The sequence below is a fragment of the Saccopteryx leptura genome, chromosome 9, assembly GCF_036850995.1.
Source record: "Saccopteryx leptura isolate mSacLep1 chromosome 9, mSacLep1_pri_phased_curated, whole genome shotgun sequence".
Taxonomy (NCBI): Eukaryota; Metazoa; Chordata; class Mammalia; order Chiroptera; family Emballonuridae; genus Saccopteryx; species Saccopteryx leptura.
Genome location: NC_089511.1, coordinates 71,654,201 through 71,778,570, shown reverse-complemented (window position 1 = coordinate 71,778,570; position 124,370 = coordinate 71,654,201). Strand labels below are relative to the sequence as shown.

Sequence of the window (124,370 nt, the reverse complement as noted above, 5' to 3'; positions counted from 1 at the left end):
TCTCTGCCCCTTAAAGCTTCACAGCCTCGTATCAATGGCCTCAAGACTCTGAGACAGTCTGACTGGCCCTTGGCTGAAACAACTGCCCAATGAGCATTTAGTTCAATCACCTATTTTTCAGTAGCAGCTGAGCCCTAGAGAGGAAAAGGTTTTGCCTGGTCACAGATAAAGGAAATTTCTTTGTTGTGAAGTATACAATATTTTATTGCATTCTAAGTTACAGAATGTTAGCAGTAGGGAATCTAATTCCATTCACTACAAGAGATGTTGATTGACAGCTTAGTTTTACCTACTGGCCTGACCACACTCTAGTTCTGCAGTTACTTGGCAGAGTGGAAGGACTTGGTGGCTTTACAGCCAGGCTCAGCCACTCCCTGTGTCACCTGCAGCAGTTCCAAGCCTTGGCTTCTGCTTTTGTATGAGACTTCTTCCCAGCCAGAGCATTAGCTTCATCAGTAAGTGGATTAGCGGGACTCTGATTTCAATACTAAGAACCTCAAGCCCTGTTCTTTTTTTCCTTTTTTTTTTACAGAGACAGAGAGAGGGATAGACAGGGACAGACAGACAGGAATGGAGAGAGATGAGAAGCATCAATCATTAGTTTTTTGTTGCGACACCTTAGTTGTTCATTGATTGCTTTCTCATGTGTGCCTTGACCGTGGGGCTACAGCAGACCAAGTAAACCCTTGCTTGAGCCAGCAACCTTGGGTCCAAGCTGGTGAGCTTTTGCTCAAACCAGATGAGCCTGCACTCAAGCTGATGACCTCAGGATCTCGAACCTGGGTCCTCTGCATCCCAGTCCGACGCTCTATCCACTGCGCCACCACCTTTTCTTTTTGTAAACACTGTCATTGCCAGGTAACAGTGGCTGTCCTATATACAGGATTCATGGTGTGTGTTTTGTGAACTGTGTGATCTCCCTTCAGCTGCTTGTTGAGAGATTGTCTACCTTTGGCTAGAGGTGTGACTTTAGGCAAGTGACTCAATCTCTCTGAGCCTCAATTTCTTCAACTGTGAAATGGTGATAATAATAGCATCGACTTGATGGCGTTGTTTTAAGGGTTTAAAGAGATATTAGGTGAAGGGCATAGCACAGAGCCTGGCACATAGTATGTGTTCAATAAATGCTAGCAACATATTCCCCTAAACTCAAGCACCCATTTCCAGAAATTAGTCTAGAATGAAAGCCACATTACTATTACCTTGCCTACTCTTTATTCGAGGGCCAGGCTAACACTTGCAAATGGATTTCATGACTACTCTCCCACACTATCTTCACAACTGCCCCATAAAAGGATGAGGCCAGAGACAGGTTTCCCTGTCTTACAGGTGGTAGGTCAAGAGAAACGCTGATGGTCAGACACGAAGGATACAGAGTTGGGCTAGAACCTGGATCTTCTGCCCCCAGACCAATGTTCTTCCCCCTCCACCCTGATGACTACTTAGCTGACTGTAGCTGAGATTATTCAGAAGTCCCCTCAAATATCCTAGGCTCTGGGGGACATCATTATGAATGCCAATTCTTGCCATACAGACAGCAAATTCAAAACATGCCATCTGTTTGGATGCCCAAGACTTCTGTGTTTTGAGAGATGATGAAAACCAAAATTTTTAAGATTTGGGCTACAGTACTATTATCATTGGAAAGACTAAAGCCTGAGCAACTTTTCTGGAAAGTAACTGGGAAATATATCTCAAAAGTGCCTTCAAAATGTGGTTGGGGTACATTTTCCGCTCCAATCCACTCTGAAAAGCTGTCCAGAAAAATCAGGTAAAAATGAAAAGATTTACCTCACATCATTGTTTATGATACCAAAATTTAGAAACCACTTAAATTTACAGTACTAGTAGATTTGGTTAAATAAATGGTTGTTTAGTCATACAATGGGTACTATGTGCCTGTGCCCATCTGGCACATGCAGTGTGCCAAAGCTGTTGTTAGAGCCGGGTGCTAAGGCTCTCAGAGGGCCCACTCTGCCCATACTGCCAACCATGGCAAGGACTACATGCACCAAGGGCTTGTGTCCACCTGGGCCCATGGTTCTCCACTTTATGGGCTACCTTCTGGGTACCTGGGCCCACAGAATTCCCTATCTGAATAATCCTGAGTACAGTTCTGGGGCCTGTGCTAGGTCAGTCCCCCTAAGGTGTGACTGGGTTACCATGGGTACATTTCTAGGCCCACGTGGTAGCTGTCTGAAGAGTAGTTTCCAAGGAATGGCTGTTTGCAGGGAGATGTAAAAGGAGCTTGAATTTGAGGGCTAGAATGCTGTCACAGGCAGGTGAGGTCCCTGGAGGGGTTCTCTGTGCCATCCTGGGCCCCACAATGGCAGGGAGGGGCCTACAACACACTAATCCATACACTTAGTGATGGATTAGTAATATCTGACTCAGCAGGGAGTTAGGTGCGGATTAATTAAATTAAATTAAATTTATTTTATTTTACTTCATTAGAGAGAGAGAGAGAGACATCGATCTGTTTCTGTATGTGCCCTGACTGGGGATCGAACCATCAACCTCTGTGCTTTGGGATGATGCTCTAACCAACCAAGCTATCTAACCAGGGTAGGATTGGTAATTTTAAATTGTACAGCACAGGATTCATCTCAGTCCTCCCTGCCCAATAAAATGCATCCCATTCCTTCCATCACCTGTCCACGTTCCACATTCCATTCAGACTTTTGCAGGGAAAGAGTGCTCACCATTTTCCAAAGAAAACACCCTTGCATGTTTGAACAGATTTGCTAATTAGAATGTTCTTTGTTATGTGGACCCCAAAACTACTTCTCAGGCACTTCTCCCCTTGGGACCGAATTCTGGATGATGACTTGCCCAAGGTCTCACAGCTACTTGGTAAAGAAGCCTGAGTGGGGTGCCCAGCCCTGTCCTTACCTCTCAGGCCTGGGTTTATGCTCAGAGGAGCCCCAGAGCCAGTGAGGCCAAGGCAGGGAGGCTGAGGGCCAGGTCTTCCTGTGTCTTCAGCATCTCTCTGTCACCCCCACCCCCAATCATCTGGCTGTAGCCCAGCCCAACATGTTAGAGTACTGCCTTCGGCATCCCTGTCATCTAAAAGAGAGAAAAGAAAAACACAACACAACATTTTGGGGTCCAAAACAAAACGCCAAGGACAATATTAATAAATATATAAAAATTTAAAGATCTGGATCTCAAAGGCAGAGTTTACAGCCCTCAACACAGGCAGGCTAGGTCTCAGGAATGATTCAGTGTGTCCCCAGCACCCAGGGAGGGGCAGGCAGCAGGTGGAGGGCACCAGGGAGCCCCTGGGGCTCTCTTCTCCAGACACAGGCCCGGCCCTGCTCCTATTTCTCTAGCATGGCTCAGAACAGCCCCTCGCCCTGTGGAAAGAAGCAGCAGCAAGCCTTTCTATCACCTCCTGGAGTCTGGGAGATCCTCTGTACAACTTGAAGTGAGGACCCCTGGGAGGGGTGTTAGGGACTCAGGTGGCTTCCAGAGGGCCGAGGGTCTAGGGAAGTTACTTGACCTTGGAGGTAAGGGGGGTAGGGGTGGCTGAAGCACCATAGCCCTGGAGGTCAGTGTCTACTCCCACCTAGAGTGGGGCAGAGGCTCTTATCCTGCCCGGGGCAGCCCCTGTCATTTCCGATCCTCAGCCCTGGGCCTAACCACCCCCTCTCTCATCAGCACCACAAACCTCTGGCCCAGCTGGAGCCTGGTGGAAAAAGTAGACCCCTAACAGTAGGAGTGGTCTTTGGCAAAGGGCAATGATTGATGGGGCACAGCCTAAGAACTCACGTCTCCCTGTGTCCCACAAAGTCCCCTTCTAGGCCAACTCCCTTCACGCCCTGGAGTGATGACAAAGTTGCCATTTCTGGTCTAGTCAGGGCTCTAGCACCAGTTAGGAAACCCCTGGGTGAACTCGCTCTTAGGTGAGCTAGAATGAGGCTGGGAGGCTCACCTGCAGACTGGAGGCCCCAGAGGTAACAGAAGGTTTCAGCTGGACCCTTCCTCTTGGCCTTGGCCAGAAGAGCTGCATGGAGCTCTTGCTACGAAAAGCTGGGCCTGAGGTGAACCTGCCTCCCACCTGCCCAACCCTGCAGCCAGCTTCTCACCCCCACTCACCCCCAGCTCCCTTCCCCTCTGACTAACTGCCCTGTGGGCACCCCTCACCTTCTCTGGCCCTGCTTTGCCTCTCCAGGCTGAGAAGCCAAGTAGACAGGGCCTACACAGGGGTCCCACAAGTTCTGGCGAAGGCAGGCAGCCAGATGGATCCAGTGTGGGACCCAGTGGCTGTGAGGACTGAGGCATTGGCTGGCCCTCGGTCGTGGCAGGGGAGAGAGACAGGAGCCCCTGAGAGGTTTACCTTGGTCACCTGGGCTGCTTGCTGAGGTATCTCAGGTTAGGGCTTTCCCTGATTCTTTTCTTCCTCACACACCCACTTCATGGGTGAAAAGTATCACAGCCTAAAACTAGAACAAGAAGGCAAATAATTTAAAAGGAAGTCTGTGCTTGACCCTGGCCTGTGGTATATCCTGTGAGCCAGGGGTCTTGGGCTCACAGAGTGTAAACTTGACTGGAGGGACAGGCAAGACAGGGCTCATATCTCCGGGGAGGGGGTGGGAAGGCTGGTGCCCGGGTGCTTCTGGTCCTCCCTGAGCTGCCCTTTATCCCTAGAGGCTGGCAGAGACGGGCTAGTGGTCCAGCCCCAGGGCAGCCACTGGGCGGCGCTAGGAGAAGTACCCCAGAGTGTTCCAGTGCTCAGTTTCTGGGGGGTGAAGCGCCGCTGGGTCACTGAGGGGCTTGTTCCCAGAGGTCCTGATAGCTGCGTGGGTTGGTCATGTGGACGATCGTCTGAGCCCGTTGGCCCCACAGTGAGCTCCATGGCAACTGGAGGGGTCTTGGCTCCAGATGAGGGGCTTCCAGAAGTGGAGAAGGGTGGTGGTGAGACCAGGCCTGGGTCCGGGCTGGCGTCAGGGCCTGAGGCTTTCCTGGTACAGGCCTTACAGCACAGCCGGCGGTAGCCCGGGATGGCGCAGTAGCGGTCGTGCACTTCCATTTGACAGATAACGGACCTGTCCCCCACGCAGGGCTCTGCTGCACACACAGCACAAGGACCGAGGCGGGAGGACATCCATCAGCTGGGTGACACAGGACACAACCCCCTCCCACTCAGCCTACCCGCTGCAGGCCCTTCCTCTCCTGCTCTGGCAGGACTCACTATAAAGCTTTTATTCAGATGGGGACACAGGGCTGCCTGACAGGAGAGACAGGGCTGAGTAACAGCCCTTATTATGTGACAAGGGACTAAAACCCCGGGCAGTGGTTCTTAAAGCAGGGTCCCTCACTGGCAGCATCAGCACCACTTCAGAGCTTGTTGGAAATGCTAAGTTTCAGGCCTCATCCAGGCCTCCCAAATCAGAGGCCTGGGGGTGGGGCCCAGCTCTGTGGATTCTCGTTTGTTTGTATTTTCCCAAGAGAGTGTGAGAGAGAGAGAGAAAGAGAAAGAAAGAGAGAGAGAGAGAGAGAGAGACAGGAAGGGAGAGAGATGAGAAGTATCAACTTGCTGTTGTGGCACTTTAGTTGTATGCTTCTCATACATTCTTTGACCAGGGGGCTCTAGCTAAGCCAGTGACCCCTTGCTCAAGACAGCGAGCTTGAGCTCAAGCTAGTGACCATGGGATCATGTCCACGATCTGACACTCAAGCCAGTGACCCGACGCTCAAGCTGGATGAGCCCATTCTCAAGCCAGTGACCTCGGGGTTTCGAACCTGGTACCTCAGCATCCCAAGTCGATGCTCTATCCACTGTGCCACCACTGGTCAGGCCAGCTCCGTGTTTTAATGAGACCTTCAAGGTGATGCCAGGGCATGGGAGCCTCTGAGAACCACGGCCCCACACCATTAGTTGTCAGTCTTGGCTGCCAACTGGAATCACGTGGAGAGCTTTACAAATGGACACTGCCTAGCTCCTACACCCAGGGAGACTGGACAGTCTCGGTGTATCCTGGGCACTGGGGGGTTCTAACCTGTAGCAGAGCTTGTGAACCATGCTCTGGATGAAAGTGGGATCCCTATCCTCCTCCCAATCAACCCAAAGGAGTCTGATCCACTCCAGCCAGACCAGGCAAATGCCCAGGTAAGTCACACTTGTAACAAGCTGATCAAACATCCTGCCACAGGCAGATAATTTGGAACACTTAAGCCTTTCACCAATAAGTTTGGACTCAACCAAATCTAGGTTCTAATAAAGGCTCTACCATTTAAAAGCTATGAGGCCTTGGGCAATCAATCAATTTCCAACCCTCAGTTTCTTCACCTGTAAAATAGGAATAATTCTGACATTTACCAATGAGTAATAACATTAGAAGTGACATTTCTAAAGGTCCTGACATAGAAGGGTACTCACTATGCCAGGTTTGTTTGCTTTGGTTAAAATATCATCTAAGAATGTTTTCGTTTCTGCGCCAACAGCACATGAAGGAAGGAGTTTTATGGCCTCTAGATGGCGCCAGAATTCCAATACCAGAATCAAAGCCCCACTCTGTTCAGGAGAGGAAAAGGGAAGGAAATCCAGGGACTTGCACAGCCTAAGATTCAGCCCAGGAGCAGAGAAGCACCAAAGCTAGAGCTAGGAAATCCTCTGAGGACACCTAGTCACACCCCTTTATTTTACAGATGAGGTCACTGAGTTCAGGAAGGTTCAGGAATTTGCACAAGGTCACACAGCCAACTGGTCCTTCAACTAGGAGTTAGGGTCTGTGATCTTTCTGCTACTCTACTCATCTTCTCAGACCCTGATCCTTGGGAAGGTGAGGAAAGGAAAGAGAAGGAATCTAGGAAAGGCACTTTGATCCTGGTACATAGCAGGTGTTTAGTCAATATTTATTGATGGATGGAAGGATGGATAGATGGGTGGGTGGATGGATAAGGATGTGTGGGAGGAAGAACTGATCATGAGGCAGAGAGAAACTATACTGCTCACAAAAATTAGGGGATATTTCAAAATGAATATGAAGCGATAAAATATCCCCTAATTTTTGTAAACAGTATATTTTGGTTGTTGTTAGCTGACAGCTGCTTAGGTGTGCATGCATTATCTCATTTAATTCTTTCAACAGCCCTGGGAAGGCAGCTAAGACCTACAATGGCTTATCCAAAAATCTTGGAACCAGATATGACTCATAATTCAGAACTTTGGAGGTTAGAAAAGTACTATTCACTGTATTCATTATATAACAGCCCCAGTGGAGATTGGGACATCATCTTGGAACTAAATATGACATGTTTTTATAGCAGAATAATTCATCTCTTTTTTGTTAGTTCAGGTCAGATTTGCTGCCAAATGAGTCTGCACCAAATTTAGGGAAACATTTGCAGCTTTCAACATTTTAGACTGGCAGATAAGGCATCCCAGACCAGCACACGCAGTAAGGAACCCGAGGCTTCTGGAGGCTATGGTCACATGGATTGGAGGCTGGATCTGCTCCACGGCATGGCCCATGCTTGTGACACTGACACTGGGAATTTGGGGGAGGGTTTAGGGCCCAGAAATACACTCACTTGATGATATCTTGTTAATAGGATGTAGGGGCCCAGATTGTGGCATCCACTGACCTTTTGGGGTCACAAGTTCCCGGACATCAGCGCTCACTGTGGAGTTCTGGAGACTTCCTGTGAACAGGGAGAAGCAGCTCTGACATTGGGATCTCTAGGGAGCTAGGATACAGGATGGGCCGGTCTCAGGTCTAAGCCAGGAGAGCGGGGCCTGTCTGCCCCCCACCCCTCACCCCCCTTCTGTCTGGCTCACCTCTGCAGGCAGGCATGCTGCAAACCTGGACGGTATCTGGCTTGTCCCCCTCGCACTGCCCGAGACTGTTGGCATTGGTCCGGCACACCACCTGCCGCTGCTGGATGCCCTCTCCGCAGGTGGCAGAGCACTGCCACAGGACAGCCAGGGCCAGGAGACAGTGGCCGAGGAAGGGCAGGTGGAGAGACAGAAGAAGGCGGCAATGAGCTCCAATCCAGCCAATACCCAGGACAGAACAGGTACAGAGAAAGGTTGGAAGTCCCCACTTGATCAGAGAGACTCGCAAGGACTGCTTCTAAACAGCCTCACCAGGACCCAAGCAGTCCTGTCCTGGGTGGTAGAAGCCACTAAGCTGAGCTGAAACACCAGGAAACCTGCCAGCTAAATAGTTAACCTGGCTCAGGACCCCATTCCTGCACTACTGCCTGTGCCCACTCTGTCTGGGTAACTTAAATAATGTGTGTATCACCCTGGCAAACTCCCCAGTTTGATCCATTAGCCCATTTACTTGGTGATAGGATGCAGGGACCTGGATTGTGGCATCTGTTAAACAGAGAGCTGGGTACCAGGGCGGCCTGAGACCCTTCTAGCAGTTAATGATTTTGTGGCTCAATTTACCAAAACTCAGCTCACAGAGGCATGTTCAAGTGTCTTCTTTCCCAAGAGGGAAAGACGAGGGTGCAAGGAGCAGAAGATGGTGACTACTGCAAGTGCTACTGTGCACAGCACCCTGCGCCTCACACTTTCCTGTGATAAACGGAGGTGTGGGAGCAGCCTCCTGCCCTGTCTGACCAGGTCACTGGGTCTTAGGCACTGACCACAGCCTCTCCTAGTGGGATGAGGAAGAACTTGAAGGGATCCACCCCTCATAGGGCACATGGGGATGACCCAAGGGAGACATGAGGGTCACCGGCCACACAAACCATGGGACAAAGATGGCTCATCCTCTTGGGATGAATAATTACAAACAATTGTTCTCAAATGCTTGTCAGTCTTTTAAGGGAAACTGTCTCCCACTACCTGTCACTTTTCTGTTAAATTTATCTGTAGGGTTTCTTGTGGAACCAGCAATCATTCTGTTTTATATTAAAACAAATAAATCTATGTATTGTGGAGAATATAAAACCTTTAAGTTGTGTGATACTTGTTTTTCTCAAACTACTCTTTATTGTGTAATATTTCAAGCATACAGAAAAGTACACGGAAGTTGTACAATGAAAACCTGTTCAAATACCACCACCAGCTTTAATAAATCAGCATTCTGGCATATTTTCAAATATTGTGTTTGCACCTTTTTAAACTTTAAGTAAATTGGAAGTGCTTTTTGTTTCATATTTCAGTGCTTTTCCTCATCTTTATTTATTTTTCTGAGGTTTACACTGATATGCACAGTTCAAGCTTAATTAGTTTTTGTTTTTAGCGAGAGAGGGACAGATAGGGACAGACAGACAAGGAAGGGAGAGAGATGAGAAGCATCAACTCATACTTGCGGCACCTTAGCTGTTCATTGCTTGCTTTCTCATACGTGCCTTGACCAGGATGGCTCTAGCCGAGCCACGATTCCTTGCTCAAGTCAGTGACCTTGGACTCAAGCTGGTGAGCCTGTGCTCAAGCTAGCAACCTCGGGGTTTCAAACCTGGGTCCTCAGTGTCCCAGGCCAACGCTCTATCCACTGGGCCACCACCTGGTCAGGCTTATTTGTCTTTCTTGTTATCTAGCATTTTATTTGTATGAACAGACCTTGATTTTTCCCCAATCTCCAACAGATAAACCTTTAGGATATTTCTTTTTTTTTTTTTTTTTTTTTGCTATTATGATAAGCATCCTTGTACTTATCTCCTTGATCAAATGAGTTTTGAAAACTGTGGTAAAATATATATCTATTCACATTGCTGTGCAACCCGCACCACCATCCATCTCCAGGACTCTTCTCATCTTTCCAAACTGACACTCTGTCTCCATTAAATACTAACTCCCAGCACCCCCCACAAACCCTGAACCACCATTCTACCTTCTGTCTTTATGGATTTGACTATGCTAGCTACCTCATATAAGTAGAATCATATTGTATGTGTCATTTCTGACTGGTTTATTTGACTTAGCATGATGTCTTCAAGGTTCATAGCAAATGAATTAAGAGAAGAAAAGAAAATCCTATGTCCACTTCGAGGGCTTACCCATGAGCACCTGGACTATTTCACAAAGTTTTTACTATTTCCCTTTTTCTACTCTGCCTTCCCACAAGGCACTTGCTACTGAGTTGCCAGAGCGAGCCCTTAAATCTGAAATCAGAGCTTGTAACACCCAACATACAAACTCTTCAATGGTTTCCCGCTGCTTTTTTTTTTTTTTTTTGTATTTTTCTGAAGTTGGAAACGGGGAGGCAGTCAGACAGACTCCTGCATGCGCCCGACCGGGATCCACCCGGCATGCCCACCAGGGGGCGATGCTCTCCCCATCTGGGGCATTGCTCTGTTGCAACCAGGAGGGGTGGAGAAGCAGATGAGCGCTTCTCCTGTGTGCCCTGGCCGGAAATCGAACCCGGGACTCCTGCACGCCAGGCCAACGCTCTACCACTGAGCCAACCGGCCAGGGCAGTTTCCCACTGCTCTGAGAACACGTTCTAACTCTTCATAAAGCCCTGGCCTCCTTTCCAATGTCCCCCCTGCAGCCTTGTCCTACTCATTAAGCTCCAGTCCCACTTATTCTTAGTTTCTGGAATGTGGCAAGGTTGCTCCTGCAGTGGGAGCTTCCTGTGGCTCATCCCTAAGGTCTTAGCTCAAAGGTCACCTCCTCAGAGAGGCTGTCCCCGATACGTTAAGCCATTCACTTCTCACACAGCTCCAGTTGCAACCTGTTATTTTATTTGTCCCATATGTCCCCTCTCTTCCCCCCGGACTGTAAGCTTCATAGGCACAAGAGTCAGGTTTGTCTGGCTAGTGCTGGATTCCTGCATTTCTAGTTCAGTGTGCCTGGCACATAGTTGGCACCTAGTAAATATTTCTTGAATGAAGGAAAGTGTCTTAGTTTGCTCATCTGTAACATGGAGCTATTAGCCCCTGTCTCCTAGCACTGCATGAATGTGAATGGGCAAACAGTGAATGGGTATAAAGGCCTAGCCCAGAGCCATGGGCCAGCATACGTGAAAACTGTTCCACTTAGTTTTGAGAAAAACCAAATCAGATAAGGGGGAAAAGTCAGCTAGAAAGTCTGGTCTGCCTGCGGGGAGCACCAGATAGTTGCCCTATCCAGACCCACTTCCTCCATGACTGCCCCGAGAAGGTGCCCCACTGGCCCAGCTCCTCCCGCCCTTTGAGGACACTCACCTGGGACCAGGCTCCTGTCCGCCACTGGGCCGGGCATGGCACTCGGAGGCAGGGCCGCCGGGCCTCGGGCCGGTCCCCAGGGCAGGCTTTGGCTGGCATGGCCTTGTGGGTGCCGTTGGAGAGGGGCAGCAGGCACTGCACTCCCCGAGTCTGCACCCCCAGCTTCCCACAGCTCCGGCTGCAGGTGCCCCAGTCCTCTATCACCCACCTGAAGACAGGGCAGAAATGGAGGGGAGGTGTGACCGTGGGGTCGTTTCCTCCCAGAGTCTTTTCCACCTGTCAGCAGGCAGGAGCCAGAGTGGGTCTGGGCATGGGGCCAACACAGCTGTCCCTCTGGCTCTGCAGCTGCCAGGCTGTGTGGCCTCAAGGAGGCCACTTAATCTCTCCTCTGTCTCCTCACCTGAAAAATGGGTATAATGCATATTTAAAGCCCGGTACCCTGCATATCCTTGGGCAAGCTATTCATTCCTCTAAGCCTCAGTTATCCCATCTTTACGTCAGTCAGGAGCCTTATACACCTCATAAGTATTTGAATGTCTACTATGTGAAAGTACTGTTCTAGGTGCTGAGCTATGACAGTGCAGAAAACAGATGTGAGTCACAGCTTGTATTAACAGAAGCCCTCCCATGGGGTTCATGGGACAATTAAAGGACTTGATACACATAAGTCATCTGGCAGGGTGGATGGTATACAATAGGCATATAATAAATGCAGGCACTACTACTATCACTGTCAGCTAGCTAGTGGTAAACCAGGTCTCTTTTAGCCAATCCCTTCCTTTAAAAACTAAAAAGCCCCTATACTTTATTGGGCAATTTTACAGACAAGCTAGGGTGGGTGATGTATTAGCCTTGCATGCTCTCTGATCAGAGACATTTGTGGGGGAACTGGCTGGAATACGGGCTGAGGGGCTGGGGGTGACAGCCTGGGCCAGGCACAGGGAGCCATGGCGGGCTCTAGTGCTAGTCCCCAGCTCCAGCTCTAGCCCCGGAGCTCTCCTGACCCGAGGAGGCAGGAGCTGCTGTGGATCAGCAAGGCCCGTCAGCACTGCCTCCACCCTCGGAGGGCTCCTGGGAAGGCGGGCTCTAGTGCTAGTCCCCAGCTCCAGCTCTAGCCCCGGAGCTCTCCTGACCCGAGGAGGCAGGAGCTGCTGTGGATCAGCAAGGCCCGTCAGCACCTGCCTCCACCCTCGGAGGACTCCTGAGAAGGCGGGCTCTAGTGCTAGTCCCCAGCTCCAGCTCTAGCCCCGGAGCTCCCCTGACTGAGGAGGCAGGAGCTGCTGTGGATCAGCAAGGCCCGTCAGCACTGCCTCCACCCTCGGAGGGCTCCTGGGAAGGCAGGAGATGGAACTGGCTCTCTGGTTTCCTACTGGGCAGCTGCCCTCAGCCCTGCCTGGGGCTGAGGAAGTCGTGGTCTGGCTCTGACCTGGACTCCTCCAGAAGACACAGCTCTTTCCTTTCCTCAAAGTTCCCTGCAAATAACCCCAGGAATGTGGCCTTATGCTCAAAAGAGGGGATCCTCAGGCCAGGGGACTCCAGTCAGGGGTTAGACCACAGCTGGAGCTAGCAGGCCAGGCCAAGTCCATGGCCCAGATGACCAGGCAGAGAAGAGCTGGTGGACAGCGCCCTGGCCTGGGGCCTGGGGAAGCACTGAGACCTACACCCATGGATCTCCCAGATCGTTGAGGGTAAGCTGTGTCCCCAAACTGGGCCTAGTTTCTCCCTCTGTAAAGGAATGCGGGGAGTGACAGAAAAAGGAAGCATCTTCCTCCAGGAGTGGAAGTTAACCCAGAAACCCAGACGGGACAGGAGGGCAGCCTGGCCATGGCCGAGCCCAGAGTGGGCTCCTTCCCACTCAGGGAGCCCTGCCTGCCAGGGCCGTGTCCCAGGCTGAGGGCTGGAGGAAGCAGGCTCGCAGCCCTTCCTCCAAGGCCCAGGCTGAGGGCTGGAGGAAGCAGGCTCGCAGCCCTTCCTCCAAGGCCCAGGCTGAGGGCTGGAGGAAGCAGGCTCGCAGCCCTTCCTCCAAGGCCCAGGCTGAGGGCTGGAGGAAGCAGGCTCGCAGCCCTTCCTCCAAGGCCCAGGCTGAGAGGAGGTCTGCAGTGTCCTGGGCAGGCGGGAGCTCAGCCCTCCCAGAGCACTCACTCAGGCTGGGGACACTGCTGCTGGTTGCAGCGCCGGCGGATGGGCTTGGGCCTCTTCCTGTAGTCACACAGGTGCCGCTGTACCATGTGGTGGTCTCGTCGGCGCCGGCAGCCATATTTGGTGAACTGGATACCTGTGGGGAGGGCAGGCTGCCACGGGACTGGTCCTGCCAGGCCGCCACTGCCCTGCCTGGGCTCTGGGGACAGTAAGCTCTGGAGAGCCTAGAGGGCCAATCCCACCTCCCTCTGCACCTTCATACTCCCTCCTGCTCACGTCACTTTCTAAGGAAGCCTTCCTTGGTCAGCCTACCTCTTGTATCCCAGGTGTAGCATGGGCGGGGACATAGCTCTGGATGGCCACGTCTCTGCACAGAGACCCTGCCCTAGATACTGCTCTAGCACCCCAGCCCATCCCCAAGACGCCACCCAGGCAGGCCTGCACACCCTGCAGATCTTCAGAGAGCAACTGAGGCATGAGCGGGGCACACCTCAGGTGGAGACAGTGTCAGCCCTCTGCCACGCCTGCTCCCCTCCTTCTGAGAGGTGCTGGGCTGCCTCCACACGGGAGTGGACAGCCAGGGCAGCCGGGACAAGCGGGCAGTACCTCCTCCGCAGGCCTTGGTGCAGGGGGCCCAGCTCTTGAGCGCCCATTCGTAGGTGTCCGTCTCTTCCAGGAGAACGTTGTTGCTCCCAATAAGGGGCAGCAGGTCCTCATGGATGACATACTTGTAGGCCAGGCTGCTGCGGGGGCCACCCTCAGCTGGGGGGAGAACCTGAGGGGAAGTGGAGGAGATAGCACAGGACTGGAGGACAAGGTCACATGGGGGAGGGGTCAGGAACAGAACTGGTGCAAGTCAGGAGGACAGCACCCAGCGTGGCCTGGGGAGGCCAACCAGCCCAGCAGCGAGGCAGCAAACCCAGGCTAAGCACCTACTGCACGCAGGTCCAGGCACAGCCTGTGTGCTCCCTTCTCCCGCCAACCTGAGCTCTAACAAGGGCCGGAGCCATGTCTGTTGGTCTTCCCTGCTCACCAGATCACCCACACTCTGAGTCTAGTGGAAAATAAATATAGACTGGGTACTGGACTTTTACCAGCTGTGTCATTACAAATATTTTCTCCTTTCCTATAGGTTGTCTTTTCACTTTCTTTTTTCTTTTCTTTTCTTTTCTTTTTATTATTATTATTATTATTATTATTATTATTATTGCAAGAGAGAGAAGGAGAGACAGAGGGACAGGAAGGGAGAAAGATGAGCATCAACTCAGAGTTGTGGCCTTTCAGTTGTTCATTGATTGCTTCTCACATGTGCCTTGACCAGGGCCTCCAGCCGAGCCAGTGACCCTTTGCTCAAACCAGTGATCCTTTGCTCAAGCCAGTGACCCTGAGCTTCAAGCTAGCGTCCTTTAGGCTCAAGTCAGCAGCCATTTTGGGCTCATGCCAGCAATCAAGGGATCATGTCAATGATCTCATGCTCAAGTTGGTGACCCTGAGCTCAAACTGGTGAGCCCACGCTAAAGCTGACGATCTCAAGATTTCAAACCTGGGACCTCACTGTCCCAGTTCAACACTCTATCCACTGAGGCACCACTGGTCTGGCTTCTCTTTCTTCTTCTTATTTTTTTATTCAATGAGAGGAGAGAAGGCAAAGGCAGACTCCCAAATGTGCCCTGCCCAGAACAGGATCCACCCAGCAAGCCCACTAGGAGGTAATGTGCTGCCCATCTTGGGTATTGCTCCATTGCTCAACAACTGAGCTCTTCTTAGGGTCTGAGGTGAAGGCCATGGAGCCTTCCTCAGTGCCTGGGACCAACTTGCTCCAATTTAGCTATGGCTATAGGAGGAAAAGAGAGAGAGAAAAAAAACCAAGAGGGGGAGGGGTAGAGAAGCAGATGGTTGCTTCTCCTGTGTGCACTGACTGGGAATCAAACCTGGGATATCAACATGCCAGGATGACACTCTACCACAGTCAGCCAGCCAGGGCAAGCTTCATTTTCTTGATAATGTTCTTTGATGAATAAAAGTTTTCAATTTTCATAAAAACCAATTTATCTATTTTTTCTTTTGTTGCTCCTGCTTTCAGTGTCATACTGAGAATTCAATCTCATGAGATTTAGCTCTGTTTATAAGAGTTCTATGGTTTGCGCTCTTGTATTTAGATCTTTAATCTATTTTGAACTAATTTTTATGCTTGATGTCAGGTAAGGGTCTAACTTTCATTCTTTTACCTGTGGATATCCAGTTGACCCCGCACCACTAGTTTAAGAGATTATTCTTTCCCCATTGAGTGGTCTGGGTACCTTTGTTGAAAATTAATTGCCTATAGGTATATGGGTGGTCAGTAAATACAGGGTGAATAGAAAATACATGTTGGATTGAATTAATATGCTGACATCAGTAGACCATAGATCCTTCCCTCCAGGACTTCTCTGACCAGTGAGGGCAGCACCAGGAGCAAAGCCTGGCCAAGGTCCCCTGCAACCAGCCAGAGCCAACGGCACTACGAACAGAACCCCTCTGGTGTCCTGGGTTAACAATCCCTGCTCCTTGCGCTCTAGCCTGTGGTCTAGGAAGAAGGCCTGGGCAGAGAGATCACAGCCAGGACAGTGGCCCTGTTCCTTTCTCAGGAAGCCAGCAGTGCCAGACGACACCCCCAGGTCAACTGCCAACTCATTTGGCAATGCCACACTCACGCTGTTGCTGGACGATGCGAGGACAAGAGAAACAAACCGAGCAAGCTCCCGCCCGCTCCTTCCCCATTTCTGACTCTACATTAAGAAGAACGAACTCCCTATGCATGCTGTCTCTGGTCTGACATGTGACAGCTGTTTGTTTTTTCCCTCATTGCCGTCCTGCCAGCCAGTGAGGAGCTGGCCTCGGACCGAGGGCACCTTGACCTTGTTCAGGCTCCTGACGACAGTGGAAAAGGGAGATTTCCACCAGGCTGTGCTGGTTTTGCAGTGGAGACAGTGCGCTCGGAGGCCCAGGCTGGGCAGCACGGGGTTGAGAAGGAGCCCCAGCGTAGGGCGGGACTCACCAGGACAGCGATGGCTTCAGGCAGTGGCCCACTGGTCCTGAGGCTTTCCTTGGTATCCTCCACGGTGTACTCCCACTCCAGGCCCATTGCAGTGAAGGTCCTGCTAGTGTCTTCCTTGCCCTTGGGGTTGAGGACGAAGCTGCCTGTGACTTGGTTCTTCACCGCTGGCCAGGGAGAGAGAGACACACAGATTTCTGTTCCCCTCCACAGGAGCACAAGCCAGACCTCTTCAAGGGCAGACCTTGCCAGTGGACCTCTTAGGGCTCCTTGTCTACTGAGTACTCCTTCCAACCTGAGTCTTTCCCAGTCAAACAGGTCACCACAGTGCCCCACAGTGTGCCTGCCTCTGGACCCTGGTGCTCACCATTCATTCCTACCATCCTCACTCTCTTCCCTTCTTCCTGCCTGACTCATTTCCACCCATATTTAAGGCGAGCACAATTTCCTCCTCCAGAAAGCCTTCTTTGATTGCCCAGTCTTCAGGGAGTTACCCTACCTAGGACTTCTATAGCAGAGCACAGAGGCTAAGAGTACAGGTTCTGAAATCAGATTGATCGTGGGGAAGTTCCTTAGCCTCCCCGTGTTGTTTCACCATTTGTAAAATGGGAATGATAACTGTACCTAGCTCACAGAGCTGCTGCCCAATGAGGATATTCACAGTATCTGCCCCCCCCCCCCCCGCATGGGGTTCTTGGGACAGTTAAAAGAGTTTATATGTAAAGAACTAGGAAGAGAGAGCATGGCATGCAGGAGGCAGTTAATAAATGGTAAGCAGTGTTACTATTATCAGAAAAGCACCTGACCTTTAGCACTGTGGTGATTATAGAGCTGTCTCGTGTCGCCTGTAGCCTGCCTGCTCATCTTTTTTCTCGGTGTCCTTGGCTCTGCACATAGCCCAGCACAGAGCGGGAGTTTATAAAACATCTGTAAATTTCTACCCCTTAAAGCCCCAGTCTGTGCAGTCTGTGAGCAACTCACAACTTGTTAATTAAAGGTGCCAGGTGGGGGTGTGCAGATGCAGTCACCCTGGCAAAGTCCTGAGCTGCAGCCTCAGCTGCCCTGAAATGGGCAGGGGATGGAAGGGCTGCACCCTGGGACCTGAACCCCTCACCAGGTGGGGCGGCAAAGGCTCTGGAGCCCTGGGGCGGCCCCTCCATGCAGATTAAAGCCATACAGCACAACTGCAATAGAAGAGCTAGCAACCCTGAGCACTAACCACGTGCTGGGCACTCTGCTTACTGCCTCAGTGGAATCCTCACACACACTCTGAGGTTCGTGTCATTATTAATCCAGATGGGGAACCAGAGGCTCCGAGAGGGGCAGTGGGCTGGTGGCCCAGTTCTTAGGGGACCAGCCTCCCTGCTGAGCAGGAGGAAGAGAGATGCTCCCTTGTCTCTGATATCTCTCAGCCTTCAGAATCGCCAGTGTCCAGGCTAGAGCTGGGCAGCTCCCAGGCAGGGCCCAGTCTCAGATCTTCTGCCATCCTAGTCTGCTGCCTCACCTCACAGCAGCCGCTGGCCCCACCCCTACTGTACAAGGCTTGTTCTCAGAGGCAATGGGCTGGACTCAGCATGGACTCTACCATCAGGCCTAGTTCTGAGTCCTGTCCCCACCACTGGCCCGCTCCATACCTAAGGCAACTCTCTTAACCCCTCAGAGCCTCTTTCCTTACCACAAATGGGATATAAGAGCTTTCATGGCTTGTCATGAGGCTGAAACGAGATACGTATGAAGAGTGCCAGCCCAAGGCCCAGTGCATGTCAGTATGACAGCATGATTTCTCTTCCTTTTGAAGAGTTCACATCCCCAATCCCAGGAGAGTCTGATGAATTTGGACAGGGCCTTGGCCTTCACCGCCAAGGCTGCCACCTCTCCGGGCTTCCCCAGAGAGCATATACGCTGTCAGGCACCCACAGGCACGTACGTACAGGGGCCTGTGTGCATGTGCACATATACACACACACACACGCACACATACACATACATGGTCTACACGTTTTTACTGAAGGCCCACCATGTACCTCACACACGTGGAATTGCAAAACTTGTGCCAGTGCCAAATTCCAATCTCCGCCTTGTCCTTTCTCTGGCAGAGCTCAAGCTACCTGGACCCCTCCCTACATACGGAGTATCAAGGTGCTGGACTTCTGGAGACAGAGGCAGAGCAGCTGGCCGAGGAGGCCCGCTGCTATTACGGAATCATCCGCAGGGTGCAACAGTAGCTGGGAGCGCCATCCTCTTTCCGGAGGAAACGACCCTTCTCCCCTTGCCCTGTTCCAGCAGGATTCCCCAGGCGTGTGAGCAGGGACGTGGCCAAGCCGAAGCCTTCCACACTTGCACTCCCCATGTAGAGTGACAGGGCCCGAGCAGGAGATGGGAGACCCAGGCCCGGACGGGCTCACCCTGCTGGTGGACCATGGCACACAGGGGGACGGTGGACCACGGCACACAGGGGGACGGTGGACCACGGCACACAGGGGGACGGTGGACCACGGCACACAGGGGGACGGGGGACCACGGCACACAGGGGGACGGGGGACCACGGCACACAGGGGGATGGTGGACCACGGCACACAGGGGGACGGGGGACCACGGCACACAGGGGGACCCCTGCCCACGCTGGGCTTCAGTCTCCCCTGTGCCTATTGCCTGTTTGGACTGCACCCTCGAGGTGCCTTCCAGGTCAGTGACAGCTGTGCTCACGGGGATGCATTTTCCAGGAGAGATGAGCTCTTCAGGAGATTTTTTTTTTTAATGTTTGTATTTCTTTGAGGACTATCTAAAAATATAAAAGCCAGCATTTTTGTGAGATACAAGCCTGCCAAGAGATGCTATGTTTTGTGTTTGTGTTTATGGGAGTTGGGCCCAAGCAGTGTGACTTTGTGGGCAGATGTACGAGGGGCCTAAGTGACACTGTAGCCCGTGTGGCCTCTGTTAGGGGTCAGGACACAGAGAAGTATGAGAGAGCCAGCCATTGCCCAGAGTGCAGGCAGCTGCCCGCTGCCCACCTCCCTGTCAGGACCCTGGTCTAAACCATGTTTATGCTTTTTAAATTCAAACATAACTCACATACAACCCAATTCAGTGTGTGATTTAGTGGTTTTTCGTATATTTGCAAGGTTGCGCAATCATCTAATTCCAGAACATCTTCATCATCCCAGAAGAAATCTGAGACCCATCAGCAGTCACTCCCCACCCCTCCCTCAGCCCCTGACCGTCACTAATCTATCTTCTATCTCTATGGACTCGCCTCTTCTGGACACGTTCATTTCTTGACTGCCAACTTAGTTTCAGCAAAAACAGAATAGAGCAAACAAACCAACAAAAATTCTCTCCCATTACTGTCTTTTCACTTGAATTTTATTGATTTACTTGGGAGGCTCCAATCTTTAATGTTCCTTGGCTACAGTTGTATAACTGTTATAAAGGAGAGGCATGTAGTTTAGTGACTGTGTTTGTCGCTATAATGAGAACAATTTAAGGGTCCATGTGGTAGACTGAAAAAATGGCTACAAATTCCTCTGATTGCTATACATATGCCCCTTTGCACTATGACTCTGTCATGTTTCCCATCAAGAGATGGTCTGTTTCTACACCTTGAGTATGGGCTTGGCCACAGACTCGCTTGGCCAACGGGCCATTAGAAAGCGTGACTCAAGCAAAGACTTAAAAAGCGCCTGCACACCAGGCTTGTTCACTGTCACCACTCCTGAAGACTATGTGACAGAGAGACACAATCATATGACCCTGGGCTAGCACCCTGGGGATATGGCCCTGCTACCCCCAGGACCCCAACTGATGGCCAGTACCAACCAGGTCCCTACAGACCCACCAGCTGACTGTATTTGCCTGAGTGGGACTAGGCAATGTGGTACAAACAGCACCCAGGTGAGCTCAGCCTAAACTCCTGGGCCGCAGAAAAATAAAACAGAAAGGGGTTCTCTGCTGTGATTCAAATCTGTGAAATCGTCCTGCATGAGAACCCCTTCTGCTCTCCCAGCTCACCCACACCTGCAGCAGCCCCTCTCCCAGCGCCCCGCACTCACCAATGCGGTGGGGGGCCTTCTCCAGCTCCTCGATCTGGATGTGCCTGGCACCCGCTGGGATCTGCACCAGTTTGAGAGCTCCTGCCAGAGGAGGATCAGGAGAGACGTGAGCGTCGTGAGCTGTGGCCCCACGGCCCAGCCCAGCTCCCCAACTTGCCCCCACTCCAGCAGGCACCCAGGAACCTCAGTTTCCTGATCTGTAAAACAGGCACGGGCCCTTCCCTACAAGGTGTGACAGGATCAAATGAGCTGCGGCAGCTCAAAATGCTGGGTGAACTCCAAGGAGCTCTGTGTGCTACTTGCTCTTATTTCCCTCGTTCTTGACCCTCCTCTCCTGATTTTCCCTCCCCACCTTCTTCTCACACCGGAAGCCACTGTGGGGATTTAGATGAAGCAGGCTGTGAAGATCTGGCTGCCCTGGGCCCTCGGGCCCTCCCAGCCCGCGGCCTAGGAACAAACCTTACTCAGAGCCACCAATTTTCGCCCAACAAGGAGAGTCGAGGTAAAGCCGTAACACCCCCTCACCCCCAGGGGAAATGAATCTAGTTCATACTAAAATGTAAAGAACGAATATCTGGCCTTTGCAACAGAAAGTTAGGTGAGATTGAAGGTGGAGAGAGAAGCCAAGAAACTCAAAAGTACCAGGAGTTCAAAGAGGAGGCATCACAGGTGTTTTTAAAGTGAGATGGGAGAGAGGAAAAGAACAAGACCAGTTCAGTCGGGGCCACACTTTCATACCTATCTCCTTACTCCTCACTCCCGCAACAGTCCCAGAGCCAAGAGCTGGCTGCCCCCCATCACTACACACTGCCTAGCAGGAGAATGCTTCTGAGCTCCAGACCCCAAATTCAGGCAGCAGGTCACCTGGGAAATGAGGTGAGCAGCTACACTTTCTGCCTCACCGGCCCTGGGCAGCCTGGGAAGGTCTGGACACAGGCTCTAAGGCCCTTTCTCCACCCCCCCCATAAACTGTGGCCCAAACTCAAGGAGGACGGGCCCACCCGAGGGACAGCTCAGGCTCTCGGACCCTGGCGGGGCTAAACCCCCAGCCATTCCTGGTCACCCCTCCAGCCCCAGCCTGCTTACCTGACTGCTTGGAGGCCTTGCCCAGTGTCCCCTTCACAGTCCGGCAGTGGGAGTTGTCGCCGCCACAGACCCCACACTTGTCGTCTGCCCGCATGGACCCCACCTCTTTGTCACAGCCGACGGGCTGAGGCCAGAGGTGGGGTCAGTGAGAGGAGGTCCCCACACCCGTCACCACCCTGGAACCAGTGGCCGATGGCCCCTTCCCTGGTCTCCAGGACCCTGACACAAGGACCCTGAACCAATAGGCATTCCCAGACAGGGCTCTGTCATAGACTTACATGTGACATGGGCAAGGTCTTAAAACTAGCCCACTCCTCTCCTCTTGAATGGGGCTAGGCAGTAACCCCTTTCCAGCATTCCAGGGCTGTTTTGAGCACCAAAGGGTGTCATGGCTGGGGACAGTGAAGCAATGCTTCTCTTTGCAGGGAGTGGAGGGCAGGCAGGGGAACCCTCCAATTCCCTGGGGCTGGCAGAGTGGGTGGCCCGGAAGGGGTAACCTACCACACACTCGCCACGGGCACAGACGTTGTAGGGGTCCCGGTAGCTGCAGCGTGTGCCATCGTGGACCACCTGGTTCATGAAGACCACATCCCCGGTGTCCTCTGACTTGCAGATAAGCTCACACTTCTGGGTGTCTGTGGGAAGAGGGGCCATGCTGAGCCCCAGCTGGGCTCAGACAAAGTGGGCTAAGCCAGGACATTAGCACAAGGCCTGAGCAGGAAGCTCCAGGGCCAGTAGAAGGGGCTGTCAGTCATTTATTAGCCATGTGACCTTGGGCAAATTATCTGACCCCATTTGAGCCTCCGTTTTTTATTTATTATTCTTGATCAGTAAAATGTCACATCAGGTTCTTGAGAAAAATCAAGTGATAAGAGTAACAATGATAATAATAAACCAACTCAGTAGTGAATACTTACAATGTACCAGGTACCTCCAAAACTTTACACACTCCTGATATACAGCTTTAAATGCTTTTTGTGAATTAACTCATTTAAAACTCTCGATACCCTAAGGAAGTAGGTTCTAACATTATAGAGGAGGAAATTAAGCACCAGAGAGGTTAAGGCATTTGCTCAAGGCCGCACAATATGTGGGAGAGCCAGGATTCTAACCCAGGCAATCTGCCCTGACTTTTACATACATCTCACCAATCACACTGGTGTATCTTAACACACTTGCAAACGTTACAGGGCTGCGTGAAAGGCAGGCAGAACTACGGCCTGCGTTTGGGTTTGTAAGTGGAGCAACAGTGAGGAAGGGAAAGGGGTCCTTTCTAGCTCTAACAATAAAATGCTCTATTATCTGGGCCATTAATGTCTGAAAAAAGAGGTCCCAGAGACCATATAAACACTCACTGTGATTCTTAGAAAATGGGAGGTTGGGGCTTAGCTAAATTCCTAGAATTTGTCTGAAAATCCTGGGAAAACCCAAAGTCCAGCTGCCCCATGAGCCTCACCAAACTCTAAGCCCCTCCCTCCATGCAACAGGGCTTGTTTGGTTCTGACTGGACTTGCAAGGCTTGCAAAGCAAGCTGCTCACTCATCCAAATTTCTAAGGAAACATCAGGTCCTGCCCTGGTCCCTGGGCTCCCAGGGTGCCTAGTGACATCACAACCCAGCACTCAGGACTTGAGTCCAGAGCCAGAACATCCGAAACCACTTGGATTTCACATACAGGGGCCAGATTCCAGGTGGGGCCCGGGGGAGCCGAAGAGTGGGGGCTCCAACCACCTCAAAGATGTATAGCCCTGAGCACCAGGCCCCAGGCAGGTGGGCCCCAGGGCAGCCAGCCTACCGTGGCAAGGGGGTAGTGAGCTCCCCAGAGCAGGAGAACTCCAAGCAGGGAGAAGACACTCCCTGTAAACATGTTCCAGAGGGGTAAGTGTACTGACTGGCAGGCAACAGGCCTCAGAGGTCCCTTCCAACTTGAAGACTCCTTCTAAATGTGAGCTGAAGAGCTGAGGGTCCTACAGCTGATACTCCGGAACCAAGCCTACAAAGCAGTAGCCGGGGCTTAGAGAGGAAAGGCTGTTCAAATCGGCACTGTCTGAGGCCAAGAGCTGCGCGGCAGGGGCGAGCATCAGTCCGTGGAAGGACCACGGAGAGAAGCGCAAGGGGAGGTGCCTCAGAGGACTGCTGGCTCTGAAGCCCTGTGAATACTGGCCCTTCGCTGGCTTCCCTTGGCCTCGCCAATGCTCCACAGCAGGCAGGCACTTGCACTGCCTTGGTCCTCTCTCCATGAGTCCCAAGGCCTGTGCCTGTCCCAGGGCTGCCTGGAGGGTGTCTGCATGAGGATCCCATAGCTTCCCTTCTGCCTGCCTTTCAAATCATTTTCATTAACTGCCAAAATTGTAGCACAATCAGTAAAACCTAAAACCATGGCATGTGATGGGACTGAGTTTCTCAGGACGCTGGTTTTGCAAAGCACGGGTGCCTGTACCTATACTGTGCACCAACCCCACAACCAGCACAGCTGCCAGCCTCACACACCTCTGCGTGAACTGCCCTTGCTCAACACGTTTTCCTTGCATCTCCAGGAGGCAGTCATCGGAAGTATATAGATCAGGGATAACTGCCTGACCTGTGGTGATGCCGTGGATAAGTCGTCGACCTGGAGTGCTAAGGTCGCCAGTTCGAAACACCAGGCTTGCCCGGTCTGGGCACATACAAGAAGCAACTATGAGTTGATGCTTCTTGCTCCTCCCCCACACCTTTATCTCTCTCTCTCCTCTTTCTAAAATCAATAAATAAAGTCTTTTTAAAAAATCAGGGATAACCACATGAGGACGGTGCCCCCTCCCCGAAGGGACCCAACACCAAAGGCCTACGCAGATGTATGTGGCAAGCCTGCCGACTGCGATGTCCCTCTGGTGCCCCCACTGCTCCACTACCTTCACTGGTGGGCCCAGGCCTGGCAGGCCCTGCCTGGCAGGACATGGACGCAGCAGGTGCTCAAGGGTATGGGGAGGGGGAGCAGGGCCCACTCACCGTCCTCCGGCTCATGGGGGACCCAGCTGTGCTTGGCATTCTGATGGATGTAGTAGGAGTTGCGCTTGGCACACTGCTGGGCCCGGAAGTCCTCGTAGGGCCCCGGACACTCCTCGCTGTTGCAGATCTGGTACTGGAACGTGGGCCCTGAGCACATGCGGCCTCCGTAGGCTGGGCTAGGGCAGGCACAGGGAGGGGGTGACCTTGCTGGCAGGGAAGGCTGGGGAGGGCTGGGATTCTTACCTGGTGCTCAGCATTTTAGACTAGCTTAAAAGGGGGATCTACAACTGAGAACCACAGAGAGTCCCCCACCGTGAGGCCACTGAGCTAAGAGCCCGTGGGCTCACTGGCAGGCTCCATCCTTCAAGCACATGACACCTATTCCGCTGACTGGGGCGGGGGGTAGAAAAGGGGAAAGAGACGGACAAAAGCCGGGGAAGGGGGAATAACTAACGCTTCCGACTGGGCTGGAAGAGGAATCAGTCCTCTTCCTCTTGTACCACATCCCTTCAGCTATTACATAGGGCCTGACAGACAGTATGGACTCAATAAATGAGTCAAGTACTCCTACAACCCCAAGTCCTGACTGTACAGTCTGGGTAAGTCACTTAGTTTGATATGCCTTAATTTTCCCTTTAAGGGAAGGACCATAACACCTCCTATTTTACCCACCTCCTGGCGTGTCCATGAAGAATAAATAAGAAAAGGTATTTTAAAGCCATCTGTATTCTCTTCTCCATTAAATTCAGGTTTAGTAAAGGTCATGAATACAAAGTATCGAGTGCACTAGGTTACTGGAGCTCTGCTCAGAGGTGCTGGGAGAATGACGGGGGTGTATGCAGGAGAGCGCTTAGCATCCCACCTGGCACAGAGAAAGTGTTCCAGAGACTGTAATAATTATAATAGCAGCTGTCGTTTATTAATGCTTCATCTGTGCTGGGTATGGTGCTGAGAATACACATATTATTTCATTTAAGCCTTGTAAAATAAAGTTATTATTACAGAGGAGTCAATAACTGGTGGCTTTGATCAAGGGGATAGCTATCCATCATGACTGGAAGGTGGTTACTCAGAGTGGGCCCGGTGGGCCTTGCTCTCACCCCAGCTTCCATACCCCCAGCAGGTGGAAGTTACAGGGCAGTTTGTTTTGGCCCATATGTGTGAAAGGTCAGTACAGCCATCTACACGGGAACAGGCTGCCCCAGGAGGTACTGAGCTTCCCATCCCTGGAGATAAACAGCAGCGTATATAGGACCTATCCTGAGGCCGCTGGGGGCGGGGGATGACTGCTGCTGAGCCACTGCAATGCTAGACCTGCCATCCTACAGTCTCACACCGTCACTCAGTGTGTGGGGGGTGGGACAGGTCCTGCCATGAAAAGCTTCAGAATCCCTGGCTCCTGGGCCAGCGGGCCCACATCAGCCCCCATCCCGAATAAGGCTGTTGTGCACAGGCTGCTCCCACGGGGAGAAGGAGTCCCTGCAGAGCTGGCACTCAGCAGTTCCAAAACCACGGGAGGGGTCCCCACCAAGGGGGTAGTAAGGGAGAAACAGGATGCTCCTCCAGAATGCTGAAAGTTAGGTTGGGGATGAGAAGGGAGATTTGGTATCAGGAAGAGGTAAGTTAAGAAAAATTAAAGAAAGTTTTATTTCATGTGGTCATGTGGTAGAAAACAAACTTGGGGAATTTATTCTTCCAAGACATGGCTTCCAAGCAATTTAGATTTTCTCAAAGTTTAGCCAGAGGATTGGGGTCACAGGAAGGGTTGTTAAACAGAATCTTGGGGCCCCCAGACCTCTCCAGGAAAACTTCTGCACACAAGTTTGAAAATCACTGGTTCAAACCCATTCTCAGATGCCAGACCTAACGGAAGATGTCAGACCCAGGTGGGAGTGATCCACCTCCCCCACCCCAGGCCCCACCCCCACTGACAATTTTGGGTCCTCATCCACTAGAATGCACAACCACTGCAGGGGTCCTTCTTCCTTGTGCCCTACCCCCCAGTGCCTTCCCTTACAAGCCCCTCAGGCCTAAGGTGAGGGGTCCCACCCCAGCCAAGCATACTCACAATGGATTGTCGCAGTTCCGGCTGCGGGATCGCACTCCGCCCCCGCACGACCGTGAACATGACCCAAAGTTGGTCCAGGAGCTCCAGCCACCATCCTGGCCATAAGTCTGCTCTGGTGACTTCCAGATGCAGTGACCTTTGAAGCACCACTGGGATGGAGCAGAGGACATGAGGTCACGCTGGGGCCACTGCCACCTACCCTGCCATGGAGGGTGCCCAACTAGGCACATGGCACAGCTGCTGGGCACCACCAAAGAGAGGGTCATTAAGAGCACAAGCCTCAGGTTACACAGAATCCCAGCTCTTCCATGAGCTGAGTGATGTTCAGCAAAAGGGTTCCCCTTTCTGAGCCTGTTCCTCAGCTGTGCCACGTGGGTAATAGCACCCAACCACAGGGCTGCCATGAGCATTCAGTGAGATAACGCCTGGCACACACAGCCCTCTGGAAACGGCGGTAGCACAATTAATGGTGATAATAACTGTGCAGTTATTTGTTCAGCCATCAGGGAGAAAAAAAGGGCTGATAAAGGAGAGAGGACACGTCTTCCTACACTAGATTATCTAGAGTCCATCTCGTCCCTACCTGAAAATCACCAGCCAGGGCCATGAGCAGGTGCGTTCATGGGAGGCAGGCCCACCCCGCAGAGAGAGCCATCCATGTCGATGAAGGAGCGTGTGCACCAGGTCTGAGAGGCCCAGGCTGGAATCCCAGCTTGGCCGTGGCTGGCTGTGTGCAGGCCCACCCCGCGGATACAGCCCTCCACGTCGATGAAGGAGTGTGTGCACCAGGTCTGAGAGGCCCAGGCTGGAATCCCAGCTTGGCCGTGGCTGGCTGTGTGCAGGCCCACCCCGCGGATACAGCCCTCCATGTCGATGAAGGAGCGTGTGCACCAGGTCTGAGAGGCCCAGGCTGGAATCCCAGCTTGGCCGTGGCTGGCTGTGTGCAGGCCCACCCCGCGGATACAGCCCTCCACGTCGATGAAGGAGTGTGTGCACCAGGTCTGAGAGGCCCAGGCTGGAATCCCAGCTTGGCCGTGGCTGGCTGTGTGCAGGCCCACCCCGCGGAGAGAGCCATCCATGCCGATGAAGGAGCGTGTGCACCAGGTCTGAGAGGCCCAGGCTGGAATCCCAGCTTGGCCGTGGCTGGCTGTGTGTGGCTTTGGCCTAACTTCACCTTGACACCCCAGTTTGGTCACCTGTTACATGAAGCTGTTTTAAGAACTGAAGGCAGTAACACCTACAAAGGCCTGAGTACAGGGCCAGGCACAAAGGAAGGCTCAACCAAAAATAACTCCCTGCCCTTCTCCTCTAAGACAACTACAGAGAAATACAACAAAGCTCTCTGAGTCTTCTTCAAGGATAACTCAGTGGTGCTCAGCCTTGGAGTCACCCAGGGCAGTGTTTTTCAACTGCCAGTCCACCAGAAATGTTGTGCCAGTCCTGATGTTGTATGAAGATTACAGACCCAATGATTCTGGTGGATCAGTACCAGTCTATGGGCTGTTAGTTGAAAAACACTGAACTAGGGAACTTTCAAAAGCCCAGATGCCTTGGCTTCACCCCAAACCAACTGAATCAGAATCTCTAGGGGAAGGGATGTTTTCAAAGAAGCCATAACAAGCCTGACCAGGCGGTGGCGCAGTGGATAGAGCATCGGACTGGGATGCAGAGGACCCAGGTTCGAGACCCCAAGGTCGCCAGATTGAGCACGGGCTCATCTGGTTTGAGCCAAAGCCTACCAGCTTGAACCCAAGGTCGCTGGGTCCAACAAGGGGTTACTAGGTCTGCTGAAGGCCTGCGGTCAAGGCACATATGAGAAAGCAATCAATGAACAACTAAGGTGTTGCAACGCACAATGAAAAACTAATGATTGATGCTTCTCATCTCTCTCCGTTCCTGTCTGTCCTTGTCTATCCTTCTTGTCTGACTCACTCTCTGTCTCTGTAAAAAATACATAAATAAATAAAATTTTTAAAAAAATTAAAAAAGAAGCCATAACAAGATGTATATTATACATACCATAAAATTCACTCATTTCAAGTGGACAATTCAATGAGTTCTCATAAATTTACAGCGTTGTGCAACCGTCACCACAATCCAATTTTAGAACATTTCCATCACCCTAAAGAGGTAGCTCATCCCCATATGCAGTCACTCCCTGTTCTGGGGGTGGGGACTTTTAAATCTCCCCAGATGGTTCCAGTGTGGCCAAAACTGAGAACCGCTGCTGAGCTGTTACATGAAGTTGCGACAGGAGAGGGCCTGCAACATTGATACCGTGCAGCAGGCACTCGGTCTCCAGCATGAAGGCCTGCGAGATTGGAGCCGACTGGGCCTGTACAAGGTAGAGGAGGCCCCGATGTGGATGGGAGGAGCCTGGGGCCGAGGGCAGAGCACCGAAGACAGAGGACAGGCTGGTGGGAGTGGCCCCCAGGGGCTGGGCTCACAGCTGAGGCTGAGTCACCGTCACACCTCTCGATGCCATGCTTCTTCCGAGTTCTGTCACTCGTTTTGACATGACTCAGTAACTTCAGAAACACATACGGGGTGGGAAGTGCATGTGGTCACGGGCCAGCGGGGGTCAGGGAAGTTCAATAAATGGCCCAAGGTCACATGACGATTTGGGCAGGGCCAGCAGTAGAGCAGAGGTGGGTTTCAGAACCCAGCTCAGGGCTATCACACCTGACCACACGGCCCCTCTGACAAAGAAAGCTTTGCCCACACATGTGCATCAGGGAGCAAACACCCACCAGGAAAAGATGTGAAGGTCAGGTTTGTGGGGGAAGAACATGTGTGGAAAAAACAGCATGGTGGGGGGCAGTAGGCAGGACACCTGGACTCCTCCCTTCATCCCTGCTCTGCTAACCATTCCCTGCGTGACCTCCACAAGTTCCTTAACCTGCCTGGGCCTCACTCTTCCAGTCTGTGAAATGGGAGTGAGCATTTCTGCTGGATGGGCTATGAGACGATGCCAAATTCTGCCAACTGTGGAAGCAAAGGCTGTGGCACGGGAGAAGGGAGGACATGAGCACTGGGAATTTGTGGGAGGCCTCCATGACCACAGGGCTCGCGTCTGTCCTCTAGCCCCGCCCTCCGCATACACATTCATTACACACCTAGTGACAAGGCAGGGGGTCCCCGGGGCCTGACCTAGGAAGGTCGCGCTTGCTGCAGGTACCTTGCCTGGCGCACACTCAGTCCCGTCCAGTGGGGGCCCCTTCTTGGTCTTGCAGAAGTACGGGTTGTCTGGGTGGCTGCACCACAGCTGCTTGCAGGGATCAAAGGTCGTGAACTGTGTGGCAAGGGCATGGGGTCACCCAGCTGGATTAGGCCCACGGAGGCCCCTGAGCCCTGTGCATGTGGGGGCTATTGAGGGGTCTGCTGGTCCAGCCCAGACCCCACGGCACCCAGGCAAGGTTGGACTGTCGTCTCCCTCTAGACTATGTTTCAGATTATCTGGAAAGGTCCAATTTCCTTTTCTCTCCTATCGTCCCCCGCCGACACAACTTTCCTTACAAATACAGCATTTCAGCATTGAAATCCCACATCTCAGGCTGTTTCTCCACCCCCAAAGCACAGACCACAGGTCCTAGTGTGCCTGGGCAGTGGGGAAGTTGACCCTGCACAGAGCCTCCTGATCCACAGAACTGAGGAGGGGGCTACAGTCCCGGATGGGGGTGGGGAGGCACTCAGTACAGTGAGTCACCAAGGCCTGGTCCCTCAGAAAGCCCCCTGCCCTGGGATGTCTCCTTCTCTGGGCCTCTGCCTGGGCTCTGGTTAGGGACTGTTCCCATTTATCCCAGGGCTAAAGCATTCTCCAGCCACTGCACATGCCCACCCCTCCAGGTGGGACCGAGTAAGCCAGGTATGTGGCAGAAGGTGGCAGGGCCTGGGCCTCGGTCACCCTGAATCTCCCTGATGGAATCCAGCCTTTGGGCCCACCTCCAGACCAGCAGCCTGGCTGGGCAGAAGATGCTCTGTGAATGACCAGGCTGGGTCACAGAGGCCGGTGGGAACTCACCGCAGAGCAGGTGTGGTACCCAGTGCCGAAGTCAAAGCGGCACTGCTCGTCCATTGAGTAGTCAACGCCAGGCAGCTCCGGGGGCTGGGGCCAGGCAGGGGCAAAGGGGTCGTCAAGGAGGCAGTCGTAGGAGCTGCCGGGGAAGACAGGGAGGTGAACCAGGCTGAGGCGGGAATTCCCAAGGCTTACGGAGCAGAACGTTTTGCAGAAATCCACCCCGCTGCCCCTTGCTGTGTCTGTCATCTGATCCAGGGCCTCATGCCCACCAACGCCTGTGTGAGGGTGCCCAGGGCAAGGACACCCGGGGTCGGGTGAGGGGCTCAGCTTGTGACTCTCGTACAGGCCAGTTTGGGCCATGGTAGAGGAACACGCTGTGGGTAAGATGAAGGGCTGGGTCACGAACCATCTGAGGGCTCACTGCACAGAGGGTAGAAAACAGTCAGCCTGCCATGCAGGATGCAGGATGCTGGTCCCGGGCCAGCTGCCAGGTCAGGTTGGTGACAGTATCTCACCTGCACCCGCCCCGCCCAAACCCACTCTGTGCCCATTCTCAGCACTGCACCCGTGAGTCTAACACTGTCCTGGACTGGAGGCCCAGGAGCTAATGAGCAAAGCTTTGAAGTGAGTGCTTCAGAGGCAGTATTGTGAAGGGAGACGACTTGGGGGAGATGAAGTGGCAGGCCACATGCGCCCCCATCGCGGGCCCCAGAGGTGGAGGTGACCTACGGGAGGTGGCGGCTGAGCCCCAGCCTGCTGCAGCGGGACCAGTGGAAGCGGTGGAAGGCGGCCTGCACCAGGGGCGCCATGACACTGCCCAGGCTGGTCTCGTCGGCACAGCCGTTCCCCTGACCGTCATGCTCCATGCCGAGCCTGGGTGGGGGGAGACAGAGGGGAGCCTCGGGTCACACCCGGGGGGCCCCCCACAGGCAGGCGGGCCAGCAGTGGGAAAGCCGGCCCTCACCAGGCTTCATGCTGTGCCTCCGGCCCCAGTTTCCCACCGTGCAGTGGGAAGACCACCCCTCTGGACAGAAGCGGAGGCCCCACTCTGTCCCTCAATAGGGCCAGACTCATTCCTCCCTGAAAGCCCCACCCCTGCTGTTCTCTACTCCCAGACACTCTGCCCCTCCTCAAACCCGACCCACATCTTTCCAGCTTCCAAGGTCAGTGCAAGCCCCATTCTGGCCCCGGAACACCCTCCCTGGCTGCCAGCCCATGAGCTGACTTCCCCCAGCAGGAGCCGCCCATACCCCATGGACAGCTTGCGTGCCATGAGCTCTCACCAGGCCCAAGGCCTTTGAGCACAAGGCCAGGTCTCATTCCATTTAGGTCAGCCTCATTTGCTGAGCGCCTCTGTGCTCAAGCTGCTCCACCCCCACCATACTCAGCACAGAGCTTTGCCTAAGGCACACACCTGCCATATGATAGTCTAAATTTTAACATTTGCTCTTTATACTTACTATTTAATGCCAAAGCCCAAAGTTCTAAATTCTTAAATACTTCCACTTGGGAGTATTTAAGTGGCCTTGACCACTAGACAGACACATGGTCCTCTAAGCTTGACCTTATTTTTCCACATGGAGGGGCCTCTGCTCAGGGAAGTGTGGGTATTCCTTGCCTCCCACCCCCCAAAAGGAAGGCAGACTCCTGGTTCCAGAATGTGGAACCATCAGTTTCCAGGGGAGGAAGGGACCGCAGAGGTGGATCTACTGTCAGCCTCCATGCTGCAGATGAGAAAACCAAGCGCCAGAGAGTAGGGGCCACCTGCCCAGTGAGGGGCAGAGCTAGGATGAAATCTGCACGGGCCTCCTGTACTGACAGGTTGATGCGGAGAGGGGCACAGAGACCATGGACAGCAGGCCCATCCTCTTGGGATGGCCCACCCCTCTCCTTCCCATGCCTCTCACTTTGAGTATGGGCAGGAGAGCATGTCCCTTAGCTCTGTCCTTATGGACAGACAAGGCTGGGAGACATGACAGTGGCATGTGTGTGTCACCATCTGACACGTTGTATGGAGGTTTACTGGCTTTCTCTCAGCATGTAACCACTTGGGTGCATCTCTGTCCTGTTCTCCACGAGGCCCCATTCTTAGAACTGGGTCTGTCTCATGGTACTCAAAAAATACTGGATGAATGAATGAATGAGTATGCTGTACACAAAATCCAGGCTCAAAGATCAAGCAAGCCGGCCACCAGCCTGGCTGGTGGCCTGAGCCTAAGTGTGCTTGTTTGAAGGCCTAGCAGCACTCCGTGTGTGCTGAGCACCATGTAGGACGGGTCTCAGAGGGGCCTCAAGGTGTGGATGGGATGGAGAAACAGAGACTACTCAGAATGCTGATCACTGCCTCCTGGGGACACTTCCATTGGCCTGCCCAAGCACAGGGCCATATTGGGTCCGCCATTTCCCCAGGATTTGGGGGCCGGGCCCTGGGCTCTCACCTGTCAGGGTACAGCCTCACTAAGGTGGCTCCTCTGGCACCCCCGAAATACTGGGACTAGAACCTGATCCGGGCAAAGCCTCCCACCCCACAGACCCCTCTGAGCTCACGGCACAGCCTCCCACCCCACAGACCCCTCTGAGCTCACGGCACAGCCTCCCACCCCACAGACCCCTCTGAGCTCACGGCAAAGCCTCCCACCCCACAGACCCCTCTGAGCTCACGGCAAAGCCTCCCACCCCACAGACCCCTCTGAGCTCACGGCAAAGCCTCCCACCCCACAGACCCCTCTGAGCTCACGGCACAGCCTCCCACCCCACAGACCCCTCTGAGCTCACGGCAAAGCCTCCCACCCCACAGACCCCTCTGAGCTCACGGCACAGCCTCCCACCCCACAGACCCCTCTGAGCTCACGGCAAAGCCTCCCACCTCACAGACCCCTCTGAGCTCACGGCACAGCCATCCCTCTTGTGCCACTTACACATGACCAGTCTCATGGGCCACCACGAAGGCCGAAGAGAAGCCGTCCTCATGGTTAAGGGCACAGCTCCTCAAGGGGTGGCACATGCCCGTGACAGGTGCATACCCTGTGGGGAGGAGGAGAGAGGGCAGAGAGAACAGTAACACACAGTGAGGGAAGACACCGAGGCCTGTGCCCAGCAGTCCCACAGGGACATCCTGACCTGGCCACTGCTGGAGGGGCCTTGGAGTAAGAAGGATTCTTGGAAAGTCACACCTGCTGCAGAGCAACCAGGGCCAGGTGTCGCCTGTCCTAAGGCTGCACGCTTCTCCCCGGGCCTGCACCCCCTGCACCTGCCGACCCCTCCTCTAAACCAGGCAGGGGCTCTCCAAACAGGGTCAAGCCTGCCCATGCCGACTTCCCCATCCCTCCAGCCAGCCAGTCAGTTGGTCAGTCAGCAAATAAGCTTTTTAAAAAAAATGTAGGGATGGGTGGCACTGTGTTAAATTCTATGGGGAAAACAGAGGAGCCAGGGCCAAACGCCCTACCCCTCACTGCCAGACACCCACACATTAGGGAGCGGAGGCTTCGCAGGGACACTGGGGTTAGAGGGCAGCTGAGGGGTGGCTGCAGGGCCAGAGTCCAGGAGCACAGGGAGCAGTGCAGGGGTGACGTGGAGGAAGGGAATGGAGGCGGCTGAGGGGTGGCTGCAGGGCCAGAGTCCAGGAGCACAGGGAGCAGTGCAGGGGTGACGTGGAGGAAGGGAATGGAGGCAGCTGAGGGGTGGCTGCAGGGCCAGAGTCCAGGGGCACAGGGAGCAGTGCAGGGGTGACGTGGAGGAAGGGAATGGAGGCGGCTGAGGGGTGGCTGCAGGGCCAGAGTCCAGGAGCACAGGGAGCAGTGCAGGGGTGACGTGGAGGAAGGGAATGGAGGCAGCTGAGGCGTGGCTGCAGGGCCAGAGTCCAGGGGCACAGGGAGCAGTGCAGGGGTGACGTGGAGGAAGGGAATGGAGGCAGCTGAGGCGTGGCTGCAGGGCCAGAGTCCAGGGGCACAGGGAGCAGTGCAGGGGTGACGTGGAGGAAGGGAATGGAGGCAGCTGAGGCGTGGCTGCAGGGCCAGAGTCCAGGGGCACAGGGAGCAGTGCAGGGGTGACGTGGAGGAAGGGAATGGAGGCGGCTGAGGGGTGGCTGCAGGGCCAGAGTCCAGGAGCACAGGGAGCAGTGCAGGGGTGACGTGGAGGAAGGGAATGGAGGCGGCTGAGGGGTGGCTGCAGGGCCAGAGTCCAGGGGCACAGGGAGCAGTGCAGGGGTGACGTGGAGGAAGGGAATGGAGGCGGCTGAGGGGTGGCTGCAGGGCCAGAGTCCAGGAGCACAGGGAGCAGTGCAGGGGTGACGTGGAGGAAGGGAATGGAGGCGGCTGAGGGGTGGCTGCAGGGCCAGAGTCCAGGGGCACAGGGAGCAGTGCAGGGGTGACGTGGAGGAAGGGAATGGAGGCAGCTGAGGGGTGGCTGCAGGGCCAGAGTCCAGGAGCACAGGGAGCAGTGCAGGGGTGACGTGGAGGAAGGGAATGGAGGCAGCTGAGGGGTGAGGGGACCAGCAATGACTCAGGTGGCACGGGACGGGGCCTGGAGGACAGGTGAGGCAACGCTCCAGAGCGGGGAGAGGGCACGGGGTGGGGAGAACACGGTGAAGGTGCAGCACAGCTGCGCGGCCTCAGGAGCCACGGCGACGCAGAGGGGCCGGCAGTACCAGCCACAGCCCCGCCAGCCCCGCTAAGCTGCAGGTGTGCGTGAGGCCTGTGTTGTGGGGGGCCTGCTTCTCAGTCTCCCTGGGCCCAGTGATGGGCTGGGGGGACAGACGTGGCTGGGGAAGGCCTCTGAGGAGGAGGTGATGTGAGAGTGCTCCCTGCCTGGGCCAGCAGCTGACAGGACAGCAAGGCCCTGTCTTGGAACTGCAGGAATGCTCTCTTATTGGAGGTGGATGGGGCTAGTGACAAATAATGAGAGGCTGCGGTGGGAAGGAGGCTCCTGGGCACTCTGCTGTCCTCAAGATCTGAGGTGTGCTCTCTACGGGGTGCAGGCACACACACGTACACGGTAGGTGTACACGTGAATGTGCATGTGTAGCTGTGTTCACACATGTGTGTATCTGTATCTGTAGGTGTGCATGCAAGCCCACACTGTGGCTTCAGGAATGCTGACAAGAAACCCTTGGCTGGAGGCATGGCTGGCTGACTTCTAGCATCAAAACCAGACAAAACAAGAGAGCCCTAAACTTGAAGCCTAGACATCTAGGCTGAGTATCAGATCTGCCTCCTCTCTACAGTGGGACATGGGCAAGCCTCTTCAATACCGTGCCTCAGTTTCCCCATGTGGAAAACTGGGGGAGTCAAAGCTTCACGTGTTTGCAGAATGCTTACAGTCACACTCTGCCACAGACATGTCACATACCTCCACCCCCCTGCACCTGCCCTTGTAGCAGCCCTGGATTGGAGGAAGGTAAATACTATAATTTTTCCCATTCGAAAGCTAGGGGAGCCCAGGGAGATGAAGTGAGCTGGTTCACTGGGCTAGAGAGGCGTGCAGCTGTGGGTAAAGCATGGACCTCCTTTCCAAATTCCACACAAGCCCCAGTAGGTGCCCATGATCTGCGACAAGGGCAGATGAGTACAGTGTGGGCAGAAGCATCTTAAAGATCACTGAGGGTCTGCAAACAGCCGGGCTCTGGGAAGGCAAGCACAGAGCCACCTGCAGTCTCCACCAGGACAGCAGGGACCCGAGTAGGGACCCTCCTCCTGATCCCCAAGAAGTCACTGCAAAGCTTGCCCACCTGTCCATGCAGGTCCTGACTCTGAAGTCCCATGGACTTCTGTGCTGACAGGAAACCTGGCATCTGCACCTCTCAGGGTGCTGCCCCGGAGCAAGCACAGCCCCAAGCCTCAGCCTCTGCCCTGCAGCTGCACACAGCTGGCCAAGGCAAATACAGTACCTTGCATACCTGAGGGCCCAAAGTCCTGCCGGGTGAGGAAGATGACGTGGTCGTGGTGCTCTGCATGGCCAGGGTCCTGGCGCTGCTGGGAGTGTGCCCAGCGGCACACCTGCTCCAGGCTGCGAGAGGGGTTCCCCTGCTCAATCAGGCTCAGGGACTGCAGGGCCGGAGAGCAGTAAAGCGGAGTGGTTGGTGGAGCCCCCAGATGCAGTGGGCACCCGAAACTCCCTCCCACCGGCAGAGGAGAACACGGAGGCCCATGGGACTACAGTGCCTGTCGCAAGGCCACTAGCTGTCCCAAGGTCACTGACTCTGGTTGCTGCTGACATATAACTCTTCTACTCTAGAGAATGTCCAGCCCTGTGTAGGGACACTTGTCTGCTAAGAACTGGACTCATGTTATCTCTAATCCCTCAACTAACCCACAAGGTAGATGTGATTCTGAACATTTCCTCAATATTTTGGTGTCTTGTTTAATCTTCACAATAGCCCCTCGAGGAAAATTTGGTTGTTACCCACTTTGGGGGACAAAAAGCAACGGGTCTAAGATGGCAGAGCCCAGGGCCCCAGGTCCAACCCTAGTAGGACGTGTGCTGGTCACTTGTCCCTCTCTAAGCCCCACTTTCCCCATCAGTCCTCGGGGAGAGGGGCCTTCAGCTGTAAGGAGACAGGACTGTCCATATATCAGACTGGAGGGAACCCAGAAGTCCCTGTTTATCACTCCCAAATGCCTCTGCCACCGAAGCCTCAATGTTAATGGTCTCAGGGTTCTGATGCTGAAGACAAATGTTCCCTAGATGCGGTCCCTCCCCCCCCCACACTGCGGTCCCCCCCCCCACTGTAGCCAGAGTGCTCTCTGGCCCCACACCGCTCCTCTTTCCAAAGCCTGCCTGCTGACCGGGGGGGGGGGGGGGGGGGGTGTACCTGTCGGTAGCCAACCATGATCAAGCGGACAAGGGCAATGTTAATGTGGGCTCCCAGAGACTCATCGTGGTAAATTTCATCCACCTGTAAGGAGAGAAGCGTGTGCGGTGTTAGGGGACGCAAACATCCACTGAGGGCCTATTGTGTGGCAAGTACCGGGCCAAGCACCTGACATTCTTTATCCCATTTCATTCTCACCATGGCCTTTTGGGCAGGCATTTTTATCCTTACTTTACAGATGAAGAAACTGAGGCAAAGAGAGGCAAAATGACCTGCCCAAGGCCATTACCTGCCAAAAGGCCATGGAGAAAATGGGCTGCAGAGCTGGGGTTCAAATTCTAATTCCAACCATGAGCTCTCTCTTCCAACCAAAGTGGGAGGGATCTGGGCTCAAGCTCAGCCACTCTGATGAGGACTCTCATCTTTCCACAGCTCTGAAGACCCCTTCCGGACATGTCATCTGGGTCAGGTCGCTCGTTTTCACATGCTGTGTACTTTGCCAGCTGCCACTGGCATCACCTGTCTGCCGTGGTGTCTGGGCACTCCTCCAGGCCAGGCCAGGGGAGCACTCTAGGACACTGGCCCAGCAGCATCAGCACCACTTGGAGCTTATCAGAAATACAGAGTCTCAGGCCCACCTCCCAAGTCAAAGCCTGTGTGTGCACATGGTCCCCAGGGCTTCTCAGGCTCAGTCAAGTTTAGGAGCACTGAGTCAGACAGCTGCCTTGTCCCATAGCCCGGGGACCTGTGGGGCAGTGCTTGCACAATTGATCAAAACACACAGTCCTCTCCACTCCCCTCTTCTCACCACTTCTGTCTCTCCATGCCCTTCAGCTCATGAGCAAAGTGACCAGCTTACAACCCACAAAGGGACTGCTGTCCACCAAGTGGAGAGGTACAGCGAGGCCAACTCTACATGTGAGAGTCCCTCAGGGAGGAGAAGACCAGGAGGGGAACTGGAGGTCTGCTCCTGTGCTGACACACCCCTTCAGGGCCAGCCAAGGACAGAGCTAGGCTGTGCGTGCAGGGCTGCAGCAGCAAGAGCTACAGGCATAGCAGAGCCTCGCCCACTCTACCAGTGCCCAGAACTGGCAGCTGCCCCAACTCGTGAGCGTGCAGACTCAAGAGCTGCAAGCATGAGGCTTCCGCCAGGGTCTGCCTGGCGTTCATGTCTGGACCAAACTGAGGTCAAAGACCACTGCCTACTGTGGGACAGGAGGTCCCCCCCAAACACCACCACAGGGAATGACAGGAAGTCCAGTGGTTGGCAGTGCTCCTCCCCTCCCCTCCTCTTTTCCCCAGCAGGAGCAAAGACATCACGAAAGCAAAGTGCTCAAATGCATAAAGAGATGATGTCCTTCCCAACCCACATGCTCCTGACTTAACCTAGAACTGCCAAGTAGAGTATGGGGGTCCAATCAGCCTCACACACAGTTTCTCCCTAACAGAATTCTACCCTAGGGATTCTTTGCTGATCTGTAGAAATGATCACTGATCTGAACTAGAATGACTCTTAAATAACCCCTCCAACAGTATGGAACATGACCTTCCTTCTACACAGGGGTGGGGTCAGTATCTCACCTCCCTGACATGCCCTGTAGTCATGCAGACCAAAGACAGGGTCATGGGCAACAAATGCTCTATATAGCCACATCTGTACCCACATATACACATGAAATGCACCAGCTGCCCAGGGGCAGGGGAAGAGAGTGGTCACTGGGATACTTTGAGGGGGGCTCATCTGCAGGGCCTCTGGTATTTGGAAGAACCTTCTTGCCTTTGTCTCTTTCCAAAATGGACCAGGCAAATTGCTGCCAGAATCCTGTATGTTACTCAGTTCTGTCCCCACATTCAGCAGGCCAAGTCCACCTACAAGGCCTCCAGTGACCCTGCTTCAGTGGTTGCCGTCTCTACCCCAGGACACTGGAGGGTCCTCACAGTGGGACTGGGGAGGAAGCAGCTGAGCAGGAGGTAGAATCAGAACCTGAGTGTCCCACACCGGTGGTAGGTGGAATGGGGCCTCCTGACTGCCTCTGACTCCAGGTATCTGGACTAAATGCAGAAAAGGACATGCCACCTGCAGAGACCACTCAGCACTCTGAAATAACCTGGGGACCAAAGGCTGCCAGTGACTGGTGTACGAGGCTCTGCAGCGGGACCCTGCACCACACTCGAGGAGCTGAGGGGACATAAGATGGTGGAGTGTGGCCGTCAGGGATCAGGGACATCTCGCTGGAGGAGCCGGAATGACCTGGATTGAAAAGGTCACGGTCCCTTCAAAGGAGATGGTCCGAGGCCTAGTGCAGGGGAAGGGAAGGCAGAAGCCACTAAGACCTCCAGGGTCCTTGGCAATCAAGTAACTGAGCCATGTGACGAAGACTAGCTTCCCAGCCCGTGCTCACACACTTCCAGTGACAGGACGCTCCCTGTGCCGCGAGCCCCATTCAGCCTTCCGTCCACCGCCTCTGCGGGCCGCAGGCTCCCTCTTAAAGTCCCACTGGGCACAACTGTTCCATTCCTGGGGACAGACGGTGACCAGTCTCTCAGGAACTTTTCTCCAAGCTCACATCAGTCAAAGAGAAAATCTTACAAGCAGCAAGAGAGAAGACAGATTACTCACCAAGAAACAACCAGCGGGTTGAGAACAGTTTTCAGGAGTCACACGGGGAGAGCCTGAAGCGGCACCATCAAAACACCAAGGTAAAGAGACCACCGACCTGAATTCCTGGTCCCAGCCAACCATCTTTTAAGAACCATGATGAAATGAAGGCATTAACAAATTAAAAAATAGGCCTGACCTGTGGTGGCGCAGTGGATAAAGCGTCGACCTGGAAATGCTGAGGTGGCCGGTTCAAAACCCTGGGCTTGCCTGGTCAAGGCACATAGGGGAGTTGATGCTTCCAGCTCCTCCCCCTTCTCTCTCTTTGTCTCTCTCTCCTCTCTCTCCCTCTCTGTCTCTCTCTCCTCTCTAAAAATGAATAAATAAAATAAAATAAAAAATAAGTGCAATCATGTCAAAGAAATGCTTTAAAAATTTTTTTTTAAAAACTGAAATAGTTACACAGATCTCGCTAGAGGACCTGTCTGCAGAAAGGAAGAGAAAAAATGACTCCAAAAAGGGGCTCTAAGGTACAAGAATGGATGAACAGTTTTGAGGTTGTGGTAGAAGCAGGTTTCAGCAATGAGACAGTCTGGTGTTTTCTTATACTAAATAAGGATAATAAAAGTGATGTAGATCTATTATTTTTTCCTATTCTTCCATTAAAAATAAAGGTGGGGGCCCTGGCCAGTGAGCTCAGTCAGTTAAGAGTGTCATCCTGAAACAAGGTTGAAGGTTCGATCCCTGGTCAGGGCACACACAGGAAGCACCCCAAAATGCATGACTGAGTGGAACAGAAAATGCTTCCCTTCCCCTTCTCCTCTCTCTCCCTTTCTTTCTCTATCTCTTTCTAAAAATCAATAAAAATTAAACCCTAGCCAGATACTTCAATTGGTTGGAGCATCATTCAGGAGCGTGAAGGTTGCCAGTTTGATTTCCTGGTCAGGGCACATACAGGAGCAGTTCGATGTTCCTGTCTTTGTCTCTCCCTGCCTCTCTCAATAAACAAACAAACAAACAAACAAACAAATAAATAAATAATAGAGGTGGAGTTGGCCCTGCCATTCCAAGTGCCCTTGTCCAGGCTGTCTCAGGACCCTGGCACGCTCATGGGCACACACCCCTATCACCCCTCAGTAGAGACCTCAGTGCTTAGATTCAGCTGAAGCTGCCATGAGGCCTTGAACAGGCCAAGGAGGAGGCTGGTCAGGGCTGCCACGCCCAGCTGGAACCACAGAAGCTGCCTGGCACGTGGGTTCCACCCACAGTGCCAAACTGGTGCTGGAGCCACAGCCAAGAAATGCAGCTACCTGAGAGGCCTGGACCCTGGAACGCACACACAGGCAGCTCCCTGACGGGCTCCAGCCTGGCTGTGCACCCACGGGCTGGCTTCGTCAGCCTCTGCCTCCCCGACACCAGAGGGAGGCCAGTGAGGCAGCTCAAGGGGAACAGGAACTGCTTCACATGGCAGTGGGCACAAGCATGGCAGCCTCAAGACACGCCCACAGGGCAGAAAAGAACAGTATGTCTGGTCTCCTTTCCACACCTCAGCCAAGTTCAGAGTGGTCTGCCAAGCCCCCAGGTTAGGGTTCGGCATCACACACTGGCCTGGGATGGCCACTGGGTATGTACCAGAAAAACAAGCAAAGGCCAGGACTCTCTCTGTCCAAATGGAGACAAAACAGGAAAAGAAAGTGGATTGGCTCAGCGGTAGGACATTGGCCTAGCATGTGGATGTTTCGGGTTCAATTCCCAGTTAGGGCACACAGGAGAATCACCCTCCACCCTTCCCCTCTCGGTTCTCTCTCTCTCTCTTCCCCTCCTGCAGCTATGGCTCAATTGGAGCAAGTTGGCTCCAGGCACTAAGGATGACTCCATGGCCTCTGCCTCAGGTGCTAAGAAGAGCTCAGTTGCTGAGCAACAGAGCAATGCCCCAAATGTGCAGAGCATTACCCCTTAGTGGGCTTGCTGGGTAGATCCCGGTCAGGGTGCATGCAGGAGTCTGTCTCTGCTTCTTCTTCTCTCACTGAATAAAATAAAATAAAAAAACGTGGAGGGCTAGAAAGTGCTATGGTTGGAGGGACAAGCTACTATTCACTGAATACTTACTATGTGCCAGGTTTTGCTGTGCTGTGGGCTTGGCATATAATCTCCTGAGAACCTCTTGGAGACAGCAATGATTCCCCTTTCATAGGCGAAATATCTGAGGCTCAGAAAGGTCAAGTAACCAGCAGCTGGAAACCAGGAGGATCAGAATCTGAACTCAGTTCCTGTGGCTCAGCTACTACATACAGCTGCTCTCCAGAACCAGCTTCCGTGGCAGGCTAGCTGGAGTGGACTTTCTCTGGTTCGAGAGAGAAGATGAGGAAATTTACAACTCCGAGGAAAAAGGCAGGCCTTCAGACACCCTGGTCACCTGAGTCCATAAGCCTGGCTCAGCCAACCATGTCATCAGTGGGCAAGAGACAGAAACTGAACCCCTGGGGGGCTGGGGTTCGCCAGGCAGCCCTGATTGTAGACACTCTGTCTCCATCAGCACACTTGTGCCCTTCAATCCATATTTCCTCATCTGTACTCCAGAAAATGCCGTCCCCCTTGTTAGGGTGGCAATATGAAAGAGGCCTTGTCCTCAAATAATTTATAGTCTTACTAAGAAGATATGAGCTACACTGTGAGATCTGAAGAGGAGGTTCGATGGAGGTAAGATTAGAGCAGGCCAAAGGAGTCAGGGATGGTGAACCTTAAGCAGAGCAGGCTATGGAGGGGTGGGGAGCGGGGGTTGGGGGGGGCACGAGGGAAGCACCTTCTAAGTCAGGGATGGGGAAGGAGAGAATTGCCCAGGGGCCAGGAAGCAACAGGCAAGGAGGCCACTCAGCAGGAGAAGGGGCAGAAAAGAGGCTCGCCCTCCTGATGTCTCAGAGTACATAGGAACAGACCACCCAGCCCAACAGAGTGCCTTTCACGAGTCCACAATGCTCAGCATTTATACCTCATGACCAATTTCCAAAAGGCAGCAGGCTGAGAGCCCACATCAGCCTGCCCATGTGTAAAAAGAGGCAGCGTGGAGGCCTGGAAAGACACAAGCCCTGCTGTGTAACCTCACCCCATTGGGCCCTGCTTTGCTCTTCTGGGTGTGGGCAGACAAACCTTGCAGAAGCTTGAGAACAGAAGGTGAGCAATTGTCAGTCAGTAGCATCTGTCAGTTTGGAACTGCTGCTTCCCATTTTCAGAGCTGAGGAGTAATCCCAGGAATAGGATTTGGGGAGTCTGACCACTATGCCTAGTGTGATGCGGGGTATGAAAGTGCTTTGTGAACCATAAAGCTCTCTTTGCACATGAGGTGTACTCACTGTTATATCTCTCCTGCCAGGGACCCCAGCATGCGTCCTTTCCTGTTAGACACTGTCCTCTGCCCAGTGGGCTTGCTCTGGAAATGTCGATACCCGGTGTGGTAACTGGAGCTAGCACCTCAGGGCAGGGTTCTCTGGCCTCGAGGGTCACTTTGACGTTGGGGATTCTGTTCGGGGGCTGCCCTGGGCACTGTAGGATGTTTAGCAGCATCCCTGGCCTCCTCCACTAGATGCCAGCACCAGCCGCCCCTCCAGCTGTGATAACCCTAAAGCATCTCCAAACCTCCCTAAATAATCCCTGGGCAGCAAAACTGCCCTGGGTTAAGAACTGCTGCCTTAAAGAAGTAATTTTTTGCTTTTTTGGGGGGTGGGGGCTCTCAGTGTCCTAAAAGCAGTGGAGAGCTTTTCAGGGAAAAACCAAAGAGAGAGGACCAGAAAGAGAGGGAGGAGGAGGACACGCCCACCGGTGAGCAGAGGGGATGAGTTGCTTCGGAGGCTCAATGCCCCGAAAGGAAAAGGTCTGGCAAAGCAGCATTCTCTGAGAGCAGGAAAGCAGCTGCTATGGTTTTCCAAGTAGCCTTGATGAGGAATTTTTAACACATGCCAGTATGTTATCTTCCCAGGCTGAGGCCACCAAGGTCCTGCTCTGACAGCCTTCTGCACCCAAACCTCCCAGGCCTAGGAGTACCAAGCTTTCCCAGGCAGGACATCTGGGAGGCCTCAGTGCTCCAAAAGGGGCCCTGAGATGCGACAGAGCTGGTAGGAGCCTCACAGAGGCACCAGCCAATGTCTCCCCGACAGCCACATCTAAAACCCCTGTAGTGTCAGCCTAGCTGGGCGGGGTGAGGAACGGGTAGGCAGGGACGCCCCACCCAGACAGATGGGCTGCCAAGAGGGGTCAGGCCTCAGACTGGCTCCATAAGAACGACAAAAGGGCCTCTTGTCTCTTCTCAGCCTCCCTCTGCCCCAGGTCTAGGCCCTATGAGGATTCCCAGAGCCTCACGTCCAAGGGAGTTCCCGTTCCAGTGGTTCAGCGTGTCGCCCACATAGGAGGGATCCTCACCATGTCCCCCCCGGCAGGCAGGCCCAGCCGCCAGGGGAAGAGCTGAAGCTTCAGGATCATAACTCTGCCAGGGAGACCCGTCTCAGGAAGAGGGTCCTCCATTAGGGGGCATCACTCTTCCACTCCCAAGCTGGGAGCCCAGGGACTTCCTCCTGCTTCCCAGAGCTGCTCACCCCAAGTTCTGCCACAGCAGCCGTGGGGGAAAGCACAGACTTTGGAATTGAACAGATATGGGGATCAAATCCTGGCTCCGTCACCTCTTAGCTGTGCAGATTATGAGCAAGTCACTTGGCTTCTCAGAGCCACAGAGATCCAAGGAATTTCTCCTTCATAAGGCTGCAGTGAGGATTCAAGAAGCCCGTCTGCAAAGTGGTCAGCCCTATGCCTGACATGCAGCAGGTACTGGAATGATCCTGTGACATTTGAGATATCCAAGACAGCTGGGAGAGTCCCTGCTTCCTGGGTCTCAACGCTCGCCCGCTGGACCATCACAGCTTCTGCTAGCTGCTGGTGTCCACCCCTCTCTGCCCCCAACCACCGCGGGTGCCACCCTCAGGTACTGTTCCTCATACTCTTTCTCCACACAAGAGCCGATGCTACTGCCTGATGGGAAGTCCTGCCATAGCTGAGTCCCGGAGGTTTCTCTGTACCCATCACCTTCCTGCACACGCAGAACAACTTCCCACTCCTGCTTCCACGACCTGCCATGCCTCCGCCCCACCACCACACTCTCCCTGCCTGCTCTTCACTTCCCCCAACACCCCTCCACCTAAGGTTGGATCAGCTCCAACCCCACCGGGAAGCTCTCCTCTCTCCCTCAGTCCACAAGGACTGCCACCTCCTCTAAGCTCCTATACTGTTTTCAATGGTTCTCAAATCTTCCCATGGGACTGAGGCTTGTTTCTGTAGCCAGACCGAACTTCTAGAATAGTAGTCTGTGTCACACTAGGCACACGCCGGGCACTCATGAAATGCTGAACACAACTGCCATTACATTTCAAAGCTCTCAAATGGTCCCCTAGTCCTGAGATTTGAAGAAGCCTAAGGAGAGTGACCCACTTCACACAGGTAACCCAAGGCACAGAGAAAGGCTGGGGAGAGAGTGCTGGCCCACCGTCTGGAGTTGTGTGAATGTTTACAGCACAGTCCAGGTTAAAGCAGAAGAAAGGTGAGAGGCAGGCCAGCCCCGAGAGCTGTAGTGACCAGTGCCTGTAGTCTTGTTGAGCCTTTCACGGGCAGCTCCTGCCCCCTCCTCCCTGGGTTAGAACAATGGGACCATCACCCTGGGAACAGGATCTCCTCCCTCGGATCTGCCAAGCCAACCCTGGCCTCAGAAATTAGGATCAGAAACAGTCACAGCCAGGCATTCCCAGGGGAGAGCAAAGGGAAACCCTTTTACTGGCTTCATGCAATCCCTAGGGAATCAGTGCTTTAAACATCCCAGCCAAATAGAAGTTCCCACACAATGCTCAGGATGAGCTGCCAGCCCCCCGGGAGGAGAGGCCGTCGGCTGCCCATCCGCTCTTCTCCACGGCGGAACTTGCAGGCTGCCTACCCTCTGAACCCGGGGGAGTCGGACCCTGCCTACCCTCTGAACCCGGGGGAGTCGGACCCTGCCTATCCTCTGAACCCGGGGGAGTGACCCTGCCTACCCTCTGAACCCGGGGGAGTCAGACCCTGCCTACCCTCTGAACCTGGGGGAGTCGGACCCTGCCTACCCTCTGAACCTGGGGGAGTCGGACCCTGCCTACCCTCTGAACCCGGGGGAGTCGGACCCTGCCTATCCTCTGAACCCGGGGGAGTGACCCTGCCTACCCTCTGAACCCGGGGGAGTGACCCTGCCTACCCTCTGAACCCGGGGGAGTCGGACCCTGCCTACCCTCTGAACCCGGGGGAGTCGGACCCTGCCTATCCTCTGAACCCGGGGGAGTCGGACCCTGCCTACCCTCTGAACCCGGGGGACTCAGACCCTGCCTATCCTCTGAACCCGGGGACTCAGACCCTGCCTACCCTCTGAACCCGGGGGACTCAGACCCTGCCTATCCTCTGAACCCGGGGGAGTGACCCTGCCTACCCTCTGAACCCGGGGGAGTCGGACCCTGCCTACCCTCTGAACCCGGGGGAGTCGGACCCTGCCTACCCTCTGAACCTGGGGGAGTCGGACCCTGCCTACCCTCTGAACCCGGGGGAGTCGGACCCTGCCTATCCTCTGAACCTGGGGGAGTCGGACCCTGCCTACCCTCTGAACCCGGGGGAGTGACCCTGCCTACCCTCTGAACCCGGGGGAGTGACCCTGCCTACCCTCTGAACCCGGGGGAGTCGGACCCTGCCTACCCTCTGAACCCGGGGGAGTCGGACCCTGCCTACCCTCTGAACCCGGGGGAGTCGGACCCTGCCTACCCTCTGAACCCGGGGGAGTCGGACCCTGCCTACCCTCTGAACCCGGGGGACTCAGACCCTGCCCGCCGGCTTCCCCGTTTCCCCATGGCAGCAGCAAACCCACAAGGCAACAGTTCCCTGGGAGTGGCCATTCAGCGCTGTGAGCCTCTCTTCCCCGGGGGACCCGGCCCTCATGGAAAGCTCCACCTCAACTGCACCCTCACACATCCAAGGGCCCTTTCCGCTCTCACACTCACAAGGGCAAGCCAATACTGAGTACCGCCAGCCTCAAACACCCTTCTGGAACCCCTGAGGAGACATTTACTCTCCTTCTCGCCTACTTTCTGGTAGATTGTGAGAGGAAGGAAGGTACAACCAACACTGTGGAAACAGCAGTTCCCAAGACAGGCCACCGTCCTGGCATAGCCTTTGGTGAGGACAAAATGGAGGAGGTCCTTGGCCAGCACTGTGAGTCATGGGTCAGAGGTCAAGGGTCAGAAAATGAAACGTGTTAATTTGGCCGAGAGGACTGAAACAGGTCATGGGCTCGCCCTTCTCCTACAGTAAATTTCTGAGGACGTGAGGATGGAGGGCAACTGGTCCCCACACCGCGAACCTCAAGAACTTGGTAGAACTTCCCACCTGCTCCCCACCACTGTCCACGTGGTCCCTTATAGCTCCAGATCTGAGGGATTTAACTGAACCTTCTGAATTAATCACATTTTAATATGGGCAAGACAGTGGAATACCCAGTTCCAAAAGTACAATTCTCTCTACAGAAAGAAATGTCTCCTTGTACGAGCCATCAAAAGACGTCTTCTAGTTTCCAAGGGAAGGCCCATGTTCTGCTTGGGGAACAAGATCTTGTTGACTCTCCCCATTACCTTCCTAACTTCACTGCCTTCAAACCTACACCTCAGGGCTCACCTTTTACCAAGGCCCCAAAGAGCACCTCTCCAACCTGCAGTCATCTGAGCTGACCCTCTCAGAGCCCTCTCTAGATGGGGTCAGACTAGATCAGTCAGTGGGCCTGGCGGGGCCTCACCAAGGCACACAGTGGCCCAGAACGTACAGCACGTGAGTTTCCACCACAAGCAGGAATTTCAGGGGCTGGCACAGGGTCACGGCCCCTTTGGGACATGCACATGTACAATCCCTCATTTCCCGGTTGCTCCTGAGGGCCTGACCCTGGTCTATCTGGGGAATCACTCAGGACCACGGAGTGGAGATAAAGATCACCTTAAGCTGAAGTTATTTCAGATCCAGCAGTTGCAGAAAGAAGCTCTCTCAGACATTCCCTTATCTGACAAAGCAGCCACTTCTGGGAAACGAGCTACCTTAAATCCTTTCCTCAAGGAACGTCATGGTCATAAAAAAGACACTTGCACCTGCATAAACAAATATTATCACAAACTTTCTTATTTCCTGTGTGTTCTCATAAAAACCATTTGTCTTTCCAAAGAAACCTATTTGTCCTTTCCATAGAAGACTTGTCTCCCCTTCTTTCTCCCTTATTAGGTTAGATAAATAAGCCCCAAATTCTAACCACCCTTTTGAGTTACTCATCACTGATCATTCCCATGGGAATGCACATTGAGCACACAAATAACTTATTTTCTTTTGCTGATCTGTCTTTTGTCAGTTAAATTAGCAGGTCCCCAGACACAAAACCTAACAGGGTAGAGGAAAAGTTGTTTTTCTTCCCTGTCACCTGAGTCACCAGCCATGGACAGCACCACCTGGCACGAGGCTACAGACCTCTGTGCAAAGGCAAGGGGAAGAGGGTGAGCTCTAAAGCCAACAGAGCAGCACTTGCACCTCAGCCCCACGGCTCACCAACTGGAGATGAGCAAGTTACAGTCAGCTCTCTGCACCCCAGTGTCTGCGTGAGACACTGGGGTACTCAGACCTCTCACGGGGGAGAAATGAGGTGATGCTTATAAGAAGTCTGGCTCCCAGGGGTTACTCAAAAATTGATTCCAATGATTTCTACAGTGGTGTCATCCACTGCAGTGGTTTGTGGACATACAGTGTACATGTTGTAAGGGCAAGGACCACATTTTCTACTGCTCTGAGCCCTCCACTGTGGAAGCTGTTCTTCTGTCTACATGCTTCTGTGAAGAAAAACGGGGCCACACACTAAACCTGACAGGCTCAAGGGAGGCCTGCATGGCAGGTCTTACAAAGTCAGAGACAGGAAGTAACCGCACAGGATGGTCTGAACATAAAAATTCCTAACTCAAAGTAAGTCATGGCGGGTGGTCACATCCTGGCCTGCAGCTTCCTTGACAAAGGTCAGTCTTTGTTAATTGAGCCTATTGTCTTTTTGCTTCTAAGATAACATACCTTTAAAATGTCAGAGTAACCTCCCCTTCTAGACCCATCACAGCTGAGCGCAGACCACAGAACCCCTCAGTGTTACCTTGTTCCCCACGTACCATCTCTGTCTGCTGTAAATGTTCACTGTTAACTGTCCTGTGCCCACCTGTGAGCACAGACCACAGAACCCTCAGTGTTACCTTGTCCCCCACGTACCGTCTCTGTCTGCTGTAAATGTTCACTGTTAACTGTCCTGTGCCCACCTGTGCAAAAGAAGTATGTTTGTCTCTCTGATTTACTTTTCATCCAGTTCCAGAGATCTCCCAACGCTGCATCCTCCCTCCCTTTAATCGACCACCAGTGGCTTTCATGCCGCCCTCTTTACGTCTCTCCTTTGATTGGCATGTATAAAATAAGCTGCAGAACTGCATTCTCCAGAACATTTTCTCAAACTCGTAGAAATTTTGTTTCCTGGCAATTGTCATCAGTTGGGCTCAAATAAGCTCATAAAAATTCTCTACGGATTTGGATGTCTGTTAAACAGACTTCCGCTGCCTGCTCTGCGGGAACAGCTCCCGCTCCGCCTCGCCCCCACCCCACGCATCAGTAGGCTCCCTTGTCCTTGTGGCCAGAGCAGACCCTCCAGTCACAGGATGGTCACAGGACAGACCAATCCTCTTTAGGATAGCAGGGAAGGACCCCTTTGCCTTTGAGTCCTAAAAGCAGAAGCATCAGAATCTGGGGTTGCCAGGAGCCCCAATTCCCACCATGGGGAGAAAGCCTGGCTCCTGTCATTTATGTCACCAAGCACAGATGGGAAAGGGAGGGTGAGGAGAGAGTACCCTAATGGACCTGAGACCCTAGTCCCCGTGGTCCCTAAAGCTGCCCTGTCCCGCAGCTCTTCTGCGGGCATGTAGGGCTTCATTCTGTTGGGCAAACCAATGTGTTTCAAGTGTGAAACGTGTTAGGTTTGCTCACTTGTATTTTGCATTGAGGCGGGGCAGTGTCAAGTGTGTGTGGTCTACGGAAGGCTGCAGTTGTGTGGTCTACAGAAGGCTGCAGGTGCCTGCCCTCGGGGCGGCAGACTGCAAATTGCGGATTGCCTGCTGCCATCGGAGGGGCAATTGTTTGCTATTGTTTGCCAGAGAAGGGGTATTTCTGCCCTGCCTGTTTTGCTGGAGAGTGCTGAGGTTGGTGGGTGCTGAGATAGAGAGAAGTGGTCTTCCTTGCCTGTTTGCTCATCTACCATTACAAGACTAATAGTAAACGGAATGGCCCACCATTTTCTGGCTCCACAGTTACTATACTGTCTGCCTGAATCCAACGTGAACCTGATCTGCATGGCCATGGCGGCAGCCTCTGGCCCTACACCTTCCAATAGATCACTGCTTTGGCTTAAGCTAGTGCGAGTTGGGTCTCTGTCACTTGGAAGCAGATCCCTGACCAACACCCACTCCATCGAGCCCACCCAGGCAGCGCTTTGGTGGCTTTGAAGAAGTGAGTAAATGATAGCCTAGTCAGGGGCGAGGCCAGCTGAAGGGGCTCCAGGAGGCCTGGTTCACCCTTCCAGAATGTGCAGACCTTCTCACACCAACAGAGAAATTTAAGGAGAAGCTGAGCAAAGGAGTGCTCAGTGGAAGTGCTCAGACAGCCGGTTTCTCCAAAAGGCGTGAGAAAGAATGGAGCGTATGGCCCCAGGCAATCTGGCTTTGCTCACACTGCCCACCCTCAACCACCTGAGGAGCCCTGAGGAGCCACTGCGCCACCTCACCCGCAGGTGTTGTAAAGTACCAAAAGCTACAGAATCAATATTAATATTTTAGGAGGCTTAAAGAGCATTTTATTAATTTGGGTTAAGGTGTGCAGAGAAATTTTGTGAACGATCTCTGTACTGTGTGATTGGCATAGAACCAGGATGGCCCTTGGCATTGTATTGTAAATGCAAAGGGGAGGAAAACATGGATTCCCAGACATTCCACCACACCTGTGGGGAAAGGGGTGAATGGCTAGCCAGGTGCAGGAAGAGAAAAGCCAAAATAAACCTTTTCTTATAGCAATGAGTCATTTGCAGGCATTTGTCCCCACGGAAACTACCTCTCCCATATGAATGCATATAGTTAATGTGTGTGACTCTGGACATAGAGATGGCAGATAAACATTAGAAAATATAGGAATGTCTTTTAATATGTAAAGAGACATCTTTCTATCATTGTGTTGACTTGTAAATTTTGTCTTCTCCAAAATGATATATGGCTTGCAAATTGAACATGGTCCTATCATGTTAAAGGGCATATGACTATAACCAATAGTGGTAAGGGACACCTAATTACAATTTTTGCTTCTATACTTCCCCGCTTGCAAAACTATAAAAACTAAGTAGAACAAAGGGCCGGCGCGCTCTCCCTCAGATTTCTGTAGGAGTTGCCGCCGCTTGGCCAAGCTAGACAATAAAGCTTTGGTGTGGAATCAATGGATTTTGTTCGTGTCTTCAATGTTTCGAGTCCCTCCGGATTAGGCTTAACACACCCTAACCCAGGTCTTCTCTCCACACTCACACTCCCAGACAGAATCCAGAGAGAGGCCATAGTGAGGCTAGCTTTGCGAGGGGAGGAAAAGGAAGACGGTCCCACTATTCAGTTGCTGAGGGCTGTCAGGCAGCCAGAATCCCGGGTGTGTCCTGAGTGAGGCTGCCGCCCCTCTAGCTCCAGGAGCAGGATGGAGCCTGTAGGCCAGATGGGCAGCCAGCTGCCCTGCTGTCCATGAAGAGGGCTCTTCCTGGGACCCTATCCAGGCCTAGCACTTTCCATGGAAACTATGCACTGTCCACAGCACACTTTTCGGCCTCACCTAAATCTGATTCTAGGAAACTTCTTTACAACTGAGAGCACTGTGGATATTTAATAGCAATGCAAACTTCTTGTCTGCAGACATGCAAATTCTATCTTCCCTTCCACTCTGAAAAAATACCAAAACTGTCTCTATTTGTACATTCATTTCAACATTTCTGATCTATAAATGTTTCTGTTTCTGTTCTTCAGGTTCTCTTGAACAGGCTGTAACATCGGTCTGTCTCTGTCATTAGCTAGTGAGTAGAGCAAAATCTTTAACACACACTCATTTTTATTTTATTTTTATTTTAGGGTCTTCAGCCCCAACTTTGGACCCAGGCTCCCAGCACCAGAGAGCCTCCTTACCCTCCCCACCTCCTGTTCCCCCACCTCATCCACCTGCTGGCTGCCAGGGACAACCTTCTGCTCCCACTAATGCAATTAGTACTCAGCTGTGTGGTCTTAGGTTGGGCCAGTTATTCATAGAGTGTGGGTGGGTGGTCCAGTGCTCCAGTGAGGTGGGTGTGTTCATAGCATAGTCATCCTCCCTCTTGCCCTCCCTCTCTTTCTCAAACAGCCCCCATGGTGGTCTTTGTTCTTTGAATCCAATACCACATGCTATGTAAGGAATAGAATTAAATAACCAAATAAAGAGGTGGCATGGGGCAGACTTCCTGGAAGCCCCTCCCCTCCCTGGGGCACCTGTAGTTGGAGCTGATTTCTACCCCTGCCCTCTTCCTAAAGCTGGCATTTCAGACAGAATTCTGCTGCCTTCCCCTTTCCCTATCTCAGTAGATGCTGGCTTCCTGCTTCTCCCACAGACACCAGTAACTTCCATATTTACTGATCATCTATCAGGTGTTGGGTACTGTGCTGTGTGCCTTTGGGTTAAAATAGAAGAAAAGTCCTTACCCTCAAGGACCTACCTCAGCTTCAGAGACTTAGACAAAGAATGTTTATATACACACATAAAGACAAATAATATGGCTGGAAGAACAATAGAATACATTACTTGAGTACTCACTGTATGCCAGGCATATGCTAAATTCTTTATATATAGTTAACCTTCACCAAAAACCCAATAGCAGATATTATTATGAAAGTATGGAGGCTCTCAGAGGTTAAATATTGCAGCTGACACAAGCTGGGGTGTCTTCCCAGCCCAGGACAATTTTTCCAGGGGCCATTCTATGTTTAGTCCCTCTCTTTTTTTTTTTTTTTTTTTTTTTTTTTGCTTTTCTGAAGCTGGAAACGGGGGACAGTCAGACAGACTCCCGCATGCGCCCGACCGGGATCCACCCGGCACGCCCACCAGGGGCGATGCTCTGCCCACCAGGAGGCGATGCTCTGCCCCTCTGGGGCGTCGCTCTGCTGTGACCAGAGCCACTCTAGCGCCTGGGGCAGAGGCCAAGGAGCCATCCCCAGCGCCCGGGCCATCTTTGCTCCAATGGAGCCTTGGCTGCGGGAGGGGAAGAGAGAGACAGAGAGGAAGGAGGGGGGTGGGGGTGGAGAAGCAAATGGGCGCTTCTCCTATGTGCCCTGGCCGGGAATCGAACCCGGGTCCCCCGCACGCCAGGACGACGCTCTACCGCTGAGCCAACCGGCCAGGGCCTAGTCCCTCTCTTTCTTTAAGAAACTCTAACTCCTTCTCCAATATATAGTGACAGGTTCCAAGGGGGTTCATGTGACCTAAAGTTAAGTCAGAGTTCTGCCCTGGGAATTTTTACCTGGGAACTGGAGAGAAAACTTCTTTTTCCTCTGGCCACAGAGCTATGGAGATAGGAGTCAGCCTGATACTGTTGATGGCCAGAATCTGTCACACAGAGAAGTGAGTCAGAGAGAACTAGCATGTCACAGAGAAAAAGGAACCTAAAAAGAGTTCACATAAGATTCTAGTACCAATTACATTTACAACCAGCTCCATCCTGTCCCTCCCACAGTTTGGTCCCTGAGCCAATAAATTACCCTGTTTTTCTCGATCTAGTTTGAGTTGGTTTTCCACTATTTGCTACCTACCGAGTCCTAAGCAAGGCAGGTCCTTTGTGCAAGGTCACACAGCTAACAAGCTGACTGCGTGCCCTTCTAGCAGCCCCCTCACCTACCGTGTGGCCAGATGATGACACTGGACAGCACGGGCAGTGTCATGCTGTGTTATTATCCTACAAGTGCTCCAGGGTTACTGGCATGACACTTCTGCTCATCAACTGTTGAGTTCTCAGACGTGTGTTACCACTTCCCTCATGAAAGTCATATATATCATTATTATCACAAACCACTATTGAAAGCTTGTGCTATGCAGGCTACCATGATGTGTGCTATTTAATCTTCCCAAAAATCTTGCATAGAAGTATTGTTAATGCTGATTTAAAAGTGGGGAAAAGGACTTTTTATATATATATATATAATATATATATATATAAAATATATATATATATATATTTTCCCCCCCCCTGTATTTTTCTGAAGCCGGAAACGGGGAGAGACAGACAGACTCCCGCATGCGCCTGACCTGGATCCACCCGGCACGCCCACCAGGGGGCGACGCTCTGCCCCTCCGGGGCGTCACTTTGTTGCGACCACAGCCACTCTAGCGCCTGGGGCAGAGGCCGAGGAGCCATCCCCAGCACCCGGGCCATCTTTGCTCCAGTGGAGCCTCGGCTGCGGGAGGGGAAGAGAGAGACAGAGAGGAAGGAGAGGGGGAGGAGTGAAGAAGCAGATGGGCGCTTCTCCTGTGTGCCCTGGCCGGGAATTGAACCCGGGACTTCTGCACGCCAGGCCGACGCTCTACCACTGAGCCAACCGGCCAGGGCAGGAAAAGGACTTTTGAGAAGATTAGAAACTTGCCCCTGAGGTCAAAAGACAGGAAGGGCCAGAACAGACAGTGTGACCCCCAAACCCATGCTCTCAGCCAGTTCACTAAAGTTCCTCTCCTGCAGTCCTGGGATCAGCGGCACACCCATCGCAGGCATGAAGAACTGCCATGTCAGACGGAGTGTAAGGGGGTTCTATCCCAGCCCTGCCCACCTGCAGTCATCTTTTGTTCTGCATGAGAATGCAGCTAGCCAGCTTCCTCACAGGCCTCAGGGAGAGGCCCCTAACCTTTAGGCCAGGAGAGGCCCATACAGGGGCTGGAAACTTTGGCTTTTGAGAGACCCCTCTAGAATTCTTCAGGACACACCAGGGATATGTATCTTACTCCTCAGCTCTTGTGTTCTGGGTGAATATTTATGAAGAGCCTCTACGATGAGTCATCTACAGACCTGGGTGGACTTGGGAAAGTCTAGTCATCTATAGGAGGTGAAGGCCCTGCCCTATTGTCTCCTGTTGATGTGGCATCGCTCACCCACTCCACTGCTTGCTTCCTCCTGCCTGGACTCCTCAGTACCCCAGCAGCAGGACCTGACCCTAACGTGTCACCCCTCTACCCAGCTTCCTAGGAGAGGACCTAAGTCCAGTCCACCCTCCCCAGCATCTGGTGGTGGCTCGCACAGTGTCCACCGTAGGTCCCACTTCCACCTACACCGGTCCTCATCCTCCCAGAGCCATAGCCACAGGCACCTCTGACAAAGGCCTCTTGCCAGAAGAGAAACAGGGCGGGGCTGCCTCTAACACAGCCGCCCTCCTTCCCGTCCTGGTCTCTGTTGTCTCTGCTGCTTTAGCTCAGAGGTGTCTGCCAGCAACCCACGGGCCAAACAGGGTGTGTAGAGATATTCTGCTCAACATTCACAAAGGTTTTTAAATTTTTTTAACATTTAAAAATTGGAAGTTTCACTTAGATAACTGGATCTAAATTTTCCATAAAAGGTTTAAAAAACAAAAAGCACTTAAAAACAACTGTATTTCTGACTTTTGAAAAATGCCTGTCTGTGACGAGAGTCTTGCATGTCTGCAGCACAGCCATCAGCAGCAGCTGAGCAGCCGCCCCCACCCTGGCAGGCACCACGCCTGTGACCCTCACTCTCCCTCCCCATCGGGTCTCGGTGAACACCAACACCCACACTGGGGGCTGGAACACCCTCCGCCCAGGAGACTGGCAGCCTGGCCGGCACCCCAGTCTGGCACTGCACATTCTCTCCAGATGCAAAGTCTCAGGCAAGTCTCAGCCACCCTGACCTGGGTTCTATGTGTCCAAACCCAGAGCCCACTGCCTGGATGTTCCCGCTTGCCAGGGACCAGCATGGACGGCCTGTGGGCACCCCAGCACAGGCCTGTACAGCGGAGGCCAGGCTGCAGCCTGGGATGGGTGTCAGGCCAGCTCAGGCTCCTTTCTCCAAGGACCCCGCTGTCCAGCTGGACTAAGGAGCAGACAGACTCTCCCAAGTCCACCCAAAAGATACCAGAACAAAGAGCAATGGTGCATTCAGAACAATTCCGGTGGTCCCACCCCAGCCCTTGCCCAGCCCCCCAAGTCCCAAGACTCGGGGACACTCACAATGTTCATGAGGGTGAGGACGTAGTTCTGCACGTGCTCCTTGCCATGGAAACGCACCACTGAGTCGTCCACTGCCAGCAGCACCTCGATGCTGTAACTGCCCGGCTTGGCGTGTCGCCGCTTCCGCTCCTGCTCTCCCAGCTGGCCCCCCACCAGGCCCAGCAGGTTGGGCAGGCTGCCGAGGCCAAAGGCTGGAACCAAGATGGGAAGAGACCAAGGTCAAATCCACATAACGGCTGTCACTGCGATACTGCCCATCAACCCACCCCTGGCCCCTGTCACGTGATCCCCTTTTCCTGCTTCTGTGAACCAAGATAGCACGAGGGTTTGCTCCACACCAAGTGATTCACAAGCATGAACCCTTTGCCTGGCACCAGGGCATGGCTGTCTTTGAGACAATGGGCAGCAGAGAAGTAAACACTGGCCTGAGTTCCGGTTCCTACTCGGTCCTATCTCACTGTGTATCCCAACCCAAGCCCGTCCCTGCACTTCTCTGACCTCCATCTCCACTCCTGTGACAAGTGATGGACAACACTGGGGAACAATTTTTTTTCATTTTCTGTTGCATGAGGTTTTAGAACTGTTTCTATATATTTCTGCATCGCTGATTCCAAATCTGAAATCCATCTTTTGGTGAAATGCTCTAGTTTTTACACAATTTTTTTTTGTTACAGTTAATGGCATGCATTGGTTTTTAAATTGGAGTTAAAGGGCAACGACTCTTGGATTGAACATAATCACAAGGCAATTAATGTTTTACAAACATCACTTTTACACAGTTGTAGTTGTTTTTAAATGTAAAAAATTATTATCTGATAAAAAACACCCTCTTATTTAGTTTTAAGATTGAATCATAACTTCTTGGAGTAGGTGTAAATGTAAGAATAGTCCTGACACCTTCTGTTATATATGTGGCTGTTACACACTTCAACGTCAAAGGTACAATATTTCATCATTTGTGACACGTCCATATATTGCCTATTTTCAAGTTCCCCTTGGCGATCAAAACAAGAATTGGGCTCCTCATATTGTGTGTCATAATTGTGAGGAAATGCTTCATGACTGGACAAAAGGAAAACGCAAAGGAATGCCTTTTGGTATTCCCATGGTTTGATGTGAACCTAAGGACCACAGCAGTGGCTGTTATTTCTGTCTGATCCATACAAAGGGCATCGGCAAGAAAAAACAGCATATGATCGCATATCCTAATATTGCTTCAGCAATACGACCTATCCCACACTCTGAGACACTCCTGGTTCCAGTTTTTAATGACTTTATTTCTTCTAAGGATGAAGAAAGTGAACATGGTGATCAAGTGTATTTTGATAAGATGCATGAGGAAATGGTTGTAGAATCTGAAGGGTTTTCTTCTGATGCCAAGCAGTCATTAACCCCTCAGCAGTTTAGCCAACCCGAATTGAATGACTTAGTAAGAATGACATATAAATTGTCCTCGACTTTCTGAAGTATGAGGAGCATAATTGGATCATTTGTGTGGATCTTACATTCTTTTTTTTTTTTAATATTTTATTTATTGATTTTTTAGAGAGAAAGGAGTGAGAGAGAGAGAGACAGAGAGAGAGAGAAGAGGGAGGAGCAGGAAGCATCAACTCCCATATGTGCCTTGACCAGGCAAGCCCAAGGTTTCGAACCGGCCACCTCAGTGTTCCAGGTCGATGCTTTATCCCACTGCGCCACCACAGGTCAGGCTGTGTGGATCTTAAAATGGTAAATTTCCTGCTAGGACAACAGAGAGGTTTCACGAAGTGTCCTTGCTTTCTGTGTTTGTGGGACAGCCGAGCTCGGGAGAAACACTGGACACAGAAGGAGTGGCTGAAACGTGAAGCTCTGGAAGTAGGGATGCAAAATATTTTGAATGAACCTGTAGTTAATAGAGACAGGATCATTTTTCCCCCACTTCACATCAAACTTGGCGTAATGAAGCAGTTTGTTCAGGCTTTAAATAGAGAAAGTGAATGCTTTCAACATATTATTTCTGCTTTTCCTGCCTTGTCTTTCGAGAAGATAAAAGCAGGTGTATTCAATGGACCTCAAATTCGAACCCTCATACGTGATGAAGAATTTGCCAGGAAGATGAATAAGGAGGAGAAAGCAGCATGGCAGTCTTTTATGGCAGTTACAAAGAACTTCCTTGGCAACAAAAAAGCAGAAAACTATGAACTTCTGGTTCAAAGGATGCTGTTGGCTTTCCGTGACATTGGATGTAACATGAGCATTAAGATTCACTTCCTGAACAGTCACCTTGATAAGTTTCCCGAAAATCTTGGAGCTGTTAGTGATGAGCAGACTACTGCTGGAGCATCAAACGAGATTGTCCTCAACAAGTACACAAACGCAAGAGCTACAAAAGCAATTTTTGCACAAATTTTATGATTAAAATAAGTGTTTTGATATGTTCTATTTCAGCATTGTAGACAAATTCTGATGCAATCATATCTTTTAGTGTATTAGTGTATTTACTGTATTATATAAATTATTATATTTTCACAAAGATGATGCCCAAAAAGACATTCTACTTCATTATGTTAAACTAAATGTTGAAAATTTTACAATAAGACGAAAACCTAAAATCTTGAATTGCAAAAAAACTGTAGCTTACAGAGAAAAACTAATGACAGATTTGAGATCAGCACACTCGAATTAGGTAAGAACAAGTGTTGTTGTGGATGCAACAAAAATTCTGTTTCCCAGTGTAATACATAAACAAATGAGTGTGTCTGTGTTCCAATAAAGCTTTACTGACAAAAACAAGCGGTGGGCCATATTTGGTCCATGAGCCTTAGTTTTCTGACTTCGAATCTAATCTAATTTAATCTAATCTGATCCACTCTAATCCTTGTAACAATTCTATCAAGTTATTGTCCTATCAGGTAAACAAACTGAGGTTCAAAAGAGCTTATCTAGGTCTGTCTGAATCAAAAGACCATGCTTTAAGATATCACCATAGGTACTGCTACCTATAAAGGCACCACCCTAGTTATCAGTTATTTATATCATGGCCTGAATGAAAACTGAAGAAACATTTGTTGGGGCAGTGAAGTGAAGGAGAATGAGGAACTATAGGGAAAGCTAAGAAAGCAAGACAATCCTGTGATCTCTCAAGAAAACTTAAAAGCCTTACTGATTTTCCTGCCATCCCACACTGAAGTTCTGATACTCATACAATTGATTTTTAAGAATATTCATTTATCCAGTTATTTGAGAACACCCCTCTTCCCCAGGAGAGTAAAGATGCCACCACTACATTCCCAGCATGTAAACAAGGATGTGGCTGCAGGAGGGGCCCCGATACTTATGAATGGGTGGCAGGTGGCTGATGAAGGCGGGGCCCTGCCTTCAAGCCCACCACCTAGTGTAGGTGACAGATATGGTATCAGACTGTAACAATACAGCAATGTCAAGGGGTCAGTAGGACTGACTAGGAAAGGCTTTTACACCAAGTCCCAAACCGGGATGGGAGAGTCGGGAGGGGGTGCTTCTGGAAGAGGACATCTAAGCCGGGCCACACGGGAGCATAGAGAACAGAGGGCAAGCAGAGGAAACTGTACTTGCAAAACCCATTGTGAGCAAGTATGTAGAGACACACCCACTGTGTGGGTGACCGTCGGGGATGAACCAGGGGTGCCTTTGCAGAGACCCCAGTTGTGCCTCTAAGTCTCTATTGACTTGGGTTCTTCAGGAACTGAATCTGACAGGGCAGCAGGCACCGTGGGACTCGTGCTCGTGTCTTTTCATTTTCCCTTTGCTTAGAGAGCTAACGTGCAGAGGGGGGAAAGCACGGGCATAAGGGCTAAAAAATGTGAGACCACTGGACTTCTGGGGAAGCCAGAAAAGGGCACCAGGCCCTCTGGGTGGTTACAGCCTGGTGAGTGAGGTTCAGGCTGGGGTCGCCGCCGCTTGCCCCCGTTCTCTCTGCAGGTCACACTGCACAAGGCCTCCTGGCAGCCTGGGTGCTTGACCGCAGTGGTGTGTACAGCAACCCACAGACAAACTCCTGGGAGAGAGGAGGGAAGACTCCCACAGGGGAGAAGAAGGGACTAGGGCTCTCTCCATGGAGTGGGGAGAACAAATAGCAGTCACTCCCAACTTGTGAGCAGTTCCCAAAGATTCACAAATGGCAACTGAAATGTGGAACTTGACCTTCACGGCTCTCCCTGCCAGATCTGTCAAAGGGAGGATCAGAGAGGTTATCTGACTCATTCCAGGTCACACAGCATGTTAATGGCAGAAGGCCAAAATGTAAACTCAGATCTGCCACTCTCCCATTATCACACACCCTGTTAGACCCACCCAATTTCTCTCTCAGCAAAAACAGTGAGGCGAACTGGGGAGGGCCTACTGACATCAGCCACAGACCCTGGAGCTGTCCTGACCACACCCTCTTCTATGTGTCTGTTATCCTTCAGACCAAAATAGGTAACCCTCAAAATGTGGAGGAGGTACAGCAGGCAGTTGGAAGGCTTTCAGTGAGCCCACCCAAGGAGCTTCATGAGAATATAAAATGATGCAGCTGCTTTGAAAAACAGTTTGGAAGTTCCCCAAAAAGTTAAACATAGAATTAGCATAGGACCCAGAAATTCCACTCCTAGGTATATGCCCAAAGGAATTGAAAACATATGTTCCACAAGAATTTATACACAAATGTTCATAGCAGCATGATCATGATAAAACAATTATGGAAACAACCTAAATGTCCATCAACTGGTGAATAAACACAATGTGGTGTATCCATACAGTGGAATATTACTCTGGCATAAAAAGAAATGGAGCATTGATATAGGCTCCAACACAGATGACACTTATGTGCTCAATGAAAGAAGTCAGTGACAAGAGGCCACACATTGTGTAATTCCATTTACGTGAGACGCCCAGAATAGGCAAATCTAGATAGGAAAGGTAGGTTAGTAATTGCCAGGGGATTGGGGAGGAGGGAAATGGGAGTGAATGCTAATTAACGGGTACAGAAGTTTTTAAAAGAATTATGGAAATGTTCTAGAATTAGATAGTGATGATGGTTGCACAACATTGTGAATATGGTAAGAAACCACTGAATTGTACACTTTAAAATGGTTTATATGGTGGATTTAATTTCAATTAAGAACAACAAAAACAGACCAGCAGCTCCAAGCCCCAGCCAGGCTGGTGCCTGGGCGTCTGGAGCCCTCCTCAGCCTAGGAGATGAGACTCAGCCTGGGCGCACACGGCCTACTGGCACTCAGAGCAGAAGGGGAGGGTGGGAAAGGGTGACCGAGGCGTCTGGAGCCCTCCTCAGCCTAGGAGATGAGACTCAGCCCGGGTGCACAGCCCTCCTCAGCCTAGGAGATGAGACTCAGCCTGGGTGCACAGCCCTCCTCAGCCTAGGAGATGAGACTCAGCCCGGGTGCACAGCCCTCCTCAGCCTAGGAGATGAGACTCAGCCCGGGCGCACAGCCCTCCTCAGCCTAGGAGATGAGACTCAGCCTGGGCGCACAGCCCTCCTCAGTCTAGGAGATGAGACTCAGCCCGGGCGTCTGGAGCCCTCCTCAGCCTAGGAGATGAGACTCAGCCTGGGCGCACAGCCCTCCTCAGCCTAGGAGATGAGACTCAGCCCGGGCGTCTGGAGCCCTCCTCAGCCTAGGAGATGAGACTCAGCCTGGGCGTCTGGAGCCCTCCTCAGCCTAGGAGATGAGACTCAGCCTGGGCGTCTGGAGCCCTCCTCAGTCTAGGAGATGAGACTCAGCCTGGGCGTCTGGAGCCCTCCTCAGCCTAGGAGATGAGACTCAGCCCGGGCGCACAGCCCTCCTCAGCCTAGGAGATGAGACTCAGCCCGGGCGCACAGCCCTCCTCAGCCTAGGAGATGAGACTCAGCCTGGGCGTCTGGAGCCCTCCTCAGCCTAGGAGATGAGACTCAGCCTGGGCGTCTGGAGCCCTCCTCAGCCTAGGAGATGAGACTCAGCCCGGGCGCACAGCCCTCCTCAGCCTAGGAGATGAGACTCAGCCCGGGCGTCTGGAGCCCTCCTCAGCCTAGGAGATGAGACTCAGCCTGGGCGCACAGCCCTCCTCAGTCTAGGAGATGAGACTCAGCCCGGGCGTCTGGAGCCCTCCTCAGTCTAGGAGATGAGACTCAGCCCGGGCGCACAGCCCTCCTCAGCCTAGGAGATGAGACTCAGCCCGGGCGCACAGCCCTCCTCAGCCTAGGAGATGAGACTCAGCCCGGGCGTCTGGAGCCCTCCTCAGCCTAGGAGATGAGACTCAGCCCGGGTGCACAGCCCTCCTCAGCCTAGGAGATGAGACTCAGCCTGGGTGCACAGCCCTCCTCAGCCTAGGAGATGAGACTCAGCCCGGGTGCACAGCCCTCCTCAGCCTAGGAGATGAGACTCAGCCCGGGCGCACAGCCCTCCTCAGCCTAGGAGATGAGACTCAGCCTGGGCGCACAGCCCTCCTCAGCCTAGGAGATGAGACTCAGCCCGGGTGTCTGGAGCCCTCCTCAGCCTAGGAGATGAGACTCAGCCCGGGCGCACAGCCCTCCTCAGCCTAGGAGATGAGACTCAGCCCGGGCGTCTGGAGCCCTCCTCAGCCTAGGAGATGAGACTCAGCCCGGGCGCACAGCCCTCCTCAGCCTAGGAGATGAGACTCAGCCTGGGCGCACAGCCCTCCTCAGCCTAGGAGATGAGACTCAGCCCGGGTGTCTGGAGCCCTCCTCAGCCTAGGAGATGAGACTCAGCCCGGGCGCACAGCCCTCCTCAGCCTAGGAGATGAGACTCAGCCCGGGCGTCTGGAGCCCTCCTCAGCCTAGGAGATGAGACTCAGCCCGGGCGCACAGCCCTCCTCAGCCTAGGAGATGAGACTCAGCCCGGGCGTCTGGAGCCCTCCTCAGCCTAGGAGATGAGACTCAGCCCGGGCGCACAGCCCTCCTCAGCCTAGGAGATGAGACTCAGCCTGGGCGCACAGCCCTCCTCAGCCTAGGAGATGAGACTCAGCCTGGGCGTCTGGAGCCCTCCTCAGCCTAGGAGATGAGACTCAGCCCGGGTGTCTGGAGCCCTCCTCAGTCTAGGAGATGAGACTCAGCCTGGGCGTCTGGAGCCCTCCTCAGCCTAGGAGATGAGACTCAGCCCGGGCGCACAGCCCTCCTCAGCCTAGGAGATGAGACTCAGCCCGGGTGTCTGGAGCCCTCCTCAGCCTAGGAGATGAGACTCAGCCCGGGCGTCTGGAGCCCTCCTCAGCCTAGGAGATGAGACTCAGCCCGGGCGCACAGCCCTCCTCAGCCTAGGAGATGAGACTCAGCCTGGGTGTCTGGAGCCCTCCTCAGCCTAGGAGATGAGACTCAGCCCGGGTGTCTGGAGCCCTCCTCAGTCTAGGAGATGAGACTCAGCCTGGGCGTCTGGAGCCCTCCTCAGCCTAGGAGATGAGACTCAGCCCGGGCGCACAGCCCTCCTCAGCCTAGGAGATGAGACTCAGCCCGGGTGTCTGGAGCCCTCCTCAGCCTAGGAGATGAGACTCAGCCCGGGTGTCTGGAGCCCTCCTCAGTCTAGGAGATGAGACTCAGCCCGGGCGCACAGCCCTCCTCAGCCTAGGAGATGAGACTCAGCCCGGGCGCACAGCCCTCCTCAGCCTAGGAGATGAGACTCAGCCTGGGCGCACAGCCCTCCTCAGCCTAGGAGATGAGACTCAGCCCGGGCGTCTGGAGCCCTCCTCAGTCTAGGAGATGAGACTCAGCCCGGGCGCACAGCCCTCCTCAGCCTAGGAGATGAGACTCAGCCCGGGCGCACAGCCCTCCTCAGCCTAGGAGATGAGACTCAGCCTGGGCGCACAGCCCTCCTCAGCCTAGGAGATGAGACTCAGCCCGGGCGCACAGCCCTCCTCAGCCTAGGAGATGAGACTCAGCCCGGGCGCACAGCCCTCCTCAGCCTAGGAGATGAGACTCAGCCCGGGCGCACAGCCCTCCTCAGCCTAGGAGATGAGACTCAGCCTGGGCGCACAGCCCTCCTCAGCCTAGGAGATGAGACTCAGCCTGGGCGTCTGGAGCCCTCCTCAGCCTAGGAGATGAGACTCAGCCTGGGCGCACAGCCCTCCTCAGCCTAGGAGATGAGACTCAGCCCGGGCGCACAGCCCTCCTCAGCCTAGGAGATGAGACTCAGCCCGGGCGCACAGCCCTCCTCAGCCTAGGAGATGAGACTCAGCCCGGGCGCACAGCCCTCCTCAGCCTAGGAGATGAGACTCAGCCCGGGCGCACAGCCCTCCTCAGCCTAGGAGATGAGACTCAGCCCGGGCGCACAGCCCTCCTCAGCCTAGGAGATGAGACTCAGCCCGGGCGCACAGCCCTCCTCAGCCTAGGAGATGAGACTCAGCCTGGGCGCACAGCCCTCCTCAGCCTAGGAGATGAGACTCAGCCTGGGCGTCTGGAGCCCTCCTCAGCCTAGGAGATGAGACTCAGCCTGGGCGCACAGCCCTCCTCAGCCTAGGAGATGAGACTCAGCCCGGGTGTCTGGAGCCCTCCTCAGCCTAGGAGATGAGACTCAGCCTGGGCGCACAGCCCTCCTCAGCCTAGGAGATGAGACTCAGCCCGGGTGTCTGGAGCCCTCCTCAGCCTAGGAGATGAGACTCAGCCCGGGCGTCTGGAGCCCTCCTCAGTCTAGGAGATGAGACTCAGCCTGGGCGCACAGCCCTCCTCAGCCTAGGAGATGAGACTCAGCCCGGGCGTCTGGAGCCCTCCTCAGTCTAGGAGATGAGACTCAGCCTGGGCGCACAGCCCTCCTCAGTCTAGGAGATGAGACTCAGCCCGGGCGTCTGGAGCCCTCCTCAGTCTAGGAGATGAGACTCAGCCCGGGCGCACAGCCCTCCTCAGCCTAGGAGATGAGACTCAGCCTGGGCGTCTGGAGCCCTCCTCAGCCTAGGAGATGAGACTCAGCCTGGGCGCACAGCCCTCCTCAGTCTAGGAGATGAGACTCAGCCCGGGCGTCTGGAGCCCTCCTCAGTCTAGGAGATGAGACTCAGCCTGGGCGCACAGCCCTCCTCAGTCTAGGAGATGAGACTCAGCCCGGGCGTCTGGAGCCCTCCTCAGCCTAGGAGATGAGACTCAGCCCGGGCGCACAGCCCTCCTCAGCCTAGGAGATGAGGCTCAGCCCGGGCGCACAGCCCTCCTCAGCCTAGGAGATGAGACTCAGCCCGGGCGCACAGCCCTCCTCAGCCTAGGAGATGAGACTCAGCCCGGGTGTCTGGAGCCCTCCTCAGCCTAGGAGATGAGACTCAGCCCGGGCGTCTGGAGCCCTCCTCAGCCTAGGAGATGAGACTCAGCCCGGGCGCACAGCCCTCCTCAGCCTAGGAGATGAGACTCAGCCTGGGCGTCTGGAGCCCTCCTCAGCCTAGGAGATGAGACTCAGCCTGGGCGTCTGGAGCCCTCCTCAGCCTAGGAGATGAGACTCAGCCCGGGCGTCTGGAGCCCTCCTCAGCCTAGGAGATGAGACTCAGCCTGGGCGTCTGGAGCCCTCCTCAGCCTAGGAGATGAGACTCAGCCCGGGCGTCTGGAGCCCTCCTCAGTCTAGGAGATGAGACTCAGCCTGGGCGCACAGCCCTCCTCAGTCTAGGAGATGAGACTCAGCCCGGGCGTCTGGAGCCCTCCTCAGCCTAGGAGATGAGACTCAGCCCGGGCGTCTGGAGCCCTCCTCAGCCTAGGAGATGAGACTCAGCCCGGGCGCACAGCCCTCCTCAGCCTAGGAGATGAGACTCAGCCCGGGCGCACAGCCCTCCTCAGCCTAGGAGATGAGACTCAGCCTGGGCGTCTGGAGCCCTCCTCAGCCTAGGAGATGAGACTCAGCCTGGGCGTCTGGAGCCCTCCTCAGCCTAGGAGATGAGACTCAGCCCGGGCGCACAGCCCTCCTCAGTCTAGGAGATGAGACTCAGCCCGGGCGTCTGGAGCCCTCCTCAGCCTAGGAGATGAGACTCAGCCCGGGCGCACAGCCCTCCTCAGCCTAGGAGATGAGACTCAGCCTGGGCGTCTGGAGCCCTCCTCAGCCTAGGAGATGAGACTCAGCCCGGGCGCACAGCCCTCCTCAGTCTAGGAGATGAGACTCAGCCCGGGCGCACAGCCCTCCTCAGCCTAGGAGATGAGACTCAGCCTGGGCGTCTGGAGCCCTCCTCAGCCTAGGAGATGAGACTCAGCCCGGGCGTCTGGAGCCCTCCTCAGTCTAGGAGATGAGACTCAGCCCGGGCGCACAGCCCTCCTCAGCCTAGGAGATGAGACTCAGCCTGGGCGCACAGCCCTCCTCAGCCTAGGAGATGAGACTCAGCCCGGGCGCACAGCCCTCCTCAGCCTAGGAGATGAGACTCAGCCTGGGCGCACAGCCCTCCTCAGCCTAGGAGATGAGACTCAGCCCGGGCGTCTGGAGCCCTCCTCAGCCTAGGAGATGAGACTCAGCCCGGGCGCACAGCCCTCCTCAGTCTAGGAGATGAGACTCAGCCCGGGCGCACAGCCCTCCTCAGCCTAGGAGATGAGACTCAGCCCGGGCGTCTGGAGCCCTCCTCAGTCTAGGAGATGAGACTCAGCCCGGGCGTCTGGAGCCCTCCTCAGCCTAGGAGATGAGACTCAGCCCGGGCGCACAGCCCTCCTCAGTCTAGGAGATGAGACTCAGCCCGGGCGCACAGCCCTCCTCAGCCTAGGAGATGAGACTCAGCCCGGGCGCACAGCCCTCCTCAGCCTAGGAGATGAGACTCAGCCCGGGCGCACAGCCCTCCTCAGTCTAGGAGATGAGACTCAGCCCGGGCGCACAGCCCTCCTCAGTCTAGGAGATGAGACTCAGCCCGGGCGTCTGGAGCCCTCCTCAGCCTAGGAGATGAGACTCAGCCCGGGCGCACAGCCCTCCTCAGCCTAGGAGATGAGACTCAGCCCGGGCGCACAGCCCTCCTCAGCCTAGGAGATGAGACTCAGCCCGGGCGCACAGCCCTCCTCAGCCTAGGAGATGAGACTCAGCCTGGGCGTCTGGAGCCCTCCTCAGCCTAGGAGATGAGACTCAGCCTGGGCGTCTGGAGCCCTCCTCAGCCTAGGAGATGAGACTCAGCCCGGGCGTCTGGAGCCCTCCTCAGCCTAGGAGATGAGACTCAGCCCGGGCGCACAGCCCTCCTCAGCCTAGGAGATGAGACTCAGCCCGGGCGCACAGCCCTCCTCAGCCTAGGAGATGAGACTCAGCCTGGGCGTCTGGAGCCCTCCTCAGCCTAGGAGATGAGACTCAGCCTGGGCGTCTGGAGCCCTCCTCAGCCTAGGAGATGAGACTCAGCCTGGGCGTCTGGAGCCCTCCTCAGCCTAGGAGATGAGACTCAGCCCGGGCGCACAGCCCTCCTCAGTCTAGGAGATGAGACTCAGCCCGGGCGTCTGGAGCCCTCCTCAGCCTAGGAGATGAGACTCAGCCCGGGCGCACAGCCCTCCTCAGCCTAGGAGATGAGACTCAGCCCGGGCGTCTGGAGCCCTCCTCAGCCTAGGAGATGAGACTCAGCCCGGGCGCACAGCCCTCCTCAGCCTAGGAGATGAGACTCAGCCCGGGCGCACAGCCCTCCTCAGCCTAGGAGATGAGACTCAGCCCGGGCGCACAGCCCTCCTCAGCCTAGGAGATGAGACTCAGCCCGGGCGCACACGGCCTACTGGCACTCAGAGCAGAAGGGGAGGGTGGGAAAGGTGACCGAGGGCAGGGCCAGGGGTTGAGGGAGGAAAGGGTAGCGTTAGCAGTGTGGGAATGTCCAGGGCACACCCTCCAAGGCCAAGGCAGGGTCCACAGGGAAGTAAGTCCCTGAGGGGCTGGAGAGGCCCAGCTCACACATGGAGGTTTAGCCGAGGGAATTTCTACCCAGGACTTGGGACAGCTTCGAGTTCTCACCAGAGCCCTTGGGAAAGAATCACTTAACTCTTCTTTGGAGCCCAGCAAGGGTGTGAGTGGAGGGGGTGAAGGTAACTGTGGAGTGTATGTGAGTGGGCAAGTGTCAATGTGTGAGATGTGTGACTGGGTGTGGGGATGTGAGTGGCTATTAGTATGTGAATGAGTGTGAGTGACTGTGTACCCTGTATGACTGTGACTGTGAAGTGTGTGAGTATACGACTTGTGCTGTGTTGTACGTGAGTGAGCGAGTGTCTAGGTGAGTGTCGGCGTGTGTCTGGGGGGGGAGGGATCTGCACACACTCTGCACGGAGCAGCAGCCAAGGCCATACCCTGAGTGCCAACAAGAAGAGTCCCCTCTGCCTCCCAAGTTCACTGGCGCAGCTCAGACACCTCTACTGCGGAGCAGCCAGAAAATCAGTCTGATGGCTCTTCTGACAGCTCCTCTCCTTCCTTGAAGACAGCCAGACGCACATCCCGGAACAGCGCCGCTCATGTGAGTGACACAAACATCACTGATTTGGCATCTGGCCTCTTAGACAACCCCACCTGGCCTGTTTAGAATAAGGGGACAGGCCCAGAAGAAATCCAGGGTACTGAGGCATCCAGGAGGGGGACACCTGAACTGGGCTGACACCTGGGCAGATTGGGACAGACAGAGATGCGGGAAGGTGCTCAGACTGGGGCGGAGTCCTCAAAAGCCTACTTACTGCAGCCAGCAGGAGCTGACCAGCTGGCCCGGTCCTGAGACGTTTGTCTGTATACTAAGAAGTATACTCAAAGGCGTGAGGTAAAACCTTTTCACCTCAATCAAGAATGTCAAATGGAGACAGGCACACCCAGAAACGCTTCTCCCCACACTGGGCTCAGACCCATTCAAAATAATAGAGTGAGTAAAAAAAGAGTCACAGGTTTCCAAGAAAGCCTTCTATTGCCCCTTGTCTTTCTAAGGAAGAACCCAGATGGGCCCAAGGCATGGCACTGCCCGCAGCCCCACCGCAGTTCCACCAGGCAGTACAGAGGGAGTCCCACTGGGTCCCGGGCCTGAGCTCCAGCTCCGCCAGCTCAGTGGTCTCGGCTTCCCAGCCAAGACTGCGGCACTCGGATTGGTTCCAGGCTCAAAGCCGTGAGCAGGACTTCCCCAGGGTCTCTCCCCAAAAGGGGATTTATGGTCTTTTGATTCAGAATTGGCCTCAAATAAAATGAAGCCCAATAAGCCTTGTCATTCTTCCCAGCCACTCTGAAGAGAGCAATTCCAGTCACCACCCTGACCTCAAGGCTCTGCCCACCCCTTGCCCAGCCCCCCACCCCAGGACCGCAGAGCCTCCTCCTCTTGGCTAGTCCTGGTGCTGCAGCTTTCCTTACAGGCAGTATGGAGAGCAGCTGGGGCTGCAAAGGAGGCACAGCTTTCCTTACAGGCAGCATGGAGAGCAGCTGGAGCTGCAAAGGAGGCACAGCTTTCCTTACAGGCAGCATGGAGAGCAGCTGGAGCTGCAAAGGAGGCACAGCTTTCCTTACAGGCAGCATGGAGAGCAGCTGGAGCTGCAAAGGAGGCGCTGTGTGGGGACAACTGGTTTTCAGGCATTCCTTCACACTGTGCTCAGTCCCTCCAGGGCCCTGGCGGGAGGGTTTGGTTGCTCATGGTGGGATTCCACCCAGGGGTTTTCTCATGTCCTCTTGGCCAAAGCTTCCATGACAAGGCTACTTTGGACCATGAAGTTGGCCTCGGGCCCAGGACCAGCACATATCGCATCTACTGCTTTACTCACTCAGCCATGGGTCTTGAGTACTATGCTGGTCACCAGGGTGCAGGGACGCCCCTGCTCTCGGGAAATTACACCATGACGTGGCAGTAGTCAGCCTAATAACAATGCCAGAATGAGAGCAACTCTTCATCAAGCACCAACGTGCCAAGCTCTATGCTGGGACCCTCACACACACTATCACTAATACATATAATCTCAGAGGTGAACGATGATCGCCCCCCACTTTACCGATTAGAAAATGAGGCTCAGAGATATTAAATAACTTGCTTAGGGTCACACAGTAGACAGCATTGGAGACAGGATTTTAAAATGAACTAGTGGACGCCAGTCTGAGCCGCCAGTCTGACACCAGGCAGATTTCCTTCGGGCACCCGAAGGACTCCTTCCTGTGGCTCCTGGAGGTGGAGGTGAGCATTAGGGGAAGGAGCTAACTGCAGCCGGTCCACTTACTACTCGGGCAGAGAAATAACCTTGCAAAGCTACACTGAGTCGCTCAGAGACTTCTGGAGCCCCAGGTTCCACAGTTCAGGGGCACAAGTAGCTCCTCTGGCCCCCACCTACAGCCAGCTACAATAGCCTCTGAAACTCACTGGGTACAGTAGCTGCAGTAGGTCTACATGGCCCAACCTCATTTTGCAGACAAGAAGAATAAGGCTACATACTGAAAGGATTAAAGCCTGATGTTACCTAAAAACCCCCAGAGGTATGGACAGAAGCCCAGCGTGGGGCCCTGCCCGCCGCCTACCTTCATTGTGAAGGTCCCCTGCAGGCTCTGCCCACTGCTGCTGGACGGCTTCCCGGCGGTACACCACATGTGTCCTCCCACTCGCCTCCTTCTCCTGCTGCCCCCACTCCAGGGGCTCAATGAAGTAGTCGGTGACAGCTGTACGAATGAGGCCCGCCTGAACCCGGGGTGCCGCGGGCAGAAGGAGAGGGAGAGAGAGAAGAGGCATGAATACATGGCACAGGCGAGGGAGCATTTGTGAATGCACATGTATGTGACCACATGTGTGTGGCCACACATGTGCAGGCTCTTATTCCAGGGTCTGGGGAACTCTGGGGACCCAGCAGGCGACTGGGAGGGTTTGTAAGGAGGCTGCGCCAGGGAGTTGGTGCCCGTTTCAAGCAAAGCAGACCCACTTCGTGTTGTGCACTCACAGGGTTCTACATAACATTTCATGTAAAGAAAGGGTTCCAGTGCTTACGGAGGGGGAGGCACTGCCGTGAGGGACATGCACACACACAAGGGCACCACGTTCCACCCCAAAGCACTACCCCTCTCACCCGGGTTTGCCTGTCCCTGCAGGCAGACAGGGGAAAATCCTATCGGTAGAGCTTAATTATCTCCAGTGTGGGAGCTGGACCCCCGCTCCAGTACAAAGTGCTATTATTTCAGATTTTACGCGTGCATGTGTCCAAGCCAGGGAAAGCAGCTGCTTGCTGACGATAAATGAGCCAGGATAGTGCCCCAGGAGTACAGGCTCTGTTTTTAAGCTAACTTTTTGTCTGTATCAAAATATTCTCTTTTAAAAATCAGATATTGGTCTTGGAAATATAAAAACATACAACCTTGTCCATACCCAGCCAAGATGTTCTTAGGCCCCGATGAAGGCAGCAACCCCAGGGGCAATGAAACTGTAACTAGACGTACGTGGATGTCTGTGTCGCTGCACAGCCCTCCTCCACCCCCACCCGCACATGTCAGCTCTGTAAAAGTGGTAAGACAAGCCCCCCACCACCGTGCTTGAAAGTAGTAGGCAATCCTTAATAAATATGTATTTGTTGAATTCCTTCACTCCTTCACCTACATCTATTGAGTGCCTACTGCATACCAGCACTGCTGTGGACCCTGGGCAAACAGCTATGAACAGAAGGCAATGAATGAAGGAATCATTGTCATAAATCCGTTGGATCTCACCTCCACCCCCCATCCAAGTAGGAGTGCCTCTTTCATAAGCAGCCTCTGTTTGAAACTAAAGCCCATCAATTTTTACAATTTTCCCACCTCAGTTTGTTTTGAGATTGCTTCTGAGGGGACTCCTTGCAAGACCGAGGGGCCCTCACCATGGAACTCCCAACAGCGGCCAATCTTTCCCACATCCTTTCCAGCTAGGTCTGTTGATCAAACTGAAAACATCATTTTGGATCAAAACCAAGATGGCTGCCTTTTGGGTCTCATAAACAGACCCAGTCAGGAGGCCAAAAACGTTCTAGCGGAAAATAGCAGCATTATACTAGAGTAGGTTTGGGGCTTCCCAAGGTAATAATTTTATAAGGCAATACTCGATTGTCTGCAAAAGTTCTGGTCTGCTTATTAAAATGTCAACACCAGATTTTACATTCTGCATACTTCCTTTCATTCAAAGCACTTTCACTTTTTTACTTTTGCACCTGCTATGTGCCTGGGACAGGGAGAAACATAATAAATAAAGCCCAGCTTTTGGCTGTGAGTGGCTCACTGCCTGGAGGGAAGGGCCTGCGAGGAGCAGAGCGTGGCCATGTGTCATGCTTGGTGCTACGGTAGTTATACTTGAAGGACAGCTCTCCGTCAGGTGCAAGGGGCAGACATTCAACAATCTTGGTCCTAAGTGGAGTGTATTGGCCCCATGACAAATCATGGCAGGGGCAGGCACCAGAAGTGAGGGACCCCTGCCCTCAGCTCCCTCTCTACTCCCCCTCTCAGCACCCTCTGCACCAGCTTTGCTCTCCCAGACAAGGCTAGGCAACCCCTTCTTGCAAACACCAGAGACAGGGGATTTTCTTTACATAGTCCCATATGCAACAGCCCAAGGGAGACTGGTTGGTCAAGCTCACATCACGTGGGCGCCCCGGGACTCACAGTTCCTGCTAAGACCCTCATGGTCAGTGGAAGGCTCACGCCTGCACTGGAAGGGAGAAGGTCTGAAGGTGGCAGAAGCCCACCTGAGCTGGGAAGGGCCGGCAGGTGGGGGCCTGGGCAAGGGTGTGAAAGCACGGAGGGCAGTGTGGGGACCCAGGAGGCATTCAGGCTCATGGGCAGAAGCTGAGCCAGAATCTGGACAAGTGTGGCCAAATCAAAGGGCCTCGGCCACTGCCGCCCAACAGGGTCCTCAACGGAAGGCTGTCTTCCGGGGAACACAAGGGTTGTGAGGCAGGAGGGCCCAGGTCATTCCCCCTAAAGCTACTGCAGCTCTGCTGCTATAAGGGCTTCTGAGGGGACTCCCAGCCAAGTCCCACACCCCTCTCGTCCCTCTTGCTGTACCCCTCTCTGGTACCCAGGGGACTGTTCATGCTCTGTTTAAGGCCAAGGAAAGCAAGAGACCTTCACAACACAACTCAGAAGGCCTGTGCTTCATCCAGGCCAAAGTCATATGAACCAGGCTCACCGAGGGCTGCAACCTTTGCTTATTACAGGTGTCTGTGTGCCCATCACACCTGTAGAAGAAGCCTGGCAGTAGAATTCTCCAGATCAAGGCAGAACCCCACTCAGTGACCACTGCACACTGGGCCACCTTGCATGCCCTTCCCCCATCTGAGACTTGGTTATCCAACTGCACAAAAAGTAGTCTTCCAAATCTGTCATGTCCTGTCACCTCACCCCGTGACTTGATTTGGCCACCAGATCTCAGCGCCTCACATGAGGCACGCAGGTTCCAAAATGAGCCACATGGCCTAGGGCTAGGATGCAAGGCACTGCCCACCCCTCTCTGCTCAGAGTCATGGACCACAACAACCTGTCAAGATTACCATGCCTGCCCTAATCTGGGTCTTCAAAACTGCAAGAGCACCGGTTAGGGAACCTCCAACTTTTGTTTGGATGACTCTAGTGGCAGAGAGCTCCCTCCCTCAAGATATAATCTTTTGTGTGTAGGGCCACTCATAAGACACTTATCTACATTCTACCCTTTATAAACAGCTTTATTACCATAATAGCAGGATCTTCCATTTATATTTATAAATCTTATTTCAATATCAGACTCATTTCATGGATGAGGAAATACAGGCTCAGAATGGTTAAGTAACTTACCCAAAGTCACCCAGCAAATAAGTGACAGGACTGGAACAAGAGCACAGCTCTGTGTGGCTCTTAACCACCAGGCTATTTACCTCAAGCCATTACTGGGCCCTGCTTCTACCCTTGGGGGCCACTAGAAACAAAGGAACTTTTCTTTCATAGTCCCATTTGCAAATCCCTGGGCCTCTAGTCTGGTCTGGCTTTGCAAAGTAAGCAAGATGTTCACTTCCCACCTCTGGGCGGAAAAACAAAACACTAAGGCAATCCTCCTCCCACCAAGGCGTGAGAATGAGGAGAAATTTCAGCCCTAAAAGGAGCAGAGCCCTTCACTTCCCCACGACCTGACCTGACCGTGGCCGGAAAGGCTTCTCACCTCTCACCCCATCCTCATCACGCCCTCAGCACTCCTCTACCAGAGCGGATGTCCCGGGAGTCCTGAGTCTGGTCCAGACCCCATGCCACCCACATGCCTCTCCCCAGCGAAGAGTTAAAATAACCCGCATTTCCCCGCCCCACTTTAACTGTTTAGGGCAAAGACAGCCCTCTATATGCAACCTGGAAAATAAGTTTCAAGCCTCTCTGTGACTGTGGGTTCTGCCAGCCCCACCCCGAATCAAGGGCAGAACTTCCCCAACAATTTTCCTTGTCCATTTTGTGCATCATGTCCGGTCTTGACAGGCAGTTCTTGTTCAGGCCTGGGACTTCATCAGCCTCTGAGACCCTCCTCCTAGAGAGAGGATGGAAAGGCAGGCTCGGCCACCAGATGAGGCAGCAGGCTGGGCCAGTCCCTCCCCCGGGCACTCGGTTTTCCCGTCTCCACCACGAGGGGTTTGGCCCACAACCCCCTCCAGCTCTGCCCTGGCCAGGAAACCAGGCCTCGCACGGGGCAGACAGACTGGCAACGGGAACTCTCTGGCTCTCTGCCTCCTTGCCAAATCACCCCGTCTCTCATTTACGAGATGTTTATGTTTCTGAAAAGTGGCGGCTAATTTTAAAGCTCTAAAATCAAATCAGATTTCTGTATAAGAAGAAGGGGGGGGCGGAAAGCTCTGCTAAGTTGGGAAAGAAATGTCAGCCATATCTGTTCTCACCCTCACCTTATTCTTCTGGAAACAATAAACAAGTAGCAAATATATACTAGAAGGCCTTTCATGCAATAAAAACAACAGAAAATAGCTGATGACACCCGCTGATGACACCCGGTTGAGCCACATACTGTTCAGGCCCTCAGGCAATTTCCCTGAATGGAAACTCTCCAATGGGCAGGCCTGGTTCCCCTCCGCCACGCTCAAGACCCTTTACTAGAACTCTTTCTGAGGGGCCTTTCCTAAGAGCCGACAAGCTGGTTGAGGGGATGTGTTTGACTTTTCCAACATAACTGTGACATTGTTTCGGTTGCCTGCTACTGAGAGCTCCATGCAGAGACCTCCAGCCTGCTAACTGAGGTTTCCCAGCACTGCTTCCCCTCGGGGGAAGCCCCAACTCCAGAGTGTAATTCCAGAGCAGAGGAAGGGGACGGGGTCACATGATGACAGGAGATGTGACTGCTGGCTTAGAAATCACCTTGTTCCCCAGGGTCATAACTGACCAAGGTCAGCTGTCACTGGTAGCTATCATCAGGGTAAGGTCCAAAATATTTTAGCAGATAACTGAAGCCATATTATTTTGAAATTAGTATATATGTGTGCGTGTGTATGTATAAACATATTTATTTTTAAATTGCATGTAAATTGGGAGGCAAGGGTACAAAAAAAGCCAACAAAAAGATCGCTAGGAAGAAACCCCCACAGACTGGAATACACGTCCTTAGTGCAAAAGTTTTGAACAAGGGCAGGGTCAAGTGCAGAGACAACTTTGTGCTGAGTCAAGTGCAGAGACAACTAACTGGCAAGGACCCAGCCTGAGGTCTGTCGGGACAGGGCAAGTGACGGGCTCTGAAAAGACAGCTTGGCTCTGGGACGTGGGGATCCTGGACCCACATGCTGTATCACAGATTCACCAACCTTTGTTGGTCCAGAAAGATAGCAGCTCCCGTGGGGCCAGATCTCCTCCTTCTCCTTCCAAGACTGGCGCGTGGGGGGCCTCTCAGAAGAGAAAGAAGCAGAACAGGCCTCTCCCATCCAACCATCCCACCACCTCCCAAGGACAGCGTATTCCTGGGCCTGAACTTGTTCTGCAAATTCCATTATCAGAGTTTTACTGCCAGCTGTGCTGTCTCAGGTTCTAGGCTTCCAGCAAATTCAGCTCGACACTGTTCCACTATAGGAAATGAAAGAAAGCCCAGCAGTAGGGACTGCGGGATGCACACACGGGGACTGGCGTGAGAATCCAAATGGCTTCCACTAGGTTCACGCCAACCCAGTAACCTGCTTCTGTCCCAGCTGCGGGCAGCCCCACTCTGTCCCTGGAGCCCTCCCTAGACAGCATCTCCTGCTCCAACCTCAGAAACCTCAACTTCAGCAGTCTCTTTCCTTTCCTCCACTGTCCTCACTTAACTCTCCAGCATGCTGGCTCTAGTGATTACTAAAATTCATCAAGACCTCCAATGTGTGACCCTGCCACTTTATCACTGTCACCCCCCCTCCCCCACTGCCACCAAGTCCTCTCGCTCCTTCTCACCATCTTGGACTTCTTGGTCTAGATACATAATAATTCTGCAAACACGTACAACTCTCTCCACCTTCCCCTCCATCCTGCTTTCCCAGAGAAGCCTCTGCCCTGGTTCAACCTGACCAGCCATGCATGCCATATCTGCACATGGAGAAAATGCACACAATGCCCACTGGTCTCACTCGAAGTCAGCAATCACAACTCTCATGCGAGCATGATGCTGGCTGGGGGCTCCGCTGCACCTCTCCGTTATGTCTGCATTCCAGTTCTCCCAATGGTTTAGACTTCCAACACTGTCCCACCCTCACCCCTTCCCATCTTCAAAGAGAAAGCAGGTGCCATCAGGCAGGCTCCCCCCTGTCCTCCCACCACCCTATGAATTTCCACAGCTGCGCCCTCCCTCTCCTCCCACCACCCTGTGCTCAGGAGCACCTCCCTCCCTCCGCCTCCTCCAGGACTTGGCTCTGGCAGTCAGTACCCTCTCTCCAGCACCACCACTCTCCCTCTCTTGCTGATCATTCCCGTTGACACTCAGATGCACTCCAGGATTTCCCATCTGTGAACCTCCCGCCAGCCCCGTCCAGCTATTGCCAGACCTCTGCTCTCCTCCAAAGCAGAAAGAGTTACCTACACTCATCACACCGCCTCCACCTCCAAGTCTCATCTACCCACCCCCCAAGGGCTTCTAGAGCCGCTTCCCAGGAACTGCTCTCGTCAGGGCCACCGGAGACTTCATGTGGCCAGAGTCAGCAATCAGGTCTCTGTCCTGGTCTCACTCAGCTCCTCCAGCCACACAAGCTCCCTGGGAATTTTCCCTGATCATGTGGCCTTAAATACCATGTACTTTTGGATAACGCTGAAATTACAACCTCAGCCCTGACTCCTCCCAGAATTCAATGTAGGATTGTTCAATAGTCTCCTTGATAAAGACTATGGGCCTCCACTGGCCACCTCAAACTTTAAAGCAGACCTATTCCTCCTTTGTAATCCCCATCCCAGAAAATGGAACCATCATGTTCCCAGCCACTCAAGTTAAAAACAAGAGGAGTAGTAGGCCTAGGAATTGAGATTTTTCAAAATTTTCCCCCATCTCTCCCACCATCCATCATTCTGTTGAAGTCAATTCATCTGAAAGCCACAGCCAGTATAACCTGCTAGTACTAGACCCTCTGATGGGTCATCCTGGGCCATTGTCTCTAAGTCAGGACGAGTGAGAGGGGCAGCCTCACACCACATACACTCTGGGACCACCACTCCCTCCAAAACTCTTTGATGTGGCCCGGATCCTTTCCTTCCTCCATATGTACTATGTCTTCATGAAACATCTACTGCAGCTAAATATGACAAGGTTGGGGATGTGCAAAGGACATGAGAGACCAGCCTCTGCTCTCCTGATAAGGGACTTGTATTTAGAACATATAAAGAATGCATACAACTCAATATTAAAAAGAAAAAGAACCCAATTTAAAAATAGAAAAAGCATCACAAATAAATGTTTCTCCAAGGAATATACACAAATGTCCGATGAGCATGTGAAAAGAAGTTCAACATCATTTGTCCTTAGGAAAATGCAAATCAAAACCACAGTGATGGCCCTGGCCGTTTGCTCAATGTTAAAGTGTTGGCCCAGTGTATGGATGTCCTGGGTTCAATTCTCAGTAAGGGTACACAGGAGAAGCAACCATCTGCTTCTCCACCCCTCCCCCTTCTCTCTCCACCCCCCCCCCCAGCCCACCTCCCACAGCCATGGCTTGATTGGTTTGAGCATACTGGCCCCAGGCACTGAGGATGGCTGTGGAGCCTCTGCCTTGGGGTGCTAAAAATAGCTGGGTTGCAAGCATGGCCCCATATGGGAATTGCTGGGTGGACCCTGGTCAGGGCACATGCAGGAGTCTGTCTCTCTAACTCCACTCCTCTCATTTGGAAAAGGAAAAAAAATACCCCACAATGGCATACCCCTTCACACCCACTAGGATGGCTAGAATCAAAAAGGTAACAAGTCTTACCAAGGATGTGGAGAAATTAGAACCCCTGTACACTGCTGGTGGGAATGTAAAGTGATGCAACCACTCTGGAAAACAGTCTAGCAGGTCCTCAAATACTAAACCGAGTTGCTATGTGGCCTGATAATTCTACTCCTTGGTATATACTAAAGAGAAATAAAAAGAGAAATAAAAACATGGGTACACACAAAAACTTTTACACAAATGTTCACTGCAGCACTACTCACAAGAGCGAAAATGTAACAACTTAAATGTCCATCAACTGATGAAATGCATAAACAAAATGTGGTGTATCACACAATGGAATATAATTTGGCCATAAAAAGGAATGAAGTACTGACGTATGCTATCACATAATGAAAACATTCTGTGGAATGAAAGGAGCCAGTCACCAAAGCCATTTATTCCAGTTATATGAAATGTCCAGAATAAGAAAGTAGATTCGTGGTTGCTGGGATCTGGGGTGATAGATTAAGGGGGTGATAGCTAACAAGTACAGGGCTTCTTTTTGAGATGGGAAAAAGTTCTAAAATTGAATGTGGTAATAATTACACAACACCATGCATATGATAAAAATCCACTGTATTTCACCATTTAAATGGGTGAATTGCATGGCATGTGATTATATTTCAATAAAGCTACAAAAAAAAAGATGCCACATGCAGGGAGATGTCACACACAAAGACAACCCATACACACACACTGAGACAACATGCACACACAGACAACTCGTGTGCAGGCAGATAGCACACACACACACACACAAGACACACAGGCTGTCCACCCCACGAAGCATGAGTCAGCACAGCTGGGATGAAAGCCTGCGGATGCTGAGATTCCATATAATTCAAACCTGATGTGGAAGCCCCTGGCCACAAGAGCTCTGCTGGAGGCTGGGCTGCCAAGTCCTGGGCCCACACTGAGGAGAGTCTGAAAGCTGAGTCATCCCCAGCTGCAGACTGGGGGACAGGCAAGAGGAAGAGCTCTTGGAAGATGGAGATGAGAACCGCCAGGCTTATTTGTCTTCAACTGGCACACCCTGCCATGCCCCACACAAGCAGTGTTAGAACTCCCAGAACGGGTCAAAGCAGAGAGCCTCCACCAACTGCAAGAAGTTATGTGGGATGACCTCTTTGCCTCACTTCCTGGGATCATGACCTCTGCAGGCCCCACACCCTGGGAGGTGCTGGGTGAAAGGCGACTAAGGTCTTGCTGGGCCCAGTCCATTGCAGCAAGAATACTTCTCGGGGAAGAAGTGATCTGCTGGGTGTGGCTTAGTGTAAATGTGAAGACCCTAGAGCCAGAATCAGGGCTCTGCTACTCTCAGACTGTGTCATCTTGGCAAGTCGTTTAACATCCCTGTGCTTCAGGATTACGACACACCTATCTTGTGGGGTTGCTCTGAGAAATATACACAGAGCACCTAGACCTACAGTGGTCCCACCTGGTGGCAAGGACCATGCACGTGTTCTGGTTTGCTGCATGGTCGCCGTGACTCGTTCAAAGAGGGTCTGGGAGCACCAGTGGCTCATAAAGGGTGCTGGAAGCAGCATTCTGGAACCACAGATGGTTTGTCTTTAACTGCTGGCTCCACTGTGACCTGGCTTTGACCTGCTCATACCCCCTGCCTGTAAACAGGAAAAAAGTCTCTGAGAAAATAATACCAGTAGTTGAGTGAGCATCCTTAAGGGGGAAAGCCTTTACCAGAACAGGCTGGTTCAGGGTAATTTTAAAAGTAAGAAAGAACACGCACAGATGAAAGGTTGGTGGAAGCATCCGTTTGTTGGAGAGTTGTCTCTTGGGTGGCAGAATTGTACGCAAGTCCTTCTCTTTAAACTTTTAGATATTCGCTAATGTTTCTATAATCCCCCTATCTGAAAAGGAAAGCCAGTCTTGCCCAGAATGTCTGCCTGGTACAGTGAGCAGGTCATAACTGTTCTTTTTAAACAACTTTTTTTTAAATGAGAGGAGGGGAGACAGAGACAGACTGCCGCAAGCACCCCAACCGACTGGGATTCACCCAGCAAGCCCACTAGGGGGCGATGCTCTGCCCATATGGGGTCGTTGCTCCATTGCTCAGCAATGGAGCCATTTTTTTAGCACCTGAGGCGGTGGCCAGGGAGCCATCCTCAGTGCCCGGGCCAACTTTGCTCAAACAAATCCAGCCATGGCTGCAGGAGGGGAAGAGAGAGAGGGGGGTGGGGGAAGAAGCAAATGGTTGCTTCTCCTATGTTCCCAGGCCAGGAATCAAACCTGGACTTCCACATACTAGGCCAATGCTCTACCACTGAGCCAACCAGCCAGGGCTAAACAAAAAAATTTTAAAAAGGAGACAAGCAACATGAAGCTCTCCTTCTGTTATCCAACCCCCCTGCACAGTGGTATAGAGCAGTGGTCCCCAACCTTTTTTGGGCCACGGACCAGCTTAATGTCAGAAAATATTTTCACGGACTGGCCTTTAGGGTGGGACGGATAAATGCACAAAATAAAATTATGCAACCGGCATAAAAACTATGGTATTTTTAAATATAATTGTCAAACTTATGAGAGAAACGTCAAGAGTGAGTCTTAGATGGATGTAACAGAGGGAATCTGGTCATTTTTTTAAAATAAAATATCAGGCCCTGGCCGGTTGGCTCAGCGGTAGAGCGTCGGCCTAGCACATGGGGGACTCAGGTTCGATTCCTGGCCAGGGCACATAGGAGAGGCGCCCATTTGCTTCTCCACCCCCCCCCTTCCTCTCTGTCTCTCTCTTCCCCTCCCGCAGCCAAGGCTCCATTGGAGCAAAGATGGCCCGGGCACTGGGGATGGCTCCTTGGCCTCTGCCCCAGGCGCTGGAGTGGCTCTGGTCGCAGCAGAGCGACGCCCCGGAGGGGCAGAGCATCGCCCCCTGGTGGGCAGAGCATCGCCCCTGGTGGGCGTGCCGGGTGGATCCCAGTCGGGCACATGCGGGAGTCTGTCTGTCTCTCCCCGTTTCCAGCTTCAGAAAAATACAAAAAAAAATAAAAATAAAAAATAAAAATAAATAAAAACAAATAAAATATCGTTCAGACTTAAATATAAATAAACCGGAAATGTAATGTAAGTTATTTATTCTTTCTCTGCAGACCAGTACCAAATGGCCCACGGACCGGTACCAGTCTGCGGCCCTGGGGGTTGGGGACCACTGGTGTAGAGACTCCTTGAAAGTGAGGCACCGGGGCCCCACCCAGCCCGTCTTTCCCAGTTGTGGCACAGGCCCTCTCTGAGCCTCAGCTTCCACATCGGAACCAAGGGGTTGCTGGGAGACTTAATGAAGCAGTGAGGAGGACTGCCCCTCCTGAGGCCTGGCCTGCAGCAGGAGGGGCGGCCTTTTCCTTTCCTTCCTTCTTCAACCTGCCACTCCTGGTTCCCCACAACCTGACCCCAACTTTTCCATCAAACCCAGAAGGCTATGGCAGAGGGTCTTACCCCTAGATGTCCATTAGAATCACCTGGAGAATTGGCTAACTCCCAGGCCACACCCCAGACCTAAAAATCAAATCTCAGTGAGTGGAGTCCAGGCATCAGGATTTTCCCAAAGCTACCGAGGATGATTTTAATGTGCAGCCAGGTCTGGAACCAATGATCTGAGCTCTGGAAGCTTCCAAAAAATGGAATGGTACTCAGAGGAAGTGACCGTCCATGTTTCACAAAGAGAGCAGAAGTAGCATGGGGTCTGTCATAACGCACGGAATGGGCAAGAAAGGCAGAGCAGGAACGAGAGGAGAGGGGGCGTGCCCTGACCGGAGGCCTGGGGAAGGGAGTCTGGAAGGCCGGGTTGCTGAGCACCTCTCCCACTGTGAGCATCCCTCCAGGCTGAACATGACCCAGGCTCCTCTGGGCCACATGTGACCTGTGCCAGGGGCGCTGTCTAAGAACCTAATCCTCCTCTCCCCTCAAGGTGCAACTCTACTGTGAGTAAATATAATAATAATTCGCTAAAACTTCCCTGAGCATGGTGGGGGCGGGGAGTTGGTGGAGGGAGGCTGTGATCTGCCAGGTGGCCAATGGCAAATCAATGGTGTCACAGCCACCCCAGCTGGGGGTCCCCAGGTCAGTGCCTCTATAACAATGCTGCTGCTGATGAAAGTGGTGATTGATTTTGTCCTCTGGCCCATGGAAAACACAGTTGTTTAGATCTTCAAAAGCTTGATCAACATTCTTAAAGGAAAAGAACTCAGTTTTCATGACCCCCCCCCCCCAGTGTCAGGGGTGCTGGCCCAGGGGCAGGGCAAGGCTTCATAACGCAGGTCTCAGCTACACCCCTCTGCTGCAAACCCCCATCCTGGAGCCCAACCAGAGTCAAGGGCAGACCTTGCCAGGCTGGCAGCCACCCCAGTTTCCATTCCCCGTGCCCAGGAGCCACATGGCTCTGAGGCTTCCCCCTCTATCACCACCGCGGCCCACCAAGCTCGGGCCGGGAGCTCTGCCTGGCCCCCTGCTTGGCCTGGAGTCCTGGCAGCAGTGGTGGTGGCTTCAGGACGGGGAGACAGGAAGCAGTCCTCATGGGCCAGCAGGCGGTGGCTGCCAGGCCTTGAGCTGAGAAGCGGTCCCCTGCATGGAGGCCTTGCAGTCTGCTCGGAAGCCAGCTGATGAGGGGAGAGCTCTAGAGAAAAGATGCAGCCATCACTCCCAGGGCTGAGGTCACTCGTCCCAGGTCACTTGATCCAGCGAGGCCTCTCCTCTGATCCATCAGCCCGGCTCAGAGGAGTGCTGACTTGGTTTTAAACCATGTCTCCCCCACACAAGATCATGCATGTAAAATGTTTCCCACTTAGCCTGACACATGGCAGGTCTGCAGTGAGTGATAAATGAGGGACAGAGGGGCTGGTGAAGTTTCCCTACAAAAGGTGGTGTGCACAGGGGGACAGAGAGGAGTAGACCTGGCCGCCTGAATTCCTGTGACAGGCCCAGCTCTGCAGAACAACTCCTGACAGCACACGCCCTGCAGGCATCACCACGTCCTTGCACAGTGGGGAGGAGCCCGCAAGTAGCTGGAAATCACCATCAAATGAGGCATCTTACTGCCCATAATCCTGCTGGGGGGGTGGGGTGGGGGGGCAGCACCATTAGCATGTCTTCCAGATTTCTTAGAACTCAGACACTTCATCAAAGCATGTCTGTGCTAAGCCCCGTCAGTTACTATTAACACAATGCCCGCATCCCAGGCTCTCTGGCCATCCACCAGGTCCTCAACCCACTTTACATGTTCACACTCATCTCTGCAGTTTTACCTCTCCTAAACCTCTGTCTGCAATATTGGTGATCTACTCATCCATTCATTCATCCATCAGATATGCACTTAGCAGGCCCTGTTCTAGGTGCTGGGACACAGCCGAAAATTCTTCCTCACCTGGAGCCGATGTTCTACCGAAGGGTGAAATTGGTAAAAATACGGCACACCAAATGGAAATGGCCATGCAGACAAATTAAGCAGAGGAGGGGGTTGAAATTTTAAATAAGGGAGTTAGGGAACATGTCACTGAGAAGGTGACATCTGAGCAAAGGCCTGAAGAAGATGAGGGGCAGGTGCTGGCAATAGCTGGGGGGGGGGGTCCCAGCACAGAGGGCATCAGGAGCAGGGAGGGAGGAGCAGAGGGGGGCTCGGGAGGACTGTGAGCAGGGACCACTCCCAGGGCCTGCTTGGCTGCTCCCGGGAAGTATTACGGGAGGTCTTGGGTTGAACAGGACTCTCTGGCTGCTGCTGGCAAACAGATGGAAGGGCGGAGGCAGGGAGGTCAGCTGGGGAGCCCTGACCACCGCCCGGAGGGGGCAGGGGGGTTTGGACCACCCCAGCACTTGTGATTCTTCTTAAGCCCTGTTTGTTTGTTTGTCTGGAATTAATAGCGACAAAAAAAATGCCTCCACTATAGCCGCACAGGACCGGTTCTGCACCTGGAACCACAGGTGTCCACAGGGCAGCAGGCCTTGGCCCTTGCTGTGCGCTCTGCCAGGAGTGCCCTTCCAGCCCAGCTCAAATGTCACACCTTTTTATCTCTCTCTCTCCTCCGTGCTCCCAGTAGCTCTTCGTGGGTGCTCCACCCCTGTCCAGGTATGTCTGTCGGTCCCTCTTCTAGACATGAGCTTTAGGAGGACGAGTCCTGACCCATGCCATGTGACCAACTTAACCACATTAAATAGGCATCCTGGGCGCCAAACCTCCAACGCAAACTCTTTTGGGCATATGGTCCTTAATGAGAGATCTGCTTTCCCACAAAATGTGGCCATGGCTTAGGGGGCCCACGTTTTAACTGCAGCCTCCCCATTCAGGGACTGTAAATTATGAGGTGACAAAGTATTAAGCACTCAGCGCTCCCGGGCCAGCAGCCGGCAGGGCTGCAGCACACAAGGCCTCTGTGGGCTAAAGGAGGTAATTTTGAGTGTGAGCCCCTGCCAGCCTCAAGGGGCAGAAATGAACCTCTGCTGAGGGCCAGGGTGGCTTGGGATACGGGTGTTTTCTGGACAGATCAAAGGTATAAACGTCTGGTTAGCTCAGAAGCAGAAGCTGACAAAGGGCTTGAGGCAGCCTGTTGGGAACAGGGTTTGCATTCAGACAGCCGTGTTCTGACAAACGTTCCCACCTTCAGAAGTTTCTCTAAAAAGGGGCCATTCAGCTGTGTTGCAGAAGGCAGAAGAAAACGAGACTGCAGAGTTTGTAATGTTCCATGACAAGTAGCGTGTGCGTACCAGCAGCCCACTGCCCTGCAATATTTTGAAAATGGATAAAACATCAGCAGTACTGACCTGGGGCTAAGAAACACCAGGTTCTTTCTGAGCTTCAAATCCTGCTAACTCCGCTGTTGACATTTGTTTTTTTCTTAGTTGGCTTCACAGTTTTAGGAAGACAATGACCCTCACAGTGAGAGCCTCGTAAATACCTCCACCTGGGACCGAGGCCCAAGGACTCTCGGGATACCCCCACAGGCAACCACTGGACCAATCTCTTTAGCATTTGTGCTACAAGCTGTCGCAAGGCTTATGACTTTGAGTTACTATTCATATTTACTCAGTCTTTTTCCACTGACTCAAGAGAGGCCACATAGGATCATGGGGAGCCCTAGACTGGGAGTCAGGCACCCAGACTCCACTGGCCCTGACAATCACCTACCCGTGACCCTGGGTGAGTCTCTTTCCCTCACTGAGCCTTGGCTTTCCGGTCTGGAGAGTGAAGAGGGGACCGAGAGGCCTCCCCAGCCTCTCCCAGCCGCAGCTGTGCACACTCCGGCCAAAGTCAGGGTGAACTATGGCAATGATGCCGAGCTGGGGTTCGCCACTGGAGGTGATCACATGAGTCTTATTTGTGCTGAAAGCAGCTCCTTGGAACCACCAGGATGAGGCGGCCTGCAAGTATTACTATTATCGTTGCCGTTGTTGTTTCTAAGGCTTTGAAGGCAGGGCAAGGCCCATATGCTGAAACTGGAATGCTGGGCCTGGCAGATGGTTTGGGAACCTCCCACTGCAGGATCTGGGGAATGCAGAGATTCCCCGAGTCCTCACCAAGACTCCCTGCCGCTCAGGCCTGTATGACACTGATGCTGGGAAGCAGACGGGAGGCAAGTGCAGCCCCCACACGCTCACTGGCACTCTAGCCAGCCCAGAGATGTCAGGGAAGAGAACTGGAATGTGCCCCAGACCAGCCCCCGCTGGAATGGAAGGCTGGTTATGCTCGGGGGGAGTGGCAGTGAGGTGGTGTCTGGCTTTTATTCCATATCATGAATAAGTTATTAATCCAGCGAGACACAGCTGTGGGGAGACCAGGAAGCTGAAACTGTGCAGGATCAGACCACCTCGAGCCTGGAAAACCATCCTCGCCCCAGAAATCCATCTAGTTGGCTCAGACAGAGCCCCAGACAGGACGGGGCCTCCTGTGAGGCAGGGAGGAGGAACAACAGGCCTACCATGGGCCCCACCTCAGTTTCCATACTTATCCTAAGAGATCGACAATAATACTAAAAGCGACCACTTATTCCAGACACTGTGGCAGCACACTAAGTGTCCCCAACTCTTCTTTCCTGCCACCCATCCCTCAGGCATAGCAGCCTCCACCAGTAAATCCACACCACTGAATGGCAATCACTGAGGCTGTGGAACTGGTCAAGTACTGAGCTCAGCCCTTTCCACATGACAATGCTATCAAGGGACTACTATTATAATGTCCACCTTACAGATGAGGAAATCGAGGCACAGAGAGATTTGGAAATTGCCCAAGGCCACAGAGCATGTAAAAGAGAGCTGGGCTCTCAACTCTGGTGGTCTGCTTTCAGGGACCATGCTCATCCCCAGCACGCAAGGCTCATGTGGGCAATCCAGGCCTCTAGCTAACAGCCTCACTATGTTAAAAATAATAATAACAGAATTTTTTGCTTAAAAATCCGTATTTCTGATTGCTCCTTAAAATGGTCAAAGAGCCTGACCAGGTGGTGGCGCAGTGAATAGAGCATCAGACTGGGACACAGAGGACCCAGGTGCCAAACCCTGAGGTCGCTGGCTTGAGCGCAGGCTCACCAGCTTGAGCGCAGGTCGCTGGCTTGGGCGTGGTATCATAGACAGGACCCCATGGTCGCTGGCTTGAGCCCAAAGGTTGCTGGCTTGAAGCCTAAGGTCGCTGGCTTGAGCACAAGGTCACTGGCTTAAGCAAGGGGTCACTCGCTCTGCTGTAGGCCCCTGGTCAAGGCACATATGAGAAATCAATCATTGAACAACTAAGGTGGCACAACGAAGAATTGATGCTTCTCATCTCTCTCTCTCTTTCTATTTGTCTGTCCCTGGCTGTCCCTCTCTCTGTCTCTGTCAAAAAAAAATATTAAAATGGTCAAAGATTTTGTGATGCCAAAGTGACACTCACTATAGAGAGGGCACTGTCCTCTCCAGTTTGTACTATATCACCTCCCCCTGCCAGTTCCAGACCTCTTCTCTTTCTTGCGTTAGTCCCTGCTCCTGGAAGCACCTGAAATCATGACCTCTTATGTGCCATAAGCCCAACCCTGTGCGCAGAGCTCAGAGATATGCAGAAATCTAAGACACAGTCTCTGATTTCTGAAAACCAAATGGCCAAGGTGGGGGTACAGCAAGCAGAGAGCAGGGGAAGGGCCACAGGGAGGTGAGGACAGAATGAACAAAGGCAGAGGGGCCACCAAGTGAGGCATGAGCACTCTGCCCTGGTTGGGTGGGGGCAGGGAATCACCACCCTACCACCGTCAAAGCTGTAGATGCAGGTGGAGTTAGCAGGTGAGGCCACACTAATATGTAGCCAGACACCCCTGCCCCTCACGGGGTTCTCAGCATAGAGGTGTGAGGACAGGCTGCCTACAGTCCAAGAGCTATGGGGACAGGCCAGCTAGGTGGTTCGATGAGGGAACCACTTACACTCCAGGCCTCACAATCCATATCCCCAGGCACAAGGTCAGATCCCAGGGCAGAGCTGAGCCGGGGTTTCCGAAGGAGCCATCAGGGCCGCCCGTTCACTCCCAGCCAACATGGAGCAGCCCCCAAAGCAAGGACCAGTGTGAGCACAAGGACACCAATGAGCCACAGGCACATCTGTCACATCAGCACTCCACCAGCCTGCAACAGAAAGGACACTTGCCCCAATACTAACGTGACTCCTATTTACAAACCTCTCCTACACCCCATGGCCAAGGGGCAAATCTCGACTCCATGGTGAGGCAGAGATTTTCCAAACTCCATTTCCATCACCACCCCTTTTCCGTAAGAGCTGGAATGCCCTGCCATTCCCTGAAACCTGGGAAGACACAGGATCTCCATCCCCGCAGAATGCCCGAAATTCCTTCTTCTTGGCTTTAAAAACTACCAATGCTTAAAAAAAAAAAGGTCCAAATGCCCCCTCCCCCAGGGAGCCCTCCTTCTTAGGAAGCACTGCTTCTCAGTATTCCCCTCCGGCCACCCGCTGAGGGCACTATGCTTCCCTGCATTTCCACAAAACACTGCAGTTTAGTGTGGTCTGTCCTGTGTCACAATATCTACTGTGTGTTGGCCTTCTCTTTAAACTGTGGGCTTCTGGAGTCCAGGGAGAGAGGGTTGAGTTTCGTCCCTGGACTCCCAGGACCTAGTCAAGCGCCTGGCCAGGCAAGGACCCGCAGATTGTTAACAAAATGCCCCCACTTAGCGCCTCTCAGGATCCCCCTGTCCCGGAAGCATCTGGAGCATTACAGACATGTTGTAAAATTCACACTCCCAAGCTCTGAGCAAGCACTATCTGACCTACTCTGCAGAGAAAGCTGTTGCGGCCCAGAAAACAGGCCTTGGCCAACCTGGGACCCTCAGGGGCCTCACTGTCACATCAAGGACACTGATAATCTACATGCTGTTGCAATACAAGGGACTCGAACAATACTTATAGCATTTTTCACTATCAACAATAACTATAATTACTGTAGTCATTACTGTAAAAAAGTAGTATTACTATTAATAATAATCCCCATTTTGAAGGCTCCACCATATGCCAGACTGCTCACTCCTTTAGAACATCTTGTTTAATCCTCTGAACAGCCCTAGAGATCACTGCTGTTCCCCTCTCCTCACAGAGGAGGAGTCTAAGCATAGAGAGATTAGAAACTCATTCAGGTCACACAGCCAGTCTGTATCAGAGCAGAGACCCCACACTTCCTGCCATCCTAGACTGTAGCCTCTTAATCATTGCAACCAATGACTGCCATTGACCTTTCTATGGGTCAGGCACTTTTCATAACAGTTTTACTGAGATACAATTCACACATCATACAATTCACTCATTTAAAGTGCAGAATTCAATGGCTTTTAGTTATATGCATAGAGTTGGGCAATTACCACTACAATCAATTTTAAAACGTGTCACCACCCCTTAAAAATACCCCTGATCTTTTTAGTTTTTAATCCCAATCCCCCAACCCTATTGTAATCCATTTTAACAACTAAAGGACTGAGGCTCCGAGAGCCATGCACACATTAGACAGAGGTAAGCAGCAGGCCTGGACTCCGCCTCTCCTTCCCTCCCCACACCATCTGCCAGGGATCTACTCAGTGTAACCCCTTAAAAATGCACCATCTGCAGGGTGGAAAATGAAACCAGATGGTGACAAATCTTACACGTGCGGCCACTTCCGCACCAGGCCTGTGACTCACAGAGGCGGCACAGCCAACCCACCACCACCCCAGTGCAGGTCAGCAAGGCCCAGGACCCAGGAAGGCAGAGAAGCCTGGCAGTCCAGGTTCAAGATGGGCACAGTGAACACACAGCCCCCAAGAAGCAGGAACCCCCCTCTACTCACCCCTGCGCTGGACCTCAGAACCCCTGTAGGACCCACCCCAGGCCTCCACGTTCCTCCCAGGAATTCAGAGGCACAGTCACCAGCAGAGGGGCTGTTTGCACCTGGCCCCCAGCCAGGGGTTCCCCAGGTCCTCCCTGCCCACAGGCCCCAGAAGTCCGGGGCGGTCACAGGAGCACTGAGAGGGCGCTGCGGCAACTGGTCAGGCTCCCTGAGGGAGGCCCTGAAGAGTACGGACTGCCACTGTTGCCTGGGTACACTTCTAGTCCGGAACCCTCGGGTCCAACAGCCGCCCCCAACCCCAGAGAAGCACTGCAGTGGGACCTGGCCTCCCACACCCCTTCTGTCATTCTCCAAAACAGCCTCAAGCTTGCGTGAGTCAGTTGCTCTCTCAGCTGGCCAGGAGCCCCGCACTTCCTTTCTTATTTACAATGTTTAATTTGGATTCTATTTATTTATTTATTTATTTATTTATTTATTTATTTAAAAGTGAGAGGAGGGGAGATAGAGAGACAGACTCCCGTACGTGTCCTAACCAGGATCCACCCCGCAGTGGATCGATGCTCAAATCAACCGAGCTATCCTCAGAACCTGAGGCTGATACTCAGAGCTGCGAGAAGGGGAGAGAGAGAGAAGGGGGAGAGGAAGAAGAAGAGAAGAAGACAGTGGCTTCTCACATGTGCCCAGACTGGGAATCAAACCCAGGATGTCCACACACCGGGCTGATACTCTATCTACTGAGCCAATCGACCAGGGTCATTCTTCCCTGTTCATAATCTTTAAACAGTCTTGAGTCAATGCCACCTCCTCTGGGGAGTCTTCCTAGATGCCTTAACCAAAACAAATGGGTTCTTCTGGTGCTGCCTCACACAGGATTTTAATTTGTCAGTGCTGATATCTGGGTCTCATTAGCCTACAAACTCATCCAGGACAGGGGTCCCAGCTTCCTCAATCCTGAATCCCCCCTACCCCCTCTCTCAGCTGTGACACCAGGTCTTCCAGAAGAGCAGGTGGAAGTAAGGCAAAGTGCCATTGCTCAGTTCTAGGCATGAATTAACCGCAGTGCAGAGTGCTCCCAGCGTCCGTCCCAGGTGCTCAGCGCTGAAGGACTCTATGGACGGCAGAGGAATTAGAAGGGGGGTGGTGATCACTGCTGCCCATTGCGGGTTCCTCAGGGCTGAAGGACTCTATGGACGGCAGAGGAATTAGAAGGGGGTGATGATCACTGCTGCCCATTGCGGGTTCCTCAGGGCTGAAGGACTCTATGGACGGCAGAGGAATTAGAAGGGGGGTGGTGATCACTGCTGCCCATTGCGGGTTCCTCAGGGCTGAAGGACTCTATGGACGGCAGAGGAATTAGAAGGGGGTGATGATCACTGCTGCCCATTGCGGGTTCCTCAGGGCTGAAGGACTCTATGGACGGCAGAGGAATTAGAAGGGAGTGGTGATCACTGCTGCCCATTGCGGGTTCCTCAGGGCTGAAGGACTCTATGGACGGCAGAGGAATTAGAAGGGGGTGATGATCACTGCTGCCCATTGCGGGTTCCTCAGGGCTGAAGGACTCTATGGACGGCAGAGGAATTAGAAGGGGGTGATGATCACTGCTGCCCATTGCGGGTTCCTCAGGGCTGAAGGACTCTATGGACAGCAGAGGAATTAGAAGGGGGGTGGTGATCACTGCTGCCCATTGCGGGTTCCTCAGGGCTGAAGGACTCTATGGACGGCAGAGGAATTAGAAGGGGGTGGTGATCACTGCTGCCCATTGCGGGTTCCTCAGGGCTGAAGGACTCTATGGACGGCAGAGGAATTAGAAGGGGGGTGGTGATCACTGCTGCCCATTGCGGGTTCCAGTTGGAATGAGGATCGAGCCACCAGTTTAGACGTAGTGCTTCTCACCAGAGCAGCCAAGATGCCACATGGCTGCAAACACTGGCAAGAGAGCTCTGTTCAGACTGTCTCACCACAGCAGGTTTGCTCAGCTGTGAGGGCCAAGCTCAGGACTGGTGTCTTTCCTCTCTGCACCACACTCCGGTCCCAGCCTGGCACACACCAGGCCCCAGGGCTGACTAGGAATGCAGGAGTTAGCTATAGGTTTACAAGGTCCTGGCTTCAAACTCCTCCAGTAAGGCCTGTCCCATGTCACCAAGTGCCAATGCCAGAGCTAGAAGGGGCTCTTCACCCATCAATTTCCACCTCTGCAATATACTGAAGAGGCATGTAAGGCCCAGAGGAGGAAGGCAGCTTGCCCAGGGTCACACAGCCATATCTCCCAACTCCCAGTCCAGATTCTTTTCAGATAGCAGGCTGCCTCACCCCTGCCCTGGCCCCACTCTCTCATCCTGCCTTCCTTCGTGGTCAGACCAAGGCCCACCTGCCCAGTGTGCCTTCTCAGGTCCCCTCCCTGGCCCATCCAGCACAGGGCTCCCTCATTCGCTTGCTCAAGTTCACCAGGCTTCCCAGAATGCCTGCCTTACCCTTTGAACCCAGCAAACTTCTACTCTTCCTTAAAGGCCTAGTTCAAATAGCCTCTTCTCTGACACCATAGATCAGTGGTCCCCAACCCCTGGGCCACGGACCAGTACCAGTCCGTGGGCCATTTGGTACCAGTCTGCAGAGAAAGAATAAATAACTTATATTATTTCCGTTTTATTTATATTTAAGTCTGAACGATGTTTTATTTTTTAAAAATGACCAGATTCCCTCTGTTACATCCGTCTAAGACTCACTCTTGACGCTTGTCTCAGTCACGTGATACATTTATCTGTCCCACCCTAAAGGCCGGTCCATGAAAATATTTTCTGACATTAAACCAGTTCATGGCCCAAAAAAGGTTGGGGACCACTGCCATAGATGACACTCACTCCTATTTACTGAGTACCCATCCCACTGTGTTCTGAAAAACCAACGAGGTAATACTGAATCCACTTGCAGGGTCCCTGCTGCCTGGCACCCAAGTTCCTCAAGGGCGGAGACCTGACTCTGTACAAAACAGGGTAATAACAACATCTGCCCGCACAGCACATACAACTAGAGGGCTCTGCAAACTGTAAAGTCCTGTGCTACTGGAAGCTATCTACATTATCCTCAGATCTCCTCCCCTGGCTGTTTCCGCATCTACACAATGGGTGACATTAGCAAATGCAATGGCAGTCCCTGTGCTGGGACAGTGTGCCCGCTATGCCTGGGCCATGTAAGGGACTCGGTCCTGCTGCTGTTATTATCTGTGTCACTTTCATTTTCTCACATCTCACTGTGGCCTTGCTCACAGCCACTGCTCAGTACATATATTTTGGAATGAATAACTCTGGCCTTTGAGATGTTGAAGAAAATGAGGTTAAAATCCAGAGACCACAAGAAGATGCAGTTAAATCTTATCCTCGAAATGCTGCCTTCAAGTCCAAAGGTGGCTCAGCTCGGTCACTGTAAACACCCCTTCCCTCTCACAGCACAGGCTTCTGGAATGCACTACAAAAGGGTGTCTCTTCCCCAGGGAGGCCCCAGTGCTTGACTGTGGCCCTTGTCAGGAACCTGGATGGGGAGGCCCCTGGGATTCAGACTGAAGGACAGGCCTGTGCAGACAACTGAGGGCACAAGCAGTGGCTTGGTGTAAGCAGGAACCCAGCCTGAGGCCCAGCCCTGTGAGGTCCATTTTGACCCTTCACCAAGGACAGGGGGACCCAGGCGAGCCTCAGTTCTATTGCAGAATAGGCTACTGGAAGCCCACCCAAGTGACAGCCTGCGAGACCTGATATGGCTTCTGCAAATGTCACTTCAGATTTCCATCTGCCAGGGAGTGTTGAATGTAGCCCCTCTTCAGAGAAATGAGAAGAGTAAAGTGCAGAGATGGGATGTGACTTGCCCAGGTCACACAGCTGATGGGAACATTTACTCAGAGGCCACCGAAAGTCAGCCACATAGGCGGAGCAATGCCTGGGCCCAGGCCCACCGAGCAGCCTCCCACCCCAACATCCAGAGCGCAGCTTGTCACTGTAAACCACAGCCTGTGGCCATGGAATCTTGCTTCATGGGTGCTGGGTCAGGGTCCTCCGTGACCCTGATTTCTACATCATCTAATAGTCAGTAACCACTTATCAATAGGCTGCTGAACTAGTAAAATGATAAGGAAATTTTCAGGGTGCAAAGGGGGTAGACAGTTACTTATTACTGGTGACGCTCACCCGCTGACGCTTTCGTTTAGGTCCCCAGTGTACATTTATGGAGGCAGTAAAAGAACTGGGAGACCCAGCCCCATCACCACATAGCCAACAGCCTGCATGGCTGATGACTGTTGAAGGAGTTCTTGAGTCATGCAGCCAAGCCACCAGTGCTTTCTGTCTCTCCATCTGCACAAACACGGCCTCCCTGAGTGATTCCAAACATCACCTTGGATTTTCAACCAAAAGCTGTGGCCACAGTGCTGGCCAGCAGGCAGACCAAGGGCTCCTGCTGCACGGAACTGCTGAACCAGGGCAGGCTGGCGGCCAGCGCTCGCCCTGGCATCGGGACAAGGTCTTAGCCTTCTCCAGCTGTCCTGACATCCGGGTTTCTCCAAGTCTGCTGCACAGAACCCTTGCATTCCAGGGGATTCAGCACATGCTCAGCTTAGAGAACCAGCCGCTGCCTAGACCACGCCTCTCAGTGGGAACCCCATCACTTCCAATGGGCAACCTCTGATTCTTTGGAAGGCAAAAATATTAGTCCTTATCTATAAAGCACAGATACACATACAGTTTATAAATATACAGTCAGTATATCTGTGGTATTAAAGTTTCATGGGTGGTGGTGATTAAGAAAAATGTCTAAAGAGGCTCTTTGTGGAGAGGGGACGTGATGAACGAAAGATTGAGACTCACTGGCCTAGACAAAGGCAGCCATGACACTGAGCAGAAAGACACCTCTAAAGGGTGGGAAGCCAGTAGGAAGCACTCCCAGGCCTGCCAGTAAGGAAAGACCCTCCCCCTCAATATGACTCATCCTTTTCTTAAAGCTGGAGGGCAGGGGAGCAGGCCGGTCCTTTCCTGGGACACATCAGCTTATACCTGACAAAGTAGAGGCCAGGAAATGTGCTCGCTGCTCTGAGGCCGCCTCACAGGCTCACGAGAGTCCGACACACTGGGGAAGGTGCAGTGAGGGGACTGAGCTCCAGCAGGAATTGAGCGTGAGAACGAGAGAAGTCTCTGAGGGCTTTCTGGTTTGCAAAGCGGTGCCTGGGTAGAGAGAGCAGGTCCTAAGAAAGGGAATGCCCAGAGGAGCGCACTGGGACAAAGCAGGCTGGCTTCAGGGACCAGAGACAGTGGGGGACAGAACAGGAAGAATAATAGCAGCTAACACTGACAGAGGCTAACCACATGCCAGGCAGGTGCTGACTACCAACTGCGCCGCCCGGTAAGGCAGGTCATATGATCATCCCCAGCAGGTCAGCAACATGAGAGCAGGGACCATGTCTGCCTCAGGCGCTGCTGTAGCCCCAGAGCCTGAACAGAGCTGAGCACATGAGACCCACGCAGTAATATGTGCAGAATGAATAAATCCTCACTTGACACCCAGAAAAGAACCACAGGGAGGGTAAGTAACTTATCCAAAGCTTTGTGGCTAGTAAGTGACTCAGCCAAGAATCAATCCCAGCAAACCCTACCTTCCTCACCCCTGCATGTGTCTGGGCTCAGAGATCCCTGCTGGGTAACTTGTGGTCCCACTGCGTCCACGGATGGTAAAGAGATGGACAAGAGAAGTCATTGTCCTAGCTGGGCCGCTACCCAGCTGGCAGAGCACACACCTGTGCCAGCAGGGCACGTGGGGTTCTCTCCGGAAAGCAGCCCAGTCCAGACCGCACAATGTGCCCACAGGAGTCCCAAACACAGGGGAGCTAAGGAGGAAACCAGGTCTTCCCAGCCTAGGGACTGGGGTAGCCAGGGGCTGAGGACAGGGGGCGAAATGCAGCTGGAGGAAAGGTTTTTCCCTTACCAATCCATCACAGTTGCTGATGGCAACAGCTGTTCCCGGCATGCCTGTGACACTCCCTGTATAGACACACTCTTGCTGCAAGGGCTGTCGGAAGAGCTCCTGAAAGTCCTCCTGCCACTCCACAGAGGCTCCAGGCACCACCAGCCGCCATTTGGGCCGCAGGTGCAAGTGCAGTTCCTCCCCAAACACGGTAACATTGAAGTAGAGGGAGTAGTGGCCCACGCGGCCAGGCTGCGGGGTAGCTCCTTTGGGAAGCAGAGGGCTGCGGGCCACTCGGAGGTGACCCGAGTGTGGGGGTGGTGCAGGTGGCCTATCCACTGCCACACTCCCTGCAGAGGCTGCTGCTGGGCCAGACACCACATGGGAGAGGAAGCGTCCCCGAAAGTCTGTGTTGCAGGGCACTGTCACAGCATAGTCACTGAGCCTTCTGGAGAAGCGCGGCTCTGCTGGAGGTAAAGAAAGAGGTACTTCAGTACAAGGCGGTGCGATGCAAAGGGAAGGGAAAGCCGGAAATCCCACTGGGGCGGGTGCGATCTGTAATTCTAGCATCACCTTGAAGGGACACCCTAGCCCAAATTCACCCATTTCCTATCTCTTGCTTCCTAAGCCCATGGATTTCTGCACACAGATAAATGGTATTCAAGTACTCTGTGGACATACATTGTTCCTATGAGTCCCTAGGTCCTTTTTCAACTTAGCATAAGAAAACAAACGATGCCAAAAGGAGTCCTATCACTCTAGCAACAAGCCTTCCAACCTTGGGCACTGGCGAGGAGAGCGCTAAAATTCCCCGAAAGCCCCCAGGGCAAAAAGAGGGTCTGCCCAAACATTCTCACTGTGCTGAAGTCACCAGACCAGCCTGGGGTAGGGCCCTCCTTGCCAAGCTTCCTGAACGCAGCTGGCAAAACAAACACACCTAGAAACTCAGGGGATCCTGGGCACGTGTCAAGGAGAAAGGAGGAGCTGGAGAGGGAAGGGAGGGCGGACAAGTTCTACACTCTTCCAAGTTTAGAAAGAAAACTTTCTTAAAGCAGCACAGTGACTGCTGAGATTTCTACATGGCCCAGCCCCAAGCCAGTAAGTATAGATTTTCAAAAATAAAAAAAGACACACAGGGGGACCTGCCCACTCGGACTGAATTAAGTGTGAGGTCATGGCCCCGTAGTCCAGGCTGCACGCCAGTGGCCCCGTCCTCACATAGCTCTTCTGAGCCCAAGCCAGGCCAGGCAGAAATGACAGCTCCCTGGCTTCCAGGCCTGGTGATTCATGGATATGAGTTTGGGAGGAATTTTCATTTCCACACAACTCTATCTCCTGCCTTTCTAACCCCCTTCACAGCACTGATAAAACCTGAAAAAAATGTGTCCTGAAAATCTCCCACGTCCAGTGCAGTTATGGGAGGGGGGATACAAACTCTCCCCTGGTTTACCCATCACAGCACAGTAACCCCAAGGCTTCTATTAGATCCATTTGGTACATTAACAGAGCTCACAGACAAGCAGTCACTCTGCCTAGAAATTAGGGGAGCCACCTCCCCATGTTCAGAGCCACCAGTAGGGCATCCTACACTGTAAGGTGAGGGTGGAGTGTGTCTGGTCTGTGTGACAAGGTGTCTGCATAGAGTGACAATGCTAGGCAGAGGGATGTGTGTTTCCGTGCAGGAGTGTTCACTGGGATGTAGGGTAACCACCTGCCACCTGGTTCTGTGTGACAAGACTCTTGAACATACATACACACACATGCATACAAGTTTGAGGCAGAGAAGGCACTGAAAGAGAAAAACACACAGGAGAGAGAGTGAAACAGAGAAAACAAAAACCACAGAGACAGATGCGCAATCCCTAAGAACAGGCTCCAAATTCTCTCCTGGGGGCTCTCTCCACACAGAAAGAGAAATCGCGGGACTGCGTTGGTAACACAAGAAAAGAAAGCTTAGCGCCCATGTGCACAGCCTTCCCACCCGCTAGAACACTGCCCCGCGCCTCTGGCACCCGCGGGTCACCCTGACCCGCGTGCATCCCAGACCCCACGCGCTCTCGCGCGCCCGCCCCGCACGCACCTGGGGTCCGGCTGCCTGCGGTGGCGCAAAGCGCACAGTGCAGGGGCAGGAGGCAGGACAGAAGCGCGCAGAGCGGAGCCATGTGGCCGCGCGGGAAAGTGGGCCTCGCGGGCGCTGGAGCCCAGAGCTCCGGGCTGTGGGAGAGGATAGGGCGCGCCCGGGGCTGCCCGAGCGCCGGCCGGCCGGCCTCCACCTCCTCTGCCACCGCCTCCTCCCGCTTCGTCGTCTCCCGCCCTCCTGCTCCCGGTCCCCGGCGCCACTCCGCCGCCGGCTCCGGGCGCCCGAGGCTGCTGGCGGGAGAGCGAAGCAGCCGACGTGCCATCGCCCTCGGTGCCAACTGTCGGCGGGTCCGTTCGCCCGCGCCGTGACGCTCCGGGACGCGCGGGAGCAGGGCGAGGGGGCGGCGGGGCGGGCCGGGGGTGGGCACACTGGTGGGGCGGGGCCGGGCGCGGGTTGGAGCTGGGGGCGCAGCGCGGTGCTGGGGAGTGCAGCGGCTTGCGGCCCCGCTGGATCGGAAGTGCCACGCGGAGCCACAGTTGGGGCTCCAAGCGCCCTGGATCCGGGCGCCAGCAGCTGCCTGGGTTCCCCAGGGGTGTCTTCCCGTAGCCGCTTTCTTTGGCTCCCCGGCTTCTCTTACTTGACCGCAGAGCAGCTCTCCAGAGCCACAGGCAGGAGGGATGTCCGACTGCGTTTGAGTGGAGAGACTGTGAGCACTCCCCAGGGAGTGTCTCCATTTTCTCATAATAGCCTTGATGCCCCCAGTAAACTTCGTACCCCTTGGCGCTACCTATTCTGCAGAGGACAGCTCCCTGGGCCCAAAGTGCGGTAACTGGCCTGTGTCTCAGTCAAGAATAGAGCTGAGCAAAGTGAGGCAAGAGCCTAGCAGCTACTACTAGCTTTACAGTCAGACGGCCCTGATTGAAATCCTGGCTCTGAGCCTTCATTTCCTTCTCTGTGAAATGGGTGTTAATTATAGCACATAGTAGGTGTTCAATAAATAACAGTTCTCTTTCTCCACCCCTGGCACCAGTAGCACCTGCCACACAGCCCAAGCTGGGAAAAACCAAGTCTGAGGGAAAAGAGTGGATGCTGGTTTTGCAATGTTGCCAAGACCAGTTCAGGAGTCAGGAAATAACCTGACTCCTCTGCCCTCCTGCTTTACTCTGTAAATGTGTTCCTAATGGTTTGCAAATAAACTGTATTTCAGTAAATCCAGAAGGGGGGAATTGGAGATTTTTTTTAAGAACTGTAGAAGAAAGAATCTTTGTGTAAAGTGTATAAAGACCCCCTAATCTTTCTGCTTTTGAGTTCAGACCTTGTGTTGTAGGGCTTTCTTAAAGGGAGGCCAACTTGAGGGCGGAAATTCTATAACTAGACTTCTCTCGGGAATCTCTGTGAGCCCTGAGAAAGGACTTGGGTTCCTGCCCTCTTCGCCCCGTGACAGGTGTCCCAATCTACAGCCTTGCTGGGCTCTGAGTATGCCCCTGCCTTATGGGCAGACCTGGCAGCTTCATCCTCATAGCCCAGGACCTGGCTCGGGGCCTCCGAAGAGGCAGCACTTGTGGAATGAATGAAATGACACTGAGGTTCTGGAGGGCCAGGGCATTCATGAAGCAGGTTCAGATAGCTGAAGTCGTGTGTCCTAAGTCACATAGCTCATTTTGAACCCAGAGTCCAGTGCTTAGTGGCAGAGAGAGAGACAAGATTAGCAGTCAGGAGACTGTTCTAGACTGGACTTTGCCAAGTACTGGCCATGTGACCAAGGTCAAGTCATTTCCCTGTGGGCTGCAACACCTCTCTGTTCAAAGGGAAACTCATGAGCATCCCGGAATCACAGATGTAAACTCCAGAGTCCTGTGGAAGTGCAAAGTGTATTGTATTCCAAGCACCATCAGAGCCTCCGGTCTCCCCTCCTGTATCCTTGGGTGATGGGCCCAGGACCCTCAGAGACACCGAAATCATAGATGCTCAAGTTCCTTCTATAAAATAGCATAGTACATGCATACAATCTATATTTGTCTACAGACTACAGCTGCGTATGCCTGCATGACACTTCATTCACATGGATTCAGCATAGTTCTCAGCATGTGGCAAATTCAGGTTTTGGTTTTTGAACTTTCTGGAATACTTTTTCCCTAATATTTTTAATCCATGGTTGAGTGAATCCTCCAAAGTAAAACCTGCAGGTGTGGACAGCTAACTGTATTTGGAAATGGCACCACCAAACCAATCTACATTAGGTTCGGGAAGATTAGAGTTCTTCTTTCTCCATTTTCTGTTTCTTTAAGATCTGTGCAAAAGACAGACCGCGGTTTTGTGTGTAAAGGCTGATGGAGTGAGGATGTGAGGGGTATGTGTGTGTCAGTAGGAACGTGGAGGAAAGGCTGTGAGATAACCGAGCCTTGAACGGTCTCCATTGTGGCTCCCCACAAACCCACTAAAAGAGCTCAGGATAAAATGGCTTCCCTACTCAGGGACTCAGTTTTCCCAGCTACAGAGTGGGAGCCCTGTGGGGACAGAAAGAAAAATTACGGCACGTGATTGCCAATTTCCTCCCATTGCAGGGCCATCCCAGAGAAGCTTGCCTAGAAAATTCAGGGGTCTGAGCCCTCTCCCCAGACCCCGCCCATTCCTGCCTTAGATTTGGTAAGTCGAGAGGGATTGATCACAGCTGGGACCCCAGCAGCCTGACTCATGAGCAGTGGCTGGGGCCTTCCCTGGAGCCAGTCTTGGCAAGCATAGAGCAAAACCTTAGCCTGATTCTCTACCCCCACCCCCTTCCCTGGGGCTACAATGGTTGCTTTTGTTGGTGAGTATTGTATGTCCAAGTTCTTTTCTACTGAGGAAGCCTTTGTTAGGAAGTGGGGACATAAGAACATAGCTCAGAGTCTGGGCCAGAGGTGGGGAAATGGCTGAATGGCAGGCCCTTCTCTGGAGATGAGCAGGGCCAAAGCAGAGAAAGCTACCAGCATCCACTGGCGACCCTCTTAAACAGAAAAGTCCTGGGTCCCAGTTTCTCACCTTGGGATTTCGCACCTGGAAGAATGGCAGGGGTGTTTCCCTCACTGGCAGTCCTTACCAACATTACCCAACACCCTGTCACTCTACAGCCCCAGCAGGACAGGGAGAGATGCACGTTGCCCTGCACAGAGTCAGCAACCCATTGGAAGACAGGACAGGTGCATGAGAAAGATTGAAGACTATGTATGTAAGACAGGGAGAGAGCATGCTCTATGAAGGAGAGGGTCACACAGGGCTGTGGGGATTCGGAAGGAGAGGGGCTGGGGGAGGGGGGAGTTCCGTGGAAGACATTGGTCCAAGCTGAGCCCACAGGAGAGGAGGAGTGGAGGAAGTGCTCCCTCTGGAGCACAGACATGGAGGTGGAAATGGTCTGCCCTGAGTGAACTCCCCCAGAGGAAGAAGCCAGTCCTGGCCTCCAGCCCATGCTCCTCTGAGCACAGACAAAAGCCAGAGTTGGAACTAGAGGCGCTCTGAAACAGTCTCTAGTCCGCTGTTCACCCCCATTATTCACATAAGGTAAGCTGAGGTCTAGAGCAGGAAAGGGACTTCTCTGCTCACACAGCTAGTTTAGAGTAGGGCCAGGCCCCCAGGCTTCAAAGCCAAGGTGCCTTCCTGCTCAGCTGCACACCTCTCCTCCAAGCCCCAGCCCATGCCTCCGGTGCTCCACCTTCTAAGATGAAAAGGAGGTAGTTTGAGGTTGAGACAAAATCTTCCCACTTCAAGGGGAGGCACAGATGCCCTTCTACCCACAAGAAAGTAAGGGACCTGAGACAGGTCTCTGTGGCAAGAAACCAGGAACCCCTGAGGGAGGGCTGCATGGGTGTCCCAGTGGTAGGCACAGTGTTGTCACAGCTCATGGAGCCCAGCAGGTGGCTGAAACACACACACAGGCTCCCTTCTTGAGAGCTTGTTTGGAGGGAGGTTCCAGCAGGAGAGCGCAGCTACTTGTGTACCTTGACTGAAGAACGGTCCTCTCCTCTATCGGGAAGGTCGTCCTCTTCGACTGAGCACGCGCAGCTTCAGAAGGGATGCACGTGGAGCGGTGAGGGAGGAAGAGGACACCTGCCTAGCCAGCCAGATCAGCCAAATCAACCCTAGCGATCAATGGGGTGACAGATGTCTCAGTCAGATCACAGAGGGTCCCTTTCTTATAACCTCTGGTGTGACTAGCAACCAGCTAGACTCTGACATACATAGGAGAGGAGTAAGGGAATTTCACCCTAACTCAGGGAAGCCACCATCATCTATCCAGTTAGGAACCACCCAGCCAGAACCACTCTAGTCACCTCTCTCTTGCGCCATGTCAATCACCTCTAAGCTCTATGGTGTCTGCTCCAAAGGACCCTCATCCTCCGCCCAAATACAGCTACTTCCTTCCCTCCCAAATGCACTCTCTGCTGCACCCAGGCCACCAGTACTCCTTCTCTGGACACTACCATAGTTTGTCCTAGTAGACCTCCCCCTCTTCTGTGGCCCCTGAAACCTTCTCTCCAAATACATCCAGAGGAGGTATCTAAACACACCTCAGATCGCGTAGCTGCCTCCACTATAAAACCTGCAAAGGTTCTGTTGCCCTTGGGATAAAGACCAGACTCCCCAATTCAGGCTATGAGGCTCCGCACAGGGTAGTCCCACCAGCCCCCCTGCCTCCACATTCCTCCACCTGGCTCCTGATGCATGTTCACCTTGCTTTGAGGCCTTTGCACAGGCTGTTCCCTCTGCCCTGTTCTCCCTCTTCACCCAGTCCATCCCTACTCATTTTGTGATGACATCCTTTCAGTCATCAGTTCCTGAAGCCTGTCCTGTCCCACCAACTAGGTCAGATCTTCCTCTTGTCACCATCTCCATCTCCTTCACACAACTTCTCACTGTTGAGTTTCACCTGATTCTATGTGAGTCACAGCTTAATGCCTGATTCCCCCGCTAGACCATGAGGTCCCCAGGGAGCTGGGACCTTGCCTGGATTTCCCCCCTCACTATGTCCCCAGTGCCTGTTCAGTGTTTGGCACCTGCTGGGCCCTCAGTCAATATTAGTTAAATTGATGATCAAAGGAAAGGGAGTAGGAAAAGCAGCAGCTCATGGAAAATCTGGGGAGTTATGTGTTTCCCAGAATCATCATTCTCAGGGAGAACTTGCGACACACACACATTCTGATTCCACCATCAACGTGAAGGTCAGCAGGCTCCACAGTAGGTCAGGGTAGGGGCAAGAGTTGCTCCTGTGTCCCCCCCAAGCCTTGACAAGATATTAAAAACAACAAAACCAGTCATCATAGCTGCCACTTATTGGCAGCTACTTTACATATTTCCTCAGTTCTCACAGAAACCTTGCTAGTGGGTCTCCTTAAACCTGTAAGGTCAGGCGATTTGGCCGGCTGGTTAATATCAGTCATACTGACACACAAGTCAGGTCCAACCCACAAGCTTCTAAGGACACGATGGACCTGGTGAGATTCTTCCACCGTCACCACCTGAGAGGTCACCTACTTCCTTTTGTCTTCCTTTTTTGTTTTTTTTTTAATCTTTTTGTTGTGAAAACTATAACACATACAGAACAGTGCCCATTTTCCAAAGAAGTATATTGAGGCCCAGAGAGCAGAGGTAACCCCTGAGGGCACACGGCGAGATTGCTCAGGGGCAGGGCCACACCACAAGGCCCCTGCTTCCTGGTCAGATGGTGTTAGAGCATCACCGCTCTGTGTCCCCTCTGTCCAAGGGCCACAGGCCCTTTGGCCTTTCACCACTGGTTCCCGCCTAAGCCCAGAGAGGAACAGTTTGGACCTCTTCCCCCTGAGACCTGAGGGCCGCAGTCCTGTTAACAAGTTGTAGGCCAGAAGTTCTCAAACCAGGGTCCAGCAGACCAGCAGAATCGGCATCTCTTGGGCGCTTGTCAAATTTGCAACTTCTCAGGCCCCAGACCTACTCAATGAGAAACTCAGAGACTGGGACCCAGCAATCTGTGTTTTAAGCCCTCCAGGTATTTTGATGCCTCTTCAAATTTAAGAATCATTGTTCTGAACAAAGCCTAGAAAATCGGACCCCATTAGGACTGAGAACAAACTCGCTGAGGACCTGCTCGGAAATCAAGGCTGCCACCCTCCCCTCCCATCCAGTCTCCTAGGCCTGCGCTGGAGCTGGAGCTGAACTTGGAGTCTGGCCAGAGCTCCTGAACACCCAGAGGAACCAGAGACCATGCCTTGTGGCCCTTCTCCACATCACCCTTCTCCTCCCCCACCCCCCAGCATTCCCTCTGCACATTTTTTGGCAAGTGTCTAATGACCGTATCTAGGAGACTCAGACGGGTCAAGTTATCCACAGTGATTTGTCATGCACTTTGGAACAGCTGATACCCCTGAGAGCGGCTGAACCATGAGATCAGTGAGAAACAATGCTATTTGTGCCCTGTGTATAGATCTTGTGTGGTTGTGGTTGCCGCATGGTGAAGGGTCCAGGGAGGGGAGCTCTCCCTGTCCTCATAAGGAGGAATGCCAGAAAGTCCAGCTGCCCTTTGGGAACTCTGTCTCTGCCATTTCCTCTTCTAAAACTGTAGGTCTATGATGACAACATCAGCATCCTTCTAACCAAAGTCCAGTATAGCCCCTGACCTCGGCCCTTAGGGGTTCAATAGAGGTAGACAGAAAGCAGAGACCTCTCTCACATTCTGGAGCCCCTTTGGGTATGATAGAAGGATCAGAGAGATTGTCCAAGACCCGTTTTTCACAAGCCTTTTTTCTAATCCTGGTGTCCTCTTAGATGCTATGGGTGCCATCTTGTAGCAAGAGGGGTCAGGCTCCATTCTTTTCCTTTTTCTAGATCAGTTGGGTTACATATAATCAAATAATAATAATAATAATAATAATCAATATGGCTTAATTAATTACCTCACATAATACAGAATATTGAAGCAACAGAACCATCCAGCACTGCAGTTCCTTTCTCTTTCCACTCTGCCACGTCATGTTTGGTGGTTGGGCTCATCTTCAGTCTTGTCCCCTCTTAGTCACAAAATGGCTGCATTATCACCAGGCAACATACGTTCACCAGATGCAACAGTCACTAGAGGCAATGGAAGAGAGAGTTCTTTCTTGTCCCTTCCTTTCATAAATTTTATTATGCCAATTTTGATTTTTCCCACATTGATTTGAGAGAGAGAGAGAGAGAGAGGAAGGGAGAGGAAGGAAGAAAGAGAGAGAGAGAGAGAGAGAGAGAAGCATCAACTTGTTGTTCCACTTACTTGTTCCCTCTAATTGTGCACTCATTGGTTGCTTCTCATATGTGCCCTGACCAGGGAGCAAACATGCAACTTCAGTGCGCAGGGATGACGCTCTATCCACTGAGCCAGGACCTTATTATGCTGATTTTGAAATATACACAAAAGAAGACAGAATAGTATGAAAACTGCCATTTACACATAAGCCATCCTGAATCATCATCAGCACATGGCCAGTCTTGTTCCCTTTTATCACACCGTTCCACGCCCTAGGTTATTTTAAAGCAAATCTCAATACTGCCTGTGGTGGCACAGAGGATAAAGCATCAGCCTAGAATACTGAGGTCACTGGTTCAAAATCCAGGCTTGCCCAGTTAAGGCACATACGAGAAACAACTACTACGAGTTGATATTTTCAGCTCCTCCTCCCACTTTTCTCTCTCTCTAAAAAAAAAAAAAAAAAAAAATCAATAAATAACATTTAAAAATAAAATAAAGCAAACTGTATCAGTAGCTAATAAGTAAAGACTCTCTTCTGTAAAACAAAAGAACATCAACAACAGAAACCATAATTCTTTGTCACAACTAACAAGATTAACCATAATCCCTAAAATTATTTTATATCCAATCACTGTTCAAATTTCCCCAACTCACAAAAATTTTTGTTTGCTTTAGTTTTGTTTTTAAGATTTGGTTTATTCAAATCAGGGTCCAAACAAAGTTCACCCACTGCATTTGGCCGCTGTGTCTCTCAAAAGAACCTTTTCATCTAAACCACGGGTGGGCAAACTACACCGCGTGCCAAGTCAGGCCACCGCCTGCCTTTGTCATTACAGCCAGCCACCTCTGTCGTTCACATAATCTCCGGGTCATTCTGTGCTGCCCACAAAGACGAAAACATTTATTACTTGGCATTTACAGAAGAGTTTTGCCGACCCCTTATATAAACAATTTTCTCCTCTTTTTTCTCCTTTCTGTTTTCTTGTTTGAGAAACCAGGATATTTGTCCTATAGAATTCTGCAATTTCTTGAGTTCCTTTTGAAGAACAAGGTAGAGGTTCCCAGAGGCAACAATTTGCCTTCAAGTCCCCGTGTGCAACTTGCCCTCAGTCTGTTCTTAGCCAGTCCCTGACAAGGAGAGGGGCCCTCCTCGAAAACACATGGCTGCTCATAAGAAGATGAACCAAATTGGGTTTCTCTCAGCAGAAGGAAAGGAAGTGAATGGTTAGGAGGCGGAGACCAGGATGATTCCAACCTTCCAGAATGGGTCATCTCAGCAAAATGCAGGAGCTCGTCCCATCTCCCTCTGCTGACTCGAATCAGTCAGGTGCCCCCCCACACACACACACACAGATTCCCCTACTCCATCTTCCAACTCTCGGTCAGCATCGAACAGACCCTTGGCATGCCTCCTCTCCCAGCTCTGCACTGACACCCAGGTCCAGAGGTGACTGTGGCAGACTAGCCTGTGTAATCTAAGCTCACAGCCTATTGTAAGTCACAGACAAGGGGCGAGCATTCCAGGGTGAGGGTGACCTGCTGGGATGGGTGTAGCTGCAGTCACAGATCCCAGCTTTAAATAGTCATCAGAAGTTGTCATCTGTGTGTCCTCCAAGAGAGGGAGAGGCCTTGCCCCTCTACCCAGCCACGGAGAATGCTGCAAACATTGACTGAGCAACAACTACGTACTTGGCGCCGTGGAAAGCACCACTCATACCCCAGCGAGCATCAGCCCTCCAGCTCTGCTCTCCATTTGCAAACCTCGAACTAAATTCAGATGACCTGAATGGATACCTACTTGTGATTCAAGTGGTGAAGAGGATGCTTAGCACGTCTGAACTTTGCCCAGCAAGAATAAAACTCAGCTGGGAAGTCAGGAAGCCAGGGTCCCCATCAAAACTTCGCTGCTAACTGGCGAGGTAACCCTAGGCATGCCCTTGGCCTTCTGTACCATGAGTGGGCAGATGATATCACCTCCAGTGCCTTGGCTCTGGCTGTCCATGACTCAGCCCCAGGCCTTTGCACAGGCTGTTTTCTCAGGCTGGAGTGTCTTTCTCCCACGCCTCCACCTGGCAAGCTATCACCCTTCCTTCAAGTTCCTTTTCAGTGGTTACCTCCTTCGTGAAACACTCCCAGAGGCAGAACTTCCCCACTCTCCCACCAGCAAGCCGTTCAATCGCTCCCTCTTCTGCTCCACATCTGTACCTTGGAAGAAAGTCTGCAGGACTCCCTGTGTTGAAATTGTTCCCTGGCTTAATAACTGTGAGCTAAAGGGGGTCATTTCACTTTTACTTACTGTCTAACATACAGCCTGGAACACAGTACATGCTTTAAAAATGTTTGATGAATCAATGAAAGAAGGCATGAATTAGTCATTTGTGTTTTCTCAAGCCTGATTCAGTGTTAAGAGATTGCCATTACAGTCTGGAGAAAGACCCATACTTCTTGCTGAAATATTTCTTATAAATCTCTTACAGGCAGGGGCCATTCTTTGCTCAGGATTTTTCTCATCAGGGCTTGGCACCCAGTAGGTACTCAACAAAAGTGTGTTGCATTGAAGAGCATTGAGGTCCCCTCCCTGCAGCCTTCCACACTGGATGAACTGCTCTCTCCAGGGGGCTGATTCCTCTAAGACTTTGAAACCATCACCGTGAAGAGTGTGGATTCAGGATCTGGTTAGGATAGAAAAACACTATGCTGGCACCAGTGCAGAGGCTGTAGGAAAGGCTCTGGTCCGCAAGGCGCTGCTAGCAAAGAAAACCCCACTGGCTCTAAGAGGATGCCCAGGTGGACAATTGCCATCAAGGTTTGTAGACCCAGACTTAAGTCAAAAGGTCCCCACGGGCCCTGGCCTGCTGGCATATGGACATCCTGGGTTCAATTCCCGGTCAGGGCATACAAGGAGAAGCAACCATCTGTTTCGTTCCTCCTCCTTCTCCCCCTTCTCTCTCTCTCCCCCCTCCTTCTCCCCCTCTTCCTCTTCCACAGCCAGTGAGTGGCTCAATTGATTCAAGCAGCAGCCCCAGAGCTGAGGATAGCTCATTGGTCCAAACATTGGCCTCAGGCGCTAAAAAATAGATTGGTTGATTCAAGTTTCGGCCCCAAACAGGGATTGCCAGGTGGATCCTGGTTGGGGTGCATGCAGGAATCTGTTTCTTTATCTCCTTTTCTTTCATTTAAAAAGAATAAAATAAAATAAAAATTCCTCATGGAGAGAACCTCCCTTATCTATATAATAATAGAAGCAATAATATGGGGAGCGAAGTGTGAGTGCTACAGGCTGCTGTTAAGGACTAGACTTGGCTGACATGGCTTTCAGCCAGGGCGTCTGGACATTCTGAGTGTGACCTGCCAGGGGTAACTCTTCTTCCATAGGACAATATCAAGGTAAAATTGATTTTGTCATCTGTATGTATGTAACCCTTATGAGGTAAGTACTGTCCCCATTTACAGATGAGACTTACACTGAGGTCCAGAGAAGTTTTGTGAGCCTAAGGTCATAGAGCTAAAAAGTGGCAGAGTTGGGCCCTGGCCAGTTGGCTCAGCGGTAGAGCGTCAGCCTGGCATGCAGGAGTCCCAGGTTCGATTCCCAGCCAGGGCACACAGGAGAGGTGCCCATTTGCTTCTCCACCCCTCCCCCTCTCCTTCCTCTCTGTCTCTCTCTTCCCCTCCCGCAGCGAGGCTCCATTGGAGCAAAGATGGCCCAGGCGCTGGGGATGGCTCTGTGGCCTCTGCCTCAGGCACTAGAATGGCTCTGGACGCAACAGAGCGATGCCCCAGAGGGGCAAAGCATCGCCCCCTGGTGGGCAGAGCATCACCCCCTGGTGGGCGTGCTGGGTGGATCCCGGTCGGGCACATGCGGGAGTCTGTCTGACTGCCTCCCCGTTTCCAGCTTCGGAAAAATGAAAAAAATAAATAAATAAAATAAAATAAATAAAAACTGGCAGAGTTGGGACTCAGAGTCAGCTCTTCAGACCCCTAAATCCATGCTCCCTGCACTCCTGTCGGGTCTGCAAGCACATCACTTCTCACCAAATATTAGCTTCATAATGGTTCCTCATAGGGCAAGGCTCCCCAGGGTGCTTAGAACTGGGCTGGACCCACAGCCAGCTCTCAGGAGACTGTAAGTTGCCAGTTAAGTCCTGTGCCCTGTGCTCTGGGTCAAGATGGCCCCTGCGCCCCGACTTCAGGATAAGAAAGGTTATCAGCCTGCATAGATACTCAGTCCTGGGGAACTGAATGAGGCTTCATACACATCACTGCACCCGACAGCTGATGGCAGCACCCGGTGGTCACCATTAGTCACCCACGCACCACAGGCCTGGGGGCCCTGGAGCTGCCCCCCACTGAAGCTCCACGTGCCTCCAAGATATACTTTCTGGCAAGGCCTCCAGATCAATTGGCCAAGTCAGCACTGGGAAGCTGGGAGGTCTGTTGAGTGGGAACCGGGTCAGAAATCTCTCCCAGGGCCTCTGACTCAGTCACCAGATGGCTACTTAGGGCCAGTGGAGCTGAGCCTTGGGCAGAGGGGTACAGAGAGCCACAGGAATACAAGGTCACAAAGAGAGCAAAGCACACAGAGAATTAAAGTACAGTGTGAAGTCCTAAATCCGGAATGAGCTAAAAAAGGACTCTAGATTACACGTTGCAAGCTGCAAAAACGGGCCCCTGAGCTATGTGCTTCCCTGAGTCCACTCCAGCTGGCCAGGGAAGCGTCCTCCCACTCGGAAGTCACTGACCTCCACCAAATGTTCAAAATAGGTCTGCATACCTCTGTAGCATTGTGGCCCGAGAGTGGCCAAGAGATGAGCCCTGTAGTGGTGCCACACCCTGTGTTCTCACTACCTTTCTGAGATGTGAGCGCCAGTAGGAGGCAGGGAGTCAGAGCCCTACATCAGTCCCTGGGTCAGAGGTGGATTAAGGTCTATTGAGTCCCTGGGCGCAGAAGAAAATACAGTGTGTCTGTAAAGTCATGGTGCACTTTTGACCCGTCACAGGAAAGCAACAAAAGACGATAGAAATGTGAAATCTGCACCAAATAAAAGGAAGACTCTCCCAGTTTCATACCTATTCAGTGCAGTTCGATGTGGGCTCACGCACAGATTTTTTAGGGCTCCTTACGTAGCTATCCCGTATAGCCTCTACAGACTTGTCACTGACTGATGGCCTACCAGAACGGGGTTTCTCCACCAAACTGCTGGTTTCCTTCAACTGCTTATCCCACCGAGTAATGTTATTCCTAGGTGTGGTGCTTCGTTATAAATGCACCGATATTCATTCACATTGCGCTTTGGTCACAGATTCAAATTTAGCGAGCCTCAGTACACACTGAACTTTCCTCTGTACCATCCACATGTTGACTGGCATGGCCGTGGGCTGCTCCGCTGTATACACGGTGTTACGTCATTATCTGCACATGCGCACATGCTGCCACATCATCCTACAGAAACTGGGAGGGTTTTTCTTTTATATTTGGTGCAGATTTCACATTTCTATCGTCTTTTGTTGCTTTCCTGTGACTGGTCAAAAGTGCACCATGACTTTATGGACACACTGTATTGGGCCCCTTAAAAAAAGAGAGAGAAATAGCCAAAGTAATTCTAAAGAAAAAGAATGAAGCTGGGGGCATAACAATACCTGACTTCAAACTATATTATAGAGCCACGACAATCAAAACAGCATGGTATTGGCAGAAAAATAGACACTCAGACCAATGGAACAGAATAGAAAGTCCAGAAATAAAACCACATATATATGGTCAAATAATTTTTGATAAAGGGGCCAAGAACACACAATGGAAAAAAGAAAGCCTCTTCAACAAATGGTACTGGGAAAACTGGAAAGCTACATCCAAAAGAATGAAACTTGACTACAGTTTCTCCCCTTGTACTAAAATTAATTCAAAATGGATCAAAGACCTAAATATAAGACCTGAAACAATAAAGTACATAGAAGAAGACATAGGTACTAAACTCATGGACCTTGGTTTTAAAGAGCATTTTATGAATTTGACTCCAAAGGCAAGGGAAGTGAAGGCAAAAAGAAATGAATGGAACTACATCAGACTAAGAAGTTTTTGCTCAGCAAGAGAAACTGACAACAAAATAAACAGACAGCCAACTAAATGGGAAATGATATTTTCAAACAACAGCTCAGATAAGGGCCTAATATCCAAAATATACAAAGAACTCATAAAACTCAACAACAAGCAAACAAACAATCCAATAAAAAAAATGGGAAGAGGACATGAACAGACACTTCTCCCAGGAAAAAATACAAATGGCCAACAGATATATGAAAAGATGCTCATCTTCATTAGTTATTAGAGAAATGCAAATCAAAACTGCAATGAGATACCACCTCACACCTGTTAGATTAGCTATTATTAACAAGACAGGTAATAGCAAATGTTGGAGAGGCTGTGGAGAAAAAGGAACCCTCATTCACTGTTGGTGGGAATGTAAAGTAGTACAACCATTATGGAAGAAAGTATGGTGGTTCCTCAAAAAACCGAAAATAGAACTACCTTATGACCCAGCAATCCCTCTACTGGGTATATACTCCCAAAACTCAGAAACATTGATACATAAAGACACATGCAGCCCCATGTTCATTGCAGCATTGTTCACAGTGGCCAAGACATGGAAACAACCAAAAAGCCCTTCAATAGAAGACTGGATAAAGAAGATGTGGCACATATACACTATGGAATACTACTCAGCCATAGGAAATGATGACATCGGATCATTTACAACAAAATGGTGGGATCTTGATAACATTATACGGAGTGAAATAAGTAAATCAGAAAAAAACAAGAACTGCATTATTCCATACGTAGGTGGGACATAAAAACGAGACTAAGAGACATTGACAAGAGTGTGATGGTTGGGGTTGGAGAGGGGAAGGGGGTGGGGGAGGGGCACAAAGGAAACCAGATAGAAGGTGACAGAGGACAATCTGACTTTGAGTGATGGGTATGCAACATAATTGATCGACAAGATAACCTGGACATGTTTTCTTTGAACATATGTACCCTGATTTATTGATGTCACCCTAGTAAAATTAATTTAAAAGAGAGAGAGAGAGAGACGGGGAAAATAAAAATACATGTTAATCATATTTTTAAATAAATAGAAAATATTATGTACTATTAATGTTAAAATTGCACGTATGAAACCAAACTTGGTGTCATCAGAAAAATGTTGAGGTTTTGCAGGGCCCTTCAGAAGTCGGGGCCCAGGGCATGCACCTGGTGCGTCCACCGTTAAATTCGCCTCTGCCCTGGGTAATTGTTTTTGGAAGGTACACCACTGTCAAAGTGCAAATGCCAGAAAGCCAACACAAAACACAGGTTAGTGTCCAGGGCCATGTGGTTTTCTGAGTCACCTGAAGAAATGTCAGTAGCTGGGGTCCATCCCATGCTTTGGGTTTTAAACAGCCCTCTAGCAGCTGGGCTCAGATTGGCTCCCCCCAGAGCTGTCTATCAGCTTTGGGGATTCCTTGGCCCTTATTCTCCTGGCTGCAGGAATTCATGAACAACAGCCAAAGTGATCATCAGCAGCTGTTTCCCTCTTCCGGCCAGCCCCACAGCATGATTAACAAGAAAGACAGTGAGGGACCCTTGCTCCCTCCCCCTCCCCCACCACTGTGTGGGAGCATATGTTACCACATCCATGGGGTCTTTTTATATACCCACCATGGCCCCCATCGGGTTCTTCTCCCTTCTTCTTCCAGAAAGCCTTATCCCCTCAGCACCCATCTTTGTCACAAAACTGTAAATTGCTTTGAAAGATCTGAGATGTTACCCTATGTGTAGGCTAACCCAGTTTCTTGGCAGAAGACACCAAACTTTTGGGTCAGAGACCAAGGACCCTGTTGCTCATGGCATAGCAGGTAGCATGATCTTCATGTTTCTTGATCCCCTAAATCTCACTGGCCCAAGTTAGAGGCAGACCTGGGTGGACACTGCCCACAGTGAGCTTGTGTCACAGCTGAGGAAGCCTGAGTTTAGGAAATTCCAATCTTATAAAGGGGCTCCTAGGAGAGCTGCCCAATCATTGCCCTGGCAGGACAGCAAAACTGCCCTCTGCCCTGGAGAGAGACAAAGATCTTCATCTTCCAGGGCAATCTGCTACGCAAAGTCCTCTACAACATAGTCCAGAACAAAAGCTGTAAGAAGACAGATGGAGGTCTATTGAAATTGTCTCCCCACAGATACAGGGGAGCATTGCAGGTCTGTGTGCTAAGCAGGGAGGTGCCACCTGTCTTCATACGGACAAGGGTGAGCAGTGAGCCACATCCGTTTCTTCCCTCAGCTGAGCCCTGACTTGTAATAATGCATCTGGAAGCAGAATTCAAGATGGTCCAGATGAGGGTTGGTGGGGGAGCCAGGTACCTGGGTTCCAGGCAAGGGAAGGAGGCCAGGAAAGGATTGGGCACTTCCAGGACAACAAATGTCAGCTGCTATTCTGACTATTTAGTATTATTGCTCTAAATGAGGATTACAAACTACCGTGCTCAGACACTTAGGTCTGGGGGCTTTGGTAGATTCTGTGCTCTGTAAATCAGAAATTGAGAAGTAATCAAATAATATTGTGGATGGCTATGAAAGCCCTTTGTAAACCATACAGAGCTGAGATATGCAAGCGAGAAAGGTGATGCTGACCGTGATAACATGGCCACACATGTGCTCCTAGAAGAAGCCAAGCACATAAATAGAGCTGCAGCAAAGGAAGGACATGGCGACCATGTGCTGGGCTCAGCTTTCTCAGCTCCTCCCACCAGAGTGAGAACAGGATAAAGGTGACCATAATGCCAGCAGCCACCTGTCAAAGGTCCCCACTAGGTCCTTTCACATTCAACAGTGACCCTGTGTGATTTGCTGAGCAGGTGGCTATTAATTCTCCTACCTGTAGACATGGAAACTGAAGCAGAGGTTCCAGCCCATGGTCACAGAGCCAAAACTGGAACCTATTCAGCAGAGCAGCCAAGGTCCCAGAGGTGTAGGGGCCACATTGGAGCCAGAGCCGGGTGGGTCTGCAGCATCGAGAGGGCCTCAGTCCTACTCACATATCAGATTAAGCACTGGCTGGGTGCATTACTTGGATGACCAACTCACCCTTGTTTGCCCAGGACTTTTCCAGTTTTAGCATTAAAAGTAACTGTCCTGGGAGAACTAGGATGGTTGGCCATGCACCATGACCAAGACCCACTGGTTTCAGAATGCGGCCTATTTCCTTCCACAGGACCCCCGAGTACTTTCAGCTGATCCAGTTTCAACTCCTGCTCTTCACCTTACACTAGCTCCAGTGTTGGCAGGAGATCTGCCTTGGGCAAAAGGTGGAGGTACGGCCCTGGCTGGTTCGCTCAGTGGTAGAGCATCGGCCCGGCATGTGGATGTCCCAGGTTCAATTCCTGGTCAGGGCACACAGGAGATGAGACTGTTTGCTTCTCCATCTCTCTCTCTCTCTCTCTCTCTCTCTTTCTCCTCCCATATCTATGGCTTGACTGATTTGAGCGCATAGGCCCTAGGCACTGAAGATGGCTCCATGGAGCCTCTGCCTCAGGTGCCAAAATAGCTCAGTTGTGAGCGTGGCCCCAGATGAGCAGAACATCTGCCCCAGATAAGGGTTGCCAGGTGGATCCCGGTTAGGGCACATGCAAGAGTCTGTCAATCTCACCTCCTCTCACTTGGAAAAAAAAAGAAAAAGAAGAAGGTGGAGGTGCTAGAAAGGGGGTTGAGTGTGGCTGCATCAACAGCGGTGTGTGGAGAGGTAGAGTGCAGGGAAGGAGGTGAGATGCTATAGAGCAGTGGTCCCCAACCCCCAGGTCGCGGACCGGTACCGGTCCATGGGCCATTTGGTACCGGTCTGCAGAGAAAGAATAAATAACTTACATTATTTCCATTTTATTTATATTTAAGTCTGAACGATGTTTTATTTTTAAAAAATGATCAGATTCCCTCTGTTACATCCATCTAAGACTCACTCTTGATGCTTGACTCGGTCACGTGATACATTTAATCGTCCCACCCTAAAGGCCGGTCCGTGAGAATATTTTCTGACATTAAACCAGTCCATGGCCCAAAAAAGGTTGGGGACCACTGCTATAGAGACCTGTCTCTGTCCTCCCTGCTCAGACTCAGCTCCACATGAGCTGGGCCCCATCTCGGCAACTCCATGGCCACCTGCGTGCATGCCCCCTCCTCCTCCATCTGCTGCCCCACCCACCATGGTCTCCAGCTCCGCTGCCATGTTCCAAGTGAGAGCATACCTACTGGTTCATGCTCAGCTAGTAGCTGGCAAGGGAGCGTGTGGATGTGACCAGCCTCCTGCACTTGGACTCCTTCCCAGTGGACATGCACCGTCCTTCAGAAGACAGCACCTGCACCCTCTACCACAATGTCCTGCCCCTGGTGCTCACTGACTGGCTCACCTAGGGCTTGGGCTGCCAGCATTAACCCATCTGTAAATTTTCTTCATTACATAACCACCATTCTGATCTCAGTCACCATAGTTTTCCCTGTTTTGAACTTCATATACGTAGAATCATACAGTTTGTATTCTCTTGTGTCTGGTTTTCCTCACTCAACATTTTACATGAGATCCATCCATGTTTCTTGTATTGGTTGTTCATCTTTTTTGTTGCTGTGTAGAATTCCATTGCATGAATATACCACCATTTATTCATCCATCTACTGTTAGTGGACATTCAGGTTGTACTGCTTAGTGGGGAGAACCGGCAGGGATTTCTTGGCCAAGATTCATGGCTCTAGGGCTCCCTCTTCTGTCGTACTAAAAAATGTCTTTACAGTGTGGCTCAGAGGAGTTTGAGAACTGCTTCCTGTGTTACCCTCCCCAGCGCTAGCTGATCTTCTCTTGGCTCCTCACTGTCCTGTTTAGTTTAGATTTTACTCCCAGCCATTTCAACTTTGGGGCTTTGATCTAGAAGGGACATTGGGGTGGTAAGTTTCAATATTTCATGGGGAGATTCCATGTGCTATGGGGAGGATTAATTTACATTGTAATTATAAAGCACTTCCCAGGGTGCCTGGCTAATAGTGAATGTTAAATATGGAATATTTATAATAATTATAATTATTAATCCCTATCTGTTTGTACCCTATATATTAATTTTACCCATAAACACAGCTATTTCCTTGATGTGGGTCCCTCTTTCTTGCCTTCATGTCTTTGCTCCTGCTATTCCTCCCCCTGAAAACCTCTGCCCAGTCCCTGCCAGCTGCCGATCCTTCAGGAGCATCTTGTTCTGGTGACATCAGTGGGTTAACCAGACCCCAAACCATCCCTCTGGACTGTTGGAGCTTCTCGCTTCTAAACCACACATCCCAAACCTCCTTTAAGATTGAATGCTATTTAGATCTTTTACTCTGTGCCACACCCTTTACATACATCACCTCATTTAACCTCCACATCAGTGCTCTGAGTTATAGGAGTGGTTGGGTAGATACAGTCATTGGCCTTATTTTATAGATGAGAACACTGAGACTTTTCCAAGGTTTAGATACTTTTCCAAGGTTTATTGTCAGCTATGATAGTGCCAGATTTGACCAAGCAGCCTGGTTTCTAAGACTGTAAGTCTAGTCATGGTGCTAAAACTTCTCTGGATTGTAGTCCCTTTAAGGGTAGAACTCTGTCATGTGTGCTTTGTAACTCTCCATAATCATTAATACCTAGCAGCACCTGGCACATAATAGGTGTTCAATAAAGATTTCATTGATGAGTAACACAATGGACAAATGAGCATAGTGCATGTGCTGGTCAAATGCATGGGGCTGTGGGGTTTTAGGAAGAAAATTTTCCAGCTGAAATTCAGATGTTAGAGTCTCCGCCAAAGGCAAGGGAAGCAAAGGCAAAAATAAATGAATGGAACTCTATCAAATAAAATGCTTCTGCACCACAGAAGAAACCAACAACAAAACAAAAAGGCAACCAACCAAATGAGAGGTCATATTTACAAACAACAGCTTCACTAAGGGATTAATATCCCGAATATATAAAGAACTCACAAAGCTCAGCAACAAACAAGCAAACAATCTAATTTAAAAATGGGGAGAAGACCTGAACACACACTTCTCCCATGAAGACATGCAAACAACAAACATATATGAAAAAATGTTCATCTTCGCAAGCTATTAGAGAAATGCAAATCAAAACCACAATGAGATACCACCTCACACCTGTTAGATTGACTGTTATCAACAAAACAGGTAATAACAAGTGTAGGAGAATCTGTAGAGAAAAAGGAATCCTCATTCACTGCTGGTGGGAATGTAAACTGGTAACAGCCACTATGAAAGAAAGTATGGTGGTTCTTCTACTGGGTATCTACCCAAAAAACTTGACAACATTGGTACTCAAAGAAACACACACACACCCACTCCCTGTGCTCTTCGCAGTATTATTCACAGTAGCCACAACATGGAAATAACCAAAGTGTCCCTTGATAGAGGATTGGATAAAGATCTGGTACATATATACTACGGAATACTACTCAGTCATAAGAAATGATGACATAGTGACACTTATGGCAACATGGATCGACCTTGAGAACATTATGCTGAGTGAAATAAGTAAGTCAGAAAAAGCTAAGAACTATATGATTTCACACATAAGTGGGATGTAAAAATGAGACTCATGGAAAAAGATAAAAGTAAAGTGGTTACCGGAAGAGGTAAATGGAGGGGAGGACAGTAAAGAGGGACAAATATAAGGTGACGGAAAATGATTTGACTTTGGGTGATGGTCACACAACACAATCAACAGTTCAAAGGCTATAGAAGTGTTTACCTGAAACCTATGTACTCTTCCGATCAATGTTCCCCCTACTTAATTTAATTTTCTAAATTTGAAAAATAAAAGTCTCAGACACTGTTCGATTTCTTCCAAAGAGTCATTAGTCAGACTCTTACTCAGAACTGGGTTTTTTTTCATTCAGGTTTGAGGTTGGTGAGATGTTTATGTTCTCACAAGCCCTTGGCCACTAGTAACTTATCACAAAACTTCCAGACATGCCCAAGTGTGACCCTCAGGACAGTCACAAAACCCACACCAATTTTTTTTAACTCTATAACCTGAGTCCATCACTCTCACAGAGAAATCTCAAATCTACCGTCCTTTAAAAGAAATATCAGAAAATGGGGAGCTCATTGTCACTTGGATGTGAATTCACTAGCCAGCTGTACTTGAGTTGGGCTCCTGAGGGAAAGCTGGCCTCGAGCCAGAAGTCCTGGGCTTGTCCCTGCTCTGACATTTGTCAGCTGGGCAATGCTGGGCCAGCACTTCTGGCTGGGTCTCATTTTTCTCATAAAAACTTTTTTTTTAAATTCTGTTTTTGTCACAATGTTACTAAGCATAGATGAAACAGTGTATGTAAATAGTGAAGTCTAAGCTTTATAGCATCAAGAGGGTGAGCCATGGGAGTCAATAGGGAAGGCTGAGCAGCCATTATGGCACCATTGATGTAGATGAGTGAGCCAAGAAGGCAGCTCGGTGCAACTGAGGAACAATTGAGAGAAGAGATGAAAGAGTGTGAAGTCGAGAAAAGAAATACAGAAAGGACAGGAGAGAGTGAGCAGCCTGATGTCCTTATAGTTCCTTTAAGCACCAGCATTCTGGGAGATTTCCACGATAAGCTATTCTTATAGCATCCCTCACTATTTTAAATGGTTAAAAAAAAAGCAAGAGATTCTACTGCTACTACTCATTGACATGATATATACATTAGCAATATAGATTCTTGTTTTATTAATCAGTAGAGATTACTGTAGAGGGGTAAACCTCACTTCAAGGGTGTTACAAATATCATTTTAATGCTACTTGAGTTGGGTGGATCTCATATAAAAATACTGTCAGTGAGGAGCTGTAACTACCATAAACCTGTTCATCACCATCATCCACCATGGGCTTAGATTTCTTTGTTAAAACCAGAAAAAATTTCCCCTTCATCTAACAGTGTGTGTATTAACTGGTGGTTGCTATACTTATCAGAGTCTTTTGAGTCTTTTGGAATAAAATAGAAAGAACAAGATAGACTAGTCTTGAACATGGTAGGCAATCAATAAATATTTACTTCATTCAATATTTACTGAATAAAATATTTGTTGAATAAATATTTATTGAGTGAATATTTGTGTAATCAGATATTATAGAATAATTATTCTTAAACTTTCTCCTGCTGTAAATAAAATACCTAGAAAGCCTGCATTAAACATAATAGCATGAATCAAGAAAGACAGATGAAATTGAAAATAAGTAAGAGAAATCCCAGAGTCAAAAAGTAAAAAAGTGAGAACTCGAGAGAAAAGCAGGCAGAGCAGCCCTGGGCGCCCTGAGGGCATCTGCCTCCAGAGCCTAAGTTATAATAGAGCCTAAGTCACCACAGGAGTAAAAAACAATGCTGTCTTCAGGTGGGAGGTGAGGTAAGGGAATTGAAGCTGAGATCATCCCACATAAAACCTAAATAAATTCTCAAAGAGCTAATAATATCAATGACAGGGTAAACTAGAAAAAGAATTTATTTACTGAGAAAGGGAGTCAAGAAAGACACTTGTTTGTCTCAGTCTCAAATCTGAGTGGAAGGACAGAGTGTCTCCTAAAACATAAACACAGACCTACCTCCCCTACATTTGAGGTTCAAATTTATACTACTTATATGGGTCAGAAAATGTGAAGCCAAAATACAAGCATAAATAGATGGGTGGGTAAAACTGGGAGGTGCCTCACAAAAGCGAATGCAAACCTGCTTTGGAAGAGTATTTTCCACCCAAGCTTTGCATTATTTCCACAGGTAAAGAGCAGCCAAGCATGAGATCATAATCTAAACTCATAAGTGGCAATGAAACGCCTCCAAGGGGGGAGATTTAGCTGATAAAACAAGATAAAGAACTATATGTATCTAAGGCTTCAGATATTGACTAGAGGTAAAATTTTAAATTAGTATATTTAAATGTTTAAAGGAATAGAAAACATAATTATAAAATTTGAAACAGAGAGTACATAAATAAAAAATTAGATCATTAAAAGTAAAAACTAACCTAGTAAAAATCTGGAAGACCACGCATTCTCTGCAGGTAAGACTGAGAGAAAATAGGCCCAGTCATGCACTCATGCTAAGAGCAAAAGTGATGTCAACCTTATGGATGGCACATATATGCATATATACACACATGTATAGTACACATATATATACATCCATACCACCAGTATGTGTGTAATGTATATATACATATATGTAATTTATAACAAAAGTGAACATGCATAAAGTTCTAATCCAACAACTGAATTATGTACAAGGTTATTTAACTGCAACATTAATTGTGAGAGCAAAAGACTATAAATAACTCAAATGTCCATCAATAAGAGGCTGGTCAAATAAATTATATTTCACCCACATAATAAAATATATTATGCAACCACTTAAAAATATAAGAATGAGGAATCTCTATATGTGTTGCTATGGAAAGATCTTCATACTATAGTATTTAATAACAAAATCAAAATACAAAACAAGATGGAGAATATGCTTCCTTTTGTGTGAGAAAGGGAGGAGGCAGGAAATAAGCAAACATTTATACTAGCATTTGCCTATATTTGTATGAAAAAACCTCTGAGAAGATGCCAAAGAAACCAAAAGAAAAAAGAGACACCTGTGTAAGTAAGTTAGAGTGGGGCAGATGGGGGAAGGGGCAGGAGCAAGATTATTCACTATAGATCTTTTAATATTGTTTTGAATTACTGTATCTTGGTAAATATATTCCCCAATTTAAAAACTGAGCAGGTAGAGGCCCTGGCGGGTTGGCTCAGCGGTGGAGCGTCGGCCTGGCGTGCGGCGGACCCGGGTTCGATTCCCGGCCAGGGCACATAGGAGAGGCGCTCATTTGCTTCTCCGCCCCCCCCCTTCCTCTCTGTCTCTCTCTTCCCCTCCCGCAGCCAAGGCTCCATTGGAGCAGAGATGGCCTGGGCTCTGGGGATGGCTCCTTGGCCTCTGCCCCAGGCGCTAGAGTGGCTCTGGTCTCGGCAAAGCGACGCCCTGGAGGGGCAGGGCATCGCCCCCTGGTGGGCAGAGCGTCGCCCCTGGTGAGCATGCCGGGTGGATCCCGGTCGGGCGCATGCAAGAGTCTGTCTGACTGTCTCTCCCCGTTTCCAGCTTCAGAAAAATACAAAAAAAAATTTTTAATTAATTAATTAAAAACTGAGCAGGTAGATTAAACAGCAGACTAGACACAGCTAAAGCAAGAATTAGTGAATTATAATAAAGAACTAGAGAAAATAATGGGAACACAGTACAGAGAGGCAAAAAGTAGAAAATATTTCTAATTGGCATTCCAAAAGACAAAATTAGAGAGAATGAGACAGAATATATGAAGAGATAAGGGCCAAGACATTTTTCAAATGATGAAAGATGTGAATCCTCAGATTCAGGAAGAACAAATCCCAAACAGGATGAATTAAAAGAAATTTACATCTCCAGCAATATCTGGAGACACCCAGGGGTGTCACAAATCTAAGATTAGAGGTCATTGCTCTGGACAAAGAAGACTATTGCAGTGGTCCAAACATCTTAGGGGAATTCAATAATGCTTACACTTCAACTCTAATACCAGCCAAGCTGACCTTTCAAATCCTACATCTCAAATAAACTTTTCTCCCTCCAGTTTTCATAAGTATGTAAATAATTTTTCCTATCCATATATCAAAATATATATTTGCTATAAGTTATGATATAAAGTTATATAATTATGAAGTTTTAAGACATACCACAGCCCAAAACTCACCAATGCAGCAAAGTCAGGTCACAAAATAGTCTTTGGAAACATGTAACAGTAGAAATTCAAGGGCAGTTCCATGGGGAGTGGAGAAAATCATCAACGATTGTACAAATAATTAAGGGCATAGCAGGGTAGACTTCAAACAATACTATCAAGATTAATAAGTGCTGTGTGCATGGGAAAACATTGGTTCAATGGAATGATTGACACTTTATTTAGATCATTTCAGTTGTGGTTGACTCTATCATAGTTTTTAGAAAATAAATAAAAAGTAAAAAAAGCAATTTGTATCTAAATAGACAGTTTGTAGTAAATGTTGAGAAAATAAAAAATGAAAAGATTGTAATAAACAGTCCCTCCAAAGAAGATGAATCCCCTCAAAAGAAGATGAATTTTCTATAAAGGAATGATAATTAAACATTAGCAGCAATGGAAGCTAGAAACAGTAAGCTAACCTCAAAGTTCCTTTAAAAGGTGTCAACCAGCAATATCTTCAGGGTATTGACCAGCTACAGCGATGACTCAAAAACAAGGGCAAAATTAAGATGTTTCAGGCAAAGAGAAACTGAGAGTGATTGCTGCTACCAGAGATGACCATTGAAAATATTTCAAATGGGTGTACTTTAAGAAAAAAAAAATTATTCCCAAAAGGAACTCAGAGATAAACGAATAATGAGCAAAGAAATTGGAAAACACGTGGGTGAATATAAGGGAATGTTGGCTGTATTAAGTAATAGTACAAACGACTAATTCAGTAGCGGGAAGGTGAGTTAGAACTCAAATGCCCTATAAAACTAACCCTCAGAATGAGTAAGGGTGATATTAGTTCATAGCATTCTAAGTATCCCTGGAAAGGAGAAAAACAGTGAACTTTAGGTTTTGCTAAGAAGGGATGTTAGCATTTTTGTGAGTAATCACTAAAGAATCAGAAAGATTTTAAGAACTAAACCATTAGAGAGAAAAAAACTGTAATTTTTTAAAAATTCAATCTAAAAGAAGGACAGGAGAGGGCAAGGACAGAAAAAGCAAGAACAATTTAAAAAGTAACACATGATAGTAGAAATAATCTCTAATACAGCAGTAATTACAATAAATGTGAATGGACTTAATGCTCAGTTATATAGAGTTAGATTGGATAACAAAACAAAATCTAACCAATTATGCTTAACAGAGGTTCACCTAACACATAAAACACAAAGAATTTGAAAGTAAAATAGAAGATCTGCAAGGTGAGTACTAATCAAAAAAAAAAAAAGGCCCTGGCCGGTTGGCTCAGCGGTAGAGCGTCGGCCTGGCGTGCGGGGGACCCGGGTTCGATTCCCGGCCAGGGCACATAGGAGAAGCGCCCATTTGCTTCTCCACCCCCCCCCTTCCTTCCTCTCTGTCTCTCTCTTCCCCTCCCGCAGCCAAGGCTCCATTGGAGCAAAGATGGCCCGGGTGCTGGGGATGGCTCCTTGGCCTCTGCCCCAGGCGCTAGAGTGGCTCTGGTCACGGCAGAGCGACGCCCCGGAGGGGCAGAGCATTGCCCCCTGGTGGGCAGAGCATCGCCCCTGGTGGGCGTGCCGGGTGGATCCCGGTTGGGCGCATGTGGGAGTCTGTCTGACTGTCTCTCCCCATTTCCAGCTTCAGAAAAATACAAAAAAAAAAAAAAAGTTGGTACACTTAAAAAAAATTTTTTTTTTAACATATTGCACCAAATCTTAAGACAAAGTTAAAAATTATTAAGAAGATGTCCTGGCCAGATAGTTGATTGGTTAGGGTAGTAGTTGGCAAACCACAGCTCACGAGCCACATGCGGATCTTTGGCCCCTTGAATGAGGCTCTTTGGCCAGCTTAGGAGTACCCTAATTAAGTTAACAACAATGTACCTACCTATATAGTTTAAATTTAAAAAATTTGGCTCTCGGTCCTGGCCGATTGGCTCAGCGGTAGAGCGTCGGCCTGGCGTGCGGGGGACCCGGGTTCGATTCCCGGCCAGGGCACATAGGAGAAGCGCCCATTTGCTTCTCCACCCCCCCCCCTTCCTCTCTGTCTCTCTCTTCCCCTCCCGCAGCCAAGGCTCCATTGGAGCAAAGATGGCCCGGGCGCTGGGGATGGCTCCTTGGCCTCTGCCCCAGGCGCTAGAGTGGCTCTGGTCACGGCAGAGCGACGCCTCGGAGGGGCAGAGCATCGCCCCCTGGTGGGCAGAGCTTCGCCCCTGGTGGGCGTGCCGGGTGGATCCCGGTCGGGAGCATGCGGGAGTCTGTCTGACTGTCTCTCCCCATTTCCAGCTTCAGGAAAAAAAAAAAAAAAATTGGCTCTCAAAAGAAATTTCAATCGTTGTACTGTTGATATTTGGCTCTGTTGACTAATAAGTTTGCCAACCACTGGGTTAGAGCATCGTCCAGACATGCAGAGGTTGCCAGTTTGATCCCTGGTCAGGGCACGTACAGGAACAGATCCATGTTCCTGTCTCTCTCTTTCCCATCCATTCTCTCTAAAATCAATAAATAAATTAAAAAAAAATATTAAGATGATAAATTTTATGTTATGTGTGTCTT

At 51.7% G+C, this 124,370-nt stretch overlaps 1 protein-coding gene across 5 annotated transcripts; it reads right to left on the bottom strand.

Moving 5' to 3' along the window:
• Window positions 1-3,131: 3,131 nt before the first annotated feature.
• Window positions 3,132-98,039, bottom strand: ADAMTS14 (ADAM metallopeptidase with thrombospondin type 1 motif 14). Of its 5 annotated transcripts, none has more exons than XM_066349496.1 (22): window positions 97,811-98,039; window positions 95,752-96,197; window positions 70,641-70,797; window positions 56,269-56,459; window positions 37,299-37,382; window positions 36,375-36,531; window positions 33,409-33,514; window positions 31,220-31,363; window positions 30,494-30,626; window positions 29,651-29,764; window positions 26,473-26,621; window positions 24,405-24,580; window positions 21,919-22,052; window positions 21,418-21,541; window positions 20,332-20,412; window positions 16,286-16,449; window positions 13,855-14,023; window positions 13,252-13,384; window positions 11,110-11,317; window positions 7,784-7,913; window positions 7,537-7,647; window positions 3,132-5,070 (listed from the first exon to the last, which is right to left on the bottom strand). In XM_066349496.1, the coding sequence occupies exons 1-22, from the start codon at window positions 97,890-97,892 to the stop codon at window positions 4,574-4,576; spliced, it is 3,690 nt and encodes a 1,229-aa protein (XP_066205593.1). In that variant the 5' UTR covers window positions 97,893-98,039; the 3' UTR covers window positions 3,132-4,573. The 5 variants fall into 5 exon arrangements, with proteins under 5 accessions (XP_066205593.1, XP_066205594.1, XP_066205595.1 ...); XM_066349497.1 differs by having other exon boundaries at window positions 7,591-7,647; XM_066349498.1 differs by having other exon boundaries at window positions 3,132-5,067; window positions 7,591-7,647.
• Between the last annotated feature and the right edge of the window lie 26,331 nt (window positions 98,040-124,370).

Coding starts and splice junctions, on each gene's coding strand:
- ADAMTS14 (XM_066349496.1), bottom strand. CDS start 97,892: ATGGCTCCGCTCTGCGCGCTTCTGTCCTGCCTCCTGCCCCTGCACTGT. Junction 30,627..31,219: donor GGGCTCAGCCGCCACCTCCC/GTAGGTCACCTC, acceptor CTTCCCCGGCAG/CTCCTACGACTGCCTCCTTG. Junction 26,622..29,650: donor CTGAGTGTGCGCCAGGCAAG/GTACCTGCAGCA, acceptor GCTCCATCCCAG/TGGTGCTTCAAAGGTCACTG.